Raw genomic sequence first — 140,021 nt, forward strand, 5'->3', positions numbered from 1 at the left:
GATTGCATATTCAAGCTGCTCTTCAGCATGTTTTTCTGACGCCCAGCTCTCTTACGGATCGGCAGCAGGATCCGGAGGACTTACACGTGTCTAATGGGTTTCAATCCATTGTGCTTCTGTACTGAAGCTCAAATTGTTCATTTTCGGCTGATGGAATCTTAAAGGTGGGCTCCCAAGCCCTTTTGACATGACCCTAGGAAATCTCCATAGCTTCCTTCGTATCTGGTGTATCAAGATGATTCATTCTACATGTCCTGTCCCAAAGCTGAGATCAGCTGTTTCTCCAGGAAAAGCTCGTTTCTTTTCATGAGACATAGTCTTTCAAGGCAACAGTCGGACTGCTAGGAGTGCTCACTGCTCCTGCCTCCAGGCTGGCCCCCTCCAGTTCTGCTGTACGTAGGTGGAGAATTTCCAGACTCCCTGTGCTTCCAGACAGGGCTCTTCAAGGGCCTGGCCAGCTGCCCCTCATCCGCACCTTCCTCTACTCTTTGCTTCAGGCTTTATGTACAAGCGATCTGGAAATGACTGGTGACCCTGCATACAGCACACTCCTATTTCATTTTTCTGTGATTTTTCACTTTCTCTCACCTTCCTTGTCAGAAACTGTCAAGAGCCAGAGATTTTACCCCACTTGCACGTTAACAAGGTCACCTGCCACAGTTTCACAGGTGCTGGCAGGAGACTCCTGGGACCATGACAAGGGACTTCATTACCCCTGGCAACCAGGCGCACGTGCTTCATATTGGCTTCGACCCCTCTTGCCTGCCGAGTGCCCTGAGGGGGATGCGGAGGTGGGACCTGGTAGAAGCTATGCACACAGTGGGTCTGGATCAGGCTGAGGAAGAAGGGCTGTGAGCAGACCTGTCCCACTTTTACCCTGCGGGGAGACACTCTCTTCCAAAGTGAGAGACATTATTTTATCATCTTGGTCAAGAAAAAAAAAAATCTGCCCTCTTCCCAGAAGGGAGAAATTCTCTTTATCCTCCAAGGGTAGTCAAATACTCTTAAGAAGATGGTCTTGGGCTTCCCTGGTGGCGCAGTGGTTAAGAATCCGCCTGCCAATGCAGGGGACACGGGTTCGAGCCCTGGTCCGAGAAGACCCCATATGCCGCAGAGCAACTAAGCCCGTGTACCACAACTACTGAGCCTGTGTGCCACAACTACAGAGCCCGTGCGCCTAGAGCCCTTGCTCCACAACAAGAGAAGCCACTGCGATGAAAAGTCCGCGCACCACAACGAAGAATAGCCCCCGCTCACCGCAACTAGAGAAAAAGCCCACGTGCAGCAACAGAGACCCAATGCAGCCAAAAATAAATAAATAAATAAATTTTAAAAATTAAAAAAACAAAAAGAAAGAAAGAAGATAGTCTGGAATAAAAGCTGTCACGAGTCTTCACCAGACATGCAAGAGATCCATGGAGAATTCCAGCCATCTTCAGGGGTTCTTCAATTCCCTTCTGCTTTTGGCCAACCCTTTGTTCTTCAAGACTGAGCTCAGGCAGCCCTGTCTGTAGGGAAGCCCTCTGCTCCCTCCAGGCGGGTTACATGCCCTCCCCTCCCTCAGGACCCCATCACATCCCATGCTGACTGTTGTCACCACACTGCTCACATTAAACAGAAAATGTGTGCGTGGCTCGGTAGCCCCCAGGCTTGAGTTCACCTGGACTCCCCATAGACCATTTAATGCCATCATATGGAAAAGGTGTCCCTTTCTCTGGGTGGACACAGTGCTGTGCCAGGGTGACAAGTGGAGCCCAGACTGGATTTCAACCCCACTTGTCCCCTCAGCCATGTAGCCTTGGCCGTGAACAACTTCCCTGCCCTCACGTGCTAGCTCTGAATTTACTTCCCTTTTCTGAAAGATCTAAGGCTTCGCTTGCCCCAACCCGGGAGCTTGTCTGATCCCTGCGACAAGCCTGGGAGATCAGGGCATAAGCATTCTTAAGAAGGGGGACACTGAGGCACAAAGACGTTGAGCATCTTGCCGAGGGCTCGCAGCTGGCCTGGAGCCCAGGTCTCCTGACTACGAGTGGAGGTTCTTCCCACCTGCCAGCTGAGCAGTTTCTCCGACTCTGAAGCCAGATTTCAGAGTTCCCTTTTGGTCGAGGGCTGCGTCAGCAGCAAAGAGGTTTCCTGGAGGGCATTCCTGGGAAACCGCTGTCTTCCAGCAAACAGCTGACAGCTAGGGAAGAGGAAGAGCCGCAGCCACTGTGAATCAGCGCTTTTCTCCCGAAGCCCTGCCCCACATGACCTTCCTGCCCCAGCTGCTCCCCTGCTTCCCCGCCCCAGATGACCCTGCAGAGCAGGAGGTGGCCAGTTCCTGGATTCCGGCCGGCTGAGAGCGCACACAGCGACCGCATCGGCGACCGCATGTGCAGACGGGTGCCATGCCTTCCAGAATCAGCCTCAGCCGCCAAGTGGGGATGACAGGCTGGTCTGTGGCTGGGGGAGGGAGGCGTCTCCACTGCACCCAGAGGACCCTCCCCTCCTCCCTCTGTCCCTCCTCCCACTCAGGGCCTCTGCTCTTCTCTGCCCACCTCCCTTGCAGACCCGTCCCTTGTCCCCCAGCAGAAACTTGCTCATACTAGGGAGACCCGGATTCAACACATTAAGGTGTTGTGAGGCCATCGTGGGCCAAGTGTCTGCAGGGGCAGTTTGCACTTCTCACGATGGGCAGGGCTTTGCACCCAGCTGTCGCTGGTAGGCCCTGGGGACGGAAGAGCCGCAGGGCCTGGACATGCCCTGGTCTCTGCAGAAGCCCTCGTAGCTTCTCCCAGCACCGCTGGCTCCATTCTCAGCCTCAGGGACTGGAGGGGGCCAGTAAAAGTGGAGGGAAGGAGGGAGCCAGCCGGCCAAGGGGAGAGGGGACAAACGCTGGGAGGACACACAGCCGAGCCCCTGTCCTACGTCCCAGCCTGTGGCCCCGTCACCCTTGGACACAATGACCCCCTGTTCAGGGCCTGTGGAGAAACCAGGCCGCTTCACTTGCATCTTGGGCCTCTGGATCAGGTCAGCCCTGCGATGCTCACCATGGCCTCAGGCAAGTTCAGCCAGAGCGGGCCTGGCGGGCGAGGCTCATCTGACTTTGGTTTTCTACCAACAGGTCACTTGGGATGCTGCACCGGGTAGAAAAGAGAGCCCTGAATTTGGGGGTGGGTTAGCCCCGAGTTCAAACCTCACTTTGGCCTCTAACCAGCTGTGTGACCTTGGGCAAGTCACCCCTTGTTATGGGCCCAGTTGTGAGCCCTCCAAGTTCATGTGTTGAAGCCCTAACCTCTAGCATCTCAGAATGTGACTGTGTTTGGAGACGGGGCCTTAAAGGGTTAATTAAGGTAGCATGAGGTCATATGGCTGCGCCCTAATCCAATAGGACCTGTGTTCTCAGAAGAGAAGGAGATCAGGGCTGCTCAGGCCCAGAGAAAAGGCTGTGTGAGGACAGAGTGGGAAGGCAGCCGTCTGCAAGCCAAGGAGAAACCAGCCCTGATCTGCGACTTCCAGCCTCCGGAACTGTGAGAAAATAAACGTCTGTTGTCGAAGCTGCCCCATCAGTGGTATTTTGCTAAGGCCGCCCAAGTAGACTAACTCATTCTCCCCCTTCCTTTGAGCCTCTGCGTCCTCATCCATAAATACCTCCCACAAGGGGCTGGTGTGTGGATTAAATAAAATCACAGAGCAGCCACTAACCAGTGCCAGGCACCCCTGTGAGGGCTCAGTACATGCGAGGGTGTTTCTGCGCCCTGAATCAGGCCCCCGCACCTCCCCGGGGGCAGAAGGCATCCAGAAGACAGGGGTCCAGATACCCCCACCCCTCCTGCTCTCCGGCCTCTCCTGATGGGAGAGGCCCCAGGACGGTGGGCCCGGCACATATGCTTGTGCACGTACATGCACGCACACACACACACACACACACACACACACACGCGTTCTTACAGTGGTCCCCGGTCCAGCTCACTGGCTGGACAGAAGACTCCCAGGGCTGGGCTGGTGTCCGATCCACCCTCTGAACTCCAACCCCACCCCAAGTTTGGGCCCCACTTGGCCAAGAGGGTGCTTGGGTAAATGGACCCGCCTCTGACGTTCCCCACCAGCCTCAGGCCTAGTGGGAGGTGGTGGGCACTTTGCCGTACAGCTGGGGGCACGAGGCTGTATGGCCAGCTCAGCTCAGGGCTGCAGGGAGCATTGGAAGCTCAGGAAGGCAACAGTGTCTGCACTGGGTGGTGGGTAGGGGGCTGGGGAAGGAAAGGGCAACCTGGGATCAGAGCCGGCTACCCTCAGCTTCTGATCTGAGGGTAGCCTCAGATCAGAAGCTGTTTGCGTTTTGTCATGTCTGTTATACCGAGCCCCGGCCTGGAAAGTCCTCCAGGGCTGGCCGACTGCATCCTGGAGCAATCCCTGCATCTCACACAGGGCTGGCCTGGAGCCAGAGTTCGACAGATGTTTGCTGACTGGTGAACGAGCTGGTTGCTGCCCAGGGGTATAATCCGGGCGAGTCCAGCCCACCTGCCCTGGGCGCACCGCTCACTGCTGTTCACACTGGGGCTCCATGTGAGCTTGGTCTGTTCTGTTCTCTGCTGTTTCCCAGGGCCTAGGAGAGTGCTGACATTTAACAGGCACTCAGCAAACACACATTTTAATCAGTGCTGAGGACACAGACATGAAGGGTCCAAATTTGGTGGAGAAGGCAGAAATATCAACAGACAAATGCAATTTGATGAGCTATCTCTTGTGAGAGAGATGATCCGAGGGGGCTGGGGGCCATAGACAGGGACTATCTGGCCAGCCTAGGAAGTCAGAGAAGGCTGACTTCCTCCAGGGGGAGGAGACGGGCTTTGAAGGATAAAGAGAGTTTGACCATGCAAAGACTATATGGAACGGTATTCCTGGGCTAGGCGGCAGAGGCAGGAATGATGGGAACCGTGGGTGGGAGGAGACAGGAGATGACCAGGCTGAGGGGCAGACAGGGGCCAGGGCCCGGAGGGCTGAGAGTACGCCGCAGATTCTGTCAAAACATAGGGCCCTCGGTGGAAAGGAGGTGGTCTTCTGTACTCCACCTGGGAAGGGGATTAGGCTGTTAACGGGGGGGGGGGAGCCTGGCTGGCTGAGCAGAGCTCTAGCCCGGGAAAAGGAGACGCCTTTTCAAAAGGGCTTTTATTAAACACTCCCCACAGGGTGCCTCTTGCCACAGGTGCCACAGCCCTGGGGTGCGCCCCAAGGCAACGGCCCTGTCAATGTCCCCCGTGGCCGAGGCTGCGCTCACCCACGTAGCCACGGAGCTGGCTTCACTTGGAGGTCCCAGTGCACGTCTGGCTGCTCCTGGAGGGGCTTGGGAGCTGCGGCGGGGCTGTGGGTGCTGAGAGCCAAGTGCAGGCTCTTATGCAGGGATCGGGGGAGGGCTGTCTCCTCACACACCCTGAGATGCTCCTGAGGTGCTGGGAGGGTCCAGAGCATCCCAGCTCCATCCTGTGGGAAGAGGGGTGTGGGAGCAGCTGGGGCCGGGCCACTCCTCCTGAGGACAGTCCTGGGGAAACGGGAAGCCCTCTCCTGGAAAGACTGAGGATCGGGCGGGCATGGGGGGCAGGGGCAGAGGGACTGGCCTGAGGGGCTGTGTGTGAACGGGGGCCGGGCTTGGACTCTGCTTCAGGGGGCTGGAGAGCCCCTTCTCCCTCTGAGCCGTTTCCCTTTCTGCCTAATGAATAACGTGGCCTCTAGGGGGCTATGACTCTCCTTCAGGAAGCAAGCTGGGGGCCACCGATCACATTGCTTAAGTGGCACGCTGGTCTACGCGCGCTCAGTGGGTTGTGAGCACGTGTGATGTGTGGGCATTCCTGTTGGGAGAGTGTGTGCGTGCGTGTGTGGGTGTGGCTGAGTGTGAGTGTGTGGGGAGAGGGCGCGGGCCGGGTCTTCAGACGGCTTCTCCACCTGGGTGAACACTGCCTTTGGAGGCGCTGCAGCCCCGGCCTCACAGGAAGTTGGGCTCCCGCACCACGAGGCAGGGCGGGCCCCCGCTGCCCCCGCCGCCGTCCAGGGGCCGGTACACGAAGTGGAAGTCGCGCTTGGGCTCGCTCCGCAGCAGGTAGCCCTTGATGCGGTGCGGCAGCGCCTCGTCGGCCAGCTGGAAGCAGCGCCCGTCCACCAGCACGAAGAGCCGGTGGTCCTGGGGCTGCACCACCTCGAACTTCTCTGCGCACTGAGCGCACAGCACCTCGGCCAACGTGTCCGCCCGCGACGCCAGCGTCCGTGATTGCTGCTCGGGCTCCAGGTACGACACGCAGATGAAGTCCTACGGGGCGAGATGCAGGGGGCGTGGGTCACCGGCGTCGGGTCTCACCCCCCGTCCCGATGCTGGGAGCTTGGACAGGAGTGAGGAGCTGCGTGGTCTTGAACAACTCCTTTGTCCTCTCTGTACCCCAGGGGTCCTCTCTGTAGAGAGCGGATGGATGGCAGGAGGGGTCGTGAGGCTGGCAGTCGGGGCACCTGCAGCTGACCCTGCTGTGTGATCTCAGGCAAGGGCCTTCCCTCTCTGAGCCTCAGCTCTCGATGGGGCCAACCATTCCAGGTCAGTCGGTTGGCTTGCAGTCTCGGCAATGAGTGAGAGCGCCCGCCCCCTGGTGGCCAGTCCACGGGCTCGCCATCATTTATTCATCTGTCACTCACTTTCTCATCTCTTCCTCCCTGAGCCCCTCTTCCTCCCAGGCGCTAGGCTGGGCACGCAGGGCAGCATAAATAAAACCAGAGGTTCAGACCCACCCCCAGCATCCATGGCTCAGCTGGGGCAGCTAAGGCAGGTAGAACAGTTCAGGCCTTAGGGCTGGAAGAGCCTGGGGGTGAGAAGCGTGGTGTTCTGAGGGGGAGCAGGCAGGCAGGGAAGGGCGGGGGAGAAGACTTAGGGGAAAGGGATTGGGGAGCTGGGCCTGAAGGATGGGGGCTTTAGGACAGGTGGAGGAGTTGCACCTCATAAGCTACGTGGGCAAGGGTGAAGCGATGCCTGCGAGGCTGGGGATGGGAGCATTCGCACAGAACATCGCACTCACACCTTCCTCCACCACAGATGGTGGAAGGAGTCCCTGCCTGGCTTTGAATCTGCTCCCACTGTGTGACCTACACCTCTCTGAGTCTCCATTTCCTCAACTGTCAACTGGGGATAAAACCAGTCCTTACTACGTGGCTGTGAGGAAGCACATAAAACTAGCTCAGAGCCTGGAAGAGTCCCCCTTCCCCCGAGGACCCAGGGGACGGGTAGGAAGTGGTGTGTGCAGGGCTGCCCCCTCGTGGAAGGATGGTGGCAGCACAGCCGTCTCCTGATGAGGGGGAGGCGGACCATGAGGGCGATGACCGCTTCAGAATGGTGGTAATTATGGCTGCAGAGTAGTGAATGCATGTGAAGGGCAGGCTCTGTGTCAAGAGTCTTTCTTCCGGGAGAGGAAAGCCCACCCACTTCCTTGGGTCTCAGTGGCTGCCTGTGCTCTCCTTGTCTCCCCGTTAGGCCTCCCAAGGGCCCTTTACACCTGATGACGGTCAAGCTCCGGGCTTTCACTCCCAGGGGAGGGATTTAGGGCATGGGGTGCAGAGGAGGCACCGGGGGAGGAGGAAGAGGGTGGTGACCTCCCCATACCCCAGAAAGAGTGCTGAGAAGACTACTCATCCCAAGCCTCTTCCTGAGCTTCGCCTCCCTAAGCGGGAGGCACTGATGCTCTGCCTGGCTCAGCACTGGGAATCCACAGGGTGGAAGCAAGAAGTAAGGAATGCCTGGGTCAGGCTTGGACCAAGAGTGTCCATATTCCAAGAGCTGGCGGAGGAACAGCTGTCCCAGGAGGCGGTGGGGAGTGGTGGTGTGCTGGAGCTGGTACTTGCCAACTCATGCTGGCTCATACCCGCTTCCCAACTCCAAGTTCAGTGATGCCAAGTTAGTAGCTTGAAATCAGCCATGGTGGGAGCATTTATACCATGGAAATCGACAGAAGCTGAAATCAGAGGGGTTTTTTTTCCCTCCCCAGAGAACCAGTTACTAAACATTATCAAGACACCATTGATTAGAGGAGAGGGGACATCAGCTTGGCCGCCTAGAACAGGTACTGGGGAGGCAGATCTCAAAGAGTCCAGAGTCTCCCTGAGCTGATAGGAAAACTGAGTCCCAGAGATGGCAGACACTGCTCGGGGTCACACAGCAAGCTAGTACAGAGCTGGGTCCATACCTTGAGCCTCTTGCCTCCCAGGCCTGGGCTCTGCTGGTTACAGAAAGGCCATCTGGAAAGCCGGGCGTGGGGTTCAGGTCCAGCGAGCTCTGGGTGCCAGGTAAGTGAGTCTGTAGAGCTGTTTACAGCTCTGGGTTGCAGCCTGGCTCACTGTCCTAACTCTGGCCATTCTGCATGCACCCCAGTCTCACTCTGTCCCAGGCCCTGGGCTTGGGACCCCTAAGACACGTGAGCAATGGGCCCTGCTCTCTCAGGGTGATAGCTTCATACACAGATGGTTACAATACAGTGTACATGTGCTGTAAAGGGCGAAGGAGCAGCAGGAAGCACAGAGGAGGGCATCTGACCCAGACCATAGGGAATGAGGGGCAGGAATGGGAATGGGTGGGAAGCACAGGTGGGAATGGGCCCTCGTGGGCTTCTCACTGGGACGACTTACTGTTCACATCTCCAGCCCTAACAGCCTGCTGGGACATCACAGGTGCTAAGGAAGAGTGGATAAATGTCCCATATCCCTACCATGTTTGCCCACCGAGGCCTGCTGATACTTTTGTAGTCTCCACCCCTTAACTTCCACTCCTACCCCCCAACCGCCACTGGGCTGGGCACACGCTGGCAGGCGAGAGCCGGTGTCTTTGCTTCCCACGTGAACGCCCCTGGGGGCTGGGCTGGCTGGCCAGAGCAGCCAGTCGGCGTCAGGCTTGTTAGCCGGCGGGCAGTAGGGATGGTCTGGGGCAAGGTCCGCCGGCCCCCTCCCACCGTCTGTCCCAGGTGTCCCCCCTCCCACCGTCTGTCCCAGGCGTCCCCCCTCCCACCCTCTGTCCCAGGCGTCCCCCCTCCCACCGTCCGTCCCAGGCGTCCCCCCTCCCACCCTCTGCCCCAGGCGTCACCTGCACGGAGGAGCGGGAGGCCCGGGCCTTGTTGAGCGTGCGCCGGCGCTCCCAGCGGTGGATGGAGTCCTGCACCTCCACGCTCAGCTGCCGGGTCACCGTGATCTTGTCGTAGTTCTTGATGTGCTCCAGGGCCCCGTAGGTGGTGGTCAGATAGTAGGAACCTGCGGGGGGAAAGGGTGTGGAGGCTGAGCCAGGACCGACTCCGCCCACCCCCAAAGGGAGGGGGCTGGTCCCAGCTCGGCCCGCCCCGCCCACCTCTCTAAGCCCCACCCATCGCCGCTGCAAGGAGGCGCCTGCCGCCCCGTTGGTCACCGGCCCAACCTCAGCTCTGTGCCCACCGCAGCCTCACAAGCTTCCTCAAGTCCAGCCCTGATCTGTATGGCCCTGATCAAAGCTCGTTCCTTTTGGGACGTAACTCTTGCTTGTATTTAAGTGATGTTTTAAAATGAGTTTTTAGTTTTACAATGAGCTTTACAATGTAAAGATACACAAGAACCACGGATGTCTTTAGGGTGGGGAAAGGGGCGCCTTGGAGACATGGGTGGGTGGGAGACTCCACATTGTATGTGTCATATATACCCTATTTTAAAAATCGACTTAAAAATATGTGGAGAAAATTTTAATTACGGTCATACTATCACACACTATTTTTTAAAGATTTAAGGAAAGTAAAAACTTTGATTCGTTTATTTCTCCATTTCTTTTTACCTTAAGTTAATTCACACATATTCCTAATACCTAATGTTTCCTAATTTAAGCTTTGAAATACTTCAGACTACAAAATTTACATGAAGTTTTAAGATAAAAGATAATAATTTGCACAGATGCTTACAAGTTTCCTCTCCTTGGCTCGTTGGAGGCTTTGGTTAAAATGTTTCAGAAGCACTAGCCTTGTTTCGCCCCTCACTCTAGAGGGGGCAGGGTGGCCTGGCCAAGGTCTTGCAGTGCTTCCCTGGGCCTCCTTCCCACTCACCAAGCCTCTCCCCAGCCCTTTGGGTACCAGGGCAATGAGTTTTGACATGAGGCCCATCTGCTAGTGAGCCACCCAAATCCCATCTTCTCTTTCTTCCTAATTAATTGAACTCTACTTTTGTGGGGTAAAGCCGCACTCAACTGAAAATGCTCACTTCCTAGATTCTCTTGTAGTTCAGGGTAGAGGGCAGGAGACCCCGTTCTGGCTACTTAGATGTAAGTGGAAGTCCCTGAGTGGCGCTTCCAGGAAAGCCTTTTGCAAGGGACAGACTCAGTTACTGTATCCCTTCTGGTTTTTGTCTGTCCCTCTTCCTCTTTTCTGGAACACAGAGGTGAGCCTGGAGGCACAGCGGCTGTTTGTGATCAGAGGTGATAGGCACAAAGGCAAAAGTTCACATCCTGAAGAGCAATGGAAAGAGCTGGGTCTACGATTTCCTGATGGCGGGGCTAAAAGCTGCCACCATTATCAGCTGCTTACCCCAGGACTTCTTGATGCAAGAGACAAACCAGTCCCTCACTCTGATTTAAGCCATTATTAGTTACATCGTAATTATTTGCAGCCCAAAGCATTCCTAACTGCTCCACTGGATGAAGCTGTCTACATATTCCTACAAATTTCACAACCAGTATGGGAAAAGTTCATACCCTGACTGGGGTGGGCGGGGGACGAGATAAAGGGGTTTATTGCCACAGGATCACTCGCCCTTTCATGGCAGTGTAGGAAGAAGACAGCTTTTGAAATAGGTATATCAAGGCCAACATGGAACTTGGCTTGGTGTCCCTTATCAGAGAAGGGCCAGCAGACCTCTCATGGGTCTCCTTTTCCAGCCCAGCTCAAAGCCTGGGTGTGCAAGAAGCCTTCCTTGGTGCCTCCAGCCCTTGCTGGCAGAGAGCCCTGTCCTCTAGTTGGCATTCCCCCATGGTCCTGTTTCCCATCGTGATCACATCCCCCTGGCTGGGAAGGGAGGAGCTGAGTGCAGTGTGCTGACTGCGAATGGTCAGTTTGGGAGTCAGAGAGCAGGGTTTAGGTCTCAGTCTTCGGCAGAGAGCCCTGTGCTCTCAGGTGAGTTAATGTCCTCTATGCTCCCATTTCCTCATCTGCAAAATCCATAATGTTATGGAAAGTAAATGAGATCAATACACATAAAGTGCAGTGCTCGGTAACACGCGAGTATTGCACGGTGGTTAGGTGACCTAAGGGAGCTGCTCTGGAGGTTCCCCACCCTCTTGGGCAAAGGGGAGGAACTCTAAGCCCTGCCAGAGCACTCCTGCCTGCTCAAGCCCTGCTTTTTTTTACAGCCTCCTGGCTCTCCCAGTAGACTTCCCTTGGACTTGGGGGTCCTGCAGTTCCTGCCATGACCACTAGGTGACAGGCAACTCCTCGCACTGTGAGTTTTGGAGTCGAGCGTTCTCTTCAGGCAGAGGGTGCTGTCCATTGATGGGAAAACCTCATTGCCTCTCTTAAGAGATTACTAGCCCAGGATGGCCAGCTGTCAGCCAGGGTGCAGATGGGATGTGGGTAAAGGAATCTATGAGGGTGCTTCTGGAGAGGTTTGTATTTTGAGCTGGCTCCAGCCAGGTGCCCAACAGCTGCCTGGGTCTCCCATCTGCCCTGTAATTGCCCAGAGCGGTGGGAGCTGCAGAGAGACGGGGGAGAAAGGGGTCAGGGTCCCATCAGGCCAGTGTTCAGTTCCTCTCTACTTCTTACAGGAAGTCCCTGATCTCTCACTCTCCAGAAGCCTGCTGCGAAAAAGTGGGACCCAGTCACAATCTTTGCCAAATTCCAGCACGGGGAACCAGTTGAAAGAATGTGACGGTCTTGCAGGCTTTTTGGTGAATGCAGATGTGTTTGTTCAGACTGTGAAACACGAGAAGGCAGAGGCCCCCTCCGTCTCTCATCCTTCCCCTAGCTGCCTCTGCAGAAGGTGCCCAGGTGGTCTGAAAACCCCAAGTCTAGCCCAATGCCTTCCCTTTTCCAAGCCAGAGAGGTTAAGTGACTTGCCCAAGGTCTCCTAGCCGATCAGAGGCAGAACTGGGACCAAATCCAGCCTCCAAACTGCTCTTTTTTCTACACCCTGTGTTAGTTCTCCTCTTAGGATGGAGTAACAAGTTCTCAAGAGCAGGGACTTCCCAGGGGCCTGCCCTTGTCCCGGGCATGTCTGACTCTGCAGAGCATCACGGGCGGGGACTGGCCAGCAGGGGCTCTGCTTCTCCCCACCCCGCCACCTCCCAGGCAAGCCCCTCTTTTCACTGCACCTCAGAGGCTTTGGTGACGGAGCACCCTGTGGGCCACCACCCAGCAAAGACAGGAGGGTGAAGCTGGGGAAACTCAGGAACACTGCCCGCCTGGCGCTCCGTCCTCCTGCTCTTGGGCCCAGATATGTCTAGATGGAGGTCTACCAGCTGGCAGACTTGGGTGGAAGCTCCTGCCCATGCTGGAGACCCCCAAGTCATCCTTCTGTCGGAGTCCAACACCTGTGAGGCTGGGCTGTCCTGGCTGCTGTGACCTCCCACCCTGGCTATGGGCGTAGGAAGAGAGAGAGGCACCCATGCCACACAGCCCACCTCCTGGCGTGTGCAGCATGGTCCTCAGAGCGGCCCTGGGCAGGGTCTGCTGGGAGGGGTGGTACGTGGTGGCATGCGAGGCTCTGCCCTGCCATCTTTTCTTCCAGCAAACACCTCATAGATCCCTTAGAAATTTCCCCACAGGTCCAGAGGTGGGGCAGGGGCCCTGACCCTTAAGTCTGAAAGGGGCAGGCTGCAGGGTATTCAGGCAGTTTTGGGTCAGAAAATGTGGACTGTTTAAGATCTTTATGTATTCATTTGTACTTGGCTTGCCTCAAAAATACTTAATGTAGTCCTATACATAAAATAGATAGGCAACAAGGATTTACTGTGTAGCACAGGGAACTATATTCAGTATCTTGTAATAACCTATAATGGAAAATAATCTGAAAAACATATATATATACATATATAACTGAATCACTTTGCTGTACACCTGAAACACAACCTTGTAAATCAACCATACTTCAATTTTTAAAAATACTTAATGTAGCCCCGAACAGACTAGCTCTCCTGCCTGCAGGACCTCAGCTTTCCCACCCGAACCCCCTGTGGCTTTCGGGAACAGGAAGAAGGATCGCAGGAGGTTATGACAGGATTGGGGCGGGGGGCTTCAGGTCCATAAGGAGAGGGTAGTTGGGCCAAGGATGTCCCTGTCCTGTCCCTGTTCGCCGCTGCGCCTGGCCTGGAGTCCTGTCTGGCAGCAAGGATGCAGGCTGTGGATGGAACAGGAGCCACGGCGGCCAGGGCAGGGCTGACCACTGCCAGAGAGCCGGCCAGTGCTGAGATCAAGTGCAGAGCCCCACAGCCTCGCTCCATCCTTCCACCCGCCAAAGGGCTCTTTCCCTGACACTCTCTATGACTCTACAACAATCCACGGGGGCGGGCCAGTCCTGCACAGCTTTACACGCTCCCCTGAGCTTCCAAGAACTCACAGAACCAGCCACGTCATACTGTCCCCGCCAGAGACCAACACAGTCTAAAAATGCAAACAGATGCAAAGAGGGCCAGCTTATCTCAAGAACTACAAAGCCCAAAGGGGCCACTGGGGGCCTAAGAGTCTCTTCACCCTTTTGGGGGTGGTGTCTCAGAGGGAGCCTGGGGCTCCCTCAGAACTGCTATCTGGGGTGGCTGCACCTCAGGGATTCTTGGTGGAGGAGTGGCCGAGGCTAAGTGTACGGGACAAAGTGGTAGGAAGGAGGAAAGGGAAGGGAAGGTGAGGGTGGGACAAATTACACCCCTGCCATCACCCTACAGGAGAGTGCATGGCCTCTTGTCCACTCCACAGCATTACCCTCCTCCCACTGACGGGTACCTGGCCCAGATCTGGATGAACAGGGGGCTGAGTCCCCAGGGCCACCCCTGTCTAAGAGCTGACCATTGTTCCCTTATCCTGTACACTGCCAGCAACTGCTGCTCCCTTTATGAAGACTGCCTCTCCCCCTTCTTTATCTGACTGGCCCCTATTTATCCTTCAATGCTCAGCTCAGGCATCACCTCCTCCAGGAAGCCTTCCCTGATTGCACAGCCTGAGTAACGTGCTCTGGTACTCTCTGGGCTTCCCTTGTCTAGCATAGGTGACAAGGTCTCTTTACTGGCCCAGCTCCCCTGCTAGTCTGTGAGTCCCCCAGGACAGGGACTGTGTCAGGCACTGTTGTGTCCCAGGGCTTAGTGGAGTCTGGCATCCAGGAGGTAATTGTTGGGCCCTCCAGCAAGCCTTTGGTGTGTCTGGGTCAGGAGTGGGCGATGGGCCCCAGGGTTCCGGAGATGGGCCTGGGGTGGTGACTCACCCTCCCCCAGCTGCAGGGCAGGGTCCATGAGCTCCATCATGTACTCCACGTTGAGAAGCATCTCCGTGAGATTGCTGCGGGCCAGCACGTACATGAGCACCGGCAGGAAGTCGTCTGCCCCGTAGGACTTCCCTGGGAGAGGAAGGAGGCAGAAGGTGGTGAGTGTGAGGCTCTCCTTGTGAGCCGCTCCCTGTCCAGGGCAAGGGGACGGTGGTTTGCTGGGTGGGGGGTGGTCACTCCTGGAAGAGGAGCCTTCCTGTTTTCTCCTGACTCTCATGACAGGGGGCGACCCTGGGACAGCCTGGTCGGGAGGCCTGAGACACAGTCTGGGTTTAGGAAGAAGGAACTGAGAAAAGTGCCCTCTGCTGCGTGGGCAAGACCCAGCCCCTTCCCCTTTCCCAGCTCTTCCCCTGCAACGCCTTCAGTTAAGTTCACGTCACACTTATTCATGGAAGCACCCAGAAGCAGATGTCTGTCTAACATTGACGTCTTTTGGGAACCACACATCTCTCTCTCCACTTGCAGAAGTGAAGCCCTCCCTCGACCAGATGCTACCAGGCCTAAAGTTTCCCCTCCAACCTTCATTCTTTTGGGTTAAGCAGTGCCCTTTCCCTAGGGTTTCTTCTAAAATGTAAATACCTCTGAAAGGAATAACATCACTACTGCTTTTGTGGGAGATGTTCCCGGGGCTCAGAGCCTCTTGACAGTAATAGATACCTTGGGGAAGGAGGGGGCTGGAGGTGGGCCTAAAAGATGCCCTGACGGGGGCTTCCCTGGTGGCGCAGTGGTTGAGAGTCCGCCTGCCGATGCGGGGGACACGGGTTCGTGCCCCGGTCCGGGAAGATCCCACGTGCCGCGGAGCGGCTGGGCCCGTGAGCCAAGGCCGCTGAGCCTGCGCGTCCGGGCCTGTGCTCCGCAACGGGAGAGGCCACAACAGTGAGAGGCCCGCGTACCACTAAAGAAAAAAAAAACAAAAAACAAAAAAAGATGCCCTGACGGCCTTTCACGTTTTTTGAGAGAATGAAATGAGAAAAAGAATACGAAAGTGATTCGGTACTCATGGAGCGCAATGGAAAAGTGAGCTATTATTGACATATCTGTTCTGCTTTCTCAGGCGGCCTCAGTTTTTCCACCTGTAAAATGAATCGGCTGATGGGGTTGGTAACACACAGCACTGAAAAGCAGAGTCAGACCCGGACTCCTTACCAGCTATAAGACCGTGGGCTAAGTGTTCTAGCTCTCTGAGCCTGCATTTCTAGACACATGTGAACTGACACAGATAGCACGACATCCAATGGGGTTTTGGTGAGAATTCTAGGAAATGATTTACAGTGGAGTGCTTCTATACCACCTCCATGGAAATGCCCACTAAGGAGGAATGTCGTTCCTCTTATTCCAGCTCTGCGCTCTGAGCTCTCTGATCATTTCTTTCAAGATCCTTGTGCCTGTGCACAGGGTCAGTCAGTTTTGGAGAACATCTTCCATAAACCTTCATGAGCCTGAGACACGACTATAGAGTTCCTGGGGAAAGATTATTTTGTGCCTGCAGTTGTCTTCCACGTTGATGATTTAATCATTAGAATTCTGGCACACGGGAGATTCTTTTCTTGTTTGATTTATGAATTAGGGAACAAGGCATGTCCAGCAGCATGGATATGAAACAGTTCTGTGCCTTTTGGAATTCACCTGTAACTCATGCATTGGTTAAGAGCTGACTGAATTTTTACTCCGCCTCCAAGAACACCAATTTTTTCTTGGTATTGTATTAATAGCTCACCCAAAAGTACAATCAGGCAAGTTCATTTGCTTTTGAGCAGTAGCTCTCAACCAGGGTGATTCTGCCCTTCAGGGGCCATTTGGCAATGTCTGGAGTTGCTTTTGCTACTAGCATACAGGCCAGGGATGCTGCTAAACAACCTACAGTGCACAGGACAGCCCTCCATAAAGATAAATTACTCAGTCCCCACATGTCTATAGTGCTAAGGTGAGAAACCCTGCTTGAAGGGACAGTGACGTTCAGCCAGAAGGATGGTCCAGCTCCAGCCCAAGGTCTGAGGACTTAGACAGATGGGGAAGGAAGCCCTCTGGACTGCGGCTCTATGCGTGGTGGGGATGGAAAGTGCTTTGCCCTTTTCTTCTTCTCCCCAAGCCCTTCTTGAGAATCTCGGCTGATTCTCAGGAAGGGCCTTGGGGCCCATCTCCTTGGTTCCGTGACACTGCGTTCAGCTAGCCCACTGCAGGGGACTCCTTCGATCCCAGGTCTGTCCCTCCAACTACCGGTGAGCACTTCCTCTCCATCTCCCCAGTACACAGAGCATGCACGGCAGAGGCGGTGCTGGGTGAGTGAATGAATGAATGCTGAGCTCCCAGCAAGAGCTCAGAGCCCGGGCCTGGCGCTGAGTCGGATGGGCCTCTACACAGACTCCAGGACTCCTTCCTCCATTAGGGGGAACTCAGAACGACAACTTCCAACTCCGAATGGCATTCTGCCACCATCACACTGCCATGGGACACCCCACTGTGCTGAATCTTGGTTGAACTCCTCGTGCACTTTCACTCCTCTGTGCCTTTGCACACACGGTTCCCTCTGCCTGGACCGCCCTCCCTACCTTTCCCTTACTAACTTCTCGTGGCCCTCCCACATCCTCAAGCACAGGTGGATGGTTCCTGCTGTAGTGCCCACACCCTTGACTGTTTCAGAGCCTGCCCTTTTCCTTGGATTGTGAACTCCCTGAAGGCAGGGTTGGATGCTATGTGAGCTCGGGCAAGTCACTCAATCTCTCTGAGCCTCTGCCCCGTCACTGCCTTCCCAGTCTCCAGCACAGGGCTTGGGATGCAGGACACTGACAGTGAGCTGAACTGGACCCACATGTGCTCCCACCAGCCACCACTCTGTCTTGCCCATGGTTGGGGCCATGGTCAAGGAAACTAGGATCCATTATGGGCCTTAGACAGTGGTGTGACGGGAATCCTTAACAACCGGCTCTGCTAAGAAAAAAAAAAAGTTCTGATTTGCTGCATTTGCCAATTTGCCTGGCATGAATCTTTCCACAATGGCCAACTTCAAGCTACCAACATGAACATGGAGTGGGGAAGAGATGCAGACGGCTAGCTCCCATGAGATGGTTCATATCATCGCTGACTTAGCACACCAGTGGCCTTGGATTCATCAAGTCCAACCTCACTGTGAGGAAACTGAGGCTCAGGGATGGGAGAAATTTGCTACAGGCCCCACAGCTGGTCAGCAGAATCTGGGTCTCTCTTCCCTGATGTGGTGACAAATGCCCACACAGGATCCCTGACCTGAGAGCTATTTGTGGACAAACATAAGCTTTAAGCATCATTTAAATGCACTGGCTCCCACCCGACATCCTAGGGATAGTTAGGGCTGCATTCTCCTTCCCTGAAGCCTGGAGCCCAAGGCTTAGGGCTCGGGGCTCAGCCCTGCACACAGTGGGGCCTCAGGCAGCAACACTGGGAGGCTGGGGCACAGCTGCCAAATAATTCACCTGTGGTCGAAACATCTGTCTTGCGTGGATCAGGGATCGCATCCATCAGGCCGTACCTCCGAAAGGCCTGCTGGGCTGCAGCCTGCATTTCCTGCTGATTCCTGCTTTCTTTTTGCCAAAGTCACATCTGTTTTCCATCTGTAGATGTTGGGGGAGGCGATTATAGTTTAAAGAGCTGGCTGGGAACCTGATGCGTGTTTCATAAGCTGGGGGATTTTGGAGGAGAAGAGCTCTGATAAAAATGAGCTAAAGCGTGCACACCTGGGTCTCATAAACCGTGAGGACACTGGATCAGGAGGCCCCCGACTTGGCCGCTTAACCAGCTATGTGATCTCAGGCCACTACCTCTGAGCCTCACTTTCCTTATCTGCAAACCAGAGGTAATAACAAAACTCAGTCTGTTATTCAGAGCCCTTGTGAGCGTCGAACAAGTGGCTGGATTAAAAATAAAGTTTTGTCTTCTAGGAAGCATTTTCTAAAAGAGGGGTTGGCAATTTTTTTCCGTAAAGGGCTGGATAGTAAATATTTTTAGTTTCATGGGCCACATGGTCTCTGTCCCAACTATTTGACTCAGCCATTGTACAAAAGCAGCCAGAGACACTGTGTAAATGAATGAACGTGGCTGTTTCAATAAAAATTTATTTACGAAATCAGGTGGCAGGCCAGAGTTGGCCTGCAGACCCCGATCTAGAGGAAAGAATCTATCATCTTATCATAACTGCCCCTTGAAATGTGTTGACTGGGCTCTTATTGAAAGTGGGTGTGGCTGGTGCAACGATCCTGGGGCAGCACACGGCTGCTTTGGCCCTAACCCTCCGCCACGATTCCCACCTGAAGCCACTTCCTTCCTCCAGGAAGTTTTAACCCAAGACCCCCACTCCCCACCAGCTAGGTTCAGTGCCCTTATAACGGGTTTCCCTGGGCTTGTCATTGAAGAATGGAAAAACAAATACATGTTAACTCAGAGAGGCCTCCCCTGACTTCCCAACCCAGAACAGCAAACTCCTTCACACTCCCCAGACCGCTTAGCCTGTTTTATTCATTCTAGTGGCCTGTTTCAGCATCTGATGATATATTTTGTATTTCTGTTTCCTTGTTTATTAGCTGTCTCTCCCCAGGTAATGAAAGCTTTACGAGGGCAGGGACTTTATCGTGCTCACTGTTTATATCCAATGCCTCAACAGTAGTAGGTGTTTAATAAATATACTTGCTAAATAGGGCTTCCTTGGTGGCGCAGTGGTTGAGAATTTGCCTGCCAATGCAGGGGACATGGGTTCGAGCCCTGGTCTGGGAGGATCCCACATGCCACGGAGCAACTAGGCCCGTGAGCCACAACTACTGAGCCTGCGCGTCTGGAGCCTGTGCTCCGCAACAAGAGAGGCCGCGATAGTGAGGCCCGCGCGCCGCGATGAAGAGTGGCCCCCGCTCGCTGCCAACTAGAGAAAGCCCTCACACAGAAACGAAGACCCAACACAGCAAAAATAAATTAATTAATAAACTCCTACTCCCAACATCTAAAAAAACAAATAAATAAATATACTTGCTAAATGAATGAATGAATATCATTTATCTCACTGCATGGTTGTCGCCTGTTGAATGCTCTGTTTTTCCACTTGAACTGTGACCATCCTAAAAACAGGGGCTGGGTTTTCCTGTTAACATCCATACTGTCAATAAATGTTTGTTGAACTGTTGAATGAATGAACTTATCTGATAAAAACACAGGATGGCAGGAAGTAGAAAGCCTCTGGAACAGGAGGTTTTAAATTTCCTTTTGCAGTGGAATCCTTTCATTAAGGGGTAGATCTTATACAGAACTTGGCTGCTCTGGTTGATCGAGTCGGACAGCAGGGCTGGTTTGCTGTTTCCCCTCTCCCCCCTTCCCCTTGCAAGATGTCCCCAGTCCCTCGAGTCCCTCGAGAGTTCTCCGGGACCAGTTGGAAAACCACTGGTCTAGTTTGAACTCCCAGCTGCACGGATGAAAGAGCTGGAGCCCGAGGGAGGGAGGTTCCCTGTAGTCTGTGGCTGATGTGAGACGAGAGGCCAGCCTCTCTCCCACTGAGCTTCCCAAAGCGACCCTGTTGGGTTGTTTGTGCTTTTTGCAGATGCTGCTTAAGTCTCAGTTCTGCTTTGAGCAACAGTGGATCCCTGAGGAAATCACTCCAGCTCCCTGGGTTCCTCTTCGAGAGCTCAGCCCACAAGCCAGTCAGCCACACAGGCTGTGGGTGCAGAGACCAGAGGCCAAAAGTCCCAGCCTGGCTGGAAAACGCATGAAGCCACTGTGATTGGACCTGGCCTCCCTGAGGTCATCTCCAACCCCAGGGCGCCCTGGAGAGGCAGGAGAGCACAGCAGTCCAGCACAGGAACTGGATCCAAGTCCCAGGGCCCCACTCACCTGCTCAGGTGTGACCCTGAGCTTGCTGCTTCACCTTGCCGAGCCTCAGTTTCCTTGGCTGTAAAATGGGGATAACAACAGTGCCCACACCTCGTGGGGGTGGTTGTGATGTTTCAGTGACAAGACAGATAGAAAGGGATTAACATGGTGCCTTCTGGTTTATTGGATTTTGAGCAATGTTACACATGGTTATTATGCAAGACAGGAGGGTAACGTGGCTTCTAATCCTCAGAACATGACATCTTAGAGGTCCTGAACCCCATTTCTGTTGTGGGCATAAAAACAAGGTTATGCTTTGTTTCCAGGCCTGGCACATATGTTCTCTGTCTGTCTCTCTGTGTCACCTGCATGTCGATGCCCAGGGGGACTTAGAAAGCCTCCCTCAGCCTGGATCCCTGGATGGCTATATGGAGCAGAGCCCAGTCCCCACTCCCCAGCCCTCCTCCAACCAACTGGACTTCCATGCGTGAGAAATAAATTTGTACTGAGTTAGAGATTGCAGGGTTTATCTGTTATAGCAGAAAGTATTTCCTCGACTAATTATCTATTTACCTACCTATCTATATCTACTTCAAAGAGACCAGATAGAAATCTACCACAATACTAATCGTCCTTTTCTACAATAAACATTAGCGACTTTTGTCATCAGAAATCAGTTTAGATTTTTTAACATTGATTTTTAGAAACCAACAGACTGACCTCCCTCTCTGTCCTGTCTACCCTCAGTCAATGTCATAGGCCTGTCGATCCCTGCACCTGGGGTCTCCCAAGCCCCGCCTCTGCCCTGCCCGAGCCAGCTACAGACCCTCGAAGGAGGAGAAGAAAGCAGCCCGCTGGCCTTCACTGCCCTCTCGGATGTTGCCTGCTCTTTATTCTTTTAAGAAAGAGTCCCACATTTGTGTGCACTGCATTCTCCTTTCCTTCCCCCAGCTCCTATCTTACGGAGGAGTTCTTGGGTTTGAAGCTATTTCTCCCCAATAGCAGGGCCAGCCCTGAATGCTGAGTCTTAGACACTGAAGAGGTGGGAACAGCTTGTCTGTCAAAGTAATGGGACAGATAATTCTAGAAGTTCTAACTGCTCTCACCGAGCCTCATGCAGTCTGCTCATCCAGTCTGCTCCTGGCTGCGGGACAGAGGGCCAGGTCTATCCAAAGCCATTGTCTCTGTGAGCTCCCCACCCTACCTGACATGGGCCCCTAAACCTGCTATAGTGGAGGAAGTACTTGATCAGGATTCGGGAGCTCTGGGATCCGTTCCCAGGTGGGCTTCTTGGTACAGCGATGGAAGCACAGGCTCTGGAGTGAGGATATCCTAGCTTTGAATCCTGGCCCATCCGTATCATGGGCATTAACAGCAACTACCTTTCTGGAAAAGACAGCCTGGCCGTTACCTCAGGCTTTGTGTCTCTAAGTTCTGCCTTTCCCACTGTCCCAGCCGGTCTCGCCAGCAGCCAGGCCGTGTGGATACCAGTTACTATTGCCAGCATCGTGCAATGGAAGAGATGGGCCGGTGGAGCTTCTTTCCTGGACTTGAGGGGCTGGGGCAGGGCGGGTGGGGGGAAGGGCAGTTTTCTGCGTAGAGTGGGTGTCAGTGGTGGAGGCCAGTGGCAGCCAAGCCGGCGCTGTGCCCTCCACGGGATCGTGCATGCCTCCCAGGGCTTCCATGGGGGTGGGGGGTGGGGCGGCGGGGCTGGGGACCACACTCAGAGTAGCAAAGCTCTGGAAGCGTCTGGTGGGTGAGGAGGTGAGGGTGCGGGAGGGGAGCGGGGCCCGGTGGGCAGAGGTTGTGAGCAGAAGACCTGGTCCTAAGGTCACTTCATGTCAAAGTCAGAAGAGAATTTAAGAGTCAGTCCAGATCTGGCTGAAAATGCCTAACCTCAGTCTAATCATGCGGAAACATCTGACAAACACAAAATGAGGAACTTTCGTGACAAAGAAAAGATGGGGAGGGGGCAGGGAGGAAAACCTGTATCCTTTAAAGATGCCAATGTCATAAAAGACAAAGAAAGGCTGTAACGTTCCAGATTAAAGGAGGCAACTAAATGCGGTACCTGACCTTGGATTGGACCCTGAACTGGAGGAGGAAATGCTAATAAGAGCCTTGTTAGATCAGTGACCACCTGGAATACAGGCAGTGCAGTGGAGAAAAATATTTTATTGATGTAAGTTTACGAAGCAGACGACTTTAATGTGGTTATGTGAGGGAATATCCCTATTCTCAGAAGTATTTAGGGGTAAAGGGCCAAGATGTATGTAACTTGCCCTTATATGATTCAGGAAAAAATTACATATGCATAGAGAGAGTATAAATGATAAAGCAAATGACGTAAGATATTAACAGTCCACAAGGGCTAAGTGGATGTTCCTATCTTAATGTACTATTCCTATTCTTGAAGTTTTTGAAGTCTGAAATGTTTTCCAAATGAAAGGTTTTCTCAAAAGACCAAAAAATTTAGCAGCAGAACTGTTTATTTCAAACAAAATCCCAGGTGGAACCCTGTGTGTAAAACAGGGACAAGCAGGGCTGTCTGGCGTCAAGCCCAGTCTTGTGTCCCTCTGGTGGTCCCTGGGGTGCCTCCTGGAACCCAGCTTGGAAACCACTGAGTGGCTGCGTCCTCCACATTTGGAGCAGCCATTCCTGCATCTTCACATCTACATACCGGCTCGCATCTGAGCCTCGCCACAGCCCCGAGAGAGGTGTTCCCAGCCTCTTTTTGAATGGGGCTAGAAACCAGAGGCTCTGGAAGATTAGTACCTCCTTGGGGCCACGCAGCCCAGGTGTTTTCTATGTGCTCCCCCCACCTCTACCCTGTACGGCAACCTGCAAGGTAGGTCTTATCATCCCCATTTTACACACAAGCAGAGGCCCCATGAGATTCAAGTCTAAGGCTACAGCACCGAAGCTGGGTTCAAACCCATGTCCTTGAATGAACCCTCAAACTCCTGCTCTTCTTGGCAGAACTGCTTCCTCTCAGGGGAAGAGGCTGAGGTTCCGAGTGGGGCAGCCCAGGCCCGCTCGGGGCACAGGTAAGGTCGGGAGCCACTGCGTTCACAAGGCCAGTGCTCCCTCAGCAGTGGGAGGGGAACCCACTGTCTGGCTCTCGCCAAGAAACCCATCTGTTCCTGGTGGGTCTGTTCCTGGTGGGGAATCTTCACACGGAGCCTTGATCCCGTCCTGAATTTCTGGGCTCAGAGTCTCCCTGCCTGGAGCTGGCTTCTGAATCAGCAGAGGTTCCTGTCTCCCTGCCCCTGCCAGCCAAGGACAAGGAAACTATGAGCGTCCTCGTTCTGTTCAGTCTTTCAGGGGCTGAGCTCCGGCAGTGCCTCTCTGTCTTTCTTTTCCCTCAGATTTAGCCATTCCCTCCCCCATTCCCTGCTCGCTGGTAAGTTTTTAGTAAGTAAATTCATTGTCAGCAAAACAGTGTTTGAAGTCACTGCCAAGACACTGAGTGTTTAAAAGAACTGCAGGAAGCTCAAGGCTTCTGAGTAGACGGGGACTCGCTGAGGACGCAATTGCCCATTTCAGGCCCAAAGCTGCCTCCCTGATAACGGCTCAGGGTCTGTAGAGCCCTGGGCCCTGACTGGGCCCTGACTTTGCCCCGAGCCCCCTCAAGGCAGGGAGAATGACTGCCCAAATGAGAAGTTCAGAGGGGAAGGTAACTGTCCTTGTTAAGTGCCAGCCACTGGGTTGGATGCAAACTGCAGACTCATCTCAGTCTCACAACAGCCCTGTAACGTGGGTGTAGCTGTGCTGACTTAACACAGGTGAAACTGAGGCTCAGAGCACCGAAGTTACCTGGACACAATCACACAGCTGGGAAGGAAGCCTGGATCTCTCTCTTCCACATTCCTCCAAGGTCCCAGGCCCACCTGTCTGTTCTCGCTGAGGCTGCTCCCAGCAAAGGGTCCTATACGGGGCTTTGTTTCTTTTCCTCCCCTGATCCAGTTGCCCCCTCTACACACCACGCAGGACACCCCCTGAGCCTGCCTCCCTCCCCGGCTGCTGATCTGGGGCCGCCTCGCTCTGAGAAGGTCTGAGAAGGTTCCTGGTCAGCCCTCTGCCACGCCACACTGGGGACTTAACCTCCAGCCTCACATCGCTGCTGTGGGCTCCTGGACAGCTTCCCGGGTTCCACACCCCCGGGGCAGAGCAGGTCCACCTCTGAGAGCTCGGCGGGGGGGTGCAGGCTGCTTGCTGACCCCCACCTTACTTCCTTGGAGATTTCTGAGGCGGTTTCTCAGCTGTGGAGTTCACACGCTGGCCTGTTCTCTGGACTCTACACCGCGTGGGACACCCGATCTCGAGGTCTGACTCCCACTCCATGAAGAAAACCCTCCACTTCAGCATCCCGTCTCCACTGCTCCAACCCTCTCTCTTCCAATCACATTTCCAATATTATGATAAAGGGTTAACGTGCAGCTGTAACTCAGGGTGGCATCTGCTTACAGGGAACAGTATTCATTCTCACAATTGACTGTTGGACCCAAGTCAGTTTAATCCAAAAGAGTGACTCCAACCTGGAACTGTGGCCTGTTCCAGGCCTGTGAGGAAGTTTTTCTAGGGTGAGGGGACCTTGCACCATCCCCCAGTCACACACTAACAAATGTCTTCTGTTGGCCTGCGGCCACACTGGCCTGCTCTTCTCCAAGGCAGATGGAGAATCCCTCCCCTAAAACAGCCACCACTGGTCGAGCCTGCTAGGCACCATGCATTGAGGTTGACATTTTACATATGCTGTTTCCAATACCCACAAGTGACCAAGTGTGGCTTCTGAACCATTAGGGGTCTTAGTTTTGCCTCTTTGTAAAACAGCTTCCTCAGATGAGGAAACTGGGTCTTATGGGGTTAAGTAAATCACTCAAGGTCACACAGGTAGTAAGTGACAGATCAGGAATTTGAACCTAAGTCTGTATGGCTACAGAGGTTAAGAATCCTTCCACGCTCCATTACCATGGCTGTCATGTACAGTTACGCAGGTTGCTTACTGCACAGGGACATCCAGCTGAAGGGGTAGCCAGGGGGCGAAATCCAGCCAGCATTGTGCTCAGTGTAAGGTGTGCACCACGGCGCAGTGATGCCTGTGCTTGTTTGCCTGGAGGAGCGCTGGGATAAACCGATTATAAATGGTTCTAATGATGCCCTTCCCTACGTCTGCACCCCTGGCTAGGTGCCTTTGCAGCTTTTCTCATCAAGAAGGGAAGTCTGGTTCCTCACCCCTTAAATCTGGGCTAGTCTTGTGACTAAACGAGTCAGTGAAATGTGTCAGACCGGCGTTGTGCCAGTTCAAGTCCATACCGAGAGGCCTTGCAGGCTGTACTTGCCCACTTGGACCCCCAACTACCGCCATGGGTACAAGCTTGGGCTAACCTGCTGGAGAATGAGAAACACGTGGCCCAGTCACCCCCATCCGAGACCAGTCAGTAGCCAATCAACCACCCAACACATGAGCAAGGCCATCCTAGCCCAGCCAGCCTCCAAACGACCCCCTCTGACCACAGACCCTCGAGTCAGCCCAGCCAAGCTCGGGCACACCTGACCAGACCAGCGTAACTGCCCCACTGGCTTCTGTAACTGATTTATGTGGCCATTATGGGTGGAATTGTGTCCTTCCAAAACTCATATGTTGAAGTCCTAGCCCTCAGTACCTCGAAATGTGACCTTATTGGGACATTAGGTCTTTGCCGATATAATTAGCTAAGATGAAGTCATACTGTTGTAGGGTGGGCCCCTAATCCAATATGACCGACGTCCTTATAAAAAGGGGAAGTATGGACACAGACACGTACACAGAGAGCACACCATGCAAAGACTGGAGTGATGCTGCCACAAGCCAAGGAACTCCCAGAAGTTAGAAGAGAGGCCTGGAACACCTCCTTCCTTACGGCCTTTAGGGGGAGTAGGGCCCTGCTGACACCTTGATCTCTAACTGCCAGCCTCCAGAACTGTGAGACAATAAATTTCTGTTGTCACCAGTTTGTGGAACTCTGTTGCGGCAGCCCTAGGAAACAAACGTAGCACCTTTTCCTAATTCATACAAAGGCACAGTATGGGCTGGCTTCCTCGGCTGCTTTCAGTGTGGCAGCCAACCATGGCTCCCCTCCCGGCCCCCAGGGAACCCACCGTGGCTACTCCTGCCCCAACAGGCTTCTGATTCTGGGAAGGCTTCTCCAGTGCTTTCCAAGGGCTCTGGAGTTGTCGAGGGGAAGGGGTCACAGCCTCATACGACATCGCTGCTCCAGGGATCCAGAGAGCGCCCCCAGCCCGGGTCCCTTCCGGCTGCCCACCTACCTGGGTTGCCAAGGGCCATGGAGTCGTAGATGAGCTTACAGGTCTTGAGCAGGGTGGAGATCTTCTTCTCGGGCGAGTAGGCCTTGTGCATACTGGCAAACTTCTGCAGGATCTTCTCCATGATGGGCACCTCCGGCACGCTAGTGGTCACGCCCAGGTCGGTGGTCGTGGTGGCTAGGATCACCAGCTGGTTCTCCTTGAGCTGCTGCAGCGAGCCGTCCTTCCTGTGGATCTCATGCAGGCAGGAGTTGATGGCTTCCTTCAGGGGCTTCAGGACACACTTGTACAAGGCAGACTCCACAATGGCTTCTGCAGGGGGGCGAGAGCAGGAGGGTGAGGAAACCAGCTGCAGGGATCCTGCCCCCACGTCTTGTTGCCCGACAGTGTGGCTCTCCCCACCCCATGTCCCTGGAAGGACATACTCACAGCCCCGGCAGGTACAGCTCACAGTTCTGACAGGTGAGACAGTGTAGTACGTTCAACAGAAAGCCAACACTGCCAAGCGCACAGGAGCCACACACGGTATCTAACGCTTTTCACAGGGCCTGGCACACATGAAACTCTCACAGGGCTGCTTACTAGTACACCACCTCAGAGAGCACTATGTACGTGGGAGTTGTGCAGTATACAACCTGTGCAGCTGTACCTGGAGGGCCTGGGTGCCCAGTAAATGTTTGGTAGAGTTATTCTTGATGTGTCTCTTTCAATTACCAGATCCATTTGAATCTAGTCTCAAGAATACAGTATAGCCAGAACCTGACTTCTTACCATTTCCACGGCTACCACCTTGACCTAGGCTGTCATCATCTCTTACCTGAGTTATATTAATAGCCTCTTGCCCTGGCTTCTTTTGGTCCATTCTCAACACAGCAACCAGCATAATCTTGTTATGTCATGTTTGATCATGACATTCCTGTGCTCAGAGCCCTGTAATGGCTCCCATCTCATCCACCATAGAAGCTGAAGTCTTTCCCGTGGCCCACAAGCCCCCTCTGTGACCTGTCCCTGTGACCTCTCTCACTCATCACCTGTTTGCTCCCTGTGCACACGCTGCTCCAGCTATGCTCCCTGTGCACACGCTGCTCCAGCTACCTTGGCCTTCTTGCTGTTCTGCCAACCAGCCAGGCTTGCTCCTACCTCGGGGCCTTTGCACTTGCCATTCCCTTTGCCTGGAGAAATGCATGTGGCTATCCACATGGCTTATTCCTTCATTGTTCAAATGTCATCTTATCCCAGAGGCGTCCTGATCAGCTAGTGGAATGAGAATTAGTCATCTCTGATCTCACAGCGACTGTGCAACATACATGCCATAATCCCCACTCCACAGATGGACCAACTCAGGCTCTGCTGGTGCAGGTCACACAGCTAGTTGGGGCCTGAACAAGGATTTGAACCCACGTCAACTTGACACCAAGGCAATGTTCAGCTTTGGTTGACAGTAGGGAAATATTCTTGGAAAGTCTTTCTGGCTCTGTCCGATCCCCAGGGTCTCAGCTATTGGCCCAGCAGGGGAGGTCCCAAGTCCTGTCCCTGTAGGGAGACACCTGAGCTGCTCTATCCCTGGGAGGTGAGGGAGGGGCCCATGTCCCCATGGCTGAGTCTCAGTAGAGGCCAAGATAACCCTTCCCTGCCACGCACGCCTAGGCTTGGCCCATGTCTGGGTCTAGGGCTGGTCCTGGCTGTCTTGGTCCTCATCCTGCCGCCTCCCTCTTCCCCTTTGCTTCTCCAGCCTCTTCAACAGGACGACACACAGCTGCCCTTGCCTCCGTCACCCCACTCCTGTCTATCCTTCCAGGCCCTCAGAGCCTCTGCAGCTAGAGGCGTGGTGACCCGGAGGCAGGGACCTGCGGTCAGCTTCCCCACCGCCCCTGGCTCCCGTGTAACCTTGACCAAGGCCGTTCCCCTTCCCGGGCCTTTCTCCTCATCTACAGAATAAGAGGGTCCATGCCCTCTAGGGTCTCTACATCTCTGCAGCCACCAGATCTCCTGCAGGGACTGCCTCTGACCCTCAGCAGCCATGTGTGTTAGTGCTTTTTTTTTTTTTTTTTTTGCCGCTAATCGCTCCTGGTGACTTGTCTCCCTAACAAAACCAGGAGCATCCTGAGGGTGGGGTCCTGCCCAGCTCTCAGGTGGTTGAGGTTCTGCCATCTAACTGAGCCCATGGGCCGAACTCGGAAGGAGGAGACAGAACAGCAGAGGGGTTAGTTCACGGAAAGGGAGGATCATCTGGGTTTACCCCTGGCTCCCACCCGCTCCCAGCCCCTGCCCCAGGACGCGGACCGACCTAGCTCCTCCTCGGAGTGCAGGGCGGGGTCCACCAGGGCCTTGAGCTCGGTGCTCTGCAGCAGGTAGCTCTTGAGCTGGGTCATCATGGTGCGGATCTCCTGCAGCATCTCCATACTGGAGGTCTGGTGCGCCATCATCTCCAGGCTGTACACCTTGTAGTCCTGCACCAGGCTGCCGAAGTACGAGGCCTTGTCCTGGGCCAGCTCCACCACCTTCTTGTACAGCTTGCGGTTGTTGGAGAGGAAGGCGCTGAAGACGCTGGCGAAGCTCACGAAGCTCAGGCGGTGGCGGGCCTTGCCCAGGATCATCGACGACTTCTTCTTGACGCCGGGGCTGCTGAACTGCTCCAGCTCCTCCTCTGTGCTGCTGGTCGAGTAGGAGTCCTGGTCTGCGGCCGAGGCGGGCACCCCCAAGCTGTCCGAGAGGGAGGCCAGGGAGCCCTTGAACTCCGGGGTGCTCTGGGGCCGGGCCCCGGGCCGGGCATGCGGGCTCTGAGTGCCAGCCGTGGGGGCAGGACCTTGGCCTTCTCCAGGTGGACCGGGCCTGGGGTTCTCGGGGGCCTCCCTGTCCGTGGAAAGCTCGGCAGTCTCCAGGGGAATTGGGAGGACCGAGGCCAGCTGCCGGGAGAGCCGTTTCTTCCTGGGAGGTGGGACTGGGGGTGGTCGAATATTCCTTGGAGGCTCTGGCATGCTGCCCAGATCGCCGGCTTTGGCCACTGCTTCCTGGCCTTGCTCTGTGGTTCTCTGAGGCCTGTCCCCAGGGCTGCCGGAGGTCCCCTGGGGAGGCAGGCGGAGCGGGAATGCCCTGGAAAGACCCACCGGGTCCCCCTCCGCTGCCGCCCCCCTGTCCGCCTTCCCTGCACTCTGGTCCTCCAGGGACGCCTTCTCCGCGATGCGGCGCCTGGGAGGGGCGGCGGGGAGGCTCTTCTTCGTGGGCGCTGGAGGGACGGGGGACTGCAAGGGGCTGGGGGCTGCCCCCGGCTTCATCTCTTCCTCCCTGAGGGGGCCCAGGCCTGCGAGGGGACGCGGGAGCCTCTCACAGGCTGTCATGGGTGGCTGGCTTGGAAGCTCCGCGGGGCCTGGGCTGTGGGGTGCCAGGCGGGGGGCAGACGCTGGGGGTGAGGGAGGAAGGGCCTTGGGATGCGGAGGCGGGGGAGCAGCCGCTGAGGGAGAACCAGGCAGAGGGCAGGCCAGAGGGGGGCCGGGGGGAGGAGGCCGGCTGGAGCTGGGGGGATGGAGAGGGAGCGGCGGGGGAGGGGGAGCTGGGCGGCGAGGGGCCCACCTGGAGGTGGGGGAGGTAGCCTCGGAGGCGGGAGGCGACGGCAAGGGGCAGCTTCCCGGGGGCGGCTGGTCAGCCGGCAGGGAGCTGCCGCAGTCCTCGATGAAGACTGGATTCACAAACCACAGGTGGCCATTTCCTATGGACAGCTCAATTTCACACGAGCAGTTTTCGTAATGGGCGGATGACCTGAGAATGGAGGCGGGGGGCGCTCCCACTGGGCTCCCACCTCCTGGCCGGGGGTTCAGCGAGGAGTCCCAGAAGCCTGTGGAGATGAGGGAGGGAGAGGCGGTCAGTCCTGAAGCCGGGCCCCAGCCTGGCCCGGGCGGTGTCCGTGGGCCGCACGGGGGGCAGGGCGAGGGAAGGCCACGCAGTGCTTGCTTCACCGCTCAGAGGGGTGGTTTCCCCTCTGGGACTGTTTTAAACCTCTCCCACTACTTCCTGCTTTGAGAGGGGAAGCCCCACGCCATCCTCCCCTGCGGTGTCGGGCTGGGGCCTGGACGGTGCTGGCGACAGGCTCAGCTTCAGTCCTGTCCCCTGGCGTGAGACCCCACGGTGGGGGGGGGCACCCATGCCCCGGGGTGCAGGTACGTACGGGGATGGAGGGGACAGAACCCCGGAGCTCCCGATGCTGACCGGCTGGGTGCTCTGGGGCAGGTCACCGGACCTTTCTAGGCCTTCATCTAGTCATCCCTAGGATGGGGTCCTGACAGAGAAGTTGCTTTGGGCCTGTTTGGGCCACTGCAGTTGTCACAGCAGGAAGAATGAACTATGGACTGTAGCCAGTGAGCTCAGACCTGACCACCCAAGTGGGGGAATGCCTGTCCTCTGCAAAATGATTCTGCCTCTGGCCAATCTCAGTGTTAAAACAGGAAGCTGCCCTGTGCCCCCAGCTCAGAGAGCTGGAGCTCCTGCACTGCTGAGTTAAGTCCCAGCACATGCCTTGCTCTTGACTCAGCCCTTAGCTGGGGCCACCAAAGCAGGCCTGCACAGATGGTCAGCGCCAGGCTTGTTCTGGGTAACGGGCATGGGACGTCCAAGCTGAAAGGGCGCTGGGGCTTGACTAGCTCAGAGGAGTTCTTGACCTCTCGGTACCAGGCTCTATGGAGAATCTGACAAAAGCTCGGGATGCTCCCAAAAGGCCACAGGAGCACATTTTGAGAACAAGGTCACTTGGCTGGCAGGTCACTGCAAGCTCCCTCAAGCAGCTCCTTTTGGAGGAGTTTGGAACCCAGGTCTCATTCCACGTGTTCATTTCAGAGATCGATAGTGCAAATTCATTGTTAGTGATTAAGCCAGGCCTCCAGCCTCTCACCCAGGGCTCTTTACCTCTGGGGGGTAGTCATCAGTAAGAAAACCACCAAAAACAGCATCAAAGACAATACGAGGAACAAACGTGCACTGCGTTCTGGCTGTTGGGGATTCCTTGCTCTACAGGGACCATCTCACCGATCCCTGACCACAGGCCTCTGGTGTAAGTCCTCATGTTGTCCCCATAGGAAGATGAAGATGAGAAAGCCAGGGAGACGAACGGTCACCGGGGCGGTGAGTGAAGGAGCTGGAATTTGAACTAGGTCACACTAGCTCTAAAGCTGAGAGTGTCATGGACATATAGACACTACCAAACGTGAAACAGATAGCTAGTGGGAAGCAGCCGCATAGCACAGGGAGATCAGCTCGGTGCTTTGTGACCACCTGGAGGGGTGGGATAGGGAGGGTGGGAGGGAGGGAGACGCAAGAGGGAGGGGATATGGGTATATATGTATACGTATAGCTGACTCACTTTGTTACACACCAGAAACTAACACACCATTGTAAAGCAATTATACTCCAATAAAGATGTTAAAAAATAATAAATAAAGCCGTGTGCTGGGCCGCCCTTCATAGGAACTTGCGACACTTCCCATCCTGGTTGCTCTCCTGGCGTGAGTGAGTAGTGGGGTGGTGAGCACCCCAGAACGGGGAATGTGGTAAGAACACAACAGGCTCTTGACATTGAAAGAAAGGAGATGTTGCAAGACGGCCAAGGGCAGCCGTGCATGTGTGTGCGCGTGTGCGTGCCCGCCCTAAGGGATGGGCACTCTCGGGGCTGTGGGTGTTTGCCACCTTGCTGGCCAAAGGGGTCAGAAACCCAATGAAGGTGAGCAAGGTGTAATCCCAGGACAGTGGGGCTGCCGAGAAACTGACTGAAAGAGAGCCGTGCGCATCCACAGGGGAGCAGGGCGGGACTCATGGTTCAGCCCTGTCCTGGGCAGAGGCTCCCAAGCCTGGAAGTGCCGTGGCCGGCTGTCTCCACAGCATCAGAGATGACAAATTTTTGTGGGACTTTCTGACAGGCCAGGCTCTGTGCCCATGCCAGCCACCACCTGAGGACGTGGAGAGCCCGGAGGGGGAGGGTGCGTCTCCAGGCTCTCCCTAGATCCAGGCGGGTTGCTCCTGAGGGCTGCCCGGGCCCTGTGCTTCACTTTCTTGGGCAGCTATGACCCCCCCATGACTGGTCCATTCTCCTGGGTACTTCGCATGGTCTCCTTGGAAGGTTTCTTAGCAAGGAGCAGCAGACGGCCAGTCTAAGGTGACTGGGCTGCAGCCCCACAGGTGAGCTGAGGCCCCCGAGGCTCACCTCCAAGTTCTTATAAGACCCTTCCTTTGGGAGAAGGTGCAAGTTATGGGGTAGACGATCAAGAGAACCGCCCACCTATGCTCAGACACTCCCGTTACCGCTCACCTAGATCGTGGCCATAGGCTGCCTCCGTGCCCCCACCCCACCCCCAATCCATTCTACTCCTTGTGGCTCTATGCTGGGCGTAGGATTGCCCTTGATTGCTGTTTGTCCAGAATCGCTTCCCAACCTTTAGCCTGGCATTCAAGGCCTGTGGGATCTGGCCCTGTACACCCTTCCAGCGCCGCCTACTGAACCTCCACCCACTCTCTCTGTTGCTCACTTCTTCCCGAACATGCCACGGGCTGCCACACCTTCAGGTCTTGGCTAATGTGGTTCCCCCTGCTTGGAATGCTTTTCCCACCCTCTCCACCTGGCAAACTCCTACTCATCCTCCAACACTCAGGTCAAGTGTCACCTGTTTGGTGGAGCCTTCCTGACACATTCAGGCCTCACCTACACTCCCCTGGGCTCCGCAGTCCTGGTGCACACTGACGGGAGAGACCAACCCTAGGACTGTACTTCTCTGGTTCCATCCTGAACCATGGGAAGAGGTCTAAAGACAAGAAGAGAATAAGTGAGAAAATGAGAAGAGGGAGGCAAAAAGGAGGGCAAAGAGCTCCATAAGTGATGGACCACCAGCTGGACTGCCCGCCTCAGGATAGCAGGGGCGTCCATCATGCACAGAAAAAAGGAACACATTTTCCACCACTCAGATTTGTATTCCTACAAGAGTGGAACAGACAGTGGGGTTCAGGGAAATGGGCCCGGGGCCTGGGTGATTAGGAACCACTCCCCTGCCCCTAAGATAGGCCTGGTGGTTGTACCTCGCAGGGCAGAGGCCCCAAAGCGAATGCCGCTCTGAGGGGTGAGGAGCTGCACCCTGGGGTCTGAGGGCCTATTAGGGAACTCAGTGGCAGCATAGGTCTTTATGCTTAAAAACAAGGAAGTAGGGCTTCCCTGGTGGCGCAGTGGTTGAGAGTCCGCCTGCTGTTGCAGGGGACGCGGGTTTGTGCCCCGGTCTGGGAAGATCCCACATGCCGCGGAGCGGCTGGGCCCGTGAGCCATGGCCGCTGAGCCTGCGCGTCCGGACCCTGTGCTCCACAGCGGGAGAGGCCACAACAGTGAGAGGCCCGCGTACCGCAAAAAAAAAACAAAACAAGGAAGTGGGTAACATTCTCTGCAGCCTACACAATGCCAAGGCCAGGGGAGAAGCGGAACACTGGCATGCAAGGATCGCGGTTGGCCCGGCTGTGGGCATCTGTGCCCACCGGCACTGGGCAAGCTCAGCTCAGTGGTCGCAGTTCCCCTAAGGGCCTGTGCCCTCACTGCCTCTGTGCTGCCCTCGGACTGAGGCAGATGTTTTGCTGGCCCTGTGGCTTCCTGTGTCTCAGCTGGGGATGCCTTCTGCCAGGCGTCCACTCCCACAATCCTCAGGGGTCCCGGGCCAGGCCAGGTACTGGGCTGTAGTACCTTCACGCGTGAGGAGCCCTGGGCTACCGGCAGAACAAAGAGGGGACGAGTAAATGCAGTCAAGTATTCCAGATGCCATGGAAACAGCTAGAAAGTCTGGTGAGATCAGTGGGTGAATTTTGTTGTGGCATCCTAAAGACGGGCTGTTGGACAGCCGTTCAATCTGGAGTTTTCAATAAATTTTTAATAAGTAGGAAAATTCTCATTATATAACGTAAAGGAAAAAGCAAGTTACAGGCAAACTTGGAAGCACTATAGAACATATGCTTTTTCTAAACATATTTTAAAAATATTAAAACATATACATACTACAAATATGTCTGAGGACCTCTGCAAATCTAACCCCTATCTATCACTGCTTTCCCTAGATTCCTTTCGCACTCAGAATCAACTGCATGCAGTTTAGGGCCGAGCTGCCCCCTATGTTAGTCCTGTGGGCCCAAGCTTATACCTACATAGACCTTTTGAACGTTGGCTTTTCCAAGGGCAAACTCAGACTTTCTTACGTCAGCTCACGAGCAAACATTCTGGGCGATCACGTGGTGCTGAGCCTGTAGGTCAGTAGCCCCGTTTCAGCAACATCATCGCTGTCTGGACAGCAGGGCTTGTGCAATGATTTGGATATTCATGACATTCTATTCATTTTGTAAAAAGTGAGTAGAGTGCCAGAAAAAGAACCACTGCCGACGCTAGTGATAGAAGACACATATGCCTCATAAACCTATTCCAACTATGAGATCACCAGGTCGGGAGTCAGAGCCTGGCCCGTGGCAGGTCGGAGCGGGAACCAGGGTTTAGGGAGGAGGCTGAGCTGTGTGCAGAGATGAGCGTCTGCTGCCTGCAAAGCCCAGCTGACCTTCTGCTCCTATCACGGAGATTTCCCGGCAGCCTTTCACTAAGCCCCCTTTTATCTAAGCTCGTGAGTGGGTTTCACTTCTCTGCCACAGGAGTGCCTTGCCCAGAACAACGTGTGATGCGCTGGGCACAATGCCTGGTGTGTCTGGGCCCTTGGCAAGTGCTGCTCTTTGCATATTTATCATCACAACCGCAGGTGAAGGTCAGGGAGGTCTGCACATCCCAGAGCCAGGGCCTCTGGCCTCTGACAGGACGTGCCCTTTCGGCTCCGGGTCTCCGTCCATTCTGGGGAAGGACTGAAAAGTTAACCGTTCCTCGGCTGCAGGGAAAACCTATTTTGGTGAACCTCGCTTCTGACCTTCAGCCCTTGGGGACACCAGGCCTGATCAGAACCCTCCGGTTCTTGGGATTTCCCTGGAAGTCCAGTGGTTAAGACTCTGTGCTTCCAACGCAGGGGGCGCGGGTTCGATCCCTGGTCGGGGAACTAAGATCCCACGTGCCGCGTGGCGTGGCCAAAAAATTAAAAAAAAGAACCCTGATTCCTAAGCTTCAATGTACTCAGATTCCATTTAAATCCCCTTCCCAAGGACGTGAATGCTGACACACAATCGGAACTGCCACCTGCTTCCCAGAGGGCACCTCCCCTCTCACTTCCTCAACGTGCCGGAGGTGAAGCTCACCCAGGATAGAAGGGCTTGTCTATTCCAGAAAGGAACGTGCTTCTCCCCAGAGGAGCAGCTTGTCTTTCATACAGCCGTTCCTAGGGCTTAGGGGCAGCCCCGTCCCTGCACCCCAGGTGAGAGGAAACTGCGGGTCCCTGGGGCAGTGGGTCTTAGGGACGCCTGCCTCAACCTACCCACAGTGAGGCTGCTAACCGACCCTCCTCTCAGAGGTAAGCCTCTCCGGATGGAGCTCATGCATCTCACTTGCCCTCCCAACTTGGCCTCAAAACTGGCAGCTGACTGCTCGTTGCAAAAGAACTGAGAAGGTCATGAGATGCAGCTGAGGGGCAGTGGAGGGGCTGAGCCGGGCGTCAGAAGCCCCTGGCACACATCCCAGCTTTGCTCTTGCCTGCCTGGAGCACCCTGGCCAAGTTTCTCGGCTGTGCTAAGAACTGACTTTCTATCTTTAAAATGGGGATGCAGGGATTGCACAAGATAGCGCCAAGGGCGCGGCAATGAGAGCGTCACCTGTGCCATTTTAGACCTTAGGAGGGGTGTCACTTGGACTGTGTGAGTTACAAGACTCTCACCTGTCCCACATGAAGCTTCTGGAAGGGTAAGAGCCCAACAACTATAACATCTGGGGCCCAAGTCCAGTGTTTATCCCCAATATCAACTGAAAACTGGCCCTGAAGTTTCTAAACTGGGTTAACCAGACCTAGGAGAGCCTGGATAAGGAGTTAAGGGGCAGCACAAGCTAGTGGGTGAGGGCTGGAGCCCAGCTGCCCAGCCCTCCACGGACCCTGTGACACCGGACATGTCACTCAACCCCCCGTGTCTGTTTCTTCTGCCATAAAGTGGGGATCACAATAACAGAACCTGCTTCAGAGGGTTGTTTGAAGATCTGATGCATCAGTGTAGATTAAGAGGTCAGTGCTCATTAAATGCGGACATCCGAGGGCCTGGACTCCTCCTACTTCCTGGCCTTTGACCACGAGCTGCCTGTGGCATCTCTTGCATTGCTGTCTAGAGGCCTCTCTGGGTGGTGGACAGTGGCTGGCTTGGGACCCAGGGGGCATCGCCTCTGATCCCAGGTCTGCCTCTAACTTCCTCTACACCCTGGGTCCGCCCTCTCCATCACCCTCTCCTCCATTCAACCAGCACTGGTGAAGATGGACTGCTGTGCTCAGCCACGTGTGGTGCAGGTTCCTGGGTATGGTTTAGACTTTTTAATGAGAAAATCGAGGTATATTTGACTCTCAATATTACGTTAGTTTCAGATGTTCCATATAGTAATTCAAAATTTTAATAGATGATACTCCATTTAAAGTTACTATAAAATATTGACTATATTCCCTGTATGGTTTAGTCTTGATAAGGACTTATTAACTGCTTTGTTCACAACGAGACCTGACCTCTGCCTAGGATTGGGGGCCCGCAGAGGCGGCTGGCTTGTCTTCCTGGCAGCTCCAGACTTGGTGAGCTTGGGCTCCCTGAGGGTTAGCATGGAGAGGCCGTGTCAGAGGTTGGCACTGGCTCAGCGAAGCCCATCACATGGAAAGGGCCCAGTAAACGTGAGCTCTTCTTACTATTACGTGGAAGGGCTGGGATCAGAAACGTTCTTGTCTTTTACTCTCCCCTCGTCAGCCCTCAAAAGGTCAGAAGGGTAAGGGGGCAGGGTGGGTGTGCTGAATCAGGTGGCTGGGCAGGGGCAGGCAAGGGAGTGGGGGGCACACTCTAGCTCATGACCATATTCATGCTGCTTTTCCTTCTGACGAGGGTGGGGCTGGGGCCCAGGGCTGTGGCAGCTGCTGGCACCCAGGTTCCTGGTCATCGCTGAGAAGTCCCCTGGCGTTTGGTCCAGCTTCTCCCGGGCCATGCCCTGCCACCAGGTCAGCCTGTGTGGGTCCTGACCAGACCCAGCTCCCTCAGACCCAGCAAGGCTGTGCATCAGATCTCCTGACAGCTGTTAAGGGCGCCACTCCGAAAAGAGGGAGAATCTCCCTGCTACAGGGGCTCAGCACCTGGGGCGGGGGTGCAGGTGGTCCCGTGGGAGCTGGGACTCAGGATCCAGCTCGGGGTCAGCCTGAGGGGCCGTCCATCTGCACAGGCGGTCAGCGGGGGGCAATCCAGGGGCTCCATTTCCTAAGGCCCAGCCACCTCCCCTGACCCCAGAGGGGACTTACCCAGGCCCAGGTTGGAGATGGTCTTGAGGTCTGTGAAGCTGCTGGCCTCAAGGATGGCCTGGGGCAGCCTCAGCTTGAAGGGCAGTAAATCTCTGTGGAGACACGATGGGTTGGAGGTCAAGTCCAGGGAGGGGCCTGTGTGTCCATTCTCGGCCCCCCACCGCCCCCAAATCCTCAGCCCATAAAGGAAGAACTCCGGCAACCCCGCTGGCGGCTGGGATCGCCACACAGACTGGAAACTTCCCTGGGGCCGAGGGGAGAAGTCCTGAGGCTGAGGGAGCAACCAGTCAGATCCGGGTCCTGTGCCTGCACTGGCCCCAGAGATGCTAAGACCCTCCTTGGGCATGGAGAGGGTCGGGGGAGAGGCTTTATCCCCAGTTTTCTTGGCCCTGGAAGTCCAGGCAGCTCTTCTAAAGGTGCTATTCTGGGTAAGGCGAGTGACCCACCCCTTCCAGTCCTCTGACCCCCGCTGCTCCGCGCTGAGACCTGCAGCGGGTGCACAGCCAGACTCCCCTGGTGAACCTACAGCCAGGTACCCGCTGGCGAGCACACAGCCAGACAGACACCCCTGACGACACAGCCAGCTCTATCTGCTGCCTTTGGTCTGAATGGGGATCTTTTCAGCGATCTCTCCAGAGATCTCCCAGAAGGGATCTAGACACCCTCCCCCTTTATTGTACAGATGGGGAAACTGAGGCCCAGAGAGGGAAAGGAAGATGTCCAGGCCTGGACACACGGTGGGTGGAGGGCAGAGTGTGCTGAGCCCCAGGCCTCCTAACTTCAAGCCCAGGGCTGTTCCGTGGGGCAGGAAGGGGAGTGTGGCCCTGCAGGGGCCCCAGGATGGCTGGTCCCAACTCTACGTCTCAGCCTGGCATTCAAGGCCCGTCACAGTCTGACCCCGACCCCCATCTTCAGCCGTATCCCCAGCTCTGTCAACCTTTTCCCCAAACCCTGATTCGAGTCATTGAAATCCCATCCGTCCAGGCCCACTGACAGGCTTGCGTGATGTCCGCCTGTCCCCGGGGGTCTTCATGGCCTTACTGTCTATACCGCACCCTCCGTCTCCTCCCTTTGAACTACGTGAGAGCCCTGGAAGTTCCCGGAAGGGCCGGGCAGCTTTGCACGTCTCTGATGCCCCCAGAGCCCTTAGCACACACCACAGAGGCTCAAAGAGTGTTTGTCGAATGGACCCGTCTAAACTTGGGGAACTGGATTGGGGGAGAGCAGGGCAGAGGCCGCCTGGGATGTGGGTCGCCGGGGAGCTTCCCAGACCACCTCTGCCCATCAATACAGGCTGTGCTGCTCCGCGGGGTGCCCCCACCCCTTCATGGGAAGTGTTTTCACGGGGGAAAAACACTCTGCTTATGGAATAGCAGGATGGGGGAAGGTGGGAGAAGATTCTGGGTCCTTTTTTGAGTTCCTGGGTTGTGGCCTTTGGCTTCTCCATTGTCAATGGGGTGGGCGTGGCCCGTCGATCTTTGCTTCACTGTCATAGTTGTGTGATTCTGAGCATCTGAGGCCGTCTGTGGGCCTCCTGTCAGCCCTTCCAGCCAGGCCAGGCCTGGACCCAGACCGGACGGGCCCTCAGTGCCGCATCTCCACCTCAGGCCCTGCCCGGTCACCACTACCTCGATCTCTCAGTTTGAAGGGTGGCAGAATTCATCCCGGTGTTGCATGTCTACCTGGTTGGCGGTCTGGCCTGCCGCTGGGGCTTCCAAAGGCTCCTGGGCCACTGCATGTATTGAAATGGCCAGGAGAATCGCTCGGCTCATCCGGCAGCCACCCCCGACCACCAGGGCCACCTCTGACACCCCCTCCCCACCTCCTCTGCGTACTGCTCAAGAGGCTGCAGTGGTGGCTGCCGACCACAGCCCAGCCCGGGATCCTGGTGTCCAGGGCCTGCCCCAGCCTGCTCCCCGCTCCTGCCCACCACAGAGCCTTCCCTTGCACTCGAGGCCTCCTCGCTGCCTCCCAAAATGTCATCTTCCTACAGTGGATGTCCCCTGCTCATTGCCACCTCTGAGCTCTGCAGAGAGGGAACGCCCCCCTCGTCCCTTCCACCTACGTCTACTTAGACTCTACACATTCTTCAAGGCCGCACCACGGACCCCCTCATTCTCCACAAGCCAGTACTGCTCAAGGATTTCACGCACGTCTGCCACCCCACCTCCAGCATCCAGTTCAGCACTTTATCCAGGGGCCACCTCTTCTGATCCAAGGAAATGCATACACAGGATGGGGGTGTTCGTTGAGCATCTACTATGTGCCAAGTATCGGGCTGGGTGTTACCCAGTTTGGTCCTTATATCACATCATGTTATTATCATTACTACTACTGTAACACAGCAACCCTATGGACAGGCATTAATACTTTTGTATTAGTTAATTCTGGATCAGCTCCTGGGGGAGCTGCTAAGATGTGGATTCTCAGATCCATGCCCAGGGGTTCTCAGCGTTGAGTCTGAGTGTGGGTCAGGAATCCACCTTTTTAAACACCTCCCCGGCAGTACCGTGCAGGGTTAGAAAGAGCTCTGTGGGCAGCGTGCACAGACGCCCGGTCCACAGAGCTGGTTGTAGCAGTCACTGCCACAGTCCCACCCGGACCCCTCGGATGCCTTTCACCAGCTCTGTGCACCCACAGTCCAGCCTTGGAGGGGTTTGCTCCCGAGTGCCAGCACCCGTGACCCTCAGAGGCTTGTCCTGACACACTGGAGCCTCACTGCCTGCCCCAGTGGCCCTACAGAGAGCCACGAATGCCTGGGTGTGCTGGCTTGGGGGTACAGAAGCCCAGCCCCGTGGCTTTATAGTGGACCCCGAGGTCTGCTTTATGCTCCAGAGCTGCTGGAGGGATCTGGCTGAGGCTGGGACGGCCCCTGCAATGGACCCTTGCTGGGTTTCTCTCCGGTCTCTGTCCTGCTCCCCACTCCCTTGCCGCTTCCTCCTTGGGGGCAGGTCCTTTAGCGCCCCCTGCACATGGATCCTCCTTTCCAAGTGTGCCCCTAGGAGACCCCCAGCTAAGCTGTTACTATCATTTTCTTAGAAGCAGTTGCCAAACCCTGGTTTGCAGAGAGGCTTGTTATAAATGCAGATTGTCCCTTTATCTTACTTCTTCCTCCAGCCTCTATGGCATGGGTATTATCGTTCCCATTTTACCGAAGAGGTAGTTGAGAGATTAAGATTAGCTCAAATTCTGGGCTCTGCAATTATGTCATCATTCATTCATTCACTCGCTCACTCGAAGCACCCAGCATGGGCCAAACACTAGACTAGTGCCTTGTACTGAGGCAGAACTTCTCAGAATAGGAGAGGGCCTGACTCTGAGAGCTTGACGTGTCGTAACTCGCAAAGGGTCAGGGAGCCGCAGATGCTTTGCTTCGTGGGCCTAGAAGGACACGGCAGGTCACGGGAACCATCGTGGAGCGCACACAGTGGGGCGGCTGTAGGAAAGATCATGGACCTTGGAGCTCTATCTACTTTGAATCCCCACGCTGCCATTTACCAGCTACGCGACCTTGAGCAAGTTCTCTCAGTCTCGGCTTCCTCATCTGTAAAATGGGGCTAAGAAGAGCACTTCCCGGGTGGAATTGTTTGCAAGATTTAAAAAGAGAGTGGATATAGAACTGTAGCGCCATGCTGGGTACCTGGAGAGCCCTCAGTAAGCAGCAGCTTATTATCAGCGTCACCTGTTCTGCCCACGGGGTCCAGGAGGGTCCTGGTAGATGGGGGTGGTGGTGCTCTGGGTTGAGTGTGGCTTTCACCAGAGGCAACATGAATGGTCTCTTTGAAGCAGGGGGAGGTGAGCCTGGGGCCCTGGACCCCAAGACATCTTGCCCAGCTCTGCTTAAGTCCCTGTAGCTTAACCCATTGGTTTTTGGCACCAAAATGTATTTTTCAATTCGTGTTGACCTGCCAGCAGTTCTGAATAAATAGAGCAGCTCTGAGGGTGGTTACCCGACACCCTCTCCACCCAGCAGCTGCTTCGCAATGACAAGCCCTCTCCCACGGAGGGAGGGTGTCAGCCCTTCCCGCTGTTCCCACAGGAAGTTCCTTCTATAACTCCTCCAACGGGGCGGGTCAGGTCCACGCAGGACTCCAAGCTGTCCTGGAAGCCGGAATACAGGAAGCTGCTATGACGGGCAGTGAGCGCAGGGGGCAGGTGGTGCTGAGGGAGGGGACTTTACTGGCCGGTCCAAGCAAGCAGCAGAGCCAGCACCCCCCTTCACAGTTACAAGGGTGAAGCCAGGGGACTGTCCCCTCTCTCTGCATCCTGTGGGCGGCACACTTCCCTCTTGGGGCTTCTCTGTGACAACCCTGTCCCCACCCAAGGTTGCATGGACATCTATTGCCATCAGATGCCCTCCTGGGGGCCTGGGCTACTCACCTACTGACACAGTAGAATGCGATCAGTCTGAAGATGTCCTCAAACACAAGAACCGAGCCTTCCAGGTACAATACTGAGGAGAGATGACAGAGGCCTTGGATGAGTGTCCCTGTCAAAGGGGAGGAAGGTCCCTGGGGAGGGCGTGTCTGCTCTGTGCTCACTGTAGGTCACAGCACCTGCTGCGGCACCCGGCCTGCCACGGCCGCATGTACATCAGCTGCCCATTGGACCACGGGGAGGTGAGAAATGAACTTCTGTGGTGTTAATCCGCTGAGATTTCAGGGGCCTTTCTATTACAGCAGACGGTGTTACCTTAACTAACACACATTCCTCATTTTGAGCAAAATAACACAGAAGACTCTAGATTGTAAAAGCAGAATTTAAAAATGTCTTGAGGGAACTCCCTGGCGGTCCGGTGGTTAGGACTCGGTGCTTTCACCGCTGAGGAAACAGGTTCAATACAGGGAACTAAGTCTGGGAACTAAGATCCCGCAAGCTGTACAGCGTGGTCAGAAAAAGTCTTGAATTAGACTTTCAAGGTCATCTCCACTTGACAATTCTGAGGGCTGTGAGGGGCCAGCAGGAGGACAGGTTCCCTATTCTGCTGTGGCCTCCAGGAGGTTCACTGGTCCAGGGGTGCTGGACTGGGGCCACTGGCCTTTTACCCAAGAACCTCAGGGCCTGTTAGAACCCCACTTGATTTGGCTACACATGTAATCCAAGAGTGAGGGTGACCCCAATACTTTTCAGCTTTGACAAGGAAGAGGGATCAAAGCATTTGCCAAAGAGCCCACCCCAGGGCGGATATGGCTGCTCAGAGGGGCAGGGCGCCAGGGTATGGCAGTCAGCGCCCGAAGCTGGGGTGCACTGCCCAGAGGAAAGCGTGGCACCACACCGCGCACTGCTGCAGAGCCCTAGGGCAAGGGGCCCAGACCACCTGAGTGAGCTGTGCACCAGGGATCTCAGCAGCCGTCCATCGCTCACCTCCTGACCCTCGTCCCAGGGTTCCATATGCCCAACAGGTGATGCTCCCTGCGCGTGGGACCCCACAGTGTACTTTCTTGGGCCTCAGAGGGGCCAGGAAATATGTGTGCATCACACTTCAGTTCCTATTTCCTGAGGTTCTTCTAGCGTCCATGGGGCAGAGGGGGAAGGCAGGACCCGGGTTCCAGGCCTAGCTCCAACCCCGGGATCAGCAGTGTGACGCTGGGTACACCCCTTCCCCTCTCAGCACCTCAGATCCTCCACCTGCAAAGGGAAGGAGCCCCTCCAACCCTAAACACTCGTGCACCTAGGTGACAGCAGCCTGCTGTCCTATTTTCAAAGCCTAGGACAGCTTTCTGCTGCATTGGTGATCTGCGAGATGGTCACAGGGGACACGTGAACCAACACGTTTTGTTCTAATAGCTTTGTTTTAATACATTCCTTCCTTCTAATACTATTGCACTGTTCTACACAGTTAACATGATTTTTTAAAAGATTACATTCATCATTTATGGCAAAGAGACCATGGTATCCCATTAGGATAGATATAAAAATTTTAAAGGGAGTTTAAAGAAAAATATTAGATAGATTACAGTACTCGGAGGTACCGGGAAGATGCCCATAAAGGACAAGTCTGTGAAACACCAGTGCGTGGAATTACCACCCTCTATGAGTTAACGGCCATGAGGCAGCCCATGGCGCCACCTAGTGGCACATTAGTGCATCGCCCACTCTCTCCACAGGAAGCAGCACAAATTGGCCAAAAGATCTCCCGTAGTTGGGAGAGGTAAAGAGAACGCTCCAACTGCAAACTGCGAATGTAAGGACCTTTCTCAAGAATCCTTCAAGGGGGGATTAGTGATGACGCACGCAAACAGGCTAGCCTCCTATGCCGGGCCTGCTCAACAATTAGCAGGTTTTCTTCATCATTGAGACATGGTCTGACCTCTGCAGACACAGATTAAACCCTTAAGATAGTCAGTCCCTCCCTCTGCTGTGGCCCTGGCACTTTCTATAAAGCCTGCAGCTCCTTTAGACTTAGTTTACCCCACTCTGGTCCGCTCCTCGGGTGCAGGGACCAGGGCTCATTCATTTTTGTAGCTGGGGCCAAGCAAACTTCTAGTGACCCCATCACACTTTTACAGTAAACACTGTAGATTTGTCAGAACACAAGAAGGCTCATGTCTGTTTCTTTGTAACCAGGTCTCTCCTGCCCCAGCCCCCTGCTCGCACCTTCCCGTCCTGCTCGTGGGAATAGCATCCCTGCACACCAAGGACACACCCGGGGGAGCTCCTGTATGCCAGGGCCAGGGCTTCGCCCACATTTGAGTCTCCCTCAGTGCCCAGCACAGTGTGTGGCACGCGGTTTGGGAGATAATAAATGTCTGCTAAAAGTGTGTCTCGGAGGGAGACCCCAGAGGAGTAGAGGCCCCCAGGGGCGTCTGGTTAGAGTCTCAGACCTCCCACTGCGTAGATCAGGGTCCTCCCTGCAGGGGCCCAACGGGACACCTGGGACTTGAGGGAGTCCCGACAGGCAGGCTCACACTGTCCTGGAGCAGAGGTGAATGCAAACCGGTAAGTGTTAGACAATCCTTTGTTCTGGCGGGTGGTGGTAGAGCTCAGCTTCCAGGACCGCCCTGTATCCTGCACTGGCCTGGTGGTTGTATGCAGGCGCCCAGGCCAAACAGCCTGAGTGTGAACGTGTCTCCAGCACATTACTGCTTATACTCCCTGCGCCTTGGTTTCTTCAGCTGTATAACAAGGATAGTAAAGTATCCACATGTTGTGGGTTGAATTGTGTCTCACAAAAAGATACGTTTCAATCCTAACCCCAGGTACCTATAAATGTGACCTTATTTGGAAAGAGGGTCTTGTCGGGTGGAATCAAGTTAACACAGGGTCAGAATGCATGGGGTGGGCCCTAAATCCAATGATTGGTGTCTTTATAAGAAGACAGGTAGGACTCCCCTAGTGGCACAGTGGCTAAGAATCCACCTGCCAATGCAGGGGACATGGGTTCGAGCCCTGGTCCGGGAAGATCCCACATGCCGCGGAGCAACTAAGCCCGCAAGTCACAGCTACTGAAGCCTAGAGGCCGTGCTCCCCAACAAGAGAAGCCACCACAGTGAGAAGCCCGTGCACTGCAATGAAGAGTAGCCCCTGCTCGCCGCAACTAGAGAAAGCCTGCGCGCAGCAACGAAGACCCAACACAGCCAAAAATAAATAATAAATTAATTAATTAAAAAAAAAAAAAAAGAAGACAGGTAAAGACCTGGGACACAGACACAGAGAGGAAAAGACCATGTGAATGGAGGCAGACATTGGAATACAGCTACGAGCCAAGGATTGCTGGCTGTCACCAGAAGCCAGGAGAGTGCCTTGAACAGATTCTCCCTGGTCTCCAGCAGGAGCCAACCCTGCCAACCTCAACTTGGGATTGCTGGCCTCCGGGCCTTTGCTCGTGCTGTCTCCTCGTGCACGGAGGATCCAGCTTCCCGCTTCCCTGCCTTGAGGGATCAGCTCCAGGTCCACTTTCTGCCTCAAAGCCTTGCTGGTACCCTGCCCTCTCCCACAGGAAAGCCACACGCAGGAGGTGCTGTCCTAATCACACATTCTTGGCTGGGTATATGTGGTCACGCTGGGATGTGTGCCGAGGCTTCTCAGACGGTGAGACTGAGAACAGGAACGGGTCTCACTTTGCCCATCACCTACACTGTGCCCAGCCCTGCACCTGGCATGTAGGGAAGACTCTGAGAAGGACAGCTGGGCTAACCAGGCCTCCTGGTGTCAGAATCAAGAGTGAACCAAATGTCCAGAGATAGAAAGTACATCCGTGGTTGCTTAGGGCTGGAGGGGAAAGGGGACAGGGGACAGGGGATGGAGTTTCTTTTTTTTTTATTGTGCTAAACTATGAAAAACATGAAGTTTAGCATTTAAACCATTTTTAAGTGCGCAGTTCTGTGGCATTAAGTACGTTCTCACTGCAACACGGGGCTTCTTTTCTGAGGTGTTGAAAATGTTCTCAGATTGACCTTGGTGAGGGCTAGACAACTGAATGTACCAAAAGCCACTGAATCGTACACTTTAAGTGGGTGAGTTGTATGATACTGAATACATGGAATAAAAACACGTCAATAAAGCCATTACTGAAAAAAAGAAAATGCACACATAGAGTGGACTGAATTTCACTTCCTGTATTACGTTTTTCTGGGATTTTTATAATGAGCATATATGAGCATTTATAATGAGCATATACGTAAATTCTCTAAATTTTTCTTGGATTTGCTAAATCTCTCTGTAAATTGTTCTCAAAAGCCGATGGGTTTCCAGAGTCCTCTCACTCATGCTGCTTCGGTGCCCCTCCCAGCACTGTGGGCACAGCTGACAAGCTCCCCGTGTCAGCGACTGCCGGCTGCGTCCTCCCAACAAAGATGCCGGCTCCCCTCTGCTCACTTTTGCATCCTTGAGCAGCAACTCCTCCACTGTATACAGCTTCCAGCCTCCTCAGCAGAAACCGCGGTGGGAATACGCCAGACCCTGTCTAAACCATCCCGCTTTCAAAGAGTGAGGAGAGAGAATGACCAGACCCACCTGCTATGTCCCAAGGTGACAACAGGTGACAACACCTGTTGTTGTCAGGGCTCTGTCCCTGCCTAGAGAAAAGGAAACTTTTCACCTCATCACTCGCCATCAAGGCTGAATCGGGACAAGGTGGAGACTCCGGGTCTACACACGCCAGCCTGGCTTCTAGCATTTACAATCTCAACGTCAGCTATCCATGAAGAACCGAAAGCCGTTAGAAGATTTTTTGTTTTAAGAAATTCCATTTTATCACTCAATAATACAAATGAACTGCCAAGGCAGGAACGGTGTGTGTATCTTTTGTTCTCCATGGTACCTCCCGCACCAGGCATGGCGCTTTTAGCAAATTGCTCCATCTCTGTGATGACATTATTGAATGTCATAAATGGAGTCACGCAGTACATATTCTTTGGGATGGGCTTTTCCCACTCTGCGTAACTTCCTCGAGGGTCATCCAAGTTACTGAGTGAATCGACATCCCGTTCCTTTTTAGTGCTGAGTAGTAACCTAGGGTCTGGATGTACCATAGCTTCCTCGGTCATTCACCCACTGAAGGACATCTGGGAATTTCCAGTTTTTAGTTATTATGCCCAAAGCTGCCGTGGAACATTTATGTACATGCTTCTGCGTGAAAATATATTTTCCTTTCTCTGGGGTATATGCCCAAGAGTGCAACTGCTGGGTCCCATGGTAAGTCTACCCTTCATTTTCAAAGGAAGGGCCAAACTGCTCTCCCGAGCGGCTGTACCATTTTACGACCCACCGGCGATGAAGGAGTGATTCAATTTCTTCCCATCCTCGCCAGCTGGGTGTTGTCACTATTTTTTATTGTGGCCATTCCACTAGGTGTAGCGTGATATCTCACTGTGGTTTTAATTTGCATTTCAAGAAGATGTTGAATGTCCTTCCGTGTGTACATCCTCTTTGCTCAAGTGTCTATTCATGTCTTTTCCTATTTTCTAATTGGACAGTTTCTTTTAATGTTGAATTTTTAAAAACCGTTTAATTAAGATATCATTCACACACCATACAATTCACCAATATAAAGTGCACGATGATCCGAGTACATTCACAGAGCTGTGCAACCGTCATCACGATCAGTTTTAGAACATTTTCACGAGCCCCCAAAACAAACCCTGTACCCATTAGCAGTCACTTTCCATCCCTCCCTCCTCCTAGCTTCTGGAAGCCACTAATATACTTTCTGCCTCTATGGATTTGCCTGTTCTGGACTTTTCGTATACATAGAATCATACAGTATGTGGCCCTGTGGGTCTGGCTTCTTTCATTTAGCATCATGCTAAATGTTCATCCATGTTCGTCCATGTCCGTGTTGCAGCAGGGGTCAGCACTTCATTCCTCTTTATGGATGAATACTATTCTGTTAGACGGATACACCACATTTTGTTTATCCATTCATCACTGATGGATATCTGGGTTGTTTCCACTCTTTGGCTACTACAAAAAATACTGCATTGAACATTTGTGTACAAATTTTTATATGGACATATGTTTTCATTTCTCTTGGATATATTCCTAGAAGTGGAATTGCTGGGTCCTACAGTAACTCTACATGTTTAAGAAACTGAGGGACTGTTTTCCAAAGCAACTGCACCATTTTACATTCCCACTAGCAATGGATGAGGTTCCACTTTCTCCACACCTTTGCCAGTACTTTGTCTGTCTTATTGATTCGAGTCATCCTAGTGGGTGTGAAGTGGTATCTCCTTGTGGTTTTGATTTCCATTTCCCTAAGGATTAGTGATGTCAAGTATATTTTCATGTGCTTATTGGCTATTTGTATATATACTTTGGAAAAATGTCTATTCAGATCCTTTGCTCATTTTTATTTGGGTTGCTTGCTTTTAATTTTGAGAGTTCTTTTTTTTAAAGACGATGTTGGGGGTAGGAGTTTATTAATTAATTATTTTTGCTGTGTTGGGTCTTCGTTTCTGTGCGAGGGCTTCCTCTAGTTGTGGCAAGCGGGGGCCACTCTTCATCGCGGTGCGCGGGCCTCTCACTATCGCGGCCTCTCTTGTTGCGGAGCACAGGCTCCAGACGCGCAGGCTCAGTAGTTGTGGCTCTAGGGCCTAGTTGCTCCACGGCATGCGGGATCCTCCCAGACGAGGGCTCGAACCCGTGTCCCCTGCATGAGCAGGCAGATTCTCAACCACTGCGCCACCAGGGAAGCCCTGAGAGTTCTTTATGTTATAGTTACAAAGCCTTTGTCAGATGTGTGATTTGCAAATATTTTCTCCCAACTATAGCTTGTCTTTTCATCTGTGAACAGGGTCTTTCAAATTTTATGTTAAGAATGGAAAAAATGGGACTTCCCTGGTGGCACAGTGGTTAAGACCCTGCGCTCCCAACGCAGGGGGCCCAGGTTCAATCCCTGGTCTGGGAACTAGATCCCACATGCATCCTGCAACTAAGAGTTCACATGCCGCAACTAAGAAGCCAGTGAGCCACAACTAAGGAGCCCGCCCGCCACAACTAAGTAGCCTGCCTGTCGCAACTAAGACCCAACGCAACCAAATAAATAAATAAAAATTAAAAAAAAAAAAGAATGAAAAAAGTGAATACTGTCCAAGTTTGCGAAATAGTAAGCACTCGACTGGAGCTGCATAAATGATTCAGTAGGGATATTTCCAGCCTGCTTTAATGAACAGTCAACTCTTCTTTGCATTTGGCAGTATCTATTGTTATAATTAATGTATGAGGGGTCTTTAACCAGTTATTATCCTTATCTAGACCAAAGTCCCCTGTGCAATCTTACTGGCACTATTAAGTCCCTCTGCAGACATTTTCTTCATAGTTGGTCCAAAAGTAAAGTTTAGCCAAGCCTGGCTTAATTACCACACATTCCTAGGGACCGAGGTGAGTGAAATCGACAAGTGAGACGTTCTACGTCACGTTCATTTTAAGCAGAGAACGGCTATTGGCATGTGCCTTCTTTAGGGTCTGATTTGTCTTTACTAACAAGTGAAGGATGAGCATCTGTTCACCTAAGCTGACCCTGGGCTTTGATGAGGAAAAGATGGTCACACGAAAACGCGAATGAAAATATGCCTTGCCAACAGTTATTAAAATTGTGAAAGGTACAGATTACTCAAGAAACGCAAACCGTCTTCCTTGTTGGCAGACGCCCTTGTTAACCTAAGAGATCTCTGTTCAAACACAGTTCGGTTGACAACAGGAATTATACATAAATCTCCAGGTATGACCCTCATTTGAAGGGCTGGGTCAGAGTTACTCTTTAGCTAGGACATTATGTATTCAACCATTGACAAATATTTATGTGCTCATATCTGTAGAAACAAGGGGAAACGGATTTAGAAATCGAGAGGAAGCCTCACGGTGAGCAGGGCGACAGGGAACTGGCTGGTGGTTTTGGCCACAGGACCTAGCTAAAACTCCTTCCTGAGGGGCAGAGATTCTAAACAACCCGCTCATCCTCTTTTATGATTGAAGATTTGGTTGGGTGAGGGTGGGAGAGATGTTCATTGATTTTTATCTAAGAAAAAACGCTGTACTCAGCAAGGCCTGTGCGTTTATGGAATGGACACATTCCCGGATGGATGAGAACTGCCCGGGAAGGACAGTGTCCCCAGAGGGACACAGGAAGGGCCGGTGTTGGCAGAAGAGATCGGGTCTCGGGCCTCTCAGAAAAGGCCGTCACATCTGGCTGGGGGAAGTCTGGGCCCAGGAAGTGGCCTCACTCCAGAGCCTTATGTGACACTGTCGAGCCAACCTCCTCTAAAACGGATCACCCTGAATGGGCTGGAAGACAGATGCTAATGGATTCTGATCCCACTTCCTAAAAGGGGCCCTAGGTCACCAAGCTGGGTCCCTGACAGAAAAGGCCAGGAGTGCAGAGCCTGAGGATAGAAAGCTAATGTGATCAGAGGCTGGGGAGTGGTTCACACCTGGAGCAGGACAGGGGGGTCACCTGCGGGCCGGACAGGTGAGGCCAGGCCCATTCCTCCAGGTGTCCCTCCCATGCCCCCTCAGCTCCTTCCCAACCTGGAAGGTCACAGGTGCCTTCTGGCTCATGGGACCCACCGCTGCACGGCAACACCATGGTTGCCAAGGGAGCCACCACCTGGACAGTTTGTGGCTGAGGAGGAAAAAGGACTGTTTGCTGCTATCATCAGGCCCAATTTTCTGTGATAGATGAAAACTACTTGCCCCGTTCCCAGGGGTCGAAGTGGGGAGAGTGGCAATTTCTCTGGAGTCCAGGGGACCCCGTGGTTCCAGGCCCAGCTCTGATACCACTTACTTCAAGATGCTGCTGCAGTGCAGCTGGGTCACCTGTGAAATGGGAGAATGGCTCTACCCCCTCCAGAAGGAAGGGTGCTGCTGGACTAGGGCTTCCGGAAGCTCTGGCTCGAGCAGAAGGAGAGTTGCCAGGAGAAGTGAGAACAAACAGGCCAGCGCCAGGCAGCAGATCTCCTGTGCTCTTGGAGCTGACTTGCTGCCCAGCCATACAACGACTGGAGCTCGGAGCGGGGCAAACTCCTGTTCCCGTTCCAGGCAAAGCCCAAAGCCGGACGGTACCGACCGGGCAGGGGCTCCTGGTTCCATCCCCCACAAGCCTGGAGACCAAAGCCTTCAAGTCGCTGAGACTTGACTTCTCTAACGGCCAAGTGAGGATACGAGTAACTGAGGTCCTCCCGGGCCCTGCCGCTGGCTGTGCAGAGGCTGAGTGGTACCCCACAGGCAGGCCCTGAGGGAGGAATAGCAGCCCCGCCGCCAAAGATGACACAGAGGTCTGGAAGGTCTGGGGTGGGGAGTGGAGGGCAGTGGGGGCGAGTTAGAGCTCAGGGATCTGGGAGAGGATGATGATCTGCAAATGTGCTGAAAGCAGTTCCCTCTCTCTGTCCCTGGCTCTTACTGTTGGTCCAGGGTGGGCATCTTAGCCCCTGGTTCACTGGCTGGCCCTGGAGTCCCTTCCCTGTCTATTTACCAGCCTGTCCTCTGTAAATCCCGCACACCCCCACCAGCCCTGAAGCCTCTCAGTGTACATTATCCCTCCTTAGCCCTCAGTCTCCCCCATCAGCCATGGGCCCCTGGGGGCAGGACTTGCTGCAGGGCCTTCTGTTCAGAGTTGGGGCACAGCAAGCCTTTGCCCTATGTACCTTTGACTAGAGGCCAATGGGAAAGGAACAGGGGAGGACCTAGCAGCCATGGCCAGGGGTCCAAGCAGGGGGCCACTTCCAATGCTCCCAGTGCCCCATTACAGCGTTTGGCAAGGGAGCAAAGAGGTGGCTGCAGCCCTGCACAAAACTGAACAACCTGACGAGCAGAACGTCAGCCGGATTTAATCCTACCCGGAAGTTTTGAGCAGTGCACAAGCTGGGCAACTGTCCATGGCAGCCCTGGGTATGAGTCATGGCCATCTATGCTGGTTGGTCTCGGCATAAGGTGCAATCTCCCCTTGATTTCATCTTAACAATTTTAGGATGTAAAAGGCAGCAATGTCTTTTTACTGAGTTCTCTACCACACCCCACATTTGCCCCGACTAGACCCAAGCACACTCAACTATGCCTCCCAGTGGATGGGGAACTATTGAAAGTCAGAATGAAAGGGCCCTTAGAGCCAGCTCTGGTTCAAACTCCCTCACTGCACAGATGGGGAAACTGAGTCCAGAGAAGGTGAAGCATCACCCAGTGAAAGAGGATTAGCCTGGGTGTTTTCTGCAGTTTGATTCTGTTGCTCTCTGGAATCTAGATTCTGAGCCTGGACTGTTGTTCTGCCCGCTTCTTCCAACTTTGCAGTGTGGGCTTTGCTCAGATCTGAGCCTCTTGATTAGTGACAGAGGGTCATCATTTTCAAAGTTTTAACAACAACAATAATAATATCATCTACCATTTACCAAGTGCCTACTGTGTTCTAGCCTCTGTATTTCTAATCGTCATGACAACTCCATTATCCTCGTAAGCAAGGAAACTGAGGCTCAGAGAGTTGAAGTAACTGGCCCGAGGGCACAGCCAGCCATGAGCAGGTACCACCAGCCCGGGAGCCTGGAGCACTAGTCACCTTCTGTTCAGCAGAGGTGGCGTGGGGCACAGGGAGGGCATCCCGGTGCTTCACACCCAAATGCACTCAGTGTGACTCCCTCACCTGTCAGCTAACAGAGACGCCTTCCCATGGGTCACACACCTCCTCAGTCACCAGGCAGGCCCCGTGTTACCCTCGGAGAGGGCCTCCTGCACAGAACTATGCTCCCTTCCCTCTGGCCCCAGGGCTGGACACACGCTCCACTGCAGAGCATGACTACATGCTCATGATGTGTTCACAGGCCTGACTCTGGCCCAGAATGAAGATCCCAGAAAGCAAGGGCCAGCCCTTCCTTCTTTCCCAGATCCAGGGCCTCGCCTGGATCACCCCATGTGTTTAACCGGTCTTGCCATTATTGAAAGCATTATCTCTGAATCCACATTGGCCGCCACATCTGCAGCCACTGCCACGACACTGTCCAAGCTGTAATAAAAGATGCCTCTCGGGCTTCCCTGGTGGCGCAGTGGTTGAGAGTCCGCCTGCTGATGCAGGGGACGCGGGTTCGTGCCCCGGTCCGGGAGGATCCCACATGCCGCGGAGCGGCTGGGCCCGTGACCCATGGCCGCTGGGCCTGCGCGTCCGGAGCCTGTGCTCCGCAACGGGAGAGGCCACAACCGTGAGAGGCCCGCGTACCACAAAAAAAAAAAAAAAAATGCCTCTCATTGGATGGTGCACTTCCGCATTCAGCAACCGTGTAGATGAGGATTTCGGTCTGGGAAAAGGAATACAGAATGAATTGTCACAATGCAGATGGGACTTTGCCTGGGAACTATTTATAGGTTCAGATGCCGAAATAGAAGGGGAGACATTGGACAGATGTGCGAATTGCCAAATGGCGGGGAAGAATAAATAGAGTAAGCAACAGGGAGGTGTCTGGGGGGAAGGAACAGGGAGGGGTGGAGGAGAGATGCCGAGCAGAGGCCCGCCATCCCAGGGCTTGAATTACCCACAGGGAACAAGCTGCAAGGCTAAGAAAGCAATCAGCCAGCTCCTCTACTCAGATTGTAGGGGCGGGGAGGCATCTTTCCTTGTACCCATCAGGAACAAACATGGCTCTCTCTGGGAGCAGAAAGGACAGGCGGAAAGGGAAGTGGCCCAGGGCATCACCCTGATCGCAAGAACAGCCCCGAGGGCCACGGGAGGACCCATCGAGAAACTACCCCACCCAGAAAACAACCCAGCTTCAACTTCAGGAGCTTATAAAGTTCATCCCACCTCAGAGTTTCGGAACTTTTATCTGCGGTCTAGAAGAACGTGACTGCCACTTACGAGAGCTGTGAGACCCAGAGAGGTTAAGCGGCTCACCAAAGGTCACAGAGCTGGGAAGTGGTACCAGGATGTGACCTGCAGCGAGCCTGACTCTGCAGCCCGTGACCTCACCCAGCACACCGGGCCGCTGGCTCTCTGGACCCTGTTGTCCAGTAGAAATATGATTCGAGTCACGTGTGCGATTCAAAATTTGCTCATAGCCATGTCAGTAAACAGAAACAAGTAAACAGTAAAATTCATCTTAATAATATATTCTATTTAACGCAACATATTCAAAATAGTATCATTTCAACAAACCGTAAATATAAAAAAATTACTGAGACACATCACGTTCTTTTTTTCATACGAAGTGTTCAAATCTGGTGTGTATTTTACACTTATAGCTCATCTCAGTTCAGACTCACCGCATCTGTAGTGTTCAGTAGTCTCACGTGGCTCATGGTTGCCGAACTCGTCGGCTGTGCTTGACCAGGAGCAAATCTACCCCCCAGGGCACATTTGGCAGTGCACAGACACATCTTAGGTTGCTGGGGGGAATGGGGAGGGGTTGGTACTACAGACGTCTAGCGGGCAGAGGCCCGGGATGCTGCTAAACATACTACAGCTCACAGGACAGCCCCTCACAGCAAAGAATGATCCAGCTTCAAATGTCGAGTACTGAGTTTCAGAAACCCAGCACCAGAGGGAGAACCAGCTTGTGCTCCTAGGACAACCGGCAGGGACCCAGGGGCCCTGTGGATGCCGACACCTAGAGCTGCCTGCACGTGGTGGGTACCCGACATCAGCGCTGGAACGGAACTGGATGCCAGACCGGAGTGTCCGCTACGACTCAGAATCCACGACCTCAGCCTCACAGGAATCACATTCCAGTCCGCTTCCCCAGCAGCGCAGAGCCACTGAGTGTGGAGTCAAGAACAAGGGACCAGTCTCAAGTCAACTGACATTTCACTTGCTTTGAGATGCTCCTGAAACACCTGCTGGTAAAGACCAAGCCAGCTGGCCTCAGGAGGCAGCTTTCTTCTCGCCTGCCCCGGTGTAAGCGCCCTGGGGCAGGCTTGGCCCTTGCCAGGGGGAGGCCTGCAGTTTCAGGGAACAAATTCCATGAGGGGAGTGATGCTAGGGCACTTGAATTCAGCTGTAGGTCCAACTGCTTCCTTCAAATCAGTCCATCAGTAGGAAAGCTGATGTTCTGACCCTCTATTTCCTCACTGGCTCTGAACGCAGGAGTGGAAGAAAGGGGTGTTATTTATAGAACCGCCCCCATTCCCCAAATCCCCGGCAGGCATAGGGCTGGGAGCTCTCCTGAATCACCATAAATGCCCCTGGACAGGGAAAGGAACACGACTGCTGCTGCCACAAGAAGCATCTCTGTGGGCACAGGGACGTTCCCGTGACCCACTAGGGGTCAGGGCTCAAAGTCCTCCGGCAATTAGATTCAGAGTCTTAGGTTTCTCCAGGCCGTCATCTAATTCAAGTTCCCCTTTAACTACCACATGGCACTTTTACCGCCCAGTAAGAAGAGGGGACTTATCTCTAAGCACAGAGGTGGAAACGGGCCTCTTGAACCCACAGGACATGACCATCGCAGGGGGACAATGCAGGCTTAGCATCTCACCCCTGGAGACTCTCAGATCTCTACCCCAGGCTCTGCCCTCCGTCCAGAGGCCTGGACCCAGGGGTTTATTCAATTTGCATTCATCAAATATTTACTGAGCACCTACTATGTGCCAGGCACCGCTCCAGGCACCGGGGTGATGGTGGTGGGTTTCTTTCTCGCTGGCACGGTGGCTCCCCGTGTTCCCTGCTGTCACCCCCTCCAACCACCCTTCCCCTGGATCTGGGGTGACGCTGCCACAGGTCCCCGACACATAGGCTCCTCTTCCCTCCTCAACCAGTTCTGCCAACTGGGCTGTCAGTCTTCCTCCTGGATATCTCTGGCCGGGGCCCCTCCTCTCCACGCCCCACATGCTGCCCCTAAACGGTTGCTGAGTCCCCACTGGTGTTCGCCCCCGGAGGTCTCCCCTGCATTCCAGCCTCCGTGCTGCCCCCAGTGGCATGGGACTTCTGTTTAAAAGGAGCATCAGATCTCCTCCCCACCGCCCCCAGCCTGGCCCCATTCTCTGTGGCCATTTAGATAAAGGCTGAGCGGCAAGACCTGGGTGCACGCCCCACTGTGATCAGCTCTGGCCAGTGGTCCCATTCTCTGCCTGTCCCTCCCTCCGCACACCTTACATTCCAGCTGACACCACGTCCCTTGGACGGACCCCAACATCCTGAAACTCCAAGTCCTTGCACATCCCGTCCCACCACTTCACATGTTCTTCCTCCCTCATCCAAACGGGACAGTTCTATTCATCCTTCAAGACACAGCTCACATGTCCTCACTCCCCAGAGGTGGCCTCCTGGGGTCTCACTCACCCTCCAGCGTTGGGGTGGGGTGGGGTCCTACCTCTGAGGGCAGTAAAATCCTAACATTTTCTTAATATCATCACCTCTGTATCCCTAGGGTCTAGTGTTCTTAAATCGAGTAAAAGAATAAGTGAAATGTCTCACGCGATTCTCTAATTACGTAGTGTGTGTGATCCTTGCACCCCGAAGGAGATAGAAGTTTCCCTGGGAGCAGAGCCATGTTTTCAAGTTAAGAGCAAGTAGTATGACACAGTGCCAAGAACGTGCTGGGGAGCCAGGCTGCTGGGGTTTAAATCCTGGCCCCGCCACTTACTAGTGTGTGACCATGAGCAAGCCACTTAGCTTCTCTTTTCCTCAGTTTCCTCATCTGTAAAATAGGATAGTACTTGTTCTGGTATCTACTGCTATGCAATAAACTCCTTGCAGAATTTAGTGGCATAAAGCAACCACCATCTTATTGTAGCTCATGATTTCCTGGGTCAGGAATTTGGGCAGGGCTCTGCTGGAAGACTCTTCTGCTGCTCCTAGCACTGACTAGGTCACTTGCTGATACTCAGCGGGGGACTGGTCGGGTCCAGAGGGTCCAGGAAGCCTTTAATCATGCCCGTGCCTTGGCAGGCACAGCTGGAAGGCTAGACTCAGCAGGCCTCCTTGGGCCTCTCTCCCTGTCCATATATCTCTGGGCCTCTCCAGTATGGTGGCCTCAGAGTCATCACACTTCTTACATGGCAACTCAGGGCTCCCAGTCCAAGCAGAAGCTGCCAGTTCTCTAAAAAGCTGCACATGGAACTGCCATAGTGTCACTTTGGCCTTATTCTATTGCCCAAAGCAGTCCCAGCCTGACTCAGATTCAAGGAGAGGAGCCATAGCCCCCCACCTCTTGATGGGAGGAGTGTCAAAAAAAGCACAGCTATTTTTAATCTGCCTCATGATAGCGTCTGTATCCTAGAGCTGATATACAGATTAAATGAGTTAATTCATATAAAAGGCTCAGGGAATGGTTGCTCTCAGCATCCCACTTCCTTAGAATCTCTCATTGTACCCAGCAAAGTTCTCAATAAATATTCCACGTCATAACTCAGTAGAGGAAGAGGCACAGGGAGAACATTCTAGGTCGGGCTGCACAGAGGGAGCTTCCTGTATCAACCCCTGAGCCACATTCTGCAGACCAGGGGTCCACCTGGAATCCTAAGACAGTGTTGTGAAAACGGAGTTCTGAGGGAGCCCCAGGAGAGAGCGGAACCAACACAAATTCAATATACAGTCCAGGGATGCCAAGACCCACAAGCCCCTCTCCACGGGTCTCCCCAAACCCATATGTCACAGATGAGGAAACCGAGCTCAAAAAGGCTCTGGAGCTTGCCCAGGTTCAACCAGCTAGTAAGCGACAAAGCAGCCTTTACATCCAGGGCTGCCTACGTGTCGGCTCTTTCAAAACTACAGCCACTGCCACTGCCACAAAGAAAACTGTGGACTCCACCACGTCTTCTCAATGACTGACAGGACTTTGGTCCTTGGAACCCTGAAGCCAGTACGAACGAGCCCCTCAGGCTTCCACTACAGAGGACCTCACGATCTCAAATGTTATCCCAGGATCGGTTTATAGTCTCACATTACTCCCGATTCCCCGGGGAATCTATGCCACACCTGCTGTACCACTCCCTGGTTCCAACTTATTTCCTGTTTCTGCAAAGATACAGCCCCACCACTTTTTAAAGAGACAGCTTTTTGTGTAAGAATTACAACAAACTACATAAATACACACATCACATCTACACACACACACATCATGCTTTAGTCTGCAAAATACTCACACATACATCCCCTCCCAATGGTTCCACGAGGTGGGCACTACTGTCCCCATTTTATAGACGAGGAAACTGAGCAGTGGTGTGCTGGTAATGTTTAACAACCGGCTCTCCAGGGAAAGAAAGCCCCAATTTTATGGCACTTGCCAATTTCCATGATGTAAATAGTCCCACCATGTTGATTTCAAGCGCAGAGCTGGGAAGAGCAGTCTCACGGGCTGGAATGATTGGGCTCTGGTGCGCCACCAACACCGCGGGTCAGAGACAAACCCACCTGCGATGGTCATCAAGAGGGTGAACTGCTAAGAGGCCCGGAACTCAGGTGGCCCCACTGAGTCTTCTCCATGGCTGTCCTTACTGAAGCCGTCCAGCCTCTGTCTGCCCTTCTCTCCAGCTTTCTCTTCTGTGCAATAAACATAAAGCTCTTGGGCATAATCTCAGCTGAGGCCTCAGACTCTGAGGGCGATTCCAAAGTCCTTGCATATACTTGGTGATGTTCTGCTCGATCTCCCAAGGGGCACCCCCCATCACTCCCTGACTTGGAGCACCACGAGCACGAGGACCACGAGAGGCGAGACAAGAAACAGCCTGGCCCAGAGGAAGCCGCTCTGAACGTGGAGTCGACGGCCCGGGTTCAATCCCTGTTCCATCCTTGGGCACAATTCCCTCAGCTGCAAAATAGGGGTCTAGCACCTGCTTCCTAGGGCCATGGTGAAGACAAGAGGAACAGCTTCCATGAATGCCCACCTTGTGCCTGATACACAGCGAGTCTGGTACAGGGCCCGGTACACAGGGAGTTTCCCCAATAACTGGGGGCCAAAGGCTCTAAGATTTCAAGGGTAGGGCCTAGAAATGAGGAACTGGATCTCACCTGGGGGTTGCCCAGGGCAACCTTGGACTGGGAACAATGACTACATGAAAGGAACATCCCCAAGACGGGAAGTTCCCTGAAAGTTTCCGCTGTGAAAACCAAGGCTGAGACAGCAATAAGCACACAGCATGTGTGCAACAGGCTCAGGACTGCCAATAAAAGCAGAGCAAACGATTCGCTGCTTCTCAACAGATCCAGGGAGACGGACACACAAAAAACACCGAAGTCACCAGTCCATTTCTACAGAACTTTCCAGAAGGTCTCACCTCTGACTGCTTCCTTAAATAGTTTGGGCAGGAAGGAGAAGTTGGTGGGACAGGCATTATACTGTGGCTTCCCAAGTGGCCAGCGGGGCTGCATGGGACACTGAACAACATGTATTTTCCTCCACTATGGTGAGGTTTTATATCCAAGTGCTTGGGATGTCTGGGGCAAGGCAAACCAAGAACAGCGCCTTCTCTCTGTGTGGGGCTTCATCCTTCTAAGGCATTTTATATCCATCTCTTGCCTGGTGAGGTCAGGGGTCCCTTTTCACAGGAGGCCCAGAGACATTGAGTGACTTGCTAAAGGTCACACAGCAAGTTACTGAGGGAGCCAGATTAGAACCCTATTTATTGACACCTGCCACGGCTTTGCACACGTTCACACCGACGATGCTGTCACTGTTCCTGGTGGTGAAGCTGTCTGGGAGCTTCCAGAGCCGAGCAAATCTGGGAAGTGCTTCAGAAGTGCTCAGAGGTGACAGTTAGCTTTCCCTTTTGGGGAAAAACCCCAAAGCTGAGTCCCCCAGGAACATCTCCCTAGGAGTCCTGAATATGGGGCGCCCCTCCCAGAGCAAGACTCTGCACAGGAATGCCGTGAGAACTACAAAGCACTCGCGAAAGCACTTTGCCTTGTTTCTTCCACTCTTGCCTCAACCCACTCAGCTACCCAAGTGACCCTTTTAAGAGCAGAATTTGGTCTTATCTGAGCTTAGGGCTCAACAGATGCTAGCTATGTATACATGTGAATGAATGGATGCAGTGGTATTCAGCTCACTCTTGCATCTCTGCCAGGTTTCAGATATGTTTGAATATGTTTTCTTGAGACTGGGTTCAAGATGGCAGAGTAGAAAGATGTGTGCTCACTCCTTGCGAGAGCACCAGAATCAAAACTAACTACTGAACAACCACTGACAGGAAGACACTGGAGACTCACCAAAAAAGATACCCCACATGCACAGACAAAGGAGAAGCTGCAGTGAGATGGGGGGTGTGTGTGCAATCACGATAAAATTAAATCCCATAACCGCTGGTGGGTGATTCACAAACCGGAGAACAATTATACCACAGACGTCCACCCACTGGAGTGAAGGTTCTGAGCCCCATGTCAGGCTTCCCAACTTGGGGGTCCGGCAACGGGAGGAGGAATTCCTAGAGAATCGGACTTTGAAGGGCAGCAGGATTCGACTGCAGGACTTTGACAGGACTGGGGGAAACAGACACTCCACTCTTGGAGGGCACACACAACGTCTTGTGCGCACCAGGACCCAGGAGAAAGGAGCCGTGACCCCAAAGGAGACTGAACCAGACCTACCTGCTAGTGTTGGAGGGTCACCTGCAGAGGCAGGGGGTGTCTGTGGCTCATCGTGGGGACAAGGACACTGGCAGCAGCAGTCCTGGGAAGTACTCCTTGGCGTGAGCCCTCCCAGAGTACACCATTAGCCCCAACAAAGCGCCTATAGGTTCCAGTTCTGGGTTGCCTCAGGCCAAACAACCAACAAGGCCCACCCATCAGTGGACAAGACGACTGAAGTTTTACTGAGCTCCGCCCACCAGAGCAACACCCAGCTCTACCCACCACCCAGTCCCTCCCATCAGGAAGCTTGCACAAGCCTCTTAGATAGCCTCATCCACCAGAGGGCAGATAGCAGAAGCAAGAACTACAATCCTGCAGCCTGTGGAACAAAAACCACATCCACAGAAAGATAGACAAGGTGAAAAGGCAGAGGGCTATGTACCAGGTGAAGGAACAAGATAAAACCCCAGAAAAACAACTGAATGAAGTGGAGATAGGCAACCTTCCAGAAAAAGAGTTCAGAATAATGATAGTGAAGATGATCCAGGACCTCAGAAAAACAATGGAGGCAAAGATAGAGAGATGCAAGAAATGTTTAACGAAGACCTAGAAGAATTAAAGAACAAACAAATGAACAACACAATAACTGAAATGAAAAATACACTGCAAGGAATCAATAGCAGAATAACTGAGGCAGAAGAACGGATAAGTGACCTGGAAGACAGAATGGTGGAATTCACTGCTGCGGAACAGAATAAAGAAAAAAGAATGAAAAGAAATGAAGACAGCCTAAGAGACCTCTGGGACAACATTAAACGCAGCTACATTCGCATTAAAGGGGTCCCAGAAGGAGAAGAGAGAGAGAAAGGACCCGAGAAAATATTTGAAGAGATTATAGTCGAAAACTTCCCTGCCACCCAAGCCGGGAAGCGCAGAGGGTCCCAGGCAGGATAAACCCAAGGAGGAACATTCCAAGACACACAGTAATCAAATTGACAGATATGTTTTCTTGTCTATTCCACATAACAATTTCCTTGGAGGCACCTTTTTTTTTTTTTTTTTTTTTGTGGTACGTGGGCTCTCACTGCTGTGGGCTCTCACTGCTGTGGCCTCTCCTGTTGCGGAGCACAAGCTCCGGACGCGCAGGCTCAGCGGCCATGGCTCAAGGGCCCAGCCGCTCCGCGGCACGTGGGATTTTCCCAGACCGGGGCATGAACCCGCGTCCCCTGCATTGGCAGGCAGACTCTCAACCACTGCACCACCAGGGAAGTCCCTTGGAGGCATTTTTAACCCTATTTGTGGTTGATGAAAGTGAGGCCCAGGAGTCAAACACCTTGCTTGAGTTCCCAGAGCTAGTTAAGCAGAAGAACTAAATGCAAATCCAGGTTTTCTGACCCCAAGACCTATGCCAAGGGGGAAGGTGGGCAGTCAGAGAAGGGGAAGAGGCAATTAACTTTTTATGAGCGCCTACTGTATGCAGTTCCAGTCAGTCATCGTTACAATTATGAAGCCATTTCACGGTTGAGAAAACCAAGGCTTAGTGAGGTAGAGGACTGAGCAGTGTTGCCAAGACCTCACAGCTGATGAAAGCAAAGGGGTGGGTTTCAGTTTGGGTCCATTGGGTTCAAAGCCCACTCTCTGAGTCTTTCCAGACCAGGCCGTCTCTCTGCACAAGTGTGAGGTGTGATTAACCAGCTGAGCGGTGGCCCTGCCCTCTGCTAGGCTATGGGGACCACGGATATTGTATCAGATACAAGCTCTACCCTCTCAGCCAGCTAGGGAAATCAGGCAGGAAAATATGAAATGGACAACAAAGAAGATGAGAAGACCTGACAGGCCCAGAGGAGTGGGCTTCGACCCCCTGAGAACAGCACAGAGGTGGGGTGACACGGTGAGTGTAGAGGAGGAGAAGAGAAAGGGGGCAGGTTGTGCCAGATGGGGATGCAGCCATTACTCCTCTTCTGGGAAGGGGGGGGCCTCCACGTGGAGATAACCTAGGAGAGACTGCCCCGAACAGGCGAGATCAGGCAAGAGATGCATCATGAGGGCTTCCCTGGTGGCACAGTGCTTCAGAGTCCGCCTGCTGATGCAGGGGACACGGGTTCGTGCCCCGGTCCGGGAAGATCCGACATGCCGCGGAGCGGCTGGGCCCGTGAGCCATGACCGCTGAGCCTGCGCGTCCGGAGCCTGTGCTCCGCAACGGGAGAGGCCACAGCAGTGAGAGGCCCGCGTACTGCAAAAAAAAAAAAGAGATGCATCATGAAACTTCACCGTCAACCTAAGTAGTCTCCTCGGGAAGTCAGCCAGCCTGGGCGGGTGGTGGGCGTGGGGAGGATGCTGGAGGCCAGATGCGCCTTAACTAGAGCAGGTGCCCCCTGCTCTGCTATTTCAGGACAGCCAGGACAAACTAACTCCCACTCTTTGCTGGCTGAGGCCTGGCGCTCCACCCCTGTAACATCAGTACAATAACTTTATTTCTACTGCGATACGCACCCTCATGGCCGGGAGCAGTACTTTACGGGGGTGTTAGTCTTTCACACGTCAGTATAAATCTGTTTTCGGCTAGAGAACTTCCAGAGAGCAGCTATTCATGGAGGGTGGCAGAAGGAGGCAGAAACAGCTGGAAAGGAAGGTGGGAGCTCCAGACACAAATATGAATAATCCACACGCAGAGCCTTCCTGTGACAGGAAGCCCAGGAGGTGCCTGACCCCTCTGTAGTCACCCTTAAAAGAGGGGTAGCTGTGCAGAGGCCCCCAGCTCTCTGCAACAGTTGAGTTGGACTGTTTTCCCTTAGACACGTTTTCTGAACCTGCAAAGGCCCTGAAGGTGGCAGTCACCGTACACACAGGCTGAGGCCACTCACTAGGGCCTGGTGCTGGCATGAGACATCCCCTCCCCCCTCAACCCATTTCCCTCTTCTCTTGCTCCAAGGCCATGTGTCCTAGATCCTCCTCCCACCTCTGTCAAAACCTCCCCCCGTGTTCCATTGTCTCAGAGCAGGACAAACTCCTGGTGCCCTCAAAGTGCGCACTTACATTCTAGCACTTAGGACTGTCTGACTTGCATTTCTGGTTAAATGCGTGTGTGTCTGTCTCACCACTGGGCCAATGTCAGGGGCCATGTCTTACAGACGCCTTCGTAAGTGTCACTCAGCATGCAGTTCACTGGATATAAAGTCTTTGAAATGTTTAATAACACAGAGAAAGCTCGTAATAAAATGTTTTAGTGAAAAAGGAAGGCTAAAAAATATATGCACCACTATGATTCAAAATCTATTTTCAAAAAAACAGAAACAAATTCACCAAAGTTTTACAATCAGGTTCTTGGAGTTAAACTAGCTGGTGATGTAAGTTTTTCCTGGACCAACCCCAATTTTGGAGGCTGAAAAGGGAATTACTGAAAACAGAAAGATACAAACTGTGGTTAGTTTTTTTTTTTTTTTTTTTCTAACCAAAACCTCCATGGGTAATGACCGATGCGAGATAAACAGAATGAATTAACTTCTCAGAGGAGTCCTGCAGAAGCAAGGTGCTGAAGGAAGTGATGGTTTTGAGGTCTGAGCGCCTGCTACTCAACCTCCACAGCTAATTATAACTGCTAGTATTTACTGAGTGCTTACTACACTCAGACACTGTGATAGCTTTTCCCCACAAACGTCTTCATTTTGTCCAGGAGACAACACTAGGATGTTAGAGCTACTTCCATCCTGACAGCAATCCCAATGTCTGTTTTTTCCACACCGCCAAGCAATTCTCCAACACCAGCTGGGTGTCCTACAATTTAACTCAATTCTGACCCCATGTACCTGGAGACAGTGTCAGATCCCACGGGTTAAGGGCTCAGTCCCACGAGACTCTCCCCCTCCGGCTCCGCCCCCCACTTCTGACACTAATCACAAGTCCAGGTTGTCACCTGTGCTTGTGACCGATCGGCTACAGACTGGAGGTTCCAACCGCTTGGGTTCAATTAATTTGCTACAGTGAGTCACAGAACTCAGGAAACCCATTTACACACAAGATCAGTGGTTTATATAAAAGGTTACAACTCAGGAACAGCCAGATGGAAAGGATGCATAGGACAAGGTAAGCAGGAAGGGGTGCAGAGCTTCCGTGCTCTCGGAGCGCATCAGTCTCCCCAGTCTCCATGTGTTCACCGACAGGAAGCTCTCTGAATCCAGTCCTTTTGGGTTTTTTACAGAGGCTTCATTACACAGACATGACCAATCAATTCATTGGCCATCAGTGATTGACTCAACCCTTCCCAGAGGCTGGGGGTGGAACCGAAAGTTCCAACGCTCCAATCGTAGGGTTGGTCTCCCTGGCAACCAGTCCCCATCCTTAGGCACTTTCCAAAAGTCACCACATGGACATGAACTCAGGTGTGGTTGAAAGGGCTTGTTTTGAATCTCAAGACAGTTATGGCTCTTGTCACTTAGGACATTTCAAAGGTCTTAGGAGCTCTGTGCCAGGGAATGAAGACCATGGATATATTTCCTATTCTCAGTCACAACAGCACGATGCTGAGTGCTTCCTCTGTGCCAGGCAACGCTGTCCCACGTCCCGACCTGAGTTCACTCATCAATCCTCCGAAAGCTGTGCTGCAGATGTTCCCATTTTGCAAGTGAGGAAACCGAAGCACAGAGACGTTAAGTAACTTGCCTGATATCGGAAGGTGACAGGGACAGAATAAAAACCTAGAACTGTCAGCCTTTCCAAAGCTCATGCTCTCAAAAGAGGTTTGCATTGACAAGAGCACAAGACTCACTCACGAGGCAGTACTGGCTCCCTGATAAAATATCAAGAGCTTGCCTTCTCCACACCAACCCTGACTTTAATAATAATCATTCCTTACCTTTCTATGGACTTCATACATTTTGGTCCAAATACAGGTTCAATCTCCTTCTAGGATAATGGGTCAGTTGGTGAAAGGGTCAAACCCAAGAGCACAGAAAGCAAATCTCCCGTGTGGACCTCAAAGGCAATTTGGGTGACACTCTGCCCTCCTGTACATACAGATCTCCACTGCCCAGGAGGACTCATCTAGAATTTCTCCCCTCCTCGGTTTAAAAGGTCCCCCTAGTCCAGTGGTGATAATCATCAACACCAATCAACACAACATTCACCGCGTGTGCCCACGAGATGGGCTCCGTTCCCAAGCGCAAGTGTATCTATCCGATTCAACTACTTGGCCTAAAACCTCAGCCCTAAGAATGGGAGATTTGCTCAGGGCAAGAAGAAATCCTAACTGAGTTCGACAGGCCAGCCTTTCTAAAGCCAGGGGTCAGTCCGGCATAGGGAACAGGCCGGGAGTGAAGTGGGGCTGCCCCCCGAAACTCGGCCAAGGGGCTCAGGCCAAGTACCAGGCAGTCACTTCCTGTAGGGGCCAGACCACACCATCCGCCGCTGTCTCACAGCTCCTCTTCTACAGATGGGGCCAACTGGTTTTCTGTTATTTGGCGGCCAGCAGGAAAATGCCATCCCATGAATGTGTCATTGCCACCGTCTTCAAGGGTGCAGATTAATGAAAAAGCAGCTAGTGTGCCCCAGCCACGTGGCTAATTTCAGCCATAAAGGGGCAGGGCTGAGCCTGGAGGCGGGACTAGCCTCCATCTACCCCGTGTCCTGCTCCTTCGTCTCCTATATCCCCTGAGCCAATGTCTCTTCTGCCGGTTCTCTGCCCCCACCCGCCAGACACACATCTGGCCTCTGAGGGTCCCTGATGAAGCCAAGTGGTGACCCAGACGGCGCAAAGCCTTCTTGTCACCTTGATGCAGCACAGAAGGGGATCGGGGATGCAGTAGATGGTAACAGTTGTTCAAAATAGTCGCTACCCCTCCCTGCTAGTCACATGCTGATGGGAGGATCATACTTTCCATCCCATTGAGTCTGACCTGGCCATCTGACCTGCTTGGCCAATGAAATGTGATGGGAAGTGACACCTGCCACCTCTGAGTAAACCCTTTCGGCTCCCATCTCTCTCCCTTCCCTCTGCCCCCAGCTGGGTGCTGCTCTTTCAGCCCAGATTGCAGAGTGAAATGTTTTTGTAAAGAGCTTCAGCTGACAGGTAACGTGAGTGAGGAACACACTCACATTACTGCGGGTGCAGTGCTGTGTGTGTACAACCCACTGCAGTGGAGGGCTGCTTGTCACCACAGCATAACTAGCCTGAGCTGACTGGTTCAGAGTTTTGCCAAGAAACGCTTCCCAAGGAGCTAGAGGATGACCCAAGCACGCAGAAGCACAGAGGTGGTCCACGTGGGTCTTTCCCTTTCAGAGCAAACGGAGTGGGGTCACAGATGAGGCTGACCATCCACTTCGGGGGATCCCCTTGTCTCCTTCCTTCACCTCAGCTCTGTGTGGGGAACCCCAGCAAAAGGTCCCGGTTCCAGGCTCTGGGCCTTTCCCTTGCCCACTTCCTCCTCAGGCCATCCCCCCAACTGCAGCCACCATGGCCACGGGAGCACTGAGGAAGTTGGTGGCTCCTTCCTCCCATGAGGGACTAGAAGGCAGGCCCCACATGCTGGGCTGTGATTTACCCAGAGCCTTGGAACCCTGTGTGTCGGCTTATTCCACTCCTCCTTTTGCTTTAATCCTGCAGGAGGCTCAATTATAACAGCAAGAACCACAACACAATTATAACCCTCTGTGGTGCTCTGGGTACCACCCACCCCAAGCACTTCAGACACACTAACTCCTCCTTCCAGCACCCTGGGAGGCAGGCACCATTATCACCCCCATCTTAGAGGCCTGGAGAGGTTAAGCAAGGTGCCCAAGGTCACACAGGTGGTAAAAGGCAGAGCTCGGATCCGACACAGGCTGTGTGGCTTCCATGGTCCGTGCTCAAACACCATGTTCAGGAGGCAGGTACCGAACAGAAAGGTAGGACAAAGGTGGAAGCAGCGAGGCAACATGGCAAAGAAACACACGACCTGATGATTTCTTGCTGTTGTCTGGTTTCTCTGGGGGAAGATCTCAGGGGTCTGAGGTTTGGGGAGCAGTGGAGTAAAATTTAAAAAGCGAAATGAAACACATGCAAACTTATGGCATCTGTGTGGTCACAGCGAATGGACACGAATCGTGATTTGGAACAGTTATGTTTCACAAAGGATGTTTGGTTTGCTCTTTTCAGCTAAGCTGAGCATAAATTTTTAAAGGTTTAAAAATGAAAAATGGGATTCTACCACATGGGAGGAAGACAGGAAACCAGGGAAGGAAGCTTCCTCCATCCCGAACACCTTGGTTTATTCCTTGGGCTCCTAATCAGAAATGAGACACATAGCCAGACATGACATCCTGGTTGCATGGGGTAGATAGAGCTTGTGCATGCTTCCTGACCAAGTTCCAAAAGCCTGAGGCAGCCAGGTTGTCGCTGGATTGGGCAAGACCTAGAAGAGATTACCCTGGAGATGCGGCAGGGAGGTGGAGAAAGAAGCACAGGGACAAAGGAGGAAAGCAGAACTTCCAGACGTTCCGTCAGTCCAGCCCAACTCCCTTTTCCTCCAAGAAGCCGCCCTGGTCAGCCTGCCCTTGAAGCAACGCTCCCTCCTTCCATTTCTAGAGCACAATGCTACCCCCTGCTTTCAGCTACTTTCCTAATGTTGGTGTTGAAATTCAAGAGCACAACTGGCTCCTGGACTTCTAAAGGATTGTAGATACCTGGTGTCTGGGCAGCCAAGTCCCCGACAGCCTGGTTACTCTCAATAAGTCGCAGGACTGCACAAGACCATAAGCAGACAGGCTGATGGTTGTCTCTTCTCCCAGGAGATCAAAAGCACACCCAGGGACTGTGCAGCCCCCGGTGCCCCAAACAACCTCACCCCTTCTGCAGTCATCAGAGGGCGCTATATGCTTGGTCTGGGGAAACTGTAACACCCTCCTTCCTCTCTGAGATCCCTACATTGTCTTCCCCGCTGGATGCTGTAAGGCAGGAGTCATTAAGGGTTGCTGTATAAATTAACAACGCCACACACTCCTTACCCCTTACCCAGAGAGCAGACTCCAAGCAGTTCACCAAGATTCAGGCCCTCTGCGTCTCCCTGGACAGGTGTCTGGACCACATTTCCCAGTCTCCCTTGCAGTTGGGTGTGGCCATGTGAGCAAGTTCTGGCCAATGGAATGTGAGCACAAGTGACACACCTACTTTCAGGCATTGAGGTAAGACCCGCCCACAAGCCTCCTCCTTCGCCTTCCAGCCTATGGCATGGAGTCAACCACAAGAAACTGGGGGCTGCATGCTCCAGATGGGGTCCCTGAATGAGCCTTCCCCACTGACCAGGAATCTTGCACATGACTGGGAAACTAGCCCCTTCTGGGTTTAACCCATTACATTTTTGTTGTTATTGCAACAGCTGGCTAATCTTCCCACTTATGTGTTCTCCATAGCATGACTCTCCACACTTGTTTAGGGGCGGGGACTGTGTTTTGTTCCCTGCTGTGTCCCCAATGGTAGAACAGCTCCTGAGACACAGAGCAGACACTTAATAATCAACTGTTGAATACACGAATGAGGGAACTGTTTCGCCCATTCAGTGTACGGCAAGAACCGGAAACTGCCCCTGCTTTTGCTTTCTCCTCCACCTCTGGAGCTAGAAAAGCAGCATTTAATTGAACTAATATCCTCACCCTCCCGGAGCCAGCCTGTATTCCTTCCTCTTTGACACCCTCCCAGAATCCTTCCCACCGTGGTCTGCATCCTCTGTGCCCCTCGGCCAGAGGTCCCTGTGCAGTTACATCTGTCACACTGCACAGCAAGTGTTGAGGTCTGTGTCTCTCCCACCCACCTTGCCCCCCACCCTCCAACTACACTGGGAGAGCCTTGAAGCCAGAGCTCTGTCTTTTTCATCTTTGCATCTTCCCAGTGTCGGGCACAAGTGTCTCTTGACAAACAAGCACCCTAAAATATTTAATAAATATTTTAAAAATATTTATTATATTTATATAACATTTAATTATGCAAATATATGATTAAAGTATATATTTCTATCATATACTTATAATATTTATAAAATACTTAAATATTTTACCTTCTTTAAATGCTGTCACTCTGCTGCTAGCCAAGAGTAAAAAGCTCCTGACATCCCTGGATCAATCTGTAAGAGGATCTAAGCCGGTGCTTGGAATAGTCTACAGATTCTTTCAACAAGCTTTTTGGATCTGAATACCTGGCTTGGCCCACGAGAGGAGGGGCTTCGGAAGCCCAAACCCTTTCAATTGCGTACAAACCCACCCTTGTTTGGGAGTCCCCAAACATTTTTCCACGGAGGCTCAAGCCTGCTCCTGGCAGCCCTGGGTGCACACAGGATTTTTGTCTTTCAAAGTGCTTGCCCATTTGACCCTCACAAAGGCTCTGTGATACAGACAGGAAGTGACTATTATATCCATTTGACAGATGAGCAAACCGAGGCTCAGAGAGGTTTAGTGACTTGTCCAAGATCATGGTTTGAGTGTGTGCTGAGCTGTCACTAGGACCCAGGGGCCCAGACATGTCCTCTCTTTTTCTTCCCTTTCTCCACCATGACCTTACAAGAGGAAACATCATAGAGGCCTTGAGGAAGCACAGCCATCAAGCTGTGACATGGGTGAGTGGAAACTCGCATTGACTTTGAGTGATAAACCGAGTTCAAAACAAACCGGGCCAAATAACTTCAGCGGATGAAAGCTTTCCCCCTTCTTCTAATTTTAGACCCTCTGGCCTGGGAGGAGTGTCTGTGGTTACAGGGTGTAGCATCTGCCGCTGCTGTGTGGCTCCAGGCAGAACGGGGACATGGTACTCACTTGATTTTTCTTCTTTAATGGTGTATTCCAGCACCGCGGATGAGCTCTCGTTTGGAGAAGGGAAGTGCACACAGAGCACCGGGTGCTTCAAGCTGCTGTCCCGGCGGACCAGGAACGTCTGCAATGGAGGAAGGGGGAACTCCATGAGTCAAAGATTTGGGGGGGAGGTTATTCAGAAGGACAAGAGTGAGATGGAAGTCATCTGGAATGTTCCAGAAACAAAAAGGCAAGGTGGGGGAGTCTAGCATCTTGAGGTAGAACTAGGGGTTCTGCCCCAAGAGCCATGTGTCACGTGGCCCAAGTGCCCTGGCTCCTTGAGTCTCAACTTCTCATTTGTCCATTGGCGGGGGGGGGTGTCAACTAAATCAGTACGGATTCCTGAGTCCGCCCCTTGAGATGCTGGTTAGTTGGGGGAGGGGAGCGGGTCTGGAATCAGCTTAATCTGGTACAGGCAGTGATCCAGGGTCACGCTTGGAAAAGCTCAAATGGACGGGTTGAATTTCAACTCACACCCCAACATGTATGCCCTGGGGGAGGCTGCTGGAAACAATCATAGATATTAGTCAATTCACACTATTTTTCCCCCATGGAAACAAAAATAACTAATATACACAGCTTTCTCTGTGACAGGAACTGTTATGAGTACCTTGCATACATTCACTTGCTTGATCCTCTCAATAACCCTGTGACGTGCGTTTTGCTGTTATCCCCACTTCACAGATGAAGAAACTGAGGCGCTCTCTGACCTTAAGAGGACCTGGCTCTTCGGGCTGGTGTGAAGATCAACTGAGGAAATACCCATATGGGCTTGGCCCCTAGGACATACCCTGGAGGCTTTGCCTGGCGAAGCCCTCACAGCTGAAAGGGGCAGAGCTGGGATTCAGCCCTGGATGCTGGTGTCCATGCTCCAGACCCCACGCCATGCAGCCGCTCTCTGTTCTGTACATCCTGCCCAGGGAGGGACTTGCCCTTTCTTCTCCTGTGGGTTTACTCTAGTCGAAAACGATGCTTCTGGGACTTCCCTGGTGGTGCAGTGGTTAAGAATCCGCCTGCCAATGCAGGGGACACAGGTTCGAGCCCTGGTCCAGGAAGATCCCACATGCCACAGAGCAACTAAGCCCGTGTGCCACAACTACTGAGCCTGCACTCTAGGGCCCGAGAGCCACAACTACTGAGCCCTCGTGCCACGACTACTGAAACCCACGCGCCTAGAGCCTGTGTTCCGCAACAAGAGAAGCCACTGCAAGGAGAAGCCCGCGCACTGCAACAAAGAGTAGCCCCCGCTCACCGCAACTAGAGAAAGCCCACATGCAACAACAAAGACCCAACACAGCCAAAAATAAATTAAAAACAAAAACAAAACGATGCTTCTGAGCCCCAGGGACCTATCTGTGCTCTAGTAACCCAGCACTACCCAAAGTCTAAACCAGAGCCAGCGTGTTTACAGACGCCTCACTTTCACTTCTCCTGCTCTGAACGACGGTTCTGCTCAGTTAAGGGGACTGTGACTCTGAAGTTTTCCACTCTTACACCCACAGCAGCCCTGGGGCAGTGCCCTCCCCGTGGCCATCATGGGGAGGGGACCCCTGATTCCTTTCATAGACTGTGTGGTTTCAAAATGTTCTTTTTAGTCTCCACTGGCCCCACCCAGGCTCGTCCCTTTTTCCAGGTGATGACAGACACCTTCTGGAATCTCCCCAACCTCTTGGGGCACAGCTCCCCCTGGGGAAGAGGAAGAGGGTTGGTCCTCCCCCCAGGAAGGGTCACTCCTTCCTTTCCTGAGAAAGGACTTGGTCATGGTGTCCCCCCTCCCCTCCACCCTCGTCCCCACGAGGGGTCTAAGCCGTTCCCACTCAGGCTCCAAGAGCCCGGTCTAGAGTTTGGAAGACCGGAAGTCTGGCCAAAGATGCTGAGAGAAGATTGGGGAGCAGGGCCACTGGGGCCTCCAGAGGATGTGGCCCCAAGCGTGACAGGCTCTGGAGAAGCGCAGAGACGGCACTTCTCCCCTTCCCCCACCAAGGCACACTGTCCTGCCACCCCTTGGGTGATGCCTCAAATTACCCGCCATTGTTATTTACTATTATTATGATGCTATTGCTATATAGTATTATAATTAATTGTCAATAAAGCATTAGAATAATATTGTTGGTATTGACTAGTAGCAGCTAACACATACCGCTTCCCTCATCTACCCAAGCCTGAACCCCAGTTCATTAGATTCCATGATCTTACTTAACTCTCATATGAGAGGGGATGCAGTTATTATCCCCATCTTACAGACGAGGAAACTGAGGTACAGAGAGGCAGGTAATGCCCAGGATGACAGAGCTGGGATCTGAGCTCAGGCCCTTCGGATCTAGATCCGGAGCCCTCGGCTGCCCTGCGCCGGCCCACAGAGGGCAGTCTCTTGGCTTAAGCGTCTGCTCGCCGTGGGAGTGCCTCTTGGGAGCAGGGACACAATGCACCCATCAGTCATTGAACCGTGGTCAGAAATGAGTTTGCCACCCCCTCTCCTCGTGCAGGGCAGGGTGGAGAGAGCCTGAGAACCCAGCGGATAGAGGAAGGCAGGAGAGAGGCTTCTGGGGCAGAAATGCGAGCTGGGCTGGGTTGCTGGTACCCCACCTGGAAGGACGGCCCTCCTAGGGGACCCAGCGGGAGGCCAGCTCTCCTCTAGATGCTTCTTTGCAGTCCCGGCACAGCCTCGCCCGCTGTGAGCAGCAGCGTCACTGAGCTGGTGCGTCCACCTGGACCCGGACTGCCCCCAGGAACGCGTCTTTCCAAGAAAAGGGGTCACTTTGGTTCCTCTTCAGAGATCCAAGGCCGAGCTGCCGCCTACCCATCAGGTCCATGGGACCCAGCATGTGTGAGGGAGTGTGTGTGTGAGAGAGAGAGAGAGAGAGAGAGAGAGAATGAGTGTGTGTGTGTGTGTGTGTGTGTGTGTGTGTGTGAGAGAGAGAGTAAGCCTATGGGTGCTATAAAAAATACAGCTGGTCTTTGTCTCTGGCTCCTGGCACAGAGTTTCAAAAACCCTTGGATTTTCCTGAGTGATGGAGGTCTTAGGTAATTCATAAAGAGCCCCTCTGGGCCATACCTGAGTCTATGCTAACAGTCGGCTCAAGTGGGACCTTAAAGGAGGGGCTGCCCCAGAAAGCCAGGCGCATAATTCTAGAGGGTTGGAACCCGAAGCCCCACCCTGACCTCTGGAAAGCGGAGAGGGGCTGCGGACTGAGTTCAAGCACCGGGCGGTGATCGAATCTCCTGGCTGGTGAACACACTGACACGTGGGGAGGGTGCGTGCCTGGTTCCCATCGGGAGAGGGTATTGGGGCTCTGTGTCCCCCTCCCCAGCCCGGACCTCACCCCCGTGTGTCTCGCATTCAGCTGATCTTGAGTTGTATCCTTTATATTCAAACTGTCACCATAAGCATGGTGCTTTCAGTGAGTTTTCTGGGTCTTCCTAGCAGATTATCAAACCTAAAGAGGGGTCACGTTTGTGACCAAGTCAGACAGGAGTGTAGGGAGCCTAGGGACCCCACGCGTGTCTGGCATCTGCAGTGAGAGCAGTCTTTTGGGGACCTTCCCTTTAACTTAGGGGTCTGTGTTCGCTTCGGGTAGTCATGTCAGAATTGAACTGAATTGTAGGACATCCAACTGGTATCAGAGAACTGTTGCCCAGGGCATAGTGAGTGTGTGCAAGCGTGTGAACGTGTGTGAGTGAACATACGTGGGAGTGAGTGTGGAATAAGGGAACTCCCGGCTGCCGCCGGGGTCCCCCCTGCTGGAACTCTGGGGAGCCGGGCACAGGGAGCGAGGCCCAAGCGGGAGCCGGTGGTGCCCCTGGGAAGGCAGACAGCAGAGTTGGATCCTTGACCCTGACCGGGAAGGAGCTGAGGCTGGCACTCTCCTCAGCTGAAAACAAACTGGGGGCTTCTATCTTTGTAGGGCACATGTGTGAGGGACACAAGCCAGGTCACTGGTTCAGAAGCACATGCACGTAGCAGAGTGGCCCCTCGCCACCCTGAGTGTCAGGAATGGCACAGGAAGGAAAGCAGTGTTTTTCAAACTGTGGGTCATGACCCATTAAGGCAAATGCCACCAACCATTTCTCTTTCCAAAAGAAAATACAAGAGAATAAAACAAGACAATAAGGATACCTATCATAAGGATGGACTTTTTGTCAGAGAGATCGAGTGAGAGACGAGTGGACGGCCAGGGCCGCAGGACAACATAGACTGCCTACTCCACTGACTGTCAACTTCTTCCTAGACTATTTGACCCCCACTGATCTCTCTCTAGGGTGACCGCGATGACAAATCACGGTTGCCAGCCTCAACCGGGACCTCCAGCAAGGCCGCCTTGCAGTCTAATTGGCTCTTTCACACCCAGCACGTAACTATTTCCGGACTCAGTCACTCCGCTGAGACATGGACCCCGTTCTCCACCCTCCCGTTCCACAGACAGAAAGAAAGGAGATAAGAGCTCTCGGACAGGAACTCCTCCAGCTGCGGGGAGAGTCACAGTCTCTCACAATCTGCCTTTCCTCTTGGGCTCCCGGAGGGCCCAGAGCAGCCAGCTGTGAGCTCTGTGGCCCTGGGTAATTCCGTGGCTTCTCCGAGCCTCAGTGTTCTGATCTGTAAGTGGGGATAACACCCACGACCACCCAGCAGAAACAAGAAATGAAACCAAAGCCCCACGCCTCCGTGTCGGAAGGGTAAATGAGACGTTGCATAGGAAAGCACCCAGTGGGATACACGTGTCTCCACCGATGCTCACTAAGGATTAATTCTCCATCTGCTTCCACCCTCCTTCCCCATGGCTGGTTGATATTCCTCAGTCTCCCAGTCTCGGGCTCCATCTAGAACTGGGGATCAGTCTACCACATGTGTTTGTTGTGAAAAAAACTCAGAAGGGATTTCCTTGAGAGTGTACGTCAGCGGAGGGTAAGGAGCCAGAAGCTGAAAAGAGCGGCTGACGTCTGCGCTCCGGGCCAAGTACCTCACGCTCGGCATCACCCAGCTCTCCCCACGGCCCCAGGAAGCAGGCACTACTACCATTCCTTCTGATGGATGAAGACTCAGGGCACAGGGAGGTTAAATAAACCCAAGGCCACGCAAACAGGAAGTGCAGAAGCAAGACACAGACCCAGGTGTCGCCAAGAACATCTCACTTATCTCTTGCCATCAAGTCTGTGTTATCTACTCACTACAGGCCAGGGGTGTAGACGGGGGTGGAAAGTCCCCAGTCTGGGCTCAGGTTCCCAGTTCTGAGCATCCAACACCCACCCTTTCAGCATGGCCACAGAGCCTCCTGTAGCACTTCCTTCTGCCGTGGCCAAGTCCTGGGGCTCTTATCTGAAAAGCCAAGATAAGGTTCTGGGTTGGGGGTCTGGGGGGCTGAGTTAGTGGGGGAGGAGCAGAGACAGAGGCTAGAGGAGTCCTCTGACCTCTCCCGCCCAGATGGCAGTCGGGGAGGGGGCACTGACAGGTGCCTGCTATGGGCAGAACCCCGGTCAGTGGTCTGCCTTGGCCACTGTCCTTCGGAATAAGATGGTCTGTTCCACGTTCCCCTGTGGGGAGGTTTAGCACCTCAGCTAGTCACAGGGTCCCTTCTAGGAAGTCGCCACAGACAGCACCTCAAAAACAGTGTCGCTGTGCGGCTCACTGCAAGAACGTATGCAGACCGGTAACTCCTACAAAGCGTTCTAGATTAAGGTGCATCTCCCATGCTTAAACCCAGCAGAGTTCAGCCAAAGCCAGTGCCAGGAGAAGGGTATCTGAGTGAACTGCCTGTGTCCCTATCACACCCCTACCCTCACCAGGTGTCCACTGCTTATCCTCTAAGGAGATGTTGCCCGTGGTGGTTGCTGCAGGTGAGCACCCAGGGGGCTAACGGGCTGGGTGTGCCTCCCAGAGCTCCTTCTCCAGCACCCTTGAGGGGGTCCATGTGCAAATTCTCCAAGCCCCTCTTACTTCTCTTTCTACGCCCTGCAGCCCACTTTTTAGAGCTGCAGGGGGACTCGAATCTCAGCTCTGCTCCTTACCAGCTGTGGGTCTGTAGGCAAGTTACTTTTACTCCTCTGGTCTCGATTTCCTCGTCTGAGCCTGAGTATAATAACCTCCACCTTTCAGGGCTGCTATGAGAATTGCTGGTCATATATATAAATGCCTGGCATAGAGCATGCACTCGATACTTATTATTATTATAGACTGCTACCATTTACTGAGCACTAAACCAGATGCTAAGATTTTTATCTGCATAATCTTGTTTGACAAAAAATGATAACTATTAATACGATTATTATTATGTATCTTTTTTCCAAACAAAGAGATAGGAAAACGGACTGAAAGATTATTCACCTATGCGGTAGATTAAAATGGCCACAAATTCTTTGCAGCTCCTCCCATCAAGAGGTGGGGTCTATTTCCCTGCACCTGGAAGGGTGGCCTTAGGATTTGCTTTAACCAAAAGAATGCATCGGGGACTTTGCTGGTGGCGCAGTGGTTAAGACTCCGTGCTCCTGATGCAGGGGGCCTGGGTTCGAGCCCTGGTCAGGGAACTAGATCCCACATGCATGCTGCAACTAAGAGTTCACATGCTACAACTCAGGAGCCCACATGCCGCAACTAAGGAGTCAGTGAGCCGCAGCTAAGGAGCCCTCGAGCCACAACTAAGGAGCCCTCGAGCCGCAACTAAGGAGCCCGTCTGCCGCAACTAAAAGACCCAGTGCAACCAAATAAATAAATAAATATTAAAAAAAAAAAAAAAGAATGTAGCAGAAGTGACTCTGTGGAGGGTTAAGCCTAGGCCTTAAGAGGCATGTCTGCTTCCATGCTCACCCTGTTGGACCACAGCTGTCATGTGAAGAAGGCTGAGTGAGCCCGCTGGAGTCATGAGGCCCAGCCCACAGCTGGTACTAACCGCCAGACAGGGGAGCAAGGCCATCTCTGGCCAGCTGGCCAGATGACTGCAGCTGCCTGACTGACCCCAGGAGAGACCAGCAGAAGAACCACTCAGCAGAACCCAGTCCAAACTGCTGACCCACAGAATCCTGAGAAAGTTGAATAGTGGCTGTTTTAAGCCACTGGATTTTGGAGTGGTTCGTTATGCCACAGTAGGCAATGCTACAGCTGTGGGTTATGTGGAGGTGGGACCTCATCCTTTGGGTACCCCCCTCCTCTCTTCCTCCTATGAGGTGCTGTTGAGGGGTCCCCAGAGCTTGGTGGGGAAGTTTGAAAGCCACGGGTACGTCCAGCTCCTCACTCTACAGCCAAAGAAACCAAGACCCAGAAATGCAAAAAGACATCCTGAGGTCCCATTATTTGTTCGTGGCAGAGCCAGGACAAGAATGCAAGGCCAGTGACCTTCAGATCAGGGTTGTGACCATTATAGTACATGTCCTCCAACCCAGCCAACCCACCAACTGAGCATGTGTTTTATGCCAGGCACCTGGTTAGAGGTTTTAGATACCTTGCAGCAACTCCCTCCCTGGCGTTTAGAATATTTTACCCCTTGTACAGATGAGAATACAGTGTAGGAAGAGGACTGGCAAAGAGGGAGGGAAAGGGGAAGGTCCAGAGCATTGGGCCTTGGGCCCCTTCTGTGTAAGACTTTAGCCCACGATCTCTGGAGCCAGACTCTCAGAGTTCAGTCCATAGTTGGCTACTCTTGAGCTGTGTGACTGCTCTGGGGCTGCTTCTTCCTCTGCAAAATGGGATCACGATAGTTCCTGCCTGTGATGGTCGCTAAGAGTCAGCCCCCCTGAGAACCAGTTCCCCTCCCTCTCCTTGCTAACTGACCACAATTCTGGCCTGGGAGCAGTGCATTCTGCCTCAGGAGATGAATCCTGTTTGGTCAAAGCCAATCATGGCTATTCTGTTCCCCTCTGCCACTCACCCCCTTCCCCAGCCTCCCTCACAGTCAGGGGTAGCCACTAAAGTATCTGGGAAAACATCTGTTCCCTGACAAAAAGGCTGAGCCTAAGAGAAGAAAGCCTTTTGCCCATGACCTCCTGCTTTTAAATGGGTGAGGTGGCTGGAGCTGCAGCTGCTATTCTGTAACCATGAGGTGACAAACAGAGGACAAAAGCTCACCTTGAAGATGGAGGAACAGAAAGGTGGAAAGGACCTGGGTCTTGAAGACATCACTGAACTGCTTGACCAGCCCTAGACCCCAAACCTCCATATTTCTCATTAGATATACAACAGTAGCCTTATGGCTGAAGCTACCATAGGCCCAGTGCCTCAAAGGATTAATGAAAGAACTGCCCACATGACTTCGGTAGAGTGCCTGCCATATAATAAGCACCCAATATATGGTGTCTCTACCTGCCTCAGAGCCCCCTGCTGTACGGAGGAAGCGTTTCCATCCTCCTGTTCATGGACGGCTCTATGATTCAGAAAGGCAACATGGTGGGGCACCAGGCACCCTGGAGACGGAAAGACACCCTCACTAGCGGCTCCAGACTTCAGGTCTCAGCCCCGAGTGAAAGGATGAGCTCAAGGTGAGCAGTGAGGGAATGTGAGCTGGCAAGTCCAGGCACCGGAACCTTCTCTGTCCACCTCCGGGACCCTTGCCTGCGGGCTGCCTGGGGTTATTAGGAATGGAGCAGCTCACACTACTGCTCCCAGCTCACACCGGGACCCTCCCTGAGCCACTGCTCCCGAAAGCCTTCCCTGATTAACCGGGCCACCCACAAAGCTCGCTGTGCCCCAGTGTCCTCACTCAACGTCTCCCCTCTGTGGGAACAAACGTCGTCTGGTGCCTTGTTGAGCTGACATCTGAGTCACCCACTCCTTCTGTTCCCTCTTTATTTTTTTCCCCTTTTGTCAGCTTCCCCAACATACTGGATTAGGAACTCACCAAAAGCAGAAGAATCCTCTTTCCCCAATTGTACAAACTGACGGGCGACATGCCCACTCTGAGGGTCCAGTTTTCTTTGAAGAGCTAGGATTCCCCTACCACCACCCCCTGAAACAACAGTGGGTTCATGGTCAGGTCCCTGGGCTGTGAGGCAGGACACAGTGTCCCTCTTGGTGCGGACCCTGGCTTGCTGTGCCCTTCGGCAAGTCACTTCCCCTCTCTGAGCTGGCTTTTCCAGTCTAGCGAAGTAGGGGGACTAAAGGGTCCAGGACTCCTTCCTTCTAGAAGATTCTCTCCCAGCATCAGTGTCCTGGGGTCTTTCCCAAACCCCCAAGAGGCTTACATGAGGGTTAGTTTCACAGGTAAATTACTGCAATCCAGGAGGTTCGAGCCCCTGGCTGGGTTGGAGCCCTTCCGTATCCACCTTCAGCCAGAGGGGGTTTGGAAAGACCAACTGATTTCAGTAACAGCTGGGACAGAAATATGCTTAGGGAGAGAATTATGCAGCCATTGCATTCCCCTCCTCCTCTTCAAATAATTACATAAAAACCCAAAGCTAAATACACTCTAAATGGTTTTGTTTTTACTATTCCTTCTTGGCCCGGACAATCCAGAGCTGTGTCTGCTTTTCTACTTTTGTTATTTTAGGACTATTTTCCAGTCGCTTGGGGAAATTTTCCAATCACGCTCTTTAGGGCTGGAACAGAAGTGGCTGGTTCTTCCCAGGCACCACAAGTGCCTCTGGAGGTCAGGGGTCCAGTGGCCGAAGCCCCCTCTGGACACGTGTGGCCCACCTTTCCCATTACTGATAACGAGGCTGTAGCCTGGCATGGAGCAGCATTTCTCAATCCTGGCTGCATATCAGAATCGCCCAAGGAGCTTTAAAAGCATGCTGGTGGCCGAGCCCCGCTCTAAACCAAAGAAACCCGCATTTCTGGGGATGAGGCTGACACACTGTGGTTTTTTTTTAAAAAAAAAAAGTCTTTGAAAGCAGTCAGTTGGTGGGCTCAAATCACCCTCTATCACTTAGTGGCCATATGACTCTGTCAGAGGTGGGTTTCCTCACTTATAAAATAGCCTGCCCCCTGTTCTGCAGGGCTGGTGGAAAGATGAGAGACGGTGCTTGGCACACGGCAGACCTGCTGACTATGCCTTCTTCCCTGGCCCTGGCATCCCGAAGGGGCAGGAAAGGGGTCTCACCGGTGCTTTCGCCAAACTATATTGGACATAACTGGTATTCCTTGGTCTCACAGCAGGGGAAGATGCCTTGAATGTGGGCTGGTCCATATTGCAACTCAGGCTACTGCAACTCTTTTTTTTTTTGCGGTACGCGGGCCTCTCACTGTTGTGGCCTCTCCCGTTGCGGAGCACAGGCTCCGGACGTGTAGGCTCAGTGGCCATGGCTCACGGGCCCAGCCGCTCCATGGCATGTGGGATCTTCCCGGACCGGGATACGAAGCCGTGTCCCCTGCATCGGCAGGCGGACCCTCAACCACTGTGCCACCAGGGAAGCCTTGCAACTCTTGAGCTAACCCCTCACTACAAAAAGCAATCTTACAAGAGGTTTCTTTCACTAAAAGACCACCTCTTGGCCTAGAAGCAATGACACTTCAGTAGCAATGAACACACATAGCGCCAGATCTTGGTTTCTAACATTATTCTCCAATAAAAGGAACAAGGGTTCCTTGGAGAAATGGCCGATCCTAGGACTGAGGCAAGAAATATACAAGACAATCTGGAGCACCTTTTAGTGTAAGAAAGTAAGGAAGTGCTCTGAACAAACAAATAATCAAAACACACGCACAATGATGGGGTTATGTCAAAGGGACACAGGAGCCCACTGAAAGAGCTCCCGGTGGCCAAATCTGGAACAATTTGAGCCATAAAATAATTATGGTAGTATTGGATTATAACTCAAAGCATAAAATAAGTACCTATGAGTCTACATCGATATTAGTAAGTGGTCGAATAAATAAATAAATGGGGGAGAAGAGACAAATCTCTTGTGCGTAAGAATTTCAAGTAGTTTATGTAGATGCTCCGCCCTCAAGTAGGTGGAGCATAAATCCCCACTCCCTGAGTGTGGGCTGTGCAGAGTGTCTTCCTTCCAAAGCAAACTGTATGAAAGGGGGAGGAGAAGGAGTAACTTTACAGCGGAAACTGCCAGCTGATCAAGGTCAACATCAACAGTGACACCATGTTGACAGTATGAACCTCTGTCATGATGTGATGAGAATGGCGCTTTGCCTATGGGATCTTCCTCCCCAAAACTCATACCCCCAGTCTAACCATCTGACAAATCCCAGGTGAGGGACATTCTACAAAACACCTGACCAGTACTCCTCAAAACCATCAAGGTCGTCAGAAGCAAAGAAAGTTTGAGAAACTTGCAGCCAAGAGGAGCCTAAGGAGACCTATGACTATATGTGATGTGGTGCCCTGGATGGGATCCTGAAACAGAAAAAGACATTAGGTAAAAGCTAAGGAAATCTGAATAAAGTATGGGCGTTAGTTAATACTAATGTATCAATACTGGTTCATTAATTGTGACAAACGTACCATACTCATGTTAGATGTTAACAGTGGGAGAAATTGGGTGAGAAGTACATAAGGGAACTCTCTGTACTGTCCTTGCAACTTTTCTATAAATCAAAAACTTCTAAAATAAAACTAAAAGAAGAAACACCCCACCATTTGGGTGCAGGATGAATAAAGATGGCTTTCGATTGCCTTGCTCTGGATATACGCGAATCAGAAATGGGCCAATATGTTCCCAGAACCTTATCAGAGAAGCAGGCTGCAGGAGATGGGGAGTAGTAGAGGGGGTGGGACATGGTCAAGGTCATACAGATATTTGGGACAAAGGGGCTGGATCTCCAGTCTCCCGACCACTGGCCCCAGACATGATGAAGCACTGTCTCTCACTGGTGCCATGAGGGGTGGGTCCAGGTTATCTCTGAGGACCCTCCAAACTCTCACAGCCTGGGGGCTACCCAGTGTCTATATCTTAAAAACGATGAAGCCATTGCACTGGTGGAATTTCAGACAGTTCCACGAGAGTGATATTATGCAGCAAAGGGCCTTCCCAGCATCTCCTGAAGATCATACTATGCAGACTCTGCTCTTACTAGCTGTGTGACTTCAGGCAAGTGACTTAACTTCTCTGTGCCTTCATTTCCTTATCTGGAAATGGGGACACTAATAACACAAACCAGACAGAAGTCGCTGTGAGGATCAATAAGATCATGCAAAGAACAACTTTGGGTAAAAGTTGGTCAGTCTTTTATCAGAGCGTGAGCTTTAGGGCTTTGTTTTCTGCTTGAAAATACAGAAGCTCACAGGGAGGAGTGCGGTGTGAGGGCAGAGAATTGAACAGAAGGTGCATCTCTTCCAATTTTGTTGTCCTCGGGGCTGACCCAGTCCCTGTGGTCTCAGAGGGAGAGTAAGGGGTCAATAGCAGGAAGGGCCCGGCTGACCTCTTTTAGCCCATCACCTTCGGTCTTAACAGTAGCCTGTGGTCTCACTCCTGGGATTAGATTCAAGGCTCTGGACAAGGGTGTCACTTCAGGACCCAGCCTGAAGCTTTCCGTTTTCTATACTCAGCCCCTGAGTTATAAAATAGCGACCTGGGTACCTCCACCTACTTGGGGTGAAGAGGTGTCTGGGCCTCTCGTAGCCACGGAGCCTGGGATGAAGGCTTAAAGCCTTGTGTGATGTGTGCTCACCTGGAAAGTAAACACAGCCACGTGACCTTCGTCCCTCACTGCAGGCAGGCCCTGAGCAACTGGCCTGGCTTTGCCAGCTCCCCAGGACCAGCCCCATCCTCCCTGCCATCCTTCATTCACTTGTTCTAACGAACACCCAAAGCCAGACATACTCTGCACCTAAGCCTGAGCCAGACGCTGGCATTGCAAGGCAATGAATGCATCTTAGTGCTGCCCTCCAGCGACTCCAGTTGGCTCCAATCCCTGCGGTCATGCTCTCTTCCCTCCCTGTGTGCCCCAGGCCAGCTCATGCCCACTTCTGGGGCTCAGCCTGTGCTGTTCCATCACCCATCCACCCACTCAGCTCCCCCATCCCAATCCTGCCCATCCATCCTGCATGGCCCAGCTCAGCATCTGTCTCCTCCAGGAAGTCTGCCCAGATCAGCCCACCTGGACAGGCTCCCCGCCTCCTCTAGGTCACTCGCTGTCCCGCCTTTTACCCAGCACTGAGACATCCCCTCCCCATGCCTTCCCATTCATATCCGTGCATGAAGCCCCCACCAGACCCTCTGAGAGGACAGTGGTAAGATCAGATTTTATCCATCTTTATAAACGTGTCTTATACCCAAACCCATCTGGTATTGACTGACCTCAAAACATTACTTCTTTTTCTTTCCGGCTACTAACCTTCACCCTTGTGAGGGGTGTGCTTTGGCTTAGCCAAGACTGGGATCAAATCTCAGCCCTGTAACTCACTAGCTGTGTGACCCTGGGCAGGTGACTTCACTCCCAGTGGTAGAGGCTGCTGGGGCCCTGCCGACTCTCTTTAGTGGACCCCAGTCCTGCTTCCAACAGCCAGCTTGGCATCACTTTGCTCACTGGCTGCTTCTGGCCAGAGTCAGATCTTCTCATACTGAGAGCAGAGAGGTGGTGCTGGAACATGAATCCTCATCCCCCATTGCCTGGAACCAATGGCTATCAGCAGTCAGTGGATAATATCAGCTCCCTCAGCCCTCTGGGCAGAATGACCTTGAGATGTGTGCTCTACCCTGGCTCCCAAAGTGCCCCAGCAGAAGCCAGCTCCACTGCCCCCAGGGGTAACATGCATCAACACATACCTTTTTTTTTTTTTTTTTTTTTTTTGCGGTACGCGGGCCTCTCACTGCTGTGGCCTCTCCCGTTGCAGAGCAACAGGCTCCGGACACGCAGGCTCAGAGGCCATGGTTCACGGGCCCAGCCGCTCCTCGGCATGTGGGATCTTCCCGGACTGGGTCACGGACCCGCGTGCCCTGCATCGGCAGGTGGACTCTCAACCACTGCGCCACCAGGGAAGCCCAACACATACCTTTTATTAGCTGCCCTCCCTTCCTTGTCTTATTTCCCCCACTGGTGCCCCCTGGGGACCCCTCCCAGATCCTCTGCTTCTGGGAACCCCAAGGGCACTCTTGACAGCCACAGTTTCATTATCAGTAAAATGAGGATAATGGCAGAGCCCACCTCACAGGATTATTGCGAGGATTAAATGAGGTGACGTTCATACGACACTTGGTACAGGGCCTGCCATTAATAAGCAGTCTCCACACAGAACCACTACTGCTGTTTTGAGTTGGGCTTGTCGTAAACTTTTTGAAGAGAGTATCGAAGCTTTGGACAAAGTGGGCATGACTTACACCCATTGCAGCTCACCTTGGAGACCCACTTGCTGTCTCCTGGGACGGTCCTCACTGTCTGATCCACCCCCATCTACACGCATGCCTGGACACACCTCTCCTGATGACCAAGTAAGGTCCAGAAAATGGCCATTCGTCACACCACAACCTTGCACTTGGGCCTGTTTCTCAGCTGCATCCTCCCAAGAAGGGTGGGACGCTAATCCCCTCAGATCCTATTAGGAGAGTGGACGACCAGCTGGGGCTGCAGCCTGGGAATACCGACCGGAACACCTGCTGGTATGAATCCCTGATTTTATTTTCTATGCAGTTTCATAATCTGCTCTAAAGCCTCAGGCAGTTCGAAACTGAAAGCCTTTAGGTGGGGAGGAATGAAACAACAGATCTTGTTTCCTTGAGGACACGGTCTCCCTGCCTCCCCCCCCCCCCGCCACCGACCCCTCGCTGCAACCCTCTCCTCAGCTGGGGCCATGCCCCGGGGGAGGCCTCTCCTGGCCCCAGAGGGATTCAGCTGGGTCTTTAGGCCTCTACGGTCCCCACTCACTATGGCAGGAGGCTCTGTGGGACTTTGTGGGACTTTGCTGGAGGCCCCATGAGTTCCAGTAATTCCAAAGTTCAGGTACAACTGCTGACTTGATGGATTTTATCTAGTCCAGGATGAATTAGTCTGCTAACTACCTGAGCCCCCTGTGTTTAGGAGCTTGGACTATTCCCCGGACACAGTGTAGCGATACATACCACATTGAAGGTAAGAAGAGCAAAAAATGGCTATAAGATGCAATTCCATCTCGGTCAAAAACAACCTGTGTGTATGATACAGCACAGGGGCTCCCCGACTGCCTGGGTTCAAAAGGCAGCTCAGGCACTCGATCGCTGTGTCCCCTGGGGGAGGTCACTTAACTGCTTCGTATCTCAGTTACTTCCTCTGTGAAATGGGTATATTAGTATTACCTACCTCAGAGGGCTGCTGTGAGGATAAAGTGTGCTTATACACGTGACAGTGTCCAGAACACAGTAAAGTGTTTGGTGAATGCTAGCTGTTACAGATGTGGGTGTCTGCATGGAAGATGAATGGACAGATACGCCACACACGCCCAGCAGAAATGACTTCTGGAAGCAGACCGGTGGCTACCAGGGGCCAGGGGAAGAAGGAATGGGAGTAACTGCTTAATGGATACGGGGTTTTATCTTGGGGTGATGAAATGTTTTGGAACTAGATAGAGGTGGTGCTTCTACAACCTTGTGAATGTACTAAATTGTGCACTTAAAAAATGGCTACTTTTGGGGCTTCCCTGGTGGCACAGTGGTTGAGAGTTCGCCTGCCGATGCAGGGGACACGGGTTTGTGCCCCGGTGCGGGAAGATCCCACATGCCGCGGAGCGGCTAGGCCCTTGAGCCATGGCCGCTAAGCCTGCGCGTCCGGAGCCTGTGCTCCGCGACGGGAGAGGCCACAACAGTGAGAGGCCCGCTTACGGCAAAAAAAAAAAAAAAAAAAAAAGGCTACTTTTGCGTTATGTGAATTTCACCTCAATTTTAAAAAAGCCCCAAACAAAAAAAGACTTCTGGGAAATAGGTTAGGTGAAAAAGAGTGGGTGGCAGAGACCTTTATCAGACACTTTACTTCTTACTTTATCACTTCTGTCCAGCTTGATATTTTTTTTACAGTAAATACTTATATGTATCACTTTTAAAATTAAACAAATTAAAAACAATTTTAAAGGAAGTAGCACGTAAGAGAAAATGCGTGGTGCGTGGCATCTATCTTCCTCTGTAATGCTTACGCCATGAGGAGGCAAATACTATTAATGGCCCCATTTCAAAGTGAGAAAAGTGAGGCTCAAAAAATTGAAGCCATTTCCCAACTCACAGAGCTTGACTCCAAAACAAGACAAAACAAAACACTTTCGATTCCATCACACAGCCCCTCATATTCACATGTAAAATAAGGGGGTGTAAAATGATTTCTCAGTTCCCTCCGGCTCGGAGGCTCTCTAGTCCCTGGCTGAGTTCTCAAAGTGTCAGTCCTGCCGCGGGCACCCATACGCCCAGAGAGCCCCTGCCAGCCATACATCCCCAGTGGGACGGACACCTGCTCCCCAGAGCAGAAACCACACCTCCCACCAGTCCCTTGCTCCTGAGTTCTGGTCGAAAAGCTGATAAAACCTAAGAAAAGAGAGCAAATGGGCAGCTGTCCAGAGGGCAGCTACTTCCGTGGGAGCCCGCGCAGTTCCCGACAGCCGTGCCCGCCTACCGGCCATGAGAGACCCTGACTCACCCCGGCCGCCTCCCGGTGCAGGATCCTGGTCGCCTCTGCCCGGCCCAGACCCAGATGCAGCCACACCGGGCAGGTCTTGACGAGCTTCTCCAGGACGCTGATACCCCGGAGAGGAAGGCAGTTCTTCGGAGTGACTGGCAGACGAGGCCCCACGCCATCTTCCTTCTCCTCTTGCTGTCCCTCTCCTTTGCCAACATCTGGAATAGGACTGAGAACAGAATCAAATGACCAGCCCGTCCTGCTGCCAGCCCAGAGAGGGGTTTACAACAAACGGGGATTCACTTCAACCATGCTTCTTTATTCAGCATCTATGTAGCCAGGGGCCCTTTGGGGAATTAAATGAACAAACCGTGATCTTCGCCTTAAGGCGCTTATAATAAAATGAGTGAGACATACACAGAAAAAACCAGCTGTAGCACAAGATTGGAATAAATATAACAGGAGCACAGTGCAACGGAAGTAGCTAATTCCAAGCCAGGGTGGGTTCAGGAAAACAACGGCATTTGAGCAGAGCCCCGAAGAGGGTTTTTAAAACACTTTTTAATTGAAGTGTAATTTATACACAGTGAAATGCACTAGTCTTTAGTATACAGTTAGACAAAGTTTTACATATGTCTACACCCGTGTAACTACCACCCAGATCAAGAGAGAGAGCTGTGTTACCCAATACCATAGCCACTAGCCACATCAGATCTTAAAAGTGAGTTGTCTGAACCGAGACATGCTCTAAGTATAAAATACACACAGGATCTCAAAGACTTGGTATGAAAAAAAAGGCAAGACCACAAAATAGTTCACTAATAATATTTTACATTGATTGTATATTGAAAGGATAATTTTCGGATATATTGAGATAAGTAAAACATTATTAAAATTAATTTCACCTATTTCTTTTTACTTCCGGTGTGGCTACTAGAAAACTTAAAACCAAATGTGTGGCTTGCATTATATTTCTATTAGATATGCCGATACAGACATTTCCAGAAGGCTTTCTCGTGCCCCTCCCAGTCAACACTCCCTGACCCCCAAGCTGACTATGTAAAACGTCAGGGCCCCTGGGGAAAGGAAGAGAATCACAGGCCTGAGAAATGGCAAGACAAAGTAGAGGTCCAGTCTAAGAGATTCCAGACCGTTCCCAACATGCTCCCTCCACCCGACCCCCTACACACTGGCATGTGAGTTTTGATTCCAGAAAAGGAGGAACAGCATCTTGGTGCCTCAAATCCTGAGTCGGGCGGGCTGTGTGGTCTGTTTGCCTTCTACCTGAGGAACGAAATCTCAGGATATCTACAGGGGTGAAAACCTTAAATCAGACAGAAGGGGCTAGTCATAAAGCCAGGAAGATGTGGCTGGTGCCTCTCCTTTGCTCCATGTCCCCTGATGTTGCCCATGGGCACCAGAGATAAAGCTGCTTGTTAAGGAGCTGCCGTGGGGTGGGGTGGGAGGAGGCCAGGATGAGCCCTGTTGGAGGCACAGAAAAGTGGGATCATTTGCTGAGGTCAGAGGGCAGCGGGAGCCAGGAGTCCTGACGAGGGGACGAGCATTTCCTCAAGGGGAGGGCGAGGGTCCTGGTGGTTCTCTGGATGGTGGGGAGACTGGGAAGTGTGGGATTAAACAGGTCTAGCGGTGTTGGGTTTTGCAGAGACCAGACTAGAAAGGTGTGTGGTGATGAGAGATCCGGCAATGTCAGTGTGCTAAAAATTCCCTCCTCTGACGCCTCCACTCTAAACCTTCCGAGGAGCCCTCCCTCCCTGGATGCTGCGTATGCCGTGGTTTCCTACGGATTTCCCCTCTGGGTCCACACAGAAGAGTGTGCCACGTCACCAGGCCGACAGGAGTGTCCCAGGCAGCTGCAGGCGTCATGGGTCTGGAAGGGGCAGCAGGGCAGCCCCATGGGTGTCCACAGGCTGTGGAATTGGGTCTCATCTGGAGCTCAAGGCCAGGGCGGCCCAGCTCATACTGATGTGACCTCTTCCCAAGCCCTGAAATGTGGTCCAGCATCTCCTCTGGGAAAGCAGTGAAAACAGTGGAGGCCAGAATTACCCAGAAACAAGCATTCGGGGCCTGTTAGGTTTTTCCAACCTCCCTTGGAAACACAAAACATCCTCTGGCACCAAAAAGGCTTTATAATCATCCTAAAACCTTCTCACTTGGCCCAGGGCTTCCCCCAGAGGCCAGTTAGGACTCTAATGGCAGCTGGAGTGACAGCAATTGGCTCCCTCTCTGCCACTAACTAGGCTTAGGTAGCTTAGTTAAGTCCATGGGTAAGACTGTTCCCTCTTAGGGTCTCAGTTTCTACCTCTGTCTGCTTCTCAGACTAAACCACTCAAGAGGCCAAAGGCTCTTGAGATATTGCTTTCCAGGAAGTCTTCCAGTGTTCTCCTTTCCCGCTGGGTGGGCCAGGGCAGGAGTCACAAGGGCTTGCTCAGGGCCCCCCAAGTGGTGGCTTGGCAGGACCTGACGCTTGGAGTGGAAGCTGTAAGTGTCAAAGGCCGCAGCAAGGTCTAGACGTTACAGAAGGAGCAGCTGAGGCTAGGGGAGGTTTGGGCCTTGCACCAGGTCACAGGAGCAGCAGAGCAAGAGCCCTGAAGGGATAGAGTGACACGGACACCTGCTGTGACCAGGCCAAAGAATGGTAACGGGGCCAGGAAGTTGCCTCCTAATCTCTGAGTCCCTGCTGACCTTGGGCCTCTAGATGCCCACTTGCGACTATTAAATGTTGGTGCTGATGCTGGGGCTCCAGGCTGGACTGCCGGGCTCGAGCAGGATGGCAGAGATGTGAACGCCCTGAGCCGGCACCCGGGCAGGCTGCTTCCCTGCCATGATTACTGTTATTAAACAGCTTGGCCACACCAGCTCTAACTGCCAGGGACCATCACTGAGCCCACATTGGATATGTCATCTGCTGGCACGGTCGGCCACCCCAGCTCCCATGCCCTCCCTCTCACCAGCCAAGATCCAGCTGAGGGCCCTGCGAAGGCAGCCACGGGGGCCCCGGGTAATTAATGGCACTGTTAGCACAGAATAATGAGGCTAAAAACTTTAAAGCAATTCCACCGGAAAGACAAACCATTCCATGACGCGTTTTCCTTCTGCTTGCTCACGGGAAGTAGAGCAATTAGCTGTAATCAGCAGTCCTAACAGCCTTTCGATTCAAGGGGCAGGTTGTCCGTGCTGCCCCACCCAGACGCAGTGTGGTCAGACACCAGGGAAATCCTTGCCCTGGGCCACAGGGACAAGGCCTGGGCTCAGCATCCTGGCCTTAGCTCCCAAGGGAAGGAGTGACCTGGCGTGGTGCTGCATCCGGTCACCGGCCTATGAAACCTGGGTGAGGTGGGGAGGAGAGCTCTGCTCTGGGGTGGAGAGGCCGCCCGAGGGGGCCACCCAGGTGGTGTGGTGTCAGCTCGGGGTGCAGCATCCTGGCTGGATGCTGCCTGTGTGGAAGAAGGCCCCGCCATTTCCCAGCTCATGAGGGCGCCAGCTTCGGGCTGCCTGTGTGGGTCCCAGGGAAGCAGCTCAGAAAGTTCCAATGAAGCCTCATTGTAAGGAGAACTGAGGCCCCCTTGTACAGACTTGGCCGGAACCTGGGGGGAGTGTGGGCTGGAAGGGGAGGACCAGGAAAAGGCCGTCTCCATCCCAGCCACGATCCTGACCTCAGGCAGGCCTCACCCCAGCTTCAAGGCCAAGTGGCTGTATTGACATAAAGAGACCTGGTCCCAGCGATCGATGTTACGGGACGGCCCGATCACTCTGTGCAAGGTGCATGAGTACACAAATGACACGAGGGCCAGGGCAGGAGGGGCCCTGGTAATGCCAATCAGGGCAGCAATGTGCCTCTTCATCCGTAAGTAGCCCACAGCACACGGGCATCCTCATACCTACTGGCTGCACTGTGTCCCCCAAAGAGACATGCCCGAATCCTAACACCTGGCACCTGTGAATGTGACCTCATTCGGAAAAAGGCTCTTGTAGATGTAGTTAAGTTACAGATGACATCATTCTGGATTTAGAATGGGCCCTAAATTCAGTGAGAGACAGAGGAATTCCCTGGAGGTCCAGTGGTTAGGGCTCCACGCTTCCACTGCAGGGGGCACGGGTTCGATCCCTGGTCAGGGAACTAAGATGTCACAATCCACGTGGCGTGGCCAAAAATAAAAAAAGACACAGAGATACAAGAAAGCCATGTGAAGGCAGAGGAAGAGAGTTGAGTTATGAGTTTTGAACACCAAGGATTGATGGTCACCACCAGAGGCTAGGAGAGAGGCATGGAACATATTCTTGGTTTAGAATCCGCCTGCCAACGCAGGGGACGCGGGTTCGAGCCCTGGTCTGGGAAGATCCCACATGCCGTGGAGCAACTAAGCCCGTGCGCCACAACTACTGAGCCTGCGCTCTAGAGCCCCTGCTCCACAGCAAGAGAAGTCACCGCAATGAGAAGCCCACGCACTGCAACGAAGAGTAGCTCCCGCTCTCCGCAACTAGAGAAAGCCCGCACACAGCAACGAAGACCCAATGCAGCCAAAAATAAATTAAATAAATAAATAAATAAATAATAAAATAAAATAAAAAAATAAAGACGAGGATACTGAGGCACAGAGAGACTAACTAGCTCATCCAAGGTCACACAGCCTATAAATGGCAGAGCTGATGTTCAAACCCAGACAATCTGGATCCAGAGTCTGTGTTTATAACCTCTACACTATTCTACTTCTTGAAGAAATTTTAAAAATTTCCCATGTATATGTATCCTTGTAGTACCTGGCAAAGAAAGAGCGTTCATTAATGTTTTTTTTATCCCATTTGGAATATACACAAACACACACTGAGACATAGAAATATAATGATACACAAAAATAATTTCCTGAAGGCTCTGTGAGACATCATTAAGGACAGTTTCTTCTGAGAAGTGCAGGGGAGTTATTTCAATTTTGTATGCTAATTATGCATTATTTATAGGATTAAAACTCATTTTAAATAAATATGTGAAAATACATCTGTTTGTCACAAAAATGCATGCAGGGTGGAGACCTGGTGGCTTTGGGGCCTCCCGAGCCCGCGTGTTATCCCAGCTCTGCACTGACTCGCTAAGGGGCTTAACTGCCTACATAACCACGCTGACTCCAGTTTCCTCTTCTGTAAAACGGGGAGTAAGTAAAACCAGCGGAGAGGGTTTCTCTTGGGCGTAAATGAGATGAGAGGACACACCGTGCTTGATGATTATCTCTGGAGTGATAAAGGGTAAACCTCTAAGAGCTGTAACTGAATTGCCTGGTGGGGCTCCTGTGCCCACCGTGAGCCTCCAGAAGCCCAAAGCCTTCCTCCTTTTGAAATGGCGCCGACTTCTCGAGCTGGGGCTGGACCGTCCAGAAGCCCCAGAGGGGAGTTTTCTCTGGCTCTGACCTTGGAGGCCCGGAGAACCAGCCGTGCCTTGACACTCCCAGGGTGAGGGAGGACAGTCGCTCATTGCTGTCCCCCGCCCCCGCCCTCTCCCTTCTCCTCCATGCTGACTGCTCTTAAATGAAATGACTCCCTCTGTAGAGAGAGGAAGGGACCAGATGACAGGGACAGGCGTGTAGGGGTGTGGGGGGAGGTGGGATGTTGCAGGAAGAGGCAGCAGCCTCTCAGTGGACCCCTCTCACGACAAACTCACAATCAGAGATGTGGTGGTCATTTCACACACTCTGCATAGCCTGAAGATGACGAACTAGGACTCACACAGCCTCAGCAAATATCCCTGCCATATCTGGCCGTGGGACCTAGGACAAGGTATTTAACCTCTACGGGCCTCAGTTTTCTCATCTGTGTAATGGAGCTGGTAATACCTGCCACATGTAACATGCATCAAGCATCGTCTGATACATGAGAACACCTCAAATAGGTCATTATTCTACCTGGGGTAACCACGCACATGGTCATGCCCTGTTTCTCTTACGAACACCAGCAACATGAGAAATGGCCTAAGATAGGCGAGAGCCCATTGCTCAGCCCCTAAATGGCACTAGAGCACCAACGGGGTACAGCACTCCATGAGAATGAAGACAGTTGCACCTGCTCTGAAAATGATTTCCAAAATCTAAAAGAGACGGAGGTGCCGTAGCCCAGGCCCCAGCAGCCCCACTCCCAGGACACACACGGTATAAGGAGATGATTGATAATGGAAGCATTTATAGTAAGAGAAAATGGGGACAACCAAAGTCCGTCCATGAGAGAACGATAAATAAGTTGTGATTAGTCCACCCTGGACTATTGCACAGCTGCTGAAAGGTAGGAACCAATCGCTACACGGTTAAATCTCAAAATCCTGTCAACTGCATGAATATTAATTCCCTGATCTTGATTCTTGTGCTGAGGTTAGGTAAGAGAATGTCCATGTTTGGGAAATACCCACTGAAATATATGGGCGTAAAGAGGCACAATGTCTGCAAATTACTGTCACAAGGTTCAAAAAAAAAATGAAGGAGGCAGAGAGAACCAGCAGATGTGACAAAATGTTGATAACTGGTAAATCTGAATGAAGACTGTACTACAGGAATTCATTGTACTAACCCTGTAACTTTTCTGCGAGTCTGAAATTATTTCAAAAGAAAAAAGTTAACGAGTTTTTAAAGTCAAGCAAACCAAATCCCCAATGTTGAGTGAAGAAAGCAAATTACAGAAGGAATGAAAATATTTCTATAAAGTGTAAAAACGTACACAACAGCTCTGTGTCTTGTTTGTGGATACACATGCGCACCAAATTCAGGATAATGGTGACCTCGGAGGGGCTGGAAGAAAATGGGATCAGGGAACTGTGTGAAGGAGGCTTCAGCCAGTTCTGTAATGATTTGTTTGCTTGTAAAACACCCGAAGCAAATATGACAAAAGGGTAGGATTTAACAAAGCTGAATTATGGGTGATCAGGGCATTGCTATGTTTTTCCTCTAGGTTTCGCTACCTTTGAAATATTTAATTAAAAAGCAAAACAAAAACCCCACATGCACACACCTTCTCCCAAGGTCCCAAAGCATGTCACAAGCCAAGGCGATATAGAGCGGGGGGGGGGGGTGGGGGGGGGTGGGGGGGGCGCTCTCTGAACACCTAAGCCTGTTCTTTCCACCAGGGCAATTTCCCTGGGATTCACTCCCGCTTTTTTTTTTTGTCATTTTTAAGTCAGTTCTGGAGCCTTGAGGGCCTGTGCTGAAAGGTCATCAAGATGAGTCCATTCAAAGAATCAGGCCCCAGGGGACTTTTAGGAACATCCTCTGACAGCTGCCACAAGGTCACCAGAGCAGAAGCCAGAGGAGGTCACTGGGGCTGTTTCTCTGCACCGTGGCCGGCACAAGACTTGGGCCAAAGAGCAGCAGCTGATGGCAGAGGGAGTAACAGCTTGGAGTTCCAACTCCAGGTGAAGATGCCAACGGGAACAGTCCAGCACGGGCGGCAGGCATCTGGGGCTGGGAGCCGCCTCCGGAGGCTCTGATACGATGAACAAAACACCCCTCCTGGGCTCAGTGTCCCCCACTGTAAACAGGAAGACTATGCCACTGAGAAAATAAAATTCATATTTTATGGCAAGACGAGAAAATTTAAACATAAACGTTTTCTTTGCCGGTTTGGGCCTCCTCCCTCCTCTTTAGCGTGTGCTGTGCTTCTGCATTAACCAGACCTCCTTAGGAGATAACGTTCCTTCTTAATCTTGTAAGGGGCCACGATGACCCATGACCCACTGCGTGCTTTGTAATGTAGATCTGGATTCTGTAAACTGTCAATTATATGTCATTTGAGTATGGCCCTTTGTCTCAAAAACGTATCTACCTGTGTTTTGACCTCTAAGGGGTGAACAGTTTTCAGAGCTCTCTGAAAGACTGTCTCCAGGGTTATAATGCTCAGGTTGGCTCAAACAAAATTTTCCATTTCTTTCCAGATCAACTACTGATGAACTCTTTCATCTACACCACTTACCTCAAAGGTTGTGTGAGGGTCAAATGGGACAGCATAAGGAAGAACCCAGACACAGCGGACACTTAAGTGGTAACTCCTAGATGAGATGGAGAGCTCAAGACAGTTCATGGGGGAAGTCAAGGCTCACCAGACCCTGGGGCAGAGCAGGGAAGGGGTTCCCGCTGGTAAAGGAGAAGGATCTGGGAACTTTAGGGGTGGGGGAGCCCCCCTGGAACTGAGTTCCCCTGCCAAGTTTATGATTAACCTCTCAATCCAAAACTTTATTCCCTTTCTTGTCCCGCCCCTGTTCCCCTCAGGATTGAGGTGTATCAAAGAAAAGTGGAAATTAAAACTGAGTAGGGCACTTTGGGGCCTTCCTGGATACAAAAGCCCCTCGTTGTCCCCCGTTTCTTGTTTGTAGAAAAAGGCTTTGGTCTCCTAGGCCTTCCTTGAGTTCCAAAGAGCAGATTCAAGCAGTTACTAATTAGGGAAGTGAAAGAATGAAGAAACCAAGGGAAAGTAGTCAATCAAGAAAAGTAATGACAGCTTAAACAATAGTTCAGTGATAAAACAGAGTCCTAGTTCCTCCTCAAGGGATATACATAACAATCATTCTGCAGAAACTAAGACAAGCCACCCAGGTGGAGGACGGTGACTACATGCTGACCATAATAAGCAGGAGACCCCAGACTGGCTGGAACCAGGTTGATGCTTAAGATTCCCAAAACACCACCCTGATACCTCACCACCAACGAATCAGAAGATCCCTGAGCTGCAACCCTCACTCCAAATGTTGCCTTTAAAAACCCTTCCCTGGGCTTCCCTGGTGGTGCAGTGGTTAAGAATCCACCTGCCAATCCAGGGGACACAGGTTCGAGCCCTGGTCCGGGAAGATCCCACATGCCGTGGAGCAATTAAGCCCGTGCGCCACAACTACAGAGCCCGCGCTCTAGAGCACGCGAGCCACAACTACTGAGCCTGCGTGCCACAACTACTGAAGCCCGCGTGCCTAGAGCCCGTGCTCCACAACAAGAGAAGCCACCGCAATGAGAAGCCCACGCACCGCAAAGAAGAGTAGCCCCTGCTCGCTGCAACTAGAGAAAGCCCACACACAGCAACGAACACCCAAGGCAGACAAAAATAAATTAATTAATTAAAACAAAAACTAAAACGAAAAACCCTTCCCTGAAAGCCATTGGGGAGTTCGGGTCTTTCTTTTGAGCATGAGCTGCCCATTCTCTTTGCTTGACACCTACAGTAAACGCTGTACCTTCCTTCACTACAACCTGGGCTCAGGAGACTGGCTTTGCTGTATGTGGGTGAGCGGACCCAAGTTCTGTTGAGTAACAAGCATACCAAAAGACCTGTTGGAGCAGTTGGTATGGATCAGTGATGTGCTAGTAAGCACTGGTCTAGGACAAAAAAAAAAAAAAAAAAAGTCCTGATATGTAGTGAATGCTGATTGCCATTGTAAGTACTCCCACCATTGCTGATAACAAGCTATCAATGGCTTAACAATTAGCTTAAAGTTCCTAAATATTGAACAATAGGCCTTTGTGAACCTATCAGCTGCAGCACACCCACTGGAATTTTAACACTGTCCTCTACCTCAGATGTTCCCCTAACACTGGAGTCCTTTCTGTACCATCCCAACACGTAGTTGTATCTGTTTGAAGACCTCTAATGACGGGGTGCTCACTACCTCACTGGGAAATCCATTCCAAGAAGTAATCCTCAATTTCTATTGAGATGAAATCTGCTCCTCTGAAATTTCTCCTTTTGTTTCTTTCTCTACACTTTTTAAGGCCACAGGGACAACTCATCCCACCCCCACACAGCCCTTCAACTATGTGGAGAAGGCCAGCACATCTCCTCCCCCCACCCCTAGTGCCATCTCTTCTCCAGGTTGAAGAGCCCCCCTCTTCCACGTGGTACCCAGAGGTAACATTTACCAGCTATTCCCCTGTGGCTGACACTGAGCCCCACAGTGGTTTACACATATTGTCTCCATGAATTTGCATACGGAGTGGTTTGCTTTTTAATAATATTTTAAGGTGTACAATGCAATGGTTTTTAGTATAATCACAGAATTATGCAACTGTCACTACAATCAATTTTAGGACGTTTTCACCACCCTAGCAAGGAATCCTGTTCTCATTAGCTGTCATTCCCCATTTCCTCCTAATGCCCCAGCTGGTGTCAACCACTTATCCATTTTCTGTCTTAATAGGTTTGTCTTCTGATATTTCATATATGGAATCATACAATATGTGGTCTATATTTGGTTTCTTTCACTTGGCATAACGTTTTTAAGGTTCACCCCTGTGGTCACAGCTCACTGAACGCATCAGTGCTTTATTTCTTTTTATTCCCAAATAATATTCCATTGTATGGACATGCCACATTGTACGTACCCATCAGTTGATGGACATTTGTGTTATTTCCACTTTTTGGCCATTATGAATAATGCTGCTGATATTCAAGCATGAGTTTTTGTACAGACATTGTTTTCAATTCTCGTGGGTATATACCTAAGATTAGAATTGCTGGGTCATATGTTAACTCTATATTTAGCATGTAAGGAACTGCCAGGCTGTTTTCCAAAATGGCTACATAACTTACAACTCCACTGGCCGTTCAGGATGGTCCCAATTTCTCCACATTCTCATCAACACCTGTTATTATCTATCTTTATAATTATAGCCATCCTAGCAGGTATAAAGTTGTATCTCATTGTACTTTTTTTTCTTCCAATTTTACTGAGATATAATTGACATACGACACTGTATATTTAAGGTGTACAGCATAATGATTTGGCTTGCATACATCATGAGAAGATCGCCACAATAACTTTAGTGAATATCTCATTGTGATTTTGATTTGCATTTCTCTGATGTATAAGTACGTTGAGAATCTTTTAGTTATTGGCCATTTGTATACATTCTCTAGAAAAATGTTTATTCAGATTCTTTGCCTGTTTTAGAATTATTTATCTTTTTATTGTTAAGTTCTTTATATGTAGATTCAAGTGCCTTATAAGGTGTTTGGTTTGCAAATATTTTCTCCCATTCTGTGTATTCTTTTAATTTTCTTGATGAAAAGGTGAAGGTGTCGTTTGAAACACAAGTTTTTACTTCTGGTGAAGTCCAATTTATCTATTTTCTCTTTTGTTGCTTGTACTTTTGGTGTCATACCTAAGAAATCAACACCTAATTCAAGATCATGGAGATTCACCTCTGTTTTCGTCTGAGACCTTTTACACTTAGGTCTTTGTTCCATTTTGAATTAACTTTTGTGCATGGTGTGAGGTAGGGTCCAACCTCCTTCTTTTGCATTTGGATATTCTGTTGTCCCAGAGCCATCTGTTGAAAAGACTATTTTTTTCCCCATTGAATTTTCTTCACACCCTTGTTGAGAATCAGTTGATCATAAATTATGGAGTGGTTTTGAGCCCCCTCATCTGCACCGTTTTTATCCTTCTGAGTATCCACTGTTTTATCATCCTGTCTTTCTCCATCTGAAATGTCGAGTCTCGAGCAGGGAAAGGATTCCCCAGGTGTGCCTTGAGCAGCTCAGAAAAGAGCATGACCATCACCTCCCTCAATCTAGACAGTTTCCTCCTATTAACATGACCTAAGACAGCATCAGCTTTTCTGTAGCTGCATATATAACATTGTTGGGGGACTATAGGAAATTGTTTTGGATTCTGAGGTTGTGGTCACGTGGTGGAAAGGAACGGAGATAACAAGAGTTTAGGAGATGAGTAGTTACGTGCAAATCCTGTATTCATCCGGAGAATGGGTATGATATAAAGGAAATGGCACTGAGCTCAGACTCAAGAGGCCACGGTCTGGTTGTGTTGTTCACTCTGTGACCTTGGGTAACTCACTTCCCCTCTCTAGGCTCAGCGGCCTCTTCAGTAAAATGAGAAGACTAGACTAGATCTGGAATGGTAAGTAGGTTGGATTTCCCTGTGAACCCCAGTTGATAGGCAGCAGCTGCCTGGACTGTTATGCTAAAGGCTCAGCCGAGAAAGACTGCTGGGATCTCCTAGTGATGTCTGCCACGGGCTCTGTCCTGGGCTATGCATTGTCTGAGCACGGACGAGACCCAGGACTGGGGCTCCTTGCAGCGCTATGCATTCCATGATTCTGTGACTCAACTGACCCCTGGCCCGGTGCCACCGGAAGGCATTCTGCCGAGCCAGGCTGGCTCTGGCCCAGCAGACAGCCTGAGAGAAGGCAGGCAGCCAGGCCAGCTTCTCTGTGGCTTCCGCTCCGCCAAGTGCTTTTTCCTGGACATGTGGAAGCTGAGCTACAGCTGCCGCCTGGGTGCACCTCCGGCCCAGCCTTTGGAGGACACAGAACCGACAACGCAGCTCCAGGATGACCAGAGAGGTCACGTGGAGATGGAAGAGAGGCAGCCGGTTTCAGAATCAGCATCTCTCACATGTATAATGTGCAAACGCTCGGCCAATGCTTCCAGCCCAGTTCCACGGGCCAAATAACCGCAAGAGGCCCTAGCGGGTCCCCACAGATGCCTGAGGCTCCAAGGACTGTGCTTGGAATCCTGTTGTGAGAAAGCTCCCTACGTGTCTCCTCACCCCGAGACCAAAAGGCCTTCCAAGGCGAGGTGGAGCATGGGTGCAGCCTGAGCCCCCGACCCCTCGGTGGGTCACCCCAGGGAAGCCGGGACTGGGCTCGGCAGGCCCCTGCCCAGAGCCTCGCAGAGGGGAAGTCAGCTCAAGCAGGTCTTCCGGGCCCCGGAAGTGCTGGAACGGGTCTGGCTGTCTCAGTTCGCACGTCATAGCCCACATCAAGGGGTCGAGTGGGTCAAAGGCCTTCAAACTTTCCACACCTGTGTGCTGCAGGACTCTGCCACCCAGCGTGTGTCAGGCAGTGACCGGCTTGCAGCCCTGCCCCCAGGCGGCCTGCTGGATGCTCTGCTGTCCACCTGTCCACTGGGGCCTGGGTGGAGCCCGCGGGAGGCACTTGGCTTCAGTGCTGAGGCCCTTCTGGTGGCTGTTCCCACACGCCGTTTCTCAGATGCTCTTACTGCTGGCTCACAGCTTCCCTCCGTCTGGCCTCTAGCCCTGGATGCCCGTGGCCTTCCCGGAACCGGGGCTGAGTTCCTCCACCCTCCCTCTGTAAGCTTCTTTGGCTCACGGGTGCCAGTCCCTTTCCCGATCCCAGCCAGGCCCTTGAATCCAGCCTGACGTGACCCAGCCTGCTTGTCCTGCTGACCTCCCCTCCCCCAATGCCAGGCCTAGGTTAGGACTGGCCACTCCCATCAGGACCCGGTTCATAGATGATGGTACCAATTCTGTCCCCAGTGCTGTGTGCAATTAGGCCTTGAGTGGTATGTCGACTAGCAGTTTAAGTATGGGCTCGGGAACCAGACAGCCTGGGTTAGAATCCCAGTTTAGTGGCCTCGGCAAGTAACTAAACCTCTCTCGCCTCAATTTCCTCATATTTAAAATAGGAAATATAAGCATCACTACGTTATGGAATTGTTGTAAGAGTTCAAGATACTGCCCGGCATATAGCAAACATTCAATGATGTTATCATACATTCATTCATCCAGTAAGTACTTACTGAGCATCTACTATGGACCAACACCATTCGAGACTTATCATAATAATACTTACAATAATAGTCACACATAGTGAAAGAGCACTGACGTTCCCCCCCCCGCCCCCTCCACCCTGAAAATTCTTGGAAATTTCACTGAACATGGAGATGGTTACTGGAGAAGACAGAATTTGGGGGACCAATTTCCTGGCTTAGACTGAAGCTGGAGGCAGTGGGGACACAAGAACCCTGATCACCAAGGCCAGTGGGCAGGCCCCGTGCATCTTTGTGATGCGTGCACATTGAGATGTGCTGAGGCATCTCCAAGGAGATGGCGGGGGGGGGGGGGGGGGGGGGGGGGGGGGGGCGGGGGGGGGGGGAGGGAGGAGACTGGGAGATGAGCAGACAGGGATGGGTGGGGAGGCACTTCCCCATACATCCTTTTGTGCCTTTTGGATTTGAACCATGTGATTATATCACCTATTGGAAAAAGAAGTAAAAGAGTTCGTAACTTTGAAAAAGAAAAGTTCTCGTCAAGGGGGTTTCAGATGCGGAACTGAGCTGCGTTCTGTACAAGGAGCACCAGAGAACTCTGCTTTCTTGTTTTGGTGAAAACTGCACAGTGTAGGTCATGCCCCTTCTAGAATCTGTCTCAAAGAGATACTTTTAAAATGCAGATAAAGCTTAATGGACAAAGATGTTCACTTGACTCACAGTGTGAGTCGTCAAAAACTGGAAACAATCCAAAGGTAAACAATACTGCTTGCTCCGTGCCCATCTCTTCCCCTCCCCAAACTCTGTTCTGGTGTCGGTCACATCTACCGCTGTGTGTCCAGGCTCAGCATGGAATAGGTGCTCAATAAACATTTTTCAATGACTGAGTGGTTAAGGAAATATTAGTACTATATGAAAGTGGCAACATTCCACCGTTTTTGACCTACAGAGAAAGTGATTTTAGATATTCAACCTAATACAAACACTGGAATAATAAATACATCTGTAAAGACAGAGCTGCACATGTGCAAAATGATGCTTGGACAGAGATACTCATTGGATTCATTGGAGTATTGTCTGTAATGGAGAAAAGACTGGCAACGATCTAATGTCCATCATAAAGGGACAGGTAAATCAATGAATACAATGCCTCTGTAAATACTACGCAACTGTAAAAAAAGAAAAAACGAAAAAAAACAAGGAAGCTCTCTGTGTACTGACATGGAAAGGTTTCCAGTGTATGTGGTTAAGTGACAAAAGCAAAGTACAGAACAGTATGTAGACTGTGCTCCCTTGTTGGAAAAAAAAAAAGAACTTCCTGTATTTGCATAAAGTCTCTCTGAAGGAAAACAGAAGAAACTAATAATTAGTGGGGCAGGTATGTGAACGGCCACATGGGGGATAAGGTTGGTGGGAAGACTGTTTCACTGTATGTCTTTTTTTTTTTTAATACATTTTTATTTTGAACCCTGCGAATGTATTACCTACTCAAAAATAAATTAGTGATGTTTCCAGAGATTTCTGTGTGCCAGGCATTGCTCTAACTGCTTCACATATATTAACTAAGTTAACCTTTTCAAACAACCCTAAAAGGGACTTCCTTGGCGGTCCATTGGTTAAGACTCCGTACTCCCAATGCAGCTGGCACGGGTTCAATCCCTAGTCGGGGAACTAAATCCTGCATGCCACACAGAGTGGCCAAAACCAAACCAAACCAAAACAAACAACCCTACAAGGTAACTCTGGTTATCGTTCCCATTTTACAGAGGGGGGCACTGAGACACAGATAAGTCAAGCAACTCACTGAGGCTGTGGAATGTGGCAGGGCTGGGATTTGAACCCTGGCCTCCTCTAAGTCTATAGTCCATGTACTTAACCACTCTGCCAAATCCCTCCAGACTCCTACTCACAATGTAAGGTTAAATAATAATCATTATAATACAATACAAGAAAGAGATGGAGGGTAGATCTTGTCCACAGAGTGGAAGACTTAATACTCTCACGGTATGAATTCTACACAAACTGACTGAAAGAATTGGTGCACTCCCAAAGAGAACCCCAAATGTGTTCTGTGAAAAGGCACGTGCGATGCAAAGGGCCAAGAACATCCAAGACACACGTGAAGAAAAGGGTAGGATTGGTCTGCTGGATATCAAGACTTATGATGGAGCTACAGTGATTAAGAAGGTGTGGTATTGGTGCAGAGACAGACACGTAGGTCAGTGGACTAGAGGAGTCCAGAAATAGACCCCACCCACACAGTCACTTGATGTACATATGGTCACAGTAGAATGTTGAGGAAAGGACAGTCTTTGCAACAAACTGTGCTGAGACAACTGGGTATCCACATGGGAAAAAGACAGAAACGTGACCCCTTATTCACAGCTCATACAAAAATCAGTTCCACAAAGGCTCTTCTAACTTAAATGTAAAAAGCAAAACAAAAAAGTTTCTAGAAGGAAATAAAGAATACCTTCATAATCTGATGGAAGAGAGAGACTTCTTAAACAGTACACACACACACACCCCAACCTTAAATACACTGTTAAATTTGACTGCATTAAAGGACTTCTCTGGTGGTCCAGCGGCTACGACTCCGTGGTCCCAATGCAGAGGGCCCGGGTTCGATCCCTGGTCAGGGAACTAGAGCCCACATGCCACAACTAAAAGATCCCGCGCGCAGCAACGAAGATCCCTCGTGCCGCAACTAAGACCCAGCACAGCCAAATAAATAAATGATTTTAAAAACTGATGCATTAAAATGAAGACTTTCTGTTCATCAGGACACCATCAAGAGAGTGAAATTTAAGCCCTGCATGGGAGAAGACATTTGTAACACAAAGGGCTCAGAACCAGATTATACACAGAACTTTGACTCATCAATAATGAAAAGACAAGACAAACAAAAATGAATATAACAGAAAAATGAGCAAGAGGCTTGAGCCGGCACTTCACACAAAGGCTTTCCAAATGGCCAACAAAGGTCTGAAAAGCTTCTCAACAGCCTGAGGAATCAGGGAATCTGGAGTTTAAACTACAAGAGCCCCTGAGAACAGTTATCATGAGGCAGACCTACATGACGGGGCTGTGGAGGAGGCGGACCACTCCTGCTCTACCGGCAGGAGTATAAGCTGGTCCACGAGCGAGCGGCTGTTAATCCTGGGATTAAGTGATTTCTGTCTCCTTCTTGACACTTTTTTTTTGCACGTTCCAAACTTTTACACTGAGTGTGTATTACTACGAAAATCAGAAAATAACAGGCGAACATTGCAGGGGACACAATTAAAATGGAAGAATAGACGCCCCGCAGAGAGTCTTCCTGGAAGATCAATGTGCTTGTCTGGCCTCTCCTTCACATACCACTGAGTGGAATGTGCAGGGATGTGAAAAGATTGCCGTAGTCCCTGGCTGGCTGCACCTCGGTCACCTGGACACACCAAGGGAAGGGCCTCTGACCCTAGGGAACAAACCCATGCTGACCCTCCCCTTACCTATGGCCCATTTTCCTTCTCTGAGCCTCACTTCCTCTTCTGCAAAAAAAAAAAAAAAAAAAAGAGAGAGAGAGAAATGTCATCCTCATACTCATAGGGCCAAGTAGCTGGGCAGATCAGACAGAATTGCATATGGGAAGGGTGGACACCCAGACATAAGTAAATACATAAAACAGGTCTAAAGGAACCAAACTGATTCCAGAAATTATTTTTCAGTTGGTAGGGTTTTCCCCGTTCGTGATCTAGCCAGAGCTGCCCCAAAGAACTTCATGCAGTGATAGAAATGTCCTATGTCTGCACCGTCCAGTATGGTCACCATCAGCTGCCTGTGGCCGTGGAGCATTTGCAATACGGCCAGTGCGGCTGTTACCTCATTTTAATTAATTTAATTTGTAAAATAGCTACATGTGGCTAGTGGCTATTGTATTGGACAGTGTAGGTCTAGACTTTTCTATTGTTTAAATCTTTTCAGCGTGTGTGAATTCGTGTACTGTGTGGGGGATCTGTTTTTAATTAGAAAGAAATAAAAAAGAAAGAAGATAAAAAAGACAACGATATACATGTCAATGTTATTACCATTAGCCATTACCTTACTTGGAAAGTTCTTTGGGAAAGGAGACTGTGCCCTCGGTCATTTGTTCCAGCGTTTAAGGCCCCCTTCTCTCAGGAGCTGCCCCCCGTGGCTGGTTGCAGACAAGGCCCCTTTTGCACATGGATCCCAGCCCAGGCCTCCCCAGGCCTGTCTCTACAGAGCTGCCAGAGTCCTTGCCCACCCTCCTTCCGCTGCTTTCTCCTCCCCAGATGAGCCAGGCTTGGAAAACAGGAGGCCTTGACAGCTCTGGGGAGGCCCTCCCTCTGCCCCTGCCAGCCTCCCTCCGGGAGCGCCCACACCACGTGGCAGCCCACAAGTCACACTGTGACCTTGGTCTCTGGCCTGGCCTGCTGCTTACTCAGCGGCTCCCCATCATCTGGGGGAAACGGGAAAGAGATCACAGCCCTCCCCTCTCGGGCTTGACAGTGGGGCTGAGGAGGGAGCAGCAGCCCCATGGCGGACAGGACTCAGCCCAGAAGGGGAGCCAAGGGCCCTCCACGCCCTCACCCAGGCCCCCACCCCCAGCCCCACTGGACCTCTCCTGGCGTTTCTCTGTCCCTCACCCTTAGCGTCCGGAGCTTGACTGAATTCCACTCTGACACCAGCCTTTCAAGGTCTGTGAAATGAGACTGACGACTGTACAGACCCCATAAGGCTGCTGTGAGGACAAAACAGCCGACTGCATCCGGAGCTTCACAATGGCTCCGTCGATGGTTACTGTGGACACTACTCATGCTGGACAGCTCTGAGTGGTGCAGAAAATGCTTTGCCCTGGAAAGGGAGCCGGGCTCTATTCTAGCCTCTGCTACAGACTTGCTGTGTGTCCTAGGGCAAGCGCCCCACCCCCTCCCCGGGCCTCAGTTCTCTCAGTAGTGAAACAAGTGAAAGGATACCCATCCCTCCGCTCTTTCAGAGGTTGCCAGAAGGGTGAAACATGATCACAGAGCGAGAAGGATGTGCTTTGACAAAGTGAACCCCCATTTCTAAACTGGAAGTGGGGTCAGGTCCAGGGCCGGCCCAGGGCTTGGGGCCGAATGCAACGCTGACGCCTGACAGCTGCCCTCCTGCGGGCACTGCCCGCACCCCGAGGACACAGGCTGGGGACTCCAGGCCCCGACCTGCACCTTGCAGGAACTGCTACAGCACCACATTCCCCCACCCGCTGGGCAACACAGAGTTACCCTGCAGCCCACCTTACACTTGTCGTTACCACACTTCCTCGGCTTGGTCACGAGCACGTCCCAGGCTCGCTGGTCCTGATGCTTCTTGGCAGTGTGCCTCCTGGGCCCGGGCCCACCTCACAAAACTAAATGGATGCCCCACCTCCCCCCTGAAATTCCACCCTCAGGGCTGCATCCTTTCTAGGGTTTTGGTACCCGGCTCCCGCCCGCCTCCCCCCGGCAGACTTTACAGTGTGCATGGTCCCTAATGCCTTAGCATAAGGGAAGTTACTGGCGGTGAGTTTTCAAGTGCGGGAGGTGGAGGAAGCCGAGGCCACTGGCTCATTACCTTGGGGACCATCGAGAGGCACTGGGGCGGGGAGAGAGGAAGGTGCACTGAAGAGGAACACGCCATCCCTCCGGGTTAAAGTGTTTCCCAGCGACTCCAAGGACAGGGGTTATAGGGTGTGATTTGGTCAGTGGATGACAAGGGAGAGGCTGGCGGGTGGGGTCGGTGCCCCTTTCTGCACCTCCAAGGTTCTCCACCTGGCCCATCATATACAGCCAACTCAGGGAGGGGGCTACGAGGTCACCCTCTCCGTGGGGCTCAGAAGGCTGGGGGCAGCATCCCTCCCAGGATCCAGGCACACCTGGATCTAGGGGAGGCAGCAGGGTCTTGGAATCTTGGGATGCAGCACAGGGATGCAGGGAGCTCAGGGGTGAAGGCCAGAGGCTCTGGACTCGGACAAACCTGGATTCGGGTCCCGGCTCTGCCATGGATTGCCGAGGGCTTCCACTGAGTCACTTTCTGTGCCTCAGTTTCCTTGCCTGTAAATTGGGCACTGCAACCCCAGCCTCACAGGGCTGTGCCAATTAACCGAGAAACAGCTTTTAGCTAAGGGGTCTGACATAATCGCTGTAATATTAGTGTCAAATCTGTGAATGCCAACGATCCCCGATTTTTATGCCTTGATGGATACGCTGCTCCCTACAAAGACGCATCTGTGAGAATCACAGAATGTGACATACTGGCACTGACTGCTCCCCTCCTTGGAAACTGTCCTTTCTAAGCCTTGAATTTCACTGGAGGGAGAGAGGACCAAAGTCCAGGGACAGAAGGGATGGTGCCTATCTCAAGGACGTGTGCATCTTAAAAACAGACCACGCACAAGTCAGGCACTTCTTTTCTTTTTTTTTTTTTCAGGCACTTCTTAATCCAGAGGAATGAACTGCTGATACTGACGTGCAGACAGTTTAGCGGAGAGCTTCGGGGCTGACTTATCTGTACGACGTACATACAGTCCATTCTCAGCATTTGTAGTTGGTATGTTTTACAAAGTCGCCACGGACTCTGAGTTAACGGAAACAGAACCATTGCTTCTGGGGGAGGTAGGTTCCTGCAAGCTGCTGGTCACAACATTTTCATCAACTGATCAAGACCTATCTTATTTTATGTGTGTTTCTGTTTAAAGACACCTTATTTAATACATATCGTTGATTCATTAACCTTGAACTTCCAGCCAACAGCGCTACAATTCATGCCTGAGCAAAGCTTTTCTAAGACCCGTATTTTCTCCACGGGGCCCGTCACAACCTTCTCGCCCTTAGGAACCCTAGACAGCACTGCAGCACTACGCCCAGGGGACATTTTAAACAGCGAAAGCATCCGCCAAAAGCATGAAAATGCAAAAAACGTAACAGACCACGACGAGGACACTTGTTTGAAGTATGAGAACGGAAACTAGAAGGCAGATTCGCCTTGCTCGGCGCCTCAGGTGGGAACATGAGTGTCAGAAGATCTTTCATCACTCTGCACGGCTGCAAATGACTTCCAAAGCACTATGATTTGGGGGTTACGAATAAATCTCAGCAAGTAGGCCGATTTGCAAATACAGAATCTGTGAATAACGAGGATTGACCATAAACGTCCCCTCGCTAGGCTGGCACCAACTGTGGCCGACCTGGACACGCACCCTGGTCACAGTGTAGGGCCCAGCAGACCCTGGGAGCTGCCGTGGCGTCTGAACTAGGACCCAGCACACCTCTCGCCCTGGAGCGCAGGCCAGGCCCCAGCTCAACACCCATCCTGTAACTGCTGAGCCTGCTGGCCTGCCACCGTGGTCAGTTCCCGTCCGAGGTAGAGGACAGATCTGGGAGAAAAAGGGGAGGACGGTATTAGTGGCGGCTGCAGGGGAGCCTCTGGTGCCCCTGGCTGCACTCTCCCCCTCTCCATGTCCTCATGTCCAGACAGCCATGCTGGGCCACAACTGCCACTGTCTCCTGCAGAGGTGAAGGGCGGGCTGGTGGGAGATAATAAAAGGTGGCCTCCTGGCCTCAGGGGTGCAAACACAGTCCAGCACCAGGTTCTATCCTAGATACACACCAGTAGGCTCCTATCCCCCTGTCCCCACTGCCGAGAGCCTGGTCCAGGCCTCCATCACTGCTCGCCCCGACCCCTACAGTAGCATCCTTCCCGGTCTCCCCATGGTCTCCTCCCCCAAACCCCATGCCCTTCTTCGCACAGCAGCCGATGCAAGCGGCCATGTGATTCCTATGCAAAAACCTATACCTCGGGCTTCCCTGGTGGCGCAGTGGTTGAGAGTCCGCCTGCCGATGCAGGGGACACGGGTTCGTGCCCCGGTCCGGGAAGATCCCACATGCCGCGGAGCGGCTGGGCCCGTGAGCCATGGCCGCTGGGCCTGTGCGTCCGGAGCCTGTGCTCCGCAACGGGAGAGGCCACAGCGTTGAGAGGGCCGCATACCGCAAAAAAAAAAAAAAAAAAAAAACCTATACCTCATACGCCAACGTTTGCAGCAGCTTTATTTGCAATTGCCCCAAGTTGGAAACACCTCCAGTGTGCCACAGGGGGTGAATGAATAAACAAACTGTGATACATCCATGCAATGAAATACCATCAACAATAAAAAGGAGCTCAGTACTGAGATACACAACACGGACGGGTCTCCAATGCCTTCCGCCAAGTGTAAGAAGCCAGACTCGCACGCAAGGCAGCGTTCACATGACGTTCTCGAAACAGCAGAACTCAAGGATGGAGAAGAGACGAGTGATGCCAGAGTTTGGGGTGGAGGAGGGGCTGACTACAAAAGGGCAGAGGGGAATTTTGGAGGGTGACAAAACTGTGCTATATCTTGATTGTGATGGAGGTTACCTGACTCTCTACGTTTGCCAAAATGTATAGAAAAGTACACAGAAAAGGGTGAATTTTACTCTATATAAATTTTACCTTGTTATGGCGTTGAAGTATGTCCCCCCAAAAGATATGTTGAAGTCCTAATCCCCAGGACCTCAGAATGTGACCTTATGTGGAAATAGGGTCGTTGCAGATGTAATTAGTTAAGATGAGGTCACACTGAAGCAGGGGTGAGGGCCCTAATCCGATACGACTGACATCCTTATAAGAAGGGGAGACACAAGGACACAGACACACAGAAAGGAGATGGCCCTGTGACCAGGCAGAGACTGGAGGGATGCAGCTGCAGGCCAAGGGACCCCAAGGACTGCCGGGGCCACCAGAAGCTGAGAAGAGGCAGGAAGATGCTACCCAGAGCCTCAGAGGGAGCACAGCCCCGCTGTCACCTTGCTCTCAGAATGCTCCAGAATTGCGAAAGCAAATTTCCATTGTTTTAAGCCGCCCAGTTTCTGCTACTTTGTCAGAGCAGCCCTAGGAAGCCAATACGCAGCCCAACTTTAAAAATGGGGAGGACAAGCCTGTCTCAATCTCCATGGCCTTCAGGATCCAGCCTAAGAGCCGCTGGTGCCTGGTCCCCTCTCCTGCGCAGGCCACGCGGAGAGCAAACGCCAGGCACACTGAGCCTGCGGCACCCGCAAGAGGGCCACGCTGGGTGCCCGCTCCCACCCACCCGCCGCGCAGGTTTACCTGGGAAACTCCTAGACGCCACTCAGCTCGGTTCTCACCTCCCTGGGAAAGTCCCCCAGACGCACCCTAGTCTGACCAGGACACCCCTGAGCCAGCTGGGGACCCCAGCACTCCAGGGGACCACCCTGCACCCTGCAGGCACAGCACTGCCTGTCACTCCTGTGGCCCACAGGACTGGGTATCTTGGGACAAGGCTGAGTTGTCGGGTACCTGCTGGACCAGCACCGTACGGGCCGGAGAGGGGCTCCAGGACTCAGCTGGGTGGGAACCTGAGGGCTGGGGAGGAGCTGGGAGGTTTTGGCAACTACCCACACTGTGCCCCGCTCGGCCCTGGCCCTGCAGAGTGGAGCCCGGGCGAGGCCAGGTGTGGCTCTGGTTTCTCCAGCCACAGCTTCTGCTCTCAGGGCCTCCCGCCCAGAGTTGAGTGCGACGCCCTGCCCAGTCACCCCCCTCACTCTGCTACTCAGGCTTGCACAGCCCACGCCCCCTCTGCAAGCTCCTGGCTGGCCCCTTCCCATCTCTCAGAGGCCCTCTATCCTGTCGATCCCTCCTCACCTGTCTCCTGGGCAGTAACCTGCCATATATGCACTCGACAAACATCTTCCAAGCCTGTGCGGGACACTCCTCTTCAGCGCTTACAACTCTCGCTCCGCACGGCGTTCTCCGAGCCACGTGCTCTGTGCCCTGCACGGTGCCGATCTGACAGTGACACCTGCCCGGAGCAGTCACTGTCTCTGCCCTTGAGAGCTTACAGGCTAGCGGGGCCACAGACAGAGAATACACCGCGACAGGCATGAGGAACGCGGCTCTGACGGTGCCGATGGGTCTTCTGCTGGCCCAGTTGTTGTTTAAGCCACACTGGTGTCCCCAGTAGCCTATGCGTCACCTCTGTGCAAATTAGGAAAAGATGATCCTTGCTCCCCACGGATGCAGGCAACCCCACCTCCACTCCCGCACACACACCTGACTCACACAGGGCTTGGCAAGAGGAAGTTTCCGTGCCCCCTTGTTTCTCTCTCAGCAGGTGCCTGTGGGCAGTGAACAACCTGCATGACTGCATGCAACAGCCCTAGAGGCTCGACAGCCTGGAAGGCTTTTGCAGGAGGTTGGAGGTGGGGAGTGTATGCTTAGGCCCCGAGGCGGGAAAGAACTCAGCACTTTGCAGAGGCTGGAGGGAGAGGCAACCAGTGAAGGCTGATGTGTCTGTGCCCACCCCGGCACCCGTCTCTAGGGCCTCGTGCAAAAGAGCGGCCTAGGCACCTGCACAGAGCCTTGGAAGAAAGGCTGGGTGTAGCTGAGAGAATCTGGGGTGACCACTTCCCCTCTCTGAGCCTTATTTGTAAGCGGGGGCTGGATTAGGGGGTCACCAGAGCGACACTGAGCTCAGTGACTGACGAGGCTAGGGCCAGGGATGGGGGTGTGCTTTGGCGCGTGGAAAGAAGCCCCCTGCCTGCCTTTCAAACCACTTCAAAGGCACTCGCCCAGCCTTTCAAGACAGCCCACCCTGCTCAATCCCAGGTCTCACATGTGGCCTCTCAGGCAAAGCCCTGAGGCCCTCCTCATGCCCGGGGGCAGGAAGGGGTGATTCTGGGCTGTGGGATGGCAGCTCGGAGCAGGGTCTTACAGGCTCCAAATGAGCCTGTGCTGTCCCTGGAAAAGGGAAGGCCAGTCCTAGTCATCTCAGGACAAACCTTTCTCAAGGCTGAGCAGAGAGGTGAGGTGACCACTCAAGACCCCTGGTGACCAGTGGTCAGCACAAACCCAGCCTGGCACCCAGCAAGTGGTCAATAAGGAAGCAGTGAAAGAAAGAAAGAAAGAAAGAAAGAATGAATGAATAGCAGCGGCCAGCAAGGATACAGGCACTGAATCAGAATGCGCCCCGGCTTTTCTTATGCCGGTGCAATGGGAGAACCAACATCAGAACGTCAGCACAAGGAGGGTTAACCTAGGAGAGTTCTCCATCTAAAGCACGGATGAAGAAACTGAGGCTGAGGGAAGCGACATGGCTGCCTCGCTCAGCAATACTGAGCCCTGTCAAAGCACAGAGTTTGGGAGTCAGAACTGAAACCAGAATAACTAGTCTGAAGCTTCTGGTGAAATCTAAAACTCACGAACACTCAATATGAGAAAAAAATAATGTTTGCAATGTAGTCCTTGAAATAAGAGGCTTAGTTGATGCAAAACGCCTCTCCCCTCTCCTCCTTTTCCTCCTTCCCACCTCTGCTAGGAAATAAAGATTTGCAGGTAGCCCTGCAAAGCAGCTTTAGTATTTCTGGCGTATACTCTGGTGCTATGTGACAAAAGATAATTGTGTGTGTGTGTCAGTTAGGATTAAGTTTGTGATAGAAAATCTAAAAGAACAGTGATTTAAATAAGGTAGATATGTATTCCTGTCTCATATGCAAGTCTGGGTCAGTAGTACAAAGCTGGGATGATGTGTCAACATGTCTGACAGCCTTATTATATTATATATTATATTGTTGCTCTACTCGGCATAGCTTCCATTCTCAAGCTCACCTCAGAGTCCAAGATGGCTGCTTCAACTCCAGCCATTACATTCCAGCCAAGGGGAAAGAAAACAGAAAGCATGACCCTTCTCTTTAAGGACATCACCAAGCAAATTTTACACCCCACATATTTTACCGTCCAAACTTAATCACATAGCCACACCTAACTGCAAGGAAACTGGGAAGTGTTTAGCTAAAATTTATGCCCAACTAAAATTCAGGGGGCCAATCAACAGGCTCTGCTTCACCCCTGAACTCAAATACCCAAGATGGTGATCGATCTCAAAGAAATGGTCCCCAAACCCTAGACCCACATAAGTTTTCAGGGGCTTCATTTAAAACAGAGGGGACTTGGAAAAAAGCTGACATATGTCTATGCCAACTCCAACCATTAAAATAATTATAATATGATAAGGCCATCAAAGATGATAGGTAGGCAACATACGTCCACAGCACGGCATGTAGAGATACGTACAGGAAATAACACTCAGTGAAAAAAGAGGAACACAAGTCAACATATACACACAGCTCAAAACTGTGGACCAAAGATCGAAATTAAGTTAAACATGCACTTGGACTGGTGCAGCCTCAAAAAGATGAAGTGTTTGATGCTTTAAATTTCACTATTTGTGTGTCTGTGTGTGAACTTTTTCAGGCATAAAATAAAATATTTTTTGAAAATCAACAGCACACACACACACACACACACACACACACACACACCATATACAGAGAGGTAGCAGCCCCCACCTGGTCTCACAGCCCAAATAAGTAAGAACAGCCTCTCATGTAACAAGCCTGTGAGGTAGGGATCATTGCTTTACTTGGCAGAGGAGGAAGAGGGAGGTGTCCTGGCAGGTATAGGCCAGTGACTTGCAGGGTTGCCCCGCTCTAAGAGGGAGAGCAGACTGTGGTCTTCATCACTGTGGTAAAATCCAACTCTTCCACCTGCAGCCAAGTGGGCCCCAACTCCCTTTCTAGGCCCATTGCACAAAGAACCCTTCTTCCCTGTCCCCAAACCAAGCTCTTTAGGGCTCCCACACACAACTCGTCCTTTCCCATTTTCCCCACTTCATGCTTTTCTCCTAAGATACCCTTCCCTGCATAAGCCCGACTTCAGTTAAAATCCTACTCATGCTTCAAGCCCCAATCCAGATGCCACCTCTGCCAGGGAGTCCTTCCTGCGCACCCCAGCCTAGTGTGATAGAGCCCCGGCAATTTTTAATACAGTACCCTGTACTTTTATTCTGTGCATATTTCTCTTATCTTCCCTAGTAGATAAACTGGAAACACCTAGATGTACAACAAATGTTTGAGAAATGGATGGGTAGATGAATGGATGGGTGTATGCATGGGGGAACAGATGGATGGATAAATGGATGGAGAGCTGGAGAACTGGACGGATGGATGGATAGGTGAGGATGGATGTGGAAGACATACATTGGGAAAAGAATCCCTGAATATATTTTAGACGGATGCTCTGTCCAAATGTCAAGAACATAAAGAGCAAGCATAATAAATGCTGTCCTCAGGCGCCACTGGTAGAGAGTTAGGTCCTTGCTTGGAACCGCAATATCCCTAGAGAAATTTATAGTATCCATCTCTGACACTGACTGAGATTAAGGAGCCTGGGGCCACGGTAGTTGGGGAAACAGATCCCCAGTGCATCCCTTCTTGAGAGCTTTCCCCTTTAGCCAGAGATCGTCAAATTGTGAATTTCAGATGCAAAGGCCTTTATTTCTCTGGTCCCTGGAGGTGGGTGAAGATGCACATTTATTAACCCAGGGAACAACCCCGCCCTGGGAGAACCTGTGCAGGAGGGGATGCATCTCTGCTACCACTGGGGTCTCCTCTCCTTCTTGAGGGCTGTCGCTCTGCATCCCCTTTTCTCTTCTTTCTTTCTTGGGAAAACAGGCTCTTTCATCAGCCCTGACACCTCACATTGAATGGTAGTCAAGGAGCTGAGGTGCTGTCTAGCATTTGAAGTCCCATCTCTTAACTAGGGAATACAAAGTTGAGATGTCAGAGTCGGTGATGAAATGGGGGCCACGTTCATGGGGCAAAGTGTCCCCTAAGAGAGCCCCTCAAGGCCAGCCCCTAACTACCCTGGCCTCCCTCTCCTGGAATCCTGGGCCCTACACCCAGCCCCCACCCCCCGGCTCCAGGTCGGCAGGTGGAGCCAGGCTCTGGGGGAGCTCTCACCCTGCCTGGTCCCAGGACGGAGGACCCAAGCGGCCCTGTCCTCGGGCTTGCGCCGTTGCCCCATAGGATGTGGCCTGAGCATGCACCGGTGCCTCTGCACCTACGGCAGCAACAGGCCTTGACCACAACCGCTCCGTAGGCCGTTTCTTCTACAAGGGAACTGACATTTCATAGCAGGCTGGGTGGGTCTTTCAAACACGGACAGATTGGGGTAGGGGCACCCCCAGGAGCCACTGGCAAGATGAGGCAAGGGGCACTGCCACCACTTTGGATGGCCCTGACCACCAGAGCTGTTCCAGCCACGGGGGACAGCCTCCTCCAAGCCCAGGCCTAGAGAGGAGACGGGCCTGAGGCTGCTCGGGGGCCTTGCTGGCAGGTGGGGGGAGACAGAGGCGGCGGCCATGTTGGCAGCTTCCAGATCCTTCTATCAGAGGCCTGAGGCTGACAGCCACACGAGAATGGAGTCAGTAAGGCCCTCCCCACTGCCCTGTGGACACCCCGGCTGAGGGAAGGGCTCCTCTGGACCTGCCCACTTCCTTTCTTCTCCTTCAAGGCCACACTGGCAGGAGGGAAAGGGCTGGTTTCACTGTGTGTGTGTGTGTGTGTGTGTGTGTGTGTGTGTGTGTGTGTGTGTGTGTGTAGCAGGTCGAGGGGAGGGGAGCGGACACACTGTGTCCTCGGCCCACCTCCCCGCCGCGCAGGGACGGGCTGGCCCTGCCAGGGCAGCACTGGGTGTGTGTTGGGAGACCCGGCCTGCCTGGCAGGGAGCCCATTCCCTCAGCCAGGGGGCCTGCCCGACCCCTCCCTTGCTGGGTCTTCCTTCAGACCTCGCCCCTCTCAAACCCCAACGGGAGCAGCCTTCCCAGCCAGGAACCCGGCGACACCAGGCCTCCACCACCTCCTCTGCATCCCCACGGCTCCCGTGCCAGCCGGCACCAGGGCAGGAGCCACTCACAGATCCAAGTCACACTCAGACAGGCCACTCCAAGGAACCTTCCCAACCTGCCGACCCGGCCGCGCACGCTACCAGGAAGCCAGGGGCCCTTCCCCAAAGTGGGCTCCCAAAAGACACGTGCTTTTTGCAACACCAGTTTTTCAAAAATCACCCCACAGCAGTGAAGACATTTTCTTCCAGGCACTTGATCAGGGTGATGACCCAGAAGTCTCCATTCTGGGTCTTTGTTTCTTATGAAAGTATGTTCTAGACTGTTGTATCAGAGGAAAGAAGAGCCGTCTCATCTCCGACTGGCACTCCAATATCGCTCCAAGACACCTGCTGGCCAGTAATTCAGGGAATCACTGAGTGTCAGGTGGAGCAGGGTCCTTAGAGGTCACTGAGTTTATTTCTCAGATGGGAAAACTGAGGCCAAGGGAGAGTAAGGGACTTGCTCCCTAGAGTACAATCCCAGATCAGCAGAAGGCACAGGACCCTAGGGTAAGCTCCAGCCCTACGGATGTTCTACAGCACGCACGTCCCCAAGCATCTTCCAAATCAGCAAAGGACGACATAACCAGGTCAACTCTCTGATTACCGGGTGTGGCAGGGACGGGCGAGGGGCTGAAGGGGACACAGAACGGATAAATTCCACTGAAGCAGCTTGAGCGGTGTTTCTGACTTTCCTCTAGCAACTTTTTATTTTGCCCAAAGGACATTAAAATCTAACAACCACCATCAACATGCCCAATCATTTCATGAAAGAAAGGAAGCTTAATACAGCAAAAAGACCTAACCTCAGAATAAGGAACAGTTCTGCCCAAGAAAAGATAGCGTGGCAACCTTGGCTGATACACACACACACACACACACACACACACAAAACACAACAACACCTTATTTTCCCAGTTTCTCAGTGGACCACAGACCTTCATTTGGGACCCACTGACCAACCAGGGTTCCCCCAGATCCTGTACACCCAGCTGACTCCATTCTTTTGGTTGAGGACGCATGTCTATCCGTGACCCAGAGCTGCCTTCACCTTCTCCCAGCCTCTCTGACAGAAGTGAGGGACACAGACAGGGAGGATAAAATGAAGGGAGTGGGGTCCCTACTCAATTCCCTGGGTGGCCAGCCCCCTCTTTGTTCCAGACTGGGGGAGGGGTGTGGTGGCCTCGGCCTCACCTCTTGCTGCAGAAGGGGAGTTGGATTTCTCACCTCCCTGATCTGGGCCCTCCTACCCCTGAGGTCTGGGCCGCCCTGCAAATAGTTCCAGAAGTCCAGGTGCTTCAGGACACAAAAGAGAAAGCTGCGAGGCGATTTGTAGACTCCTGTTCAGTATATCATCGTCTTCAAGCATCTATTGAGTGACAACTGTGGGCAGGACAGAAAGATACGGAACGGTTCTGATCCCTTTTAATTGGAGGTTTATAATCTAAATAGGAAGACATAATATTTTAAAGCGGTTTTGGCTTCTCTAAAATCTCCAGCTGGCATGGATGGAAGGCTGCATGGAGGATGTGGTGGTGTCCCAAGGATAAGATGATTCCTGGCCCCTAGCTCCCTTCTAAAGGGGACTCCCGGGACTTCCCTGGTGGCGCAGGGATTAAGAATCCGCCTGCCAATGCAGGGGACAAGGGTTCGATCCCTGGTCTGAGAAGATCCCACATGCCGTGGAGCAACAAAGCCCGTGCGCCACAATACTGAGCCTGCACTCTAGAGCCCGCGAGCCACAACTACTGAGCCCATGCACCACGACTACTGAAGCCCGCACGCCTAGAGCCCGTGCTCAACAATAAGAGAAGCCACCGCAATGAGAAGCCTGTGCACCGCAACGAAGAGTAGCCCCTGCTCGCCGCAACTAGAGAAAGCCCGCACACAGCAATGAAGACCCAACGCAGCCAAAAATAAATAAATAAAAGAAAAAAAGAGGGCTGCCTTTATAAAAATAAATAAATAAAGGGGACTCTCTAATGGAAGGTAGATGGCAAGGGACAAACAGGAAGTTCGGGTCTTTTCTGGGTCCCCTCCCCCGTGTTGGGGCTCTTTCTGGGCATATAGGTGCCCCGAACTCCTAGAGTAACCTGGGATGAGGATGGGTCCCCATGGGTAGTCCCCTTCAAACTCCTTGCCCCTTTCCATCAATCTGTCTCTGGCCCCAACTTGCCTTTCTTGTTCCCTGGATCCCCATTATCTGATAACCAGGGGGTAGACTCCCTCGCTCCCGAGTCCCACTCTACACTGTCCCACCTCCAAGCCCTTGCTCAGGCACTTCCCTCCTCTGAACCCGCCCGTCCCACCCCCTTCATTGCTGCTCATTTGTCACTGCCTGGATGACACAACCTAGGGGACGACTCTCACTCAGGAGAGAATCTCGCCATGACAGATGGAATCTGTGAGGGGTCAGAAGGACGGAATTTGTGGTTGTCTTGCACCCGTTCTCCCCTTCCCTCTGCTCTGGCCCATGGCTGGGAGGCACCGCAGGCCAGCTCAGACTCCCGTCTATTAAAGGGAGCTCCTGGGAGGCCTGAGAGGGCAGCCAGGGCCCAGGGTGGGTGCCCCCTTCAAATATCACACTCATTCCTGGCTGGTTTCCGATTTGATTTCCTGATCTCCTAGATTAAAACGCAGGCGTCCTTGTATTTTAACACTTGCTGTTTCAGTAAAGACCACAGTATAGGCCTTTCTCACCTTCTGAGATGGCCCACACTGTCTGTGGAGTGTGTTTCTCACTTCTTACCTATCACTTTGTCTCACTGAATCCTTTCTGCGATGAGACATCAAGAACCTGAGCTTCATTAAGTCCTGAAACCAGGTGTGCGATCTCAGTTGGAAGACTGCGGGTTTTGGCGGGGTTCTAGTCCCGGCACGTGGGTTCAAGTCCCAGTCTGAGGTGCACGGTTTCAGAAAGACATATAAAACAAGACTATCACAGTATTTTGCTATATTCTCAAATTTTCTACAAAGAACATGTGTTGTTACGTGTATAATTTTTTTTTAAAGCAGTAAAACCACCATGAGATACAACTTTGCACCTACGAGGCTACTAGTTAAAATAAAAAAAGACAAGAGGATGGGCTTCCCTGGTGGTGCAGTGGTTAAGAATCTGCCTGCTAACGCAGGAGACACGGGTTCGAGCCCTGGTCTGGGAGGATCCCACATGCCGCGGAGCAACTAAGCCGGTGCGCCACAACTACTGAGCCTGCGCTCTAGAGGCCGCGAGCCACAACTACTGAGCCCGCGTGCCACAACTACTGAAGCCCGCGCGCCTAGAGCCCGTGCTCTGCAACAAGAGAAGCCACTGCTATGAGAAGCCCGTGCACCACAACAAAGAGTAGCCCCCGCTCAGAGCAACTAGAGAAAGCCTGCGTGCAGCAACGAAGACCCAACGCAGCCAAAAATAAAAATAAATAAGTTTATTAAAAAAAAAAGGGCTTCCCTGGTGGCGCAGTGGTTGAGAGTCCGCCTGCCGATGCAGGGGACACGGGTTCGTGCCCCGGTCTGGGAAGATCCCACATGCCGCGGAGCGGCTGGGCCCGTGAGCCACGGCCGCTGAGCCTGCGCGTCCGGAGCCTGTGCTCCGCAACGGGAGAGGCCACAACAGTGAGAGGCCCGCGTACCGCATAAAAAAAAAAAAAAAAAAAAAGACCACAGTATAGGGACCGAGGCCCAGGATAAGGCCTGTCAAGCGGTAGGGGAGATGGGAAGGGGGCCATGGGCAAATGTGCTGAGACTCCCCTATCCCAAGCAGCCCCCGTGCCCCCATCCCCTCCCTGCACTCCTATTTGCTTCCCAGGGGTGCACTGGGGCTTCTCAGGGCCTGAACTGAAGGCTTAAGCTGGTGAGGTACCTTTTGCTTCCTGTGGGCCAGAGTCTCTTTTAGGGTCTGGAAGGGGGTCGGTATCCCAGCTGAGTACCAGCCAGAACCACCTGGGAGCGTTGGCCCCTGACGGCAAAGAAACCCGGGTCAGTGGGCAGAGCAGTAGCCGGGACCCTGAATTCACTGGATCCTGTTCTGGGTGGGCTTTGCCCAGGAAGAGTCCCCATTTTAGAGCTGCGAGTGGCTGAGGGGCTCCTCAAGGGGACTGGCAGGCCCCCTGCATTATGTCAGGCATGAGGCAGAAAGCCAGGGCTCTTGCAAGCCCTGGGGCCTTGTGCAGGCAGCCCCTTGCAGGCCCAAGGCTCAGGACACCCGAGTCCTAGGCCCAGCTCCCCTGGCCTTGGGTAAGGCCCTTCCTCTTTCTGGGTCTCCGTTTCCTTGTCATCATATTAGGGGATTGGATGAGGACTGTAATGGCCACGTTTTTTCCAAGAGTGGAATCCTTTTTCAAATAAAATCTTAAACAGACCCTCAACTGATCAAACACATGAAAGTGCGTGGGCTCTGAGCACACACGTCCACAGGACCCTGCCGTTCAGTTCGGCGTCTGGCCGCCTGGCAGTCACAGCTTCACCCACATCATCCCGACGCCTCTGTCTCCCACCTCACCTCCAATCAACCCGCGCATCTTGTGGCTCCAGCTTCTCACGTCTCCACTGCCCGCTCCACCCGGGGCCCCAGCCCTCTCTCCTGGCCACCACAGGCCCGCCCCCCTCCTTCTGTTCCTGTTTCCCCCTACAGCCTGTCCTCAATACAGTCCAAATCCAATCCAGGTCAACTCTCTGTGCAAACCCCACCCGTGGCCCCTGCTCACTCAGAGCACCCTCCGGAGCCTCTACCCACCGACTAGCCTTCTTCTGGCCTCTTCTCCCTCACTCCACTCCAGCCTCTCTGTGTCCGACACACAGACCACACCCCCCACCCCCCAGGGGCTTGACTCACTCTCCCCGCTTCCTTCAGGCCTCGGCTAAACACCGTCTTCTTGGAGTGGCCTTCCCTGACCACCTGCTACAGAACAGCCCCTAACCCTGACTTCCTGCCTTCTGGGAAAGTCACCTGCAAGCCGCCAGGGGCTTGGTTCAATGCTGGGCCCCCGCGTCCACCTAACGCTGATACTATTTGTTGAACGAACTTGAATGAATGGAGGGAGAAAAGTGTCTGCGTCCAGAGTACTGGGCAGCCTGTCGGCATTTTCCTGCTCCCCAGACAGCGTTTTCAACAAGAAGTAGACAGAGAGCTTGCTTGCCAAGATCCTCATACGCCTATTCCAGGGGGCTAACTTCCAAGCGACCCCCACCTAGCCCCTGGGTGTGGGGTGGGAGGCGTTCCCCTAGCTGTCTGGACATCATTTTCTGCCAGCAAGGAGGTGGGGGCTTCGGGAGCCAGGTGGAAAGGTGAGCTCTGATGAGGACTCAGGACCCAGCCCCGAGTGGTCGGCAAGCTCTGTGGGTGGCCTGGGAGTGAGGGGTCATAGATTATTGGTCCTCGTCATCTTTGGGCACCCCAGGGAACAGAGGATGCAGGGGTGCGCCTGAGAACTGCCTTCTAGTATTTGAGAGCCAAGAAGGATTGGGCTCCTCTGAACAGGGTTTCTAATGGTAGACGTTAGAAGAAGGCAGACTTTCTTCCATATCTGCCTGTCAGAGAGGCTACCACAGTGGTGGCAAGTTCTCCATCACTGGAGGTATGCAAGTGCCTTTCAGGAATGTTGTCAAAGGGATTCCTGTACTGGGTGCAAGGTTAAATGAGATACTATCTCATTTAACTTTTCCAACCCCAAAGGTCCTCTTAAATAAAGTGACGTTTTTAGCAACAAACCAATATTCATCTAATATTTATGATACGCCAGACGCTGTTCTAAGCAGGCTTGTGTTGGTGTGTTAACCCTTAGCTGCCTGTGGACAGCTACTTAAATATTAACTCATCCAATCCTCATAACCAATCTTAAGAAGTAGGTGTTATTATTATCCCCATTTTACAGACCTGGCCAAGGACAGTTAAACAGTCAGCAAACAGAGGGGTTACACTCAACAAACGATAATAGTTGTGATAATAATAACTATTAAACGTTTGCCCGTGGGCCCATGGGCAAAACTTCTTATGCATTATTTCATTTAATCCTCAGAACAACTCTAAAGGCTGGTTACTATTACTTATCTTCATTTTCTAGGTAAGTATTGAGGCATGGAGGGGTTAAGTAACTGACCTAGTAATGAACAAAGAAAGGCAAGAGGAAGTGGGTAAGGAGAGGTCATCCTGGGGGAAATATGGGAAGCCGGAGAGATCAGGACCCTGGCCCCTCACCTCCCCCTCCTTCCTGGGAAACTCCTGCTAGCTCCACCCATCAGTACTGGGTGTGGTAGATACTTGCCCCTGGGGGGGCCCCCCTCCCCAACAGAATTTCCAGCTCCTCCAGTGGATGGCATTTGTCTTTCCACTTCCAGGGGAAAGCATCTAGGCAGGGCTTCCCAGCTGGGGCGGAAATGGGGGAGCGGGGACGAGGGAGACATTCAGATCTAGTTGCATCACAGGCCCCTCTGAGACACTCCCCCCACTAGCGTGGGGGCCAGTCACCTCCAGCTGCCCCGCAATTCGGGACTGCACAAGAACAGCTCACCCCTCCGTTTCACACAGCAGAGAACTGAGGCCCTGGGAGCCGAGGTCAGGAGCTAGGCCAGCGAGCAGCTGGCTGTCCATCACAGCAGTAGCCCGGGACTTTTAAACCAAAAAGCCAGGACTGGCTTCCCCGGGGGCGCCCATCAACCTTAGCCCCCAGAAAGGTTCTAAGAAGCTTTCCCAGGAATCCGCCTTTGAACTGGAGCCTCCTCACCCCCCTGAAGCTTCCCGGGACGTTGGCTGGGCTGGGTGGCACGAGGGAACCTACTTCAGGACCACAGCCCTGAGCAATGTCCACAAGTCCGAGGTTGTGAGCTGGGGGGTGAGGGACATGAAACTAACCAGACGCCGGAGACCCCTCTGGAAAGCTAGTTCCCAAACCGGTTCGGCTTCACGCATTCCAAGCTGTGCCTTCTCCCGGTGTGTGTGTGAAGGGGGGGATCCCGGAGGCCACACGCAGTTCGTGCACCCTGGACCCTCCCCAAGCCCCGGGTTTCGCAAAGGCCGGTCCGAAGGTCACTGTCCTTAGACCCGCAAGAGGGGTGGGGGAGGGGCTCCCGGTGGGTCCTCGGTGTAGGCGGGCTGGTCAGCTGTTAGGCCGCGGGCGTCCAAACTTAAGGGGACCCGGGACCGCCGCCCCTTGCCCTACTGAGCTCCGGCACCCGAGGACGCGCACGGGGCACAGGCTGATCGGCGGGTGCGGGAGGATGGCGGGGCCCGGACCGCGAGTGACTGCATCTAAAGTTCAGGCGGGACCAGAGCCCGGGGAGGGGCCGCGTCCACACAGCCCCTCCGCTTCGGCTCTGACTGGTAGAGGCGCCCCTCTGGCACCCATCAACCTAACCGCCGAACGTGCCAGCTGCTTTTCCGGCGAGCGACAGCTGGGCTTAAAAGTTTCGCCAAGTCTCGGAGTACGGCAGAGGCACCAGGGCCGCCCCCTTCCGCGAAGAACCGGGAGACCGGCCTTGGCCGTGGCCAGGGGTTCGGTCTCAGTCCGACACCCCGAGGTCCCGCAGCCGGGGCTACTCCGGAGCTCCGAGCACCCTCGGGGGCGGGGAGGGGCAGTTGGGCGGGAGGGACGCGGGCCGAGCGGAGCCCTGGGGCACCGAGGGAGGAGGGGGCGCCGACCCCGGACTCACCCCGCGGGGTCCGCGCACTCGGGCGCCCCGACCCGTCGGATCATGCCGCCAGCAGCTCCGGGACGGTGAACGCAGGGGCTCAGGCACCGGGCGGCGCGGGCCGCGGGGCCCCGGGCGCCCGCATGCCCCTGGCGCTGCCCTGGGGAAGGGCCCGCGCGGGCACCGCCGCCAGCCCCGCGCGGAGTCGGGAAGCCACAGCCGCCGCGGCCGCCACGCTCTGGGGCGCTCGCTCCCTCTACTTCCTGTATCGGAGCGAGCGGGGCTTTCAGGAAGAGGCTGGCCTTGGTGGTCAAGAGGTTTTTTTTGTCAAAAGTCTTTCGGCGGCAGCTCGCAGCCCGGAGCCCCCCTGGGGCACACGGAAACCCCGGCAGCCGCGCCCGCGGGGCCGGACCTGGCGGCGGGGGGTGTCGGGCCGGGGCGCCGGGCGCGGGTGCTCAGCCGCGGGGTGCTGCCTCCGCCGCTCCGGCGTCTCCCGGAGACCCGGGAGAAAAACTTAGAGAAAAGTTTCCAGCTTGGCGAAGAGTCGCGTGGGAAGGAAGGCGCTCCCGCTCCGGACCGGCAGGTGGGGAAGCCAAGAGCTTTACGCAGGGTACTCTCCCGCTTTACCTCCTGCCTGAAGGAGCCTCGAAATCGCCACTAAACAGCCTCAGACCAGAGGCAGGACGCCTCCTCCACATCTCTGACAGGTGGCCATGCTGCCTTCTCTTGGATGCCTCCACTGACGATGAACTCACTACCTCACAAAGCAGTCTGTTCCTCCACCAAGCCAGGCGTCTGATTCACCTATCCTGGGGACCACACCTAGATGGGAGCAGAGGGAGAAAGTCAGTCAGTTTACATAAATACAACTACAGCAACTCTGGTGGGACCAGGAGGCCTCTCCTCTAAATGCCTGGGCACTAAAAACTGCCTCCTGGGCCTGGGCTGCCCTCAGAACATTTCACAGGAGTGGTCAGCACTGCACCCTACAGGGTGACCGCAGTCTAATGCAGGGTTTCTCAGCTTTGGCACTATTGATATTTGGGGCCAGATAATGCTTTATTGTTGGAGCTTGTAGGATGTTTAGCAGCATCCATGGCCTCTGCCTACCCTGCCAGTAGCATCACCCTCTTCTTGTAACAACCAAAAATGTCTCCAGACATTGCCACATGTCCCTGGGGGCCAAAATCATCCCGGTTGAGACCCACTTATCTAACTCCTTTATTTTATAGATAAGGAAACTGAGACCTAAAGAGAGGAGGTGACTTGCCCCAGGCCACAGAGCAAGTTGAGGTGCAGACAGGGCTGACACCCAGGGCTCTGGTAGAAACATCCAGAGACCTCTTTGCCCTCCATACCCCTGCTTGTTTACCTGCACAAGTGATAGTAGAAATAGGGCAGTACTCCAGAGTGCCATTATTAGTCCTTTGCTGTTCCTAAAACAAGTCTGTAGGCTACTCCCAGGGCTCCCTGGGCCCCAGGGACGAGGTCCATCTAACTCTCACACCTAGAGTAGTCTTTCAGGTCCTTCTAGGCTGATCTGGACTGTGGGCAACCTCACTCTTCCATGGCCCCCACAAATAAGGTTTCCTTCAGCTCCCTGGACCACCCCTGAGAAACTCAGGACAAGCTCCTCAAAGCCTGGGTTCCATGGAACCAGCCCCGAGGCTCTCACCACGTCCCCTCAGAGGCCTCCACAAGGCCCACTGTTCACCTGCCCTGTGAAGATAAAATTCCTCAGGGGGACACCGGATGGGACACCCACCCTGACCCTGTTGCTAGTAACTGACCGAGGAAGAGGTTGCCAAGACTAAAATCGGAGAAGTCCCTTTCAGTTGTGGCCTCTGCCACCCTTGTCCTTAGATCCCTTCCTGGGTCCCCTTTTCACTCCCAAGTCCTCACCCCCAACACTTCTCTCCCTGGAATGGAACTCAGGACTCCTACTGGGAAGTGAAAATCTACTGCTGTTTGGGCCTGCAAGCTCTTTCCTTTACCCTCATCTTTTCTGGTTAACAGTACGCCAGTACCTGGTTTCCATTTAAGGAGTCACCCCTCCTTTGTTGGGTTCAGGTGGAGATAACAAGATTCTACCCCCATTTTAGAGGGAACACATGATTCTAGTCTGGCCAATCAGAGCCTTGCACTTACCAGGCCCAGTGATTGGCTCATGGATGAGCACAGAACCAAAGTTAGGCCAATAAGATCCCTCCCTGGGACTTTTTGTTGGCACTGTCAGGAAATGCCAGCAATCCTCCCCGCCCAACCCCAAGCTGGCCTGATGCTGAGAGAGTGTAACCTTGGGGCAGCCCAGCAACCACCTGGGCCACCATGTGGTAAAATTGTGCTCAAGGAGACAGCCAAGATGGAGGAAAGCAATGCAGAGCGAGACTATGCCCTATCGACATCCTTTGAGGCCTAGATTCTGAGATGCTTAAAGCCAGATGCACCATTAGACATCTCAGGTATGAGAACCAATACAGTCCTTTTTGTTTTCTTTTCCTTTTTTAAAAGCTCGAATGCAATCTGAGTCAGGTTTCTGCTAGTCATCACCCAGAGACTCCAGGCTGTCCCTGATTGCAGCCCCTCCCTCTGCCTTCCACTCCCTGCTGGGTCTGGAGGATGTCCAGTTGTGGCAGGACTGTAGGAATGCAGAGGTAAACACTTCAACTTATTGTCCCCAAATATAAGAGGCTGGCTTGCCTCTCTGGGGTCCTCATGGGGTGGCTCTCACCTCCACATGCTCCTCGGGCTTCCCCTCCCTCTGCACAAGTGAGGGCAAATAGGCTCATTCTAGAGGAGGAGTGCGGGAATTTGCAGGGGAAGGTCACCTCCAGGAGGTCAACTCCAAGCCTCGCTAGAGTTTCTGGGGACTATTCGTGAAGAAAAACGTTTCACAGCACAGTCCTGTTTTTTAAAACCTGCCAAAACCTTGCTCTGGGATGGATTACAGACTTTGAGGAAACAGAGCGTATTTGTTCGACAGAAATTTTCCTGCTATACAGAGTAGTTGTTGAGAGTAGGGGCCTGAGTCAAGCTGCCAGGGTTCAAATCCCAGCTCTGCCACTTAGTGGCTGTGTAACCTTAGGCAAACTACTTCACCCCTCTGTGCCTCGTATTCCTTATCTGTGAGATGGGATAATAATAGCGCCTACCTCATAGGGATTCTGTGAATGTTGCATGAGCTAACGTGAGGGGCTTAGAACAGAGCCTGGCATGTAGTAAGTACTCAATAAGTAGTAACTATTATTTGTGCTATGACTGAGCACAGATGTATCAGTCAGATCTCACGGGAAACAAATAGCACTTCTGATTACGATTAATTGAGGAGGATTTAATAAAGATGTAGTGGGGAAGTACAAGGGACTGTGCGGTAACTCTCAGACCTGTCACCTTTCTCAGCCCAAAGATGAGGAGAGGCAGTGGTTACGAGACCCAGAAGCAGAGAGTCCTGTCCTGTAGAAAGACCACCAGGGGAGAGGCTCAAGCACCCTCAGTCCATGGACGCAGGAAGAGAAATGGTCTGAATCTCCTCCCTCCCAGTAGTCCCCCAGTAGCCAAAGCCAGCTGGAAGCCAGAGGACTTGGGAGCCCGTGGGTCAGTCCCTATGGATGTGGAGTCCTTACAGGTCAGCCTCCTGGGGTGTAGAAGAGAACTGGGGTGGGGTGGAGTGGGGCAAGAGGGCAAAGCTGCGGAATAAGACAAACTGAGCTCAAACCCTACCGGGCTTTGGCTGGGAATCTTGGGCCAATCAGCCAAGGCACCAGACATGTGAGTCAAGCCGTCTTGGATCCTCCAGAGCAGCCCATCTGCTAACTAAATATCGTGCAGTGAGCTCTGTCAATGTCACACGGAATAGGAGAATCACTGGACAGGCCCTGCCTGAATTCCTGACTGGGAAAATCATGAAATATAATAAAATGGTTGCTGTTTGGGATATCTTGTTTTGCAAAAATAGATACAGAGAACAGCTCTCTTTCTGGGGCTTTTTCTATCTTCTTCTGACCCCTCAAAGGCTCCCACCTCTCTATTCCCTGTGACTTTGGGGAAATATTTTAAAAGAGGTGGAGAAAAGCTTTATTATGGCAAAATTAATCAGTATCCTTTGCGTGAGCCAGGAACACAATATCTGCGCCCACTGGGTAGGGGCTGGGGCGACCCGAGAACCAGGCTCTGGAGAAAGTGGCAGCCTCTTCTCAGTTCTCCCCAGCAGACGCCCAGCAGGAACGAGGGCCTGTGCCTGCCTACAAGGCCTTACAATAAAAAATGAAAAAAGTGGGAATCTGGAATTATTATTTTTTTTGGCTGCGCCGGGTCTTTGTTGCTGGGCTTTCTCTAGTTGCGGCGAGCGGGGGCTACTCTTTGTTGCGGTCCACGGGCTTCTCATTGCAGTGGTTTCTGTTGTCGCAGAGCACAGGCAGTAGTTGCGGCACACAGGCCCTAGAGCACGCGGGCTTCAGCAGTTGTGGCGCACAGGCTCAGTTGCTCCGTGGTATGTGGGATCTCCCTGGACCAGGGATCAAACCCGTGTCTCCTGCATTGGCAGGCGGATTCTTTAACCACTGCGCCACCAGGGAAGTCCCTGGGAATCTGGATTTTTTTATAGGACTGTTTCAGATTTCTGAAACATCACACTGGCTAAAGAAGCATTTCTAAGCCCAGTTACCCTATGGATGCTGGCTTGGGATCTGACCACACTCCGTACCTCCAGCCACTCTGGGACTCCATGTGGCAGGAAGGTGAATCTGACACAGGCATAGGTGTGCCTGGTGGAACCCACAGGTGCACAGGGATTCCCCAGGTTCTGGAAGGGATGGGACCCTGACACATATGCTCTGGATCTCTCCCCTAAAACCGAGCAGAGGATCTTTAGCCCCAGTCTCTGGGATTCTACCTCATTGTCCTCTCTCTGCAGGTCTCTGTCTTTCTTCCCTCCTCTCTGCAGCCAGACCATCCCAATACCCCCAAGTTTCCAAGTCTCAGTCACCCCTTTACAGAGACCTACAGGCATCCTGTGGTCCCAATTCCAATTCTCTGCAGAGGTAACCTGATCGCCCCATCTTGGCTGTGAGGGGTAGGCAACCTCAGAGACAAGGGGTGCTCGTGAGCTGAGGACACACCCCAGAAAGCTTTTAAAGCAGCCCCCAATCTGGATTATTGGGACAGCTTCTTGTCTGGTGTCTCACTTCCCCTTGGCCAGCCCCACCCATCGCCACGGCAGAAACTGAAGGTTTCCAGTATCTGTCTCAGGGGACCTCTCTCCTGCCCAGTCACCGCATTGGTTCATCTGACTCCGAGGTTTGTCTCTGAAGCCCGTCTGCTCCCCACTGAAGCGCCCCGTTAACCTGCTCTTGTTACATATTTCTAGACACTATAATGTTCTCATGCCTCTGCTATCCTTAGTGTGAGTGCCGGCTCCCTAGGAGCAAGGAATATACCCTCCTTTTACATTTTTTCTCTCCCTTCACCAATATCCAGTGGAGGGCTCTGCAAACAGCAGGCACTTAATAATCTCTTGTTGGCTAAATAAAAATGACTTGTAAGCAAGGAGAAAGGCTTCTCCATTTCTGAGTCCCATGTCATCGTTTGGATTTTCCCTGCTTTGTGCTGTCAGAAGATGAGCTAAAATTAGGGTCAAGTATGTCCTTAATTCACACAAAGTTATGACACTAGTGAGTCTCTGGGAGGACATGGAAGGCCTGTCCTTGAGGAGCTTTCAAGCTAGTGGAGGAGACGTACCATTGGAGGATGCTCTTGGGTTTAAATGACAGGAAACCCTGACTCTAAGTGGATTGAGCACAAAGGAAATGGTCTGCCTCGTGTAACTCAAAGCCTGGAGATAAGGAAGTGCACCAGTTATCTACTGCTGTGTAACAAATTACCCCAAATTTAGCAGCTTCACACAACACATTCATTATCTCACAATCTCTGTGACTCGGGAGTCTTGGCACAATTTTGATGGTTGCCTCTGCTTCAGGGTCTCTCACGAGGCTGCAGTCAAGTTGTTGGCCAGGGCTGGTGTCTCGTCTGAAGGCTCAGCTAGGGAAGGAGCTGCTCCCAAACTCACATGGTTGTTGGTAGGATACAGTTCCTTGAGGGGCCTCAGTTCCTTGCTGGATGTTAGCTGGAGGCCATCTTCAGTGCCTGGCTATGTGGAAATGACCAGCACAGCCACTTGTTTTATCAAAGTGTGCAAGCTGAGAAGGCAATAGAGGGAGTCTGCCAGCAAGGCAGAAGTCACAGCCCATACAACCTCATATAGAAGTGGAATCCCATCCAGTGGTTGCGACTTCACCTTCCGGTGCAGGGGGTGTGGGTTCAACCCCTGGTCAGGGAGCTAAGATCCCACATGCCTCTCAGCCCGAAAAACAAAAACATAAAACAGAAGCAATATTGTAACAAATTCAATAAAGACTTTTAAAATGGTCCACATCAAAAAAGCCTTTAAAAAAATTGTGCCATATCTTTAGTCATTATGTTATGAAAAACGCAAAAAATTGGGCAAATATTCTTCCAGTTTTCAAAAATTATTGTCTGATTCTGCAGAGAAGTCCTTCATGTCATCAACGCATGAGTAAAATTCTGACCACATCTTTGCTGTTTTGCTTTGGTTGTACCCATTTGTGTAAACAAAATTGTGTGATTTATAACATTCCTGTCATTCATCCGTTGCAACCGCAGGTTGGTTAGAGATACAAGAGTTTGGCAAAAAACTGTGAAAGCATTCTGTGAGAATCAGTGGGCTCTGTAGAATTTATAGCAGAGTACCGCATATTTCATTATTTAAGAAAACAAGGCCGTGAGTTACATGTATAATTCAAGTTGCTCCGACACTATGGTTCAGAAAGATTCAGCGTGAGGGAATAATTTTTCAAGAAGATCCTTTCCTTTCTTTGCTCCCTCCCCCACAGTGAAGGATAACCAGGGAGGCCTAAAGGAGGAGGCCACCCCTGGAGGGCCTTGAAGGATGCACACCAGCTGCAGGCAGGGGGAAGGCAGCTGGCTCAGGAAAGGCTGTCGCCTGCTTGGGCTGCATGCTCTTCCCCTTGGCAGCACGGGGAGTGAGGGAACGCAAAGAGGCTTTGCAACTGTCCTCTGAGAAACAAATCCACATTTCTGACAAGAGGCCAGATGACTGAACATTAACAGCTCATCATCTCTAAGTTGGCTCATCTACCAGAAGGCAAGCCAGGAGGTAGAAGCTCTTCTCTGGGAAGCAGAGCTCCTACTGTGTGCCGGGTCCTGCGACCCTACTGTGTACCAAGGTGGGGAAAGCGTTCCAAGGGCAAGGACACAAATGACATGATTTCTGCCCCACCTCCAGGAAATCCTCGTGCTCTGATAGGTAGTCTTTCACTACGTCTGATTCATCCACGTGTGTCCAGGTTGCGGGCTCAGGACAGTTGAATAAACGAACTAAATGGATAACTAACTAGTACGGTGTGTTAGTTATCCATTGATGCTTAACAAACTACCCCCAGAGTCAACAGCTTTGAACAATAATACTTTTTTTTTTTTTTTTAATTATACAGTTTCCATGAGTCAGGAATTCAGGAGCAGCTTAAATGCTTGGATTTGACTCAGGATCTCTCATGCGGTTGCAGTCAAGATGAAGTTAGGCAGCTACTTTGGGCTATAAGGCAGAAGCTATACGCTGAGGAATGAAGAGCCACAGTGGAGAAAGGGACTGGCTCACCAGCGCCATGGAGTGTCCCAACAGCCTGGACTGAGCACCCTCGTCTTCTACATGAGAGAAGAAAAAAATCCTACCCTGTTTAAGCCACTGGTCTTTGGCGGTTTTCTGGAGAAGGGTTCCAACAGGTAGAAATAAGGGAAGGGCATCCTAGGGGGAGGTGACAGTGCCATGGGTAGACGTCTGGAGGTAGGACCCTACATAGCTCTCAAGATAGTGATGAGGGAAGAATGAGTTACTGCCTAAGAAAGCTTAAGTGCTCACCACTGAGAGGTGCTGTCATGGCTCAGGGTAGCTAACCCTCCTCGTTTGTCTTTTGCCTTGCGGGCGAGGACTGTACCTTACACTTCTCTGTATAGCATGCTTGGCAAAAAAGATGTTCTATCACAACGTGGGAGTGAGGCCGTGATTTCTATTTCACTTCTCCCTTTGGGGCTATATCTTTCTTCTGAAAATCAAGTGTGGTGTCTTCAAGGCGTCTTCCTTGTGAGAAAACCCAGGGTGGTTCCTTTTGAATCATGGGGCGGCAACAAGACGGTCAGTGTGAGAGGAAATCCAATCCAGCACTGGTCTTCTTGGCCACAGTCCCAGGCTGGGCTTCTGCTGCCATCCCAGGAGAGAGTCCACAGAGGGGTGTGCACCCCGCAGGAGGCTCCTGGGACCTCAGGTTAAGAACATTCCCCACCGTGGACCCCCTGCCTTCAGGAGCTGCTGGGCGGCGGGCTGGGTGCTGGGGGGACACGCACTCTGGCTGCTTTGGAACCACACAGCACAGTTCCCTTTCAGCTCCACTCTTGCCCTCTGTGTGACCTTGGGGAAGTTTCTTAGCCTCTCTGAGCCCAAGTTTCTTCTTCTGCAATATGGGGGGAGGCATACCTCACAGCGGCTTGTGGAGATTATATGGAAGGCGGCTAGCTGCGTGTCGAGTAGCAGGCTTGTGACAAATGTCAGTTTCCCTTTAGTGACTTAGTTTTTTATTTTTCCCTTATTGCTTTTTATAAGTGCAGAACAGATGCCCAGCTCCGTGGGCTCTGCAGTGCCTTCCACCCTGTGCTCTGCCTCTGACAGGGGTGCCAAGAGGTGTGTTTAAGGAAGTTTGGGTTCAATTCAGTAGCTATGAATTAACGCTGTCTCCTTGGACAAGAGCATGCTGAGGACTAGAGAGGAAGGTGTCATCCACAGAAGCCTCAGGTGCTGGCACCACCTGAGACGGTGGTGTGTGATCCTCCGCCAGTGTGTGATCCTCACAGGGGTGTTGCCCTAGGGCGGGGCTAGCTACATGACTTGTAGGACTTAGTGCAAAATGAAAACATGTGACCCCCTTGCTCAAAAAGCGTTACAGATTTCAAGACAGAGACAGCAGAACATCAAGTCAAGCACGAGACGCGCCTAAGCGTGGGCTCTGTAAATGCAAAGGTCACATGTCCCTGAATGTGGTCCTGGCCTGGGGTGACCAACCATCTTAGTTTGCCCTGGCCTGAGGGGTCTCCCAGGACATGGGACTTTCAGTGCTGCACCTGGAAGGTTCCAGCTTGGTCACGGCACCTCTATCCCGCTCAGCCTCTCAGTGAGCCTTGCTGGTCCTGCGGGCCCCTCAGCCCCCCCCCCCCCAGCTCTGTGGCCTGGAGGCCCACGTCAGTGGTGGTTTGTGGGTCAGGAGCCCCACAGGAGGTGCTCTGCCCACCCTGGACTCTGCTGCTCAGCCAGCTGGCTCTAAGCGCCACGCACCACGCCTCCTGCCAGAGGCCACAAGGCAGAGTGTGGCAAGTAGTAAAGAGAAAAGATTCGTGACCCTTGTTAAGGGACAGGCAGGCTTTATTCAAGGAGGGCCATCGCTGTGGGTGTAGGGACCACCGCAGTGGGGTCTTGCAGCTGGGGAGAGAGATTGGGCTCCAATCTGAATACAACAAGGAAAAGTGGGCGTTTATGACCAAGGAGCAGGGTGGGGATCAGTGGATGGAAAATTACTAAGGAGACGTCACGGGTGAGAGGGATTCTGACTAAAGTGACCTAGGGCGATTCCTACTGAAGGCAGGCAGTGTGATCAGACATCACCTGGCATCAGTGGAGGGTGAGAAACCTGATCAGATACCGAGACTGAGCAGTACGGAGGATGGGGGAATAACGCTGTGATGAACATGGGGGTGTAGATGTCTTTTTGAATTAGTGTTTTTTGTATTCTTTGGATAAATACCCAGAAGTGGGATAGTTGGATTATACGGTAGTTCTAGTCTTAATTTTTCGAGGAGCCTCCATAGCGACTGTGCCAATTTATATTCATACCAGTAGTGTATGAGTATTGTTATTTCTTGCCTTTGTGATAATAGCCATTCTAACAGGCGCGAGGTGATATCTCATTGTGGGTTTGACTGCATTTCTCTAATAGTGATGTTGAACAATTTTTTTCACATGCCTGTTGGCTACCTGTATGTCTTCTTGGAAAAATGTCTATTCAGGTCCTCTGCCCTTTTAAAATTTGGGTTGTTTTTTGTTGTCGAGTTGCATGAGTTCTTTATATAGTTTGGATTTTAATCCCTTGTTGAATACATGATTTGCAAATATCTTCTCCCATTTGGAAGGCTGTCTTTGCATTTTATTGATGGTTTCCTTTGCTGTGCAGAAGCTTTTTAGCTTGGCGTAGTCCTCTTTGCTTATTTTTACTTTTGTTTCCCTTGCCTGAGGAGACATATATAGAATGCTACTGCTAAGATAGATGTCAAAGAGCATACTGCCCATTTCCTTCTAGGAGTTTTATGATTTCAGGTCTTACAGTCAAGTCTTTCATTCATTTTGAGTTGGTTTTTGTGTATGGTAGAGATGGTGTTGACTGAAAAAAACGCACCACCTAAAAGCTGAGAGTTACGTTTTATTCAGGGACCTTACTGAGGACTCTAGCCTGAGAATCAGCCTCTCAGCTAGCTCTGAGGAACTGTTCCAAGGAGGTAAGAGAGAAGTCAGGATGTATAGGAGTTTTTGCTGAAAACAAAAACAAAAACCCATGTAGTTGAACATCAAAAGATTACTGCTAATCACACAGAAAAATCTCAAGTTAATGATTTCAGTGCTTTTCTACATATGGGAAGATGCAAGAGTCTGGGTTCATTGAAATGATTCCTTTGATAGGCATCTTAAGTATCTAGGGCCAGTATTCCTGTTCTTCTCCATCTTGAATTCCCCTGAGGGTGCACCATCGGGCTGGCTGTATTGATGCCGGCAACATTCATTGTTTACTGAAATGGCAGGCAACATTTTTTTTGTCCACAAAGTATTTGAACACCTCTGTCATATTTTCTCCACGTTAATTGCCTCTTTTATTTATTTATTTTTTATTTTTAAAAATTTATTTATTTTTGGCTGAGTTGGGTCTCTGTTGCTGTGCGTGGCCTTTCTCTAGTTGCGGCGAGCGGGGGCTACTCTTCATTGCGGTGCGCGGGCTTCTCATTGCGGTGGCTTCTCTTGTTGCGGAGCACGGGCTCTAGGGCGTGGGCTTCAGTAGTTGTGGCTTATGGGCTCTAGAGCGCAGGCTCAGTAGTTGTGGCGCACGGGCTTCGTTGCTCCACGGCACGTGTGATCTTCCCAGACCAGAGCTCAAACCCGTGTCCCCTGCACTGGCAGGCGGATTCTTAACCGCTGCGCCAACAGGGAAGCCCCATTGTCTCTTTTTAAATCATGAAATATTTGATGTGATTTGAACGTGTCCCCTTCTGCCTGGCTCACGTGTGGATATTCCCCATCCCTACTCCCGACTCTCCTCATCCATTAAGCCTCAGCTTGAGTCAACATCTCCCCTGACTGCCAGGATGATTGGGTGTCCCTTCTCTGTGCTCTTGCCGCCTGAGCTCACTCCCTCCCAGAACTTGGGGGCTCCTTGAAGTGACTGGCAGTAGGCCTTCCACCTCTGCAACCAGCAGTTGGCGCAGAGCAGGCCTTCAATACATGTTTACTGAATGACAGAATGCTTTGTGCTCCTTCTAGCTGTAAGGGCTGGTCTAAAAGATGTAATCTAGACACCCCCAAATGGGTGCCTTTCAATGGTTGAGGAGGCCATGGGTGAGTATATTTCAAATTGAGACTGTTCTAGAAAATTCCAAATGTATAATTGCCAAATAGTAATAGAAGCAAGCTTACAGACAAAAAAAAAAAATGATTTAAAAACAAAACAGAAGCAGGTGGTTCATTCTGGCCTAGAGGCCTAGGAAGGCCTTGAAAGAAGAAGGGTGGGCCCTCCTCTGCAGGATAAAGGGTGGGGAAACCATTTCAAGCAGAGGTAACAGCAACATCTCTGAGGATAGGCAGAGTCATGCAAGATAAAGAGGAAGATATCGTCATCATGGTTGTGGAGGGTCTGAGATGGTCCATTGAGGCAACTGGGAGTCGTTAACTGCTTCTGAGCACGAAAGGGACAAATCAGATTTCTGCATTAAAAGATCCCTCTGGCTGCTGAGTGGAGGCGGGACTGGGAAGGGCGGGAGAGTGGAGGCAGGGAGGCTGGCTCGGAGCCTCTGGCCTGGACCAGGCGAACACTGACAGTGGGGCCCTGATGGCTGGAGCAGAAAGGGAGTGAGAGGTTGCAAAAACGACTGCAAGGAAGAAAACGAGAAGACAGATCGTTGTCTGGCACTAGGGGTAGGGGTGGTGGGAGGAGTTGACATTTTGCTGCTGACGACTGGTGAGATACTGGTACTGCAGAGCAGGAAGGCGATTGGGGGTGGGAGGAGAGTTTGCTGTTTTTTTCCCCCCAACATTTTATTATGAAAATTTTCAAACATACAGAAAAAAAAAAAACCCTGTACAGTGAATATCCATATACCCACCATCTACATTTTGCCACTAACACCACTCAACTTGCTTTATCACACATCTCCCCACTTCCCACCCAGACATCTTATGTTTTCAACGCGTTTCAAAGTAAGTTGCGAACATCACCCCTAAGCTCTTGAGCCCGCATATCATTGCCTGGAGTTGAATATTTAAGATTCTCTTCCCCTATATTGATAATCTCAGCATTTTTATAAGTTATTCTCCTTTCCTCCATCTACCTGTTGATGGAGGAAAGGAGAATAACTGCTGTGAACATTTGCCCACTTAAAAAAATTGGAATATAGCTATAGCAAGGGTGGGCGACAGACACCCAGGAGAAGGCCTGCTTCCCGTACCACTGTACCATCAGACTGCCTGCACCAGGACCATGTTGAACTTGGAATTGCCTGGAGCAAGTTTTAGAAAACATCAAAAACAAGCTGATAGAGACTGAGTTGTGAAATCAACTAGGAGATGAGCTCCCAGGGGAGGACAGATTCAGCCAACCACCCCTTCCCTTGTCTGGTCTGGGCAGCCCCAGGCAATAGGAGGAGGCATGGCTGTTAAGGCTGGCTCTCACCATGAGTGGATGAAAGACCCTGCACACAGCAGGTATGCTTTCGGAACCTCATCTTCCCCATCTGTGAAATGGGAACATTTTCTGTTTCTGTCCTGTGTTCCATTGGTTCATCAAGCCATGCAGCACCAGATGGATTGAGGGACAATGAGATAGTGAGAACAAAGAACATGAGGCTGCAGGACCCACAAGGCTAATTGAGCTGGAATTACCAAGTCAAAGTCCTTCATACGTTGTAGATTGACTTTTAAACAGGAAAGAGTTAAAACCATCTAAACTTTCATATAAAGTACAACTTCTCATCTAAAGTAGAACCTGTGGGAAAGATTTTTTTTTTAATATTTTCTTTGTGGACAGGTGTTTTTATAAGTACAACAAAAAGTTACTAGAAAAATGCAATGAAAAAACCATGTTCAGACATAAAATTAGTCATCATATTGCCATAAATGTTCATACTCTCTCTCTGTCTCTATACTTGTCTTGTGGCAGATGGAGAACAGTCTGTGAGGCTGCACAGGTGCCCAGATCACACTCTGAGTGGGACTGATCCATCTTCTCAGTATTCAAAGTGGACCAGCTGCATTGGCAAACCTGGGAACTTGCTAGAAACGTAGCATCTTTGGCCCTATCCCATTCTGCTAAACCAGAATCTGCTTTTTTTTTTTTTTCGGTACGCGGGCCTCTCACTGTTGTGGCCTCTCCCGTTGCGGAGCACAGGCTCCGGACGCTCAGGCTCAGCGGCCATGGCTCACGGGCCCAGCCGCTCCGCGGCATGTGGGGTCTTCCCGGACCGGGGCACGAACCCACATCCCCTGCATCGGCAGGCGGACCCTCAACCACTGTGCCACCAGGGAAGCCCCAGAATCTGCTTTTTAACAAGATGCCCAGGTGATTTACGTGTATGTTAAAGTTTATGGTGGCCCTGAGGCAGCTGGGACGCAGGAAACGTTTAGAAGGAAGGAATTAACCAGTACCTCTCCCCCTCATCTCAATTTCTCATGACACAAGAGCCGATGGCATAACCTTATTATTAATTTTTTTTAGCAAGTAAAGCTGTGTGAAGTTATATATTTTATTAATTCCAACTGGAAATAAGAAACATTTCAGTCAACTGTGCTAGGATAAATACTGAATTATATTTCTATCCTCTGCATAGGAAATGGTAACACAAAATCATTGTCAAATGAAAGAATGATGAAAAAACATACAGCCGGAAAATGTAGAAAAAACATTATAAAGGAGTGTTAACACAGTTACCAAAAATGCTATGGTATTTTTACTGGCTTTCGCGACATTTGTGAGACTTTTCAGCTTTAAAAAATTTGTAATTTATTGTGGTTCCTTTTCTCATTCTAAAAAACATTCACATTCACACTCAGTTTTGCATTCATAGTTTTGAGGACCCAGCTCCCAGATTCTATTTTTCAGGCTTTATAAACCTGAATATGCCCCTGCATATTTTACTGTATTTAATATGTATTCCCTGCTGTGGTCAGTGAGATTGAATTTCCTCTGTTAATTAGCCATTTATACTTCTTCTTTTGGGAATTACCTTTTTTTTTTCCTTTATAATGTTTCTTTTGAAGGGCTTTTGCCATTTTCTTATTAGTTTGCAAGAGTTCTTTGCCTTAGGCTACCAACTTCTTGTCTGTTGGGTATAGCATAACCTTATTCTTGACGAGCAGGATGAGATTCACAATTTGCAGGGCCCAGGGCAAAAATGAAAATGTGGGCTACGAGGATATACTGGACAACGCAGGGAATATAGCCAATATTTTATAATAACTGTACGTGGAGTATAACCTTTAAAAGTTGTGAATGACTATATTGTACACCTGTAACTTATATAATATTGTACAGCAACTAGACTTCAGTTTAAAAACAAGAAACTGTGGGGCCCCTTTTTAAAGAAAATGAAAGATTTCAAGATGGCGACAACTGAGCCTGGGGTCTTTCTGAGTGTGAGGCCCTCTGTGACTGACCTCACGGGTCCCCTGCCCATAAAGCCGGCCTTGCTGGTGAGGCAAGAGAAGGCTGGGTCATTCTGGATTCATTTGTGCTTAGCCAACGTAACTTATGAGTTTTCTGCTTTGTTTGATTCATTACCAATCATTATAATTAAAAGGCGCCAACCCTCATCCTTTTTGAAGTTTATTTTTTTCTCAATATGCAAATAGAAATGGTTTCAATAAATGGCTGTTATTCCAGTGTAAAGAATTCTTTCCAAAACTACAAATATGTATGTGTCTATTAAAACATGAATGGAAGCTCTCTATAGGGAAAGACAACTTGTATTCGTTTATTTTATTGACAGGGTACAGATTTTCATATATTGCATTACAATACTGACTTTTAGGTTTCTTATAAAGATTTAGTTCAATATTTAGTCTAGATTTTTCTTCACAATAAGAATAAACTCATGCCAGTGTTTAGTAACCGATGATATCAATTCATTCAAATTTAATGACAGTTTTATTAAACTAAGGATCTCATATCACAGAGCATTCACAGTGCAGGAGGTCACAGTTATTGAAAAAATAAATAAGAGGATAAATATATTTATTATGTACAACTTTTCAACTCACTGTTCCTGCTTCACCTGTTAGAGAAGATGAACAAAGACGGCAGCGTTCAGCCTAGCATCCCGGCATTGTCTCATGGGGACTCAAGTGATGTGTCACAGCCTCAGAAGTTTTTGGTTTTGGTTGTTTCTAAGGGGGTTCTTTCTGGGCACGAAAGCCCTCTGGTTCTATTTACCTGCTATTTGCTGGGTCCCAGGAAGATCCCATGGCCCTGTGGAAACAGTGCCCAGTCTGCCTCTTGGGCACCTGGGCTGTGCCAGGCCTCCCCTGCCCTTCCCTCGGCAGCTCCTGCGTCTGCACGTGCGCCTGGCCCCATGTGGCTGGCAGCGCTCTTTCCTCTCTAGGTAATCAAGGCTCGCTTTGTATTTAGACACCTAGCAACTGGCAGCAGATGGACAGGAGACATATACAGAGGGCACTCTACCAGGGAGTGTGTGCTCTGCATTAGACACCCAGTCTCCCAGGCCAGCAGACCCCTACAAGGCTCCCCTAGAGCTGGCCACAGAGGCTCAGCCACAGCTCTGGCCACTGAGCCCCCAAAGAGCCTAGGTCCAGTCACACGGAGGAAGTGCCAGAAAGTGTTCTATAGCTCAGAAGGGCACCTCTGGAGGTGAGGCCAGAAAAAACCCTCCAGAACATTTGATTTGGAAAAACAGAGCTGCCTGGCTCATATCCCAGCCATTTTCAGTGGGAGGAAAGGCCTCACTCCTTGTGTTAAATGGGGACTTCGTGTCCATCCGGATACTCCCAAGTATCTGGGAACTTCTGGAGGTGGGAGCAGGGAGCAGGGAGCAGGGACAGTTCCGTTGTCTGGGGTCCTCCTTTATGCACAAAGGCCGATCAGACCAAACCACGCGACTAGAAACCAAAAGCTGTACAGACTTTTTCTCGACAGTTTAAAAAGCATGTTTTCCAGTGGTGGGGTGGCGAGGGTACATACTTTCTCCAGGATTAAGGGCTTTATTGGCTTCTACTGTGGATAAGTCCCAACCAACGTGTTGCATAAAAAGCAACTGTCTGAATTCCGGCAACTGTGGGAATAGGTGTGGATATGCCCGTGTGTGTCATAGGGCTTTTAACCAAGAAGCAGCCCATCCCAGGCCCATAAATCTAACGATGGAAAAACCACACAAGCAAGGACGTGACTTTCACATGGGTACAGTGGGCATTTCTAACTGTCAGAGCCACCTCCCATGGCCCTGGTTCTGTATCAGGGTGTTCAGGAAGCAGATGTTTTCCCAGACTAGAAGAGGATATGTTCTCAACCCCTGCTACAAAGTGTGC

The 140,021-nt window shown here is 52.2% G+C and overlaps 1 protein-coding gene across 1 annotated transcript; it reads right to left on the reverse strand.

Moving 5' to 3' along the window:
* Positions 1-5,135: 5,135 nt before the first annotated feature.
* RIN3 (Ras and Rab interactor 3) lies at positions 5,136-91,047 on the reverse strand. The gene is made up of 11 exons (XM_065871638.1): positions 90,875-91,047; positions 87,206-87,413; positions 70,699-70,816; positions 42,384-42,456; positions 38,004-38,095; positions 30,092-30,433; positions 28,889-29,827; positions 26,605-26,913; positions 14,413-14,544; positions 9,083-9,246; positions 5,136-6,280 (listed from the first exon to the last, which is right to left on the reverse strand). Exons 1-11 carry the CDS (start codon positions 91,045-91,047, stop codon positions 5,960-5,962), a joined length of 2,871 nt encoding a protein of 956 aa, XP_065727710.1. The 3' UTR covers positions 5,136-5,959.
* Positions 91,048-140,021: the final 48,974 nt, after the last annotated feature.

The sequence above is a fragment of the Phocoena phocoena genome, chromosome 2 (genome assembly GCF_963924675.1).
Source record: "Phocoena phocoena chromosome 2, mPhoPho1.1, whole genome shotgun sequence".
Lineage (NCBI taxonomy): Eukaryota > Metazoa > Chordata > Mammalia > Artiodactyla > Phocoenidae > Phocoena > Phocoena phocoena.

What these genes read in the sequence shown, in the direction of transcription:
- RIN3 (XM_065871638.1), bottom strand. Translation starts at nt 91,047, where the DNA reads ATGAAGAGGCACATTGCTGCCCTGATTGGCATTACCAGGGCCCCTCCT. An exon ending in TGCACCGGGAGGCGGCCGGG is followed by an intron (nt 70,817 to 87,205) that starts GTGAGTCAGGGT and finishes CCTCCATTGCAG; the next exon opens with ACGTTCCTGGTCCGCCGGGA. An exon ending in CATCTCCAACCTGGGCCTGG is followed by an intron (nt 30,434 to 38,003) that starts GTAAGTCCCCTC and finishes TCATCTCCACAG; the next exon opens with GCTTCTGGGACTCCTCGCTG.